This window comes from Trematomus bernacchii, unplaced genomic scaffold (assembly GCF_902827165.1).
Source record: "Trematomus bernacchii unplaced genomic scaffold, fTreBer1.1, whole genome shotgun sequence".
Classification (NCBI taxonomy): Eukaryota; Metazoa; Chordata; class Actinopteri; order Perciformes; family Nototheniidae; genus Trematomus; species Trematomus bernacchii.
Genome location: NW_022987739.1, coordinates 16,650,342 through 16,794,520, shown reverse-complemented (window position 1 = coordinate 16,794,520; position 144,179 = coordinate 16,650,342). Strand labels below are relative to the sequence as shown.

At 40.5% G+C, this 144,179-nt stretch overlaps 2 protein-coding genes across 2 annotated transcripts in view; both read left to right on the top strand.

Annotated features, from left to right (window-relative positions):
- LOC117495901 (glypican-1-like) overlaps positions 1-33,898 on the top strand; it is a 39,458-nt gene extending 5,560 nt beyond the window's left edge. Inside the window, exons 2-10 of the mRNA XM_034147489.1 lie at positions 18,963-19,121; positions 20,876-21,093; positions 21,669-21,842; positions 23,185-23,350; positions 27,566-27,696; positions 28,540-28,677; positions 29,107-29,237; positions 31,866-32,041; positions 32,398-33,898. Of these exons, the coding sequence (XP_034003380.1) occupies positions 18,963-19,121; positions 20,876-21,093; positions 21,669-21,842; positions 23,185-23,350; positions 27,566-27,696; positions 28,540-28,677; positions 29,107-29,237; positions 31,866-32,041; positions 32,398-32,573 (1,469 nt within the window). The 3' untranslated portion in view covers positions 32,574-33,898. The remainder of the gene's footprint in view (positions 1-18,962; positions 19,122-20,875; positions 21,094-21,668; positions 21,843-23,184; positions 23,351-27,565; positions 27,697-28,539; positions 28,678-29,106; positions 29,238-31,865; positions 32,042-32,397) is intronic.
- Positions 33,899-47,947: 14,049 nt separating this feature from the next.
- On the top strand, positions 47,948-143,085 carry LOC117495943 (ephrin type-B receptor 1-like). The gene is made up of 20 exons (XM_034147561.1): positions 47,948-48,144; positions 81,510-81,574; positions 82,646-82,936; positions 83,627-83,845; positions 83,952-84,132; positions 90,804-90,959; positions 95,786-96,048; positions 100,113-100,188; positions 101,466-101,590; positions 116,395-116,560; positions 116,817-116,922; positions 118,256-118,317; positions 118,431-118,628; positions 126,467-126,714; positions 128,621-128,688; positions 129,209-129,356; positions 130,095-130,244; positions 136,021-136,217; positions 136,319-136,477; positions 137,777-143,085. Exons 1-20 carry the CDS (start codon positions 48,051-48,053, stop codon positions 137,886-137,888), a joined length of 3,084 nt encoding a protein of 1,027 aa, XP_034003452.1. The 5' UTR covers positions 47,948-48,050; the 3' UTR covers positions 137,889-143,085.
- Positions 143,086-144,179: the final 1,094 nt, after the last annotated feature.

The window sequence follows — 144,179 nt, the reverse complement described above, 5'->3', positions numbered from 1 at the left end:
TGTGCGAGAGTGTAGGGGGGGGGGGGGGGGGGGGGGGTTTGGAAGATGTGTTAAAAGCAGAGCTGTGAATCTTTCATGATGTCTGATGCAGAGACATGAGAGAAATACAGTCAGCGATAGAGGTGAGGAGGAGAAGGGATGTGAGGAGATCAAAAGGAAGAAGGGAGAAGGCTCTGTCATGTCTCCCTCATTGACATGGAGGACACATGACAACTCCCATTGACATGAGATGGACGTCGTTCCAACTGCTATAATTCTGTTGCCTGTTCACCAATAGTGGGCCAGCTTTTTATGAAATGCCTGGTTGTCCAGCAAACAGCAGTGTAACAATTATAGCTTAGCTCTGCAAGGCTAATCTGTCAAGCTTTGGATTTCTTAAGATGCTAAAGAGGTTTGAATTAACTATAGAAAACATTTAAGGTGTTTTGAGTACGTTTTCTTTCCTTTTCTAAACAAAAATCAAGTGTAAGAAATGTACTAAATAAGGTTATCTGCTCTAATGTAAGCTGCAAATGTTGCATGTATGGCTAACTAGCTTAGCCTACTACCTACAGGGTTGATTTACAGGCCAAAGATCAGATTTGGCTGTAATATAAGAGCATTACAGGTTACGTTAAATAACGCCCTGTACATGTAAAGCAGATTTACTCATATTTAATAAATCCCTTCTGTGTGGAAGCTGGTCCTCGATGCTATCACAGTTTAAGCTAATGTTAGCGGCTCAGTCCTGCTCTAAAGTTATATGTCTAAATCAACAGTCTTCTTTCTGAATATCTAGTTAAATCTAAATAGTTTATTTCACTCGCAAGAACTTTGAATTCAGTAATCAAGGGTGGCAGCCATGGCAACAAGATTTCCATAAGATAGCAAACCAGTAAACATGCAACAAAAAAAATTATAATTTACATTGCAATAATGTTTATATTGGTGATGAAGCTTAATATTCTGTATGTAATGCTCCCACATTAAAATACACATTTACATTCTATAGGAACCCATAGCTATTATCCAGAATGACTGTGGGTAACGGCCCAATAGATTAAATTCCTCCATTGCCAACAGATAATGGAGTAAAAGGGATAAATGCCAGGGTCGTAAGGCCCTCCTGCATCCTGATCACATATACTGTCTGAGGAGGGGTGTGGTGGAGGGGGGAGAACTGAGGAGCAAAAGCACAAATCGTTGGATGCCTCAACATCAATCTTTGCACCGAAAATCAATGTGGTACAAACCAGCATCGTTTCTTGATAACCTCTGTCTCTCTTTTCCTCCTCTCCTCTCTCCCACAGCTCTAGTTCACACCTCCCCTCTTTGTTCTCTACCCGCCCTTTAATGTTGCTTCCTCCTTCTTATCAGCTGCTATTTTTACTTTCTCCTCCTCCTCCTCCTCCCAGCCCTCCTCCTCTCATCTTTCTCCCCCTCTTTGGGAGCCGAGCATCCATCTGTTTGCCAAATGAAAAGATGCACTGTTTGTCTGATGTGGTGGACTCGGTGGTTGCTTGGTTGCTTTATGAGTCAACGTTCATACATATGCTTCACGGCCATATACACTGGGTGTGTGTGTGTGTGTGTGTGTGTGTGTGTGTGTGTGTGTGTGTGTGTGTGTGTGTGTGTGTGTGTGTGTGTGTGTGTGTGTGTGTGTGTGTGTGTGTGTGTGTGTGTGTGGTGTGTGTGTGTGTGTGTGTGTGTGTGTGTGTGTGTGTGTGTGTGTGTGTGTGTGTGTGTGTGGTGTGTGTGTGTGTGTGTGTGTGTGTGTGTGTGTGTGTGTGTGTGTGTGTGTGTGTGTGTGTGTGTGTGTGTGAATCTGTGCTGAAAGGATGAAGATTGATTGGTATAGCAGTGATTTACATAGTGAAATGAACTGGTGCAGAACCGGTTGTTTGTGGTTTCTGAGCTGTTACATTAAAAGACTACTGAACAATGTAATCAAATAGCATGTTCATTCAATAAGAGCTCAAACGATTAGTTGATAATAGGGCTGCACAATGTTCCTTTTTTTCAAGTGTAAATCACAAGTAAAACAATGTCAGGAGAAAAATAAAGTTGAATGTTTTATACCTTTCATAATTTGGTTATTTTTGCCTCTAGTGTTCAGTTCAATTAGTTTAGTAAATCTGTCACATTTAAATATCTGTTTATTTAGCTATACAGCGTTAATGCAATATTTAACAATGTTATTGCAAATGGCAAAGGTGAATTGAATAAATTAGGAAAAATAATCTGTGGAATAATTTATAATGAAGAAAATATCTACTTTATAGCTCTACATTCAACTTACACTGATTAATTCATGTTCAGCAAAGGGTTGAAACCCATTTTCCTTGTGCATTTTCATTGACATCTGTATCTTTTTCATCTGATTAAGAAGAATGATAAGCTCATGTTCATTAAGTTATATCATACAATATTTTTATAAAGGTGCAAAATAGTTTACACTCATCCTTCACTTGTTCTTAAAAAGTATAACTTCTTATGACAGTGGATTCGACAGGCGTGGATCAGCTGAGTGAGCTCACCCTGCGTCTCAGCTCACAGCTCCTAGCTCTGCATTTAACAGTCATGCATTGCGGTTTGTATTTTCAGCGAAGGACATGACTGAAATCTTCTCACTGGGTTATCTACAATGTTAGAGAATGTACAGTGAGGCTCTACAGGGCCTCTCATTTCTATCCATTGTTTATTACAACGATTGGTTATATTGTTGTTGTTGTTGTTGTTAATTTGAGTCATTAGTGCAGCATATATTTCATCAGATATAAACAAGATCAGTCCAGTTTTCTACGATGGGGATTTATCATTTTGTAATGAACTGATTGTTCTCAATTATATTATAATTATAATACACAATCAGTTGCCATTGGCCACGGTCCGGAAACAAAAATCCTATTTTCATGGAGGAGGATTTATTGCAGGGTGCAGAGAGGCTCTTCGGTTATTCAACTTAGCCTGATTTTTATAAATGAGCTGGACCAAATAATAGAAGCACTTGCTATTGTAATGCAATACAGTTTACTAGCAGCACACACTACAGCGTCCAGAAAGTCCATAACATTGAGCCAAAACAGGGAAAACTAAACATTTTAATAGATGTATTGCAGGACTAACTATTATTTTTACATATTTCGCTTGGTGTACCACAACTGGCTCCTAATTGTTGGTTATAAGTCATATCATTGGGTTTTAATGATTTAAAAATCAGCTCAACAAAGCACAATTCAGCTTTTGTGACTCAGTGAGTTTGTTGTTTATGCAAATAAACGTAATAATTGTCATTATTGTACTGATTTTAATTTTTTTTTATAATAACCTCCAGATGCTGCTACACAGAGTCAGCTGATTGACAGTCAGGACTAAGACCTTGATTATATTTATAAAGGAATAAAAGAACATTTAAATATGATTTGTCAAGTATAAACCTGAAAATCACAAATAAGACACAATGTATTTATCTTGGAATTCGTACTCAGTTAGCAGCCAGGAATATTTCCCCCTCATATTGGATTCAGTGTGTTGAACACGACCATTTTGTTCAATGTGCTGTACAGTCGCCAGGGGAGACATGACATTATTATAGATAATCACATACTGTAGTTTGTAAGTATTTTCCTAAACCCCAGTAGGGTTTGTATCCGTTCTAAAGCTTGAATTGTCTCTGTAAGTAGATTTTGTAGAAGATAACTTGTCCTGACAGAACTCACTACCACACATGTGCATGCACACTCACTCCCTGACCCCTGACCTGTGTGTAGAGAGTATTATCGGAGGCTGATCTCACCCGTTTGTAGCAGGTGTGTCTGTCACGGCTCTACAAGGTAAAACATAGCAACCGAGAGGAGTGATCATCTATGACACATTGCATGTTAGTAGAGTGAAAAGGTGATTGATCGTAATGTAGAGGTGTGTATATTAAAGGTCAGATCAATAAGGGATCATGCTGTAGCTCTCAAAGTGTTTCCAACTGCAGCATGTCACCGCTCTGGATATCATTGGAGGTGTGGATAACTAATAGAGAATGTGAGACCAAATGCTGCATCTGCATGTTGTGCTTTACTTTGCTCCGTACAGCAAGTCTCCCTAAACACAGAATCCTTTTAGTCTCCCGAGTGTCAGCTCCGAGGCCATTTCATGTTATTTTCTATTGTTATTTTATGGCATTTCTGCTTTATTAGATAGTTTGCCATGGGGACTGATGGAGAAGTTTATTTGATAGAGGTGGCGTACTGTATAAAAACTGCTCCTTGGCTCATAACATTTTGAAGACTCAAGTGCTTTGAATGAAATGTAATTATATACTTTACCTTTTCCTCACTTTTCTTTTGAATCTTGTCAAAAAAGTGCTACAGTATAGTCTTTCTATATATCAGTAAATCAAACTGATTTTCTGCTGAAAAAGCCCTTTGTTGTTGATTAAGAAGATTCGGAGACAGTTGCTTCCCGCGGGCAGTGAGACTGTTAAACAATTGAACTGCTGAAACAACTTCAAAACATTCATCTGCTACTCAGTAGTATGTATCTAATATCTAATATATATCATTCCAATAACTTGTATATAGACTCGTACTGCACTATTCCACATGCTCACTTTATTTTATAACTATTTTTCTTTTTGTATTGCTCTTGCTATCTGTATTGTTATTATGTTGCATTGTTGGAGAAGCCTGTGACATAAGATTGTCAACAACATAATTACTCTGTAACTATGTCAGTTTGACAATAAAGAACCTTGAACCTTGAACCTTGAACCTAATACCTATGATATCTTAAGCACATTGGCAATGTTCTTGTACTACAGAGGTTATTTGGTCTCTGAAAATGTCCATTGGTTTCCAAAGCTACAGAATAAGGATGTTAGTGGTTTGTTGGTGGTATTGCTTGCCCTGCAAATCTTAGGATCCAGCACCGTATCCCTAGGAATTATAAACATAATTGACAATTCAGCACATGATTTACATCCAAAGCCAATGTTACAAATGCAGGAAGTTGCGTGCTATGTAAAGTGAGGCGGAGAGTAGGAGAGGTTTGGCTGATGAAGTAGCATTTAGCACATCAGGCTGGCATGCAGAAGAAACTCAAGTTCCCGCAACAGAGCTTAACCATATTTTATTGCCCACAACCACAGTCTCTGCCTAGTCTTAACCAGAGTTTCCATGCACAGATATTGTAATGGTTTTAGAATCAGTGTGGCAGTTCTTGTTATCTGTCTTGATTACATGTTGCTGCATGCAAACCTGATTCAAACCCTGAATGATCAAATGATCAGAGCGTGAATGATGCGATCTATTTGAGGTAAAAACGGAAAAGTACGAGGGGTGCTCACCCCTTTTAATAACATCTTTACCTACAAAAGTTCCCCTTAGACACTTCTGGTTTTTCCATAAAACGCCCACTTTAACAACTGCATGAAAGCTAGGGAGGACGTTTTTCAAGAACAGAAGCTAGTTTCACTTTGTTGGTTTCAAACCCATATGTGTGTTTGTGCGTATTTTTCAAACATGTTATTATTTTTGTATTTAGTTAAACTTAAGATAACCCTAATGTCCATCTCCATTGATCCTTCAATCTGAAACGATGTGCCTGTTCACCCAGCAGCTCTAATCAGGCAGCAAGTGCCACATTCATTCAGTTTGTCCACTGTTCTGACATTTAGGACTTGACCTGGAAACGGCCGACCTGAGGCTGTGACCCAATGTCCCCCCCCCCCCCCCCCCCCCTCAGAGATGTATTGCTCCCCGCTGAGAAAGGGCAGGGATGGAGAATCGGCCTCTGATGTGCTCTTGTTACCCCCCCTCACATCCAAACACTCCTACACTCCACCTTCCCATCACACCAACAGCGCTGTGCATTTGGATTAGAGACTGATGTCTAATCTCCTGCTAATCCCGGCCTGTTAATCTACATGTTCACAGATTTTAGCTCGCAGCATGACAGCTAATGCACCGACCTTGCCGTAGAGGGAATAACTAAATCTCTCCCTGCGTTATTCCATATTTGTTTCTGTCTGTTTGACCTTTTCGGCATGTTTACATTTGCAGAAACTGTGATTATTTTATACTCTCATTTGAATTCCTCCTCTGCTTCGGATTGGTCACAGGTGGACATGATCTCTTGTTTACGGTCAACTGTAAATAAGGGTTAATCCCAGCAGTCAAAGATAGCTGTCTTGATCTTTGCCCTCAGTAGAATTATCCTTACACAAACGTGCACCGTCAGACTCCGAGTCGCCGCAGCGTGGCACCCACCAGTTGCCACTTGTGCTTTTTTACAGTCTGAGTAAAGGGGAGCAAAAGTAGTACTTAGTTTAAGAGCCTTTAACTACTCCCAGAAATGACATAGAATTATGGTATTATACGGTGGAGTTGGTGCCAGTGATCACACACACGCACACACACTTGCTGGGCTGCAGACAGGGCCGGACTGTGGGGCGGTGGGGTATTTTTAGTTTAGTAATAGTATAAAATAAGCGAAAGTCCACCCCAGAACAGTGAGCCTACACCTCCCACTGCTCCTCTCTCAGCCAATTGACTCTGTCTTTTATTTTAAACTAACATTTTCTCATTTTTATACCCTTTCATTCCCTTTTTATTTCATGTTTACAAGTCGGGTTTCCAGGCCTTCAAAGCATCAGCAATTACATTGTTCATGGTCTTGTTTGTTTGTTTGTTCTCATTAAAATGGCCTGTATTGGAAACAATAAACCAAACATGTATGTGTAATGAGCTCAGTAAATGTGTTCAGTAAAAGAATGAGCATAACACCGCTATGTAAGCTAGAGAATACCAGTCCCCATCACTTTGTTTCAGACTGAAATATCTCAAAACACATTTCATTGTGAGAATGTTAGCATGCTGATGTTAGCATTTAGCTCACACACCACATTCAACCTTACAAAGCTGAATTCATGGCTGTAGTAGACTGTAGGTCTTGTTGAATAAAGGACAACTAACCTTTATTTTAATTATGGTTTAGTCTAATGAGCATTCTCTCAATTATTGTATTAATTATATAGTAAAATGGGGAAAAAAGCAGTGTTCAGAATGCGTTCATGTACATTCGTTTAAAATACTAATATATTTTCTATCAGAAATGCCATGTTATGGAAAATATATAATCGGAGAATTATTCTGTTTAAAGTCACATCAAACAAAGTAAAGCATCACACATGTACTGTACCTAGGGAAAGTTTGTTGAGAGACTTTAGATTAATAAATCATTAAAAATATTATAAATCATTCCACCTTGACTTTTAATTCAATTTGCATTTACAAGAGACTTTTGCCGGCTCCTTTCCAATAAACCTGCAATATTGATACAAGACAAGCAGCTTCATTGATTTGCATGTTGACCAGCTTTGCTTGCTGTGGAAAAAGTCTGATGAACCGTCACAAAACTGCTGTGCAAGTCATTTTTGTGATGATAGAAAATCATGTTCAATGAAGTGTCAATCAATTACGCTGTCAGTTTATGAGAAAGCGTGAATATATCAGCAACAAAAAGAGGAGTGTGACTTAAATCACAAAATCACAGGGAAAAGATGTAAGCTAGAGATTTATTAGACACTTAGAAGTAGATTACAGCTTTATAATTTACTCCATTTCCCCTTTTTTCTCTCTCTGCTTCTTCTTCCGCTGATCTCCTCTCTCCCACCGCTCCCTCTCCTTTCATTTCCATTTTATTGCCTTCTCTTCCCTCCATCTCTTTCCTCTTTCATCATTACAGCTCCGTGGCTCTTTCTTCTTCCTCTCCCCCCCCCCCCTCTTTTGGGTGGATAGTAAAAAGGTAAAAGTGTACTTTGGGAGAAAGGCCATGTGGAACGCTAAATCACATACAGGTGCCCTTAAGAGAGTGTGAGATGAAAACACACACACACACACACACACACACACACACACACACGCACACACACACACACACACACACACACACACACACACACACACACACACACACAGGCACCATCAGCCCCTCATTTAGGAAGCAGTAATTTGCCGCAGTAAGTGACAGGGTTATTGTAAGACGCTCATTAAGAAAGGGAAGCAGCGAATAAACGTCTGACTGAAGGGAATAAATTCAAACCAGTGCGCCACTTTTACTGCTTAGCAATAAGCCGCTTTGATGTGGTGTGTGATGGCAGGGCTGGGGCAGACTCAGGGCGTTTGTATGTGTGTGTATGTGTGTGTCAGAGTGGTAGTTATATCTCCTAACACAGATTTTACACATTCTTTTAATCGTGATCACAGTAACTTGTTATTTTCTGCGTGTATCATGTAGATTATACAGTACGAGTGCACTTCAATATGTACTCTACATGTAAATCCTTTACTAGTTTAAAGGGTTAGAGGTCAGAATAGTTACTATGAGACAGACTGTTACCGCGGTGCCAGGTCACTTCCTATAACAGACTTTCATCTCAGCGGGAGAGAGGAAGGAGAAAAGAAAAAGAGGGATGAGTGGTGGACATAAGAGGAAAGGTAATTAGACCAGATTGGAGTTAAAAACACCTGAAAGAAAGTGCGATGTGTTTTATCCCATAGTATTGGGTGTTGCATGACATTGAACATTGATTAATTTAATTATAATAATGATCAACAGTGACTTCATTCCATTACAAGAGTTCATCTTATTCATTTTTAGCCAGTACCACTTGATCCAAACTGAAATCCCCAAAAAGACAAACCTTCTGACTTCTGTGATCCTTTGACTTTTCCTCTAGTGCCATCAGAGGTTTGACATTTTGGTTTTTTGAGGGGCATGTCTCAACAAATATTGGACTGAATTTGAGGCAGACATCCATAACCAGTTTAGGAGGAAAACACACAGTTGCACCATTTGTTCAACATTTGTGATTGTTTGTATTTCTTGCTGACGCACATTTCCAAATTACTCCAATTAACTTGGTGAACGCACTGTTTGTATATCTGAAATGATGGCCAGAGTGATTAAAAGTATGACTGGTGTTGTAATAAACAGGAATTATCACCTAGAGACTTGACTGTTTCGTTCATTTAATTGAAGAGAAGTGTTTGTCAAACTGTAGTTGTATTCCTTTGTCAGCAGCTGAAACAGGTTGAGCAACGGGCTAACATCTGGAAACTAGTCATTGGAGAGACTTCAGTTATGCTTTACAGTGTGCTGATTCAGCTCCAGTTTATATTGCCGACCTGTGAGAGGGATTAGTCTGCAGTGTGGTTGCAGGTTAGATGTGTGATGATGGAGCACTTTTATGGGCTGAAAGTGTAATTGGATTTACACGTCTCATTTAACCAGCAAGATGCCTCGACAATCCCAGATATTGGAAACATCGCCTGAGTTTCTCAAGTATAGCAAAATTGATCTCGTATTTTCCACGCTACACAAGTAGTCTTTAATTAAATACAATTACAGAAAGTGCAACTTTCTAACAACATTTTTACCCAGGTCAGCAAAGTTTAGCCATTTTGGTACTTTATTATGATTAAAGCTATAATTACAATGTCTGGCTTTAAAAAAAAGAGAGATGTATTCATACCTTGGGGAAGTTAGTTCTTCTAATCTTTAATCTTCCTCTTCTTCTTCTTATTTCAACCAATACTTTGGCTCTCAATAACTTCAGCATACTTTCAGCTACAGAAACCACTCAAATATCAAACTATTCAGCCTTTTCAGCACATGATGAGAAACTTTCAACTTTTTCTAAATATTTTATACTTGAAATATTCAGCTTTTTAAACTCTTTTTTTAACATGTAACTCAATGGGAGTTTGTTTGTCAATTTAAAAGATAATTTTGCCAGTCCTAAAAATTCAAATGTGTCGTAAAAATGTGAAGTAACACTTTTTTTTGTGTGAAACCGCTCAATGAACTACATCTCCCGTCTCGCACCAAGACGGCCGTCACGTTGGCACATTTCACTTCTTTCTTTCAGAATGAGGCGAAAAGTATTAAAAGAAGTGAAAATCACTACAAGTCTGGGCATGTTGAGAGCTGTACATACACACAAGGGGAGTTAGTCGGTTCCGTAAGAGCCAGCATGCGGGACCGGGATTCTGGGATTTGTAGTCTTTCTAGTTGCGTATTTTTCATAGTCTTATATTTCAACAGTTTTACGACAAACTGTGACTTTTTTGACATGGAAATTATTTTTTAAGATTGACAAACATTATGTGTAATTCCTGGCAGAATTCAAACGGGATCGAAAGATACGTTTTCTCTCCCCATTGACTTCAATACATAATTTTTCCGAAATAAGGTCCCATGGGTCGGAAGTAGATGGGCGGGACTTCGCCTCTCTATTCTTTTCTGTCTGATGGAGACTTCATACTGACTTCAACATGTTCCAAATATTTTATACATTATTGGTGACGTATGGTTTTAGTTCAAATGTTTGCAGTTAAAATATTCTGTTGCTTTTCAAAGTGTTTTTACTTTCTTTTCTCTTCTTAATACACATTCATTCACTACTACTTACATTTAATATCTAACTCCTTCAGCCTACTTTCAGCTACAGAAACCATTAAACTATTACATTACAACTATTTCAGGACATTGACATACATTTAGTTGTTTATACCTTTTTTAAACCTTTTCTTTTAAATATTAAGCTTCTTCACTATGTGTCCTACTCTTCCAGTTTAACATTTCACTTTCAAGTTTTCAACAAAGTCTTTGCAATGCATTTGAGCTGTAACAATTTTGATTCAAATAATTTCACTTTTCTGTCTTTCTCCGCTAAGTTCAGCAACACACTTACTTGGTTTTTGTAGCTAAAAGCAGCAGTGACCAATAACTAATAACATATTCAGTTTTTACTGCATTTTCAGCTAAATTCAGCAACACATGTACACAGTTTACAGCATTCACACGCATTTTCAGCAGGAAATGCATTTTCTAGTTTGTTTTAGCATCTGTGTTTGACAGTTTTCTAAAACACCAACAATTGATGTGTTTAAAGCTTTACGCCACACATTACAAGCTGTGGTGTGTGTGTGTGTGTGTGTGTGTGTGTGTGTGTGTGTGTGTGTGTGTGTGTGTGTGTGTGTGTGTGTGTGTGTGTGTGTGTGTGTGTGTGTGTGTGTGTGTGTGTGTGTGTGTGTGTGTGTGTGTGTGTGTGTGTGTGTGTGTGTGTGTGTGTGTCTTCTCATAAGCCCCCACAGAGTGATGGAAATAGGTCCTTTTGCATTTTAGGTGTATGAATCTTACCAAGTAATTAAAAAGAATCGGCATTGTGTTTTGATGTCGGAGGAAGCAAAACATATCCCGTTTCTTCCGTTGCCATACTGTTTTAATGCAGTTCTTTTTTCTTCCCAGAGTGAGATAAGAAGATTAATACCGATCTATTATCTGTGTGTTAAGAGTGAGGAGTTGATAAAGACTATAAACAGAGGGGAAAATCAAAGCCTGGCTCTATTTAAAATCCCTGTATCTGCCTACAAGCACCTCTGAAGCACACTAATGAACACAAAACATCTAATTTATTTAATTCACACAAACAGTAACATAAAACTGACAGAAAGAGGTTTCAGAGGGAGCCAAGTTAGCAACCTATTTGCCTCCTGGTTCTAACTCTTCATTAAATACAAAGACACCAGAGTGGTTTCAATTTTCTCATCTAAATTAGTGGAGAAAGCTAAATATTGCCCAAAAATGTCCAACCATTCCTATGAACAAATAATCATGATAATAATAAGCTTTATTTGTATAGCACCTTTCATACAAGAATTGCAGTACAATGTGCTTCACATTTGATTAGACAATTAAAATAGTCACAGAAAATTGATATCACATCTAATACAGTTACCAGTAAAAGACATAGATTAAAAGTTACGCAAATAAAATTGTGCATTAAAAGGCGGATGCAAATTCACATTGTGATTACCCATCGAATTTGGCAGCGAATAATAATAATAACACAAAGTCAGGTTCCTAAAACAACATTCCAGTTGGTGATGAACGTTGGATGCTGCGTCTGTATAATCAGTCTTTAGGCAGAGAGAAAACAACATGTCAAGCTAAAAGAAATTCCCATGAAGATTAAACATGAACTTCCCCAGAGGGGAAATAGCAATAATCAGTTTGTAGCCCCGAGCCCAGCCAATGACGCTTGCTGTCTCTCATACGAACCAGAAGTATAGCACCATGACACTATAAAAATAAGAAATGCATTAATTAAACTGCAAAACAGAGATAAACAGACAGTTGCTGTCAAGTGTGTAAATAAATTGCTGTATCAACAGTGTCCTGTCTTTGATTTAAACTGGGTGTTGCCAGAATATTTGACTTGGCTTAAAGTTTGTTTGGCTCGATGGGAGTTTGCTTTGAGTTTCAATGTATTTCTACTGTAGTCAAAGGTGTCTGAGCATAATCTGGATTATACAGTATACAACTAAGCTGTGTAATATACGATACGATACAATGCGATAATATGATACGATAATACTTTAATTGTCAGATCAAGTCTGAAATTTGACTTGCATCACAGCAGCTCCATGTGTAACATCAACATAGACAAATATCAAGAAACAATACATGAAAAACAAACAACAAACATTTAACATAACAGTACAATCACTGAGAGAAAACATTTTCAATGACCCTTTAGCATGCATTTGATCTAGGGAATATATAGTTTTAACAACTGAAGGGTCTGTAAATGCCACACTTCCTGTCACTGACTGGTTTGGATTGAGCTTTTTGCCGCCTGGCTTCCTGTCTGCCTGCAGTTTGGCGCAGCGTACCTGTTCACCTGCTTGGCACACGTGCTGATTTGATTTCTGGCTGACTTGTTGAGGCGGGCTCAGGTATGTGGGGGCTGCCACAAGGAATGCAGGGAATAAAAAGCAGACCGAGCAGGAGGGTGTGACAGGGAGAAGAAAGTGAGAGCCAGATGCCTTTGATGGAAAGAGGAAATGAATGGCTAAGCAATGTTGTCTTGATGTGGTCTCCATGGCGACCTCTGTAAGCTGTTAAACGTCTGCAGGCCAAGCCGAAAACAAGTTTTTAATTAAGTGGGTATACTAATGATTAAGTGCAAAAAATACCTTGCAGCTGAACAAGGCTCTGCAGTTTCTCTAAAGCAGCACTTAGCTCTGGGAGGGCTGTGGGAGACTCTGATGTTATACTTGGCACAATATCAAGCCTTAAATTAATTTATACCCATAAATATTACATCAGACGTCTCCACATAATCAATACTAAAGAATTTACCTCATCAGGATTCATGCCAGTGTAACAAGGTGAATAAACTATTTCTCATATAATAATCAGGGTAATCTGGGTTTAACAAGACGTTGCCTTGACTGCATTCTTGACTCAGTTTATGGAAAGCTGATTGAGGCCATAACATTGTCGGTTTGAGTCCCTGTGCTGCGGGTAAAATGTAAGAAAAGAAATTGAGCAGTGGCCAAAGATAAAAGGCTGTAATGGAGCTAAGAAGCACTCAGGGTTGATTGTGATGATGATTGCATTAATATGAAGCAGCATTTTACTGGATGGGAGCCAATCTGACCTTTTCCTGCATCCATGAATGTTCAAAATATGAGTGGGCAATGATTAGACAAGAGCATTTGAAGTGAGTTTTTAGTTTTTTTTACCTTCAACCCATTTTAACTGCCAGGAGCATCAAATTCGCATCAGTCAGATGTGAGAGAGTCTCTCCTGTATCTGCACTCTCTCAAGTTTCATCATTGTTTACAGGGCTGCAGGAAGTCTCTTTCTGCTGATCAGGTCCCCTCTAGGAGGCAATAAAAGCTGGTGGAAATCTTTACCGCAGATGTTTAGACACCACTTAACTTTTTATCGGGAAGAGACTACTACTATACTACACAGAAGTTGACTACAACTTGTTAGAATTTCAAACTGCGTCTGAAACCTCTTCTGACTTTGTTTTGTTTTCTAAAATCTGCAACACAAGAATCCTACTTGAGCGTCAATTGGCCAGGTGCACGCTTTCTCACTCTGTGCCACCCTTAATGTTTTCCACAGTGCTTAACCATTAACATATTTTAGGATACATTTTCCATCTTTGAATGATCACAAGCCTTTCACATCGCCTTTGACTCTGAGCCGTTACAACTTGTTTTTTTAGGGTGAGGGATGTATTTCAAAAGTTAGTTGTGATGCAAGTCAACATATTTTAACCGAGAATACCTGTCTTCTCAAGGCAACTATTGAGCTTAGTTTCCAATACTTTTACTGTAGCATCTTGCATTTCCGATCTGAATCTGTGAAGCTGTGATACTTGGGAATGTATAATGTCAATGAAGTGTGTGTGGCAGCTTTACAAATTAATGCTAAAGGTTGAGAAAAAAAGCAATGCAAGCTACCAAATCTCCTAGAAACTGGTCCGACCCAAATCTCTTATCTCTTCTCCTGTTTTCCCAGCAGCACTTCAAATTGTCTTGCCTTAAAAGATGGTCCACCATGTTTATAGTCTCATTCAGTCACTCTTTATGAGCAGACAGATGCCCAAAGGCTTTCCATTTCCCATCCCAAAGCCCTTGAGCAAGGCGTTTATTCCCAGATCTAGTCCTTTCAACTGCCTGTCTCTGCTTGCATGTATTAGCATGTTGGCAAGCGGACTTTTTGAACATGTGTTTGTGTGGCACTACTGTGCTAAGTTCTGTCTTTTCCAAGTGAATTCAGTTTTTATAGCAGGATGCCAGCTGCTTCCATTACCCAGCAACCCAGGAATGCAGTAAAGCGTAAGTGTCTGTGGTAAACGCCCTGCGACGTCTAGGTTGGTAAGCTAACCAACAACTAAATGCTAACATTAGCTGCAGCAAATGTGGGCTCAAAGATGCAGTCTGCTGTCTCTGACCCACATGTGTAGCTCTGATGGTCTGGATTAAACCGCCTCAGAGGAATCTGTCCTGTTTCTGCCCGACTGTGTAGCGCTCTCAGACGTTTTCAGAGCGGTGACATGGTGAAGCTAAATTACTTTGATTGATAGCTCACATCTCTGCTATGTCACTTTTCCCCTCTCCTCTTTTCCTCTTATGGTGCACCATTTCTGTGGAGAGTGTGTCAGAGGTGTTGATTTAAGTGAAGCTTGAATTTGAAACATGACCTATAATGCTGCTGCGGCCATTAATCAAGCCATTTTGTTGACACCTTTTTTTTGGACAGCTTGAAGCCTCTGGATAGGCATTTTTTGATTCTACAGCAGCGGTTGACATTTTAAGACTGGTTTGCTACAAAAGTGCCATGGCTTTTGTTTGGAGTTAAGATTTTGGTTGTTTTTGATTACTTATTGTATACTAATTTTGAATTTGCTGTAACCCTGATACTCCATTTTGAGATTGAAAACATACTTCAACTTCATCTTGCAAAGCTAGTTATTATATTATTAAACCAAATCTTCAAATATATATACAACTATAACATGTGCACACTGCCCTCACTGTTGTCTTACCACCTTATACCCTCCAATGACATCATTTAACAATGCACCAACATATTTTTTTGTATTCTGTGACTCAATTCAAAATCAGATTCACTCATTCAATAATTTCACACTTTATGGAGAACGCCAATGTTATCACTGCAGAAGAACCAGTGAAAATAGTCTTGCTGAATACAGTTTTCACTAAAGAAGTACAAAATATATACAGAATACACTGATTTGTTTGTTCTTTTTAAAAGTTAATTCCAAATCAACCTTAAACTTATCTGTGGTCTGAGTTATGTGAAAATCACTGAACCCATTGTGGGGTTATTTAATTGTTTAATTGGTGCTTTTCATTTTCAATAGCGTACACACAGTTTTACAAACAAAATATTTTCCTCTGATGGTTACATGAGCAATCACTGATGAATACAAAGAGGTGCAGGTGATGCAGTAGTGCTTTCTGGGAATTATTTTTGAAAGGATGGTAGGAGTTGTGTGAAAATTCACAGGTAAAGTGTATGAGGTGTTACATTTTGAAAAGCTTTTTCCAACTTGACAGGACGCACACAGTTCAGTAGAAAACAGGTTTGATTAGCAGGAAGTGATGTTGTCTGATATATTTTGGATTCAGAAGAGTGAAGTGTTTTAGTGTCTCAGAATAAAACTATCTATTATTCTTGACACTTGAAGATTTCTTAAAGGTCCCATGTCATGGCCATTTCTACTGATCATAATTCCATTGTTGAGGTCTACTAAAATAGATTTATATTGTGCAATTTTCCAAAATCACATTGGTTTCTCATACAGCATCTCTGTATAGTATGTGTATTCACTCTCTGTCCTAAACGGCTTGTTGGAGCTCCTGCCCCCCCCCTCCCTATGAGCCCAGTGGCCGTCTGTGAGACAGCGAGACACAGCGAAACCCAGCCCGAAACCAGCCCGAACACACACACACACACACACACACCCGCAGCCTGGCTGGGAGTTTGTGTGTGTGCTCACACACCGACTCACAGCCTCGCCGCGTCCCGCCGTCTCAGGGAGGAGAAATCGGCGGAGCTGCAGCTGAGAAAAGATTGAGTATGTGTGTGAGGAAGTCCGCGGATTGGTCCATTTGGACCAATCCACGGACTTAACGTAACGGCTCTGCTGACGTAACGTAACGACTCCTCGGATTGGTCCATTTGGACCAATGGGTCCATTTGGGTATGGGCACGTCACTGTACCCAGGAAGAAAAAGAGAAATCTCCAACGAGGCGTTCTGGGGCAGCATAGACACGTATTTTCTGTGTGTTAGAGTTTTACTCGCTACAGGGTGTACTTTGAGGGTTTGTGACTTTGCAGACCGTTTACATGCAGAAAAACCTTCATAAGACACAAGGGGATGGGTAATAACCAGAAAAGCATGTCATGGGACCTTTAAGAGACGAGAATATTATAACAAGTTTTGTCGTTGATCTGTGTGTGTGTGTGTGTGTGTGTGTGTGTGTGTGTGTGTGTGTGTGTGTGTGTGTGTGTGTGTGTGTGTGTGTGTGTGTGTGTGTGTGTGTGTGTGTGTGTGTTCAAATCCAGCTTCACCTTTTCTTATATTAAAGAAAAAAAGGAATCTTAACATTTCCCAGAAAAGGGATGTAGGAAAAAAGAAAGGAGGAACATAAACTGCTATTTCCCGTTTTATGGCTGCCGGTCTCTGTGTCAAATACACACACACACACACGCACGCACATACACACACACACACACACACACACACACACACACACACACACACACACACACACACACACACACACACACCAGCCAGTGGCAATGAAAGATTCATGGAAGAGGGATGATTAAGGTGTCTCCTCTTCTGCTCCACTTACCCTGGTGAACAAATTCTGCCCCCCAACCCACATACACACACACACACACACACACACACACACACACACACACACACACACACACACACACACACACACACACACACACACACACACACACACACACACACACACACACACACACATCCCGTCTGTCAAGAGACTGATTCTGCAGACTGCTCTCTAAGTATGTGTGAGTCAAGTCAAATGTGTGTGTGTCCATGTCTCTGTGTGGGTGTGTGTATGTGTGAAAAATATGTTTATGTATTCTCTCCTCATGAGAGTAAACGCATAAGAATAGATTAAAAGCTGAAGGTGAGCATGTTTTTAGCCTCCTGTTCGACGTCTTAAAATATAGATTTTAGGCTAAAATCACAGTTTAAATGACGGGGATATTTCGGTTTCAGATTTTACATTTAAAACATTAATTTATATAATGTGATGGATTGTTTAAGAAAAACAACCCACAAGCTTAAAAACTAAACATTACACAACACTGAACCAAACCAATTACTTTTATTTTGTATTACAGATTATAGCTAATTAATCTGTAATAATACAATATTAGTAGGAATTTTACTTTTAATAAACAGTATTTATATAATGTGGTATTGCCACTTGATCTATAAAATCTATCTAAAACACCTCTGTCAGGCTCCCATAGGCTTTAATTGCATACTTAAACGTATTATTGAAACATGAAAACAGTTGATTTGAATCTGTTTGTCAGTGATTCCCAGTATTCCTACTATCCCAATGTAAAGGTACATGTGGCTACAGAACAAACAGTCGGTATGGAACAGAGGAACTGCTGAACAACAAACGGTTGCTATGTATAGATCAAGTGTACTGTATTTATTGTACAGAGTGCTTTTTTGGTCGGTAACTAAATATAAAAAGATTTCCCATTAATGATTGATGCTGTGGTGTGAGAGCCACTGAAAACCTTTACTGTAGCAACAGTGAAAGCACGTTGGAAAAACACTCTAGTCCTGCATTCAATTTTAATTAGTCAAAATTAAACACATTTTAGAAAATCAATTCACACAAGTAACCACAGTTAAAGTACTGAATTTACTACAAACTGGTTCTTACAGTAAGTGCTCAATTATTGATAGATTCGACAATTTGACTTCAAACAAAACAACAATTCCTCTTTGGCTCAACTGGTTACAACGGGTAGACCTGAAACATGTCAACAGAGGTTATAAGTAGACATTATTTTAAGGGATGGATGGTAACTACATGTTGGGCTCTACAGCACTTCAAATGTAGATCATTCAATTATCTGTAAACTTTATTCAGTAATGGCCCAAAATATTGGACACTTTATTAGAATTCATCCTGATGTTGACAAAAAAATGTCATGGCAATCAATTCGATATTTGAGACATTTCTCTGAAAGCCACAAATGTCATCTTGGCGCTAGACAAAAAGTCACGGGATCAATAAACAGAATTGAATGGCAGTCCATCCAATAGTTTTTGAGATTGTTTAGTCTTGAACAAATTGAGTGATCGACTGACATCGCCATAGATACATAAAGCCATTCCACTAGTGTTGTTAATAAAAGCTACATTTGCAATTACTTGGTCTTTAACTTCAATTTATTTGACACTGCTGTTGATTTAGTGGCTAATGTGCATGGGAAAAAACGGAATTATGCAGTGATTGAATTATGTAATAAAACAATTAGGTAAATTAACTCTGACTGTGTCTTCTCCCCATGTTTCCAGGTGAACATCTGAGGATGTGCCCTCAGGGTCCGACTTGTTGTACCACCACCATGGAGGAGAACCTGGCGGGTCTCAGCAGCAGAGAAACAGAGGGGCTGATCAGAGAGGCCGGCAGGTCGCTGCAGTCCGCCTTCAATGCTCTCCACAGGAGTTTTGACAGTAAGTAGGGTGTGTGTGTGTTTTTTCGAATGATAGATGCTCATTACCAGCTGAGCTCAATACCAAAGCTTCACCAGTGTGCCCAGAGGAGTATGACATTACTATGTTTTGTATTTGTAAATTTGTGTTTGGTGCAAGCTCCGACTGTGCTTCGCGCTCAATCCTGCCGCTTCAATAATGATGGGGTGTGTGAGTGTGTGTGTGTGTGTGTGGGAGGATGTGTCCTGTGCGTCAAGGGGACCCCTGACTGGGTGTTATAATGAGAGCAGAGTCAGCCAGACACAATGAAACGTGATAAGCTGATGCCCTGGTCTCAAAGGGGCACACACACACACACACACACACACACACACACACACACACACACACACACACACACACACACACACACACACACACACACACACACACACACACACACACACACACACACACACACACACACACACACACACACACACACACACACACAGAGGGGTGTCCCCCGGGGCAGTGGCTGGTTCAGCTAATGAGCAGTTGACCCACTGAGGAGCCGAGGCTGCAGATCGCTGCACATCAGAGGAAGAGAGTGATGGATGGAGGAGGAAAGAGAAGGAAAGACTGAGTGTGACCACTAACAACAGATAGACAGACGAATGCAGCAAGTGAGAAATGTGTCATTAGTAGAGTCTTTTAAAATAAAAAATGAAAAATAAAAGCAGAAAAAAGAGAAGCAGGAGGACTTGTCAGCGGAGGAGGACAGTATTATTAGTCTGGAGGCAGCGGGCCACCTCAGTAGCAGTAATGTGTCCGCCCATCTGGTTGTGGTTAGAACAGGCTGGCACCGGTCCACAGCCTTTGAAGCACGGGGGGGAAAAGCCCAGACCTATTTACTGCAGAGACAGCGAGCTGACTCTCTTATTCTTTCAGTTTGACCTCTTTATCGCTCTCTATCCACCTGGCTGCGAAGAGACATGTCTGGGAAACCTTTAAATGTAAAATAAATGGGTTAAATATTTAAATCTGGTACATTAAATGGCATTAATTATTTTCTCGTGTTTTATATTGTTTTTACATAGTGTATGGGAGTTTTTCAGTCTGTGGTTATAAGTATGGTTTTATTGTCTCGTGTGTTTACATTTGTTTTTTCTCCTTTTGGTTTTGTCCAAATGTATTTATGCTGCTTTTTATATATTTATTGATGTACAGCCCTTTGGTCAACTCTGTTGTATTTAAATGTGCTATATAAATAAAGTTGGGTTGGATTGGATTGGATTAATTATCCTCCATAAGAATTGAAATTGCTAGTTATTGGATACATTTCTACAAAATAAAATGATACTGCATTAATCCATATTTTTTCCTTAACAATTAATCAAATCAGTGTGTGTAAAGTAAAACTCACAGAGAATAATCATCCGACTCTCAGCTGTACAGAGAGTTTTAGTTTTACGGCAAACAACTTCACTGTCTCTCCACTTTCTTAGTGATGTTTACAGAGGAAACAGTGTGATAAACCCACTGTACGCTACACACCTAGCACCAATATATACAGGATTCACCAGGTGTAGGAGTTTGTGAAGGCAAACACTGAGTTAAACAGAGTGAATGCTTGACCTACAACAGTCAGGTAGACAGAACAAATAAATCCAATAAATACTGTGAAGAAACAACCCCTTTCCTCATCTCTGTTGTTGTTGTTTTCTTCTCCTCTCCTTATTTCTCTTCTCCTTCTGTCTTTCCTTTGTCCCTCTCTCTCTTCTCGCCTCCTCCAGCCTACTTCACTGAGCTGCACGGCCGCTCTGAGCGCTCCCTGCAGGAGGTGCTGTCTCCTCTCGGCCCCCTGTACTCCCAGAACACGCGTCTCTACGCAGAGCTCTACACCAACCTGCGACAGTACTACAGGGGCTCCGCTCTCAACCTGGACGAGACCCTCACTGAGTTCTGGTCCCAACTCCTGGAGCGCACCTTTAAAATCTCTGCTCCTACAGATGTGAGTGAAGAAGTGAAAGTAGAAGACATTATGCCACATTATGAAAAAGGGACTGATGCAGAGGATGATGAAAAGATAATAATTTAAATAGTAAAGCAGAAACCAGAGTGACCTTCTAAATACGAGTTCACATTATGGCCTCTGTTTTGGATATTTAATAAAACCATGATAACTATCATGTGAAATAGACCAAATTATATTCAAATGGGAGTGCTTGAAATGTTAATCGACACGATTAAAGGATTTGGTGAACTAGTTCTCCTGATTCATTCAGCTGCTAACGGTTCTCCCTCTCTTCAGTTCCTGCTTTATTTCTGACTCATAAGGAAAATAATTTTCCAAAAGTAAAATTTTTAGACCCATCACCTGTCTTGAATTCTCATATTTTATTATTTTTAAATGGATAACCAGTGGCATGGAGTAGATGCATTTCTGAATCTCTTATGGTGCCATACTTTGTTAAACTACAAGGCTTAGTGTAATCACAATGTTCCTGGCCGGTGACCTTTGTAGCAGGCAAAAACAAAATAACTAATAACATCTTCTTCATTTTCCCTCCCTGTCACCTCTCGCAGGTCACCCTGTCAGACGACTATCTTGAATGTGTTGCTAAGCAACAGGAGACGCTGCGGCCATTTGGTGACGTCCCGCGGGACATGAAGGCGAAGCTGATCCGTGCTTTTGTCACAGCCAGGTCGTTTGTCCAGGGGCTGATCATCAGCGGAGAGGTGGTCAGGAAGGTCTCCCAGGTGAGAGTCTGTGTGTGTGTGTGTGTGTGTGTGTGTGTGTGTGTGTGTGTGTGTGTGTGTGTGTGTGTGTGTTGTGTGTGTGTGTGTGTGTGTGTGTGTGTGTGTGTGTATGTGTGTGTGTGTGTGTGTGTGTGTGTGTGTGTGTGTGTGTGTGTGTGTGTGCATGTGGGTGGGTATGTGTACATAAGACGTAAACAGAGAAAGAGTGAGTCAGACCGAGAGAGACAGGATGAGTTCTTGATGTGAGAGAGAGTTTGTGTATTATTTACAGAAAATCGTGTCTGTTTCAAAGAACTGCTATGGCTGCTTCCTAGGAAATCAGATATGATGGATGAATGTTTGTCACACCCAAACTGTCAGATAAAAATGTCTCCACCCTAAATAAAAAAAAAAAAGAAGGTAATCAGAAAATTAAGCTCCAGACGTTGCCATCAGAACAAAGCTATCATTTTGACGACTACAGTTTGCTGTCAAAAATGGGTGTGAGGATGTTTATCTTGCTCTCAATCCAGTTATTTCCCAACATTCAGAGACAAGTGACTGATGTGACTGGGTGTTTGTTCTACCATGTATAAATGTGAATATCCTTACAGTACCAGGCATAAATACGATTCTATTTAAATCTGCTTGATAATAGCTACACCATTGTCATGAGGGCAGACTTTTTACTTCAGCACAACCGTGATGTAACATCATGACACAAATTAATGCAGACTTGATGTCGACAGTGATGGATTACATAAAACTCTAGTCGGTGGACTGATTTTCAAACTGCACTGAAATAAATGCATGAAGGCTGGTCGGAATATGCCTTCAAATATGAAAAACTGCATAGCATGCTTTTGTAAGCAAAACTGGATCTTCCATCTTGCTATCATACTGGTGTAATACCTCTACTACCTGCCCCCCTTCTTAGAGGTGTCCGTATAACATCTCTGCAGGATAGTTGTTAAAAAAAACTCCACTGTGGAACTGGACACCTTTCACGACTCAGAAGCTGACAGTGTAACAGAAACCCTGGACTGTATAAAGATAAGGAAGGCCATCACAGCTTTTCTGTTCTCTTGTGTCTCATATAATTTTACAATACTGCCCTCTACTGTTCATCATGTTCCTTAAGCTGTTAATACTGGTGTACATGTCCCTCATGGAGAAAAGTCTCCAATGGAAAGGGGAAGGAAAGAGCTAAACAACCACAATGTACTACTGTGCATATCAACAGTGCATTAAAGGGATAGAAGAAGAATCGGGACTGTAGTAAAGCATACTCTTGCAGTATTAAATGCCCTTCTTTCACTACTGACTCTGATGATACTAATATTTTTTTTTCTAACCTCTCCAGGTTCATCTGAGTCCAGAGTGTACGAAGGCCCTGATGAAGCTGGTGTACTGCCCCCACTGCCGCGGCACGGCCTCCCTCAAACCCTGCTCCAACTACTGCTCCAACGTCATGAAGGGCTGCCTGGCCAACCAAGCTGACCTGGACCCGGAGTGGCAGAACCTTATAGGTGAGACTCAGAGATGGAAGGGGTGGTTTGGATGTGTGAAGTGGGGTTGTATGAGTTACTTATCTATAGTCAGTGTGACAGCATGCCAATAAAAGTTTGGTTAGTTTGAATTCACACAATTACACAACATAACCAACTATCCTGGCAGCAACTCCTGTGTTCTGCGTGCTAAAATTACAGTTTTTTTCAATGGAGTTTGATGTCTTTGAAGAGACATTGGTAGTCATTTTGGGCCATTGGATTGAATCATTTGAATCATGTTTTATTTTATTTATCACATCCCTGCATGATATATTTTAATAAGATTTGAACAATGTTCATGCCTTCCCTTTTTTCCAGCTACAAATATTTGCCCTCTGCTTATGGCGCATTTCCACTGCAGGGCCTCGCACGGCTTAGTACGGTATAGTTAGGCCTTGGTAGGCCAGGCTCACTTTATGCTGCGTTTCCATTACAGTTTAGTAGCTGGGGCAGTAACTATAGTAACGCAGTGAAGGCGGAGCCGTGACGTCATCTTCAATGCGAACCACAGAAAAACAACATCAGCCGTTAGCTGTTAGCACTCAGAGCTCACAGCTCCTCATATCTGTTCAGAAACTAGACAAAAGTTAAACAAGTACAAACCACAGACTGTCTGTGTCATGGCGAATACAGTCGCTGGTTTATTTATGTCTGTATAGGCCGTTGTTGTGAGTGTGGACGGTCGGAGCATATACAACGTTAGCTTAGCCGATCTCCATTCAGAAAACACGCATTTTAAAAGGTTTTTCGCCTGCCGTCTGTCTGCAGACTTGTCAAAGCATTAATTCATGGTTTATACTAACCGGTATCAGTATGTTGTTACTTCGGCATCATTTTGAAACGTGTATTACAATTAAATCACGGTAAAATATGTTCATTGTGTTGTAGTTGTAGCCCCCTTGCCAGCGATTCTCTCACTAGTTTAGCATACTCAGCCCGGTTGTTGGCCCGGAAAGAACCTGGATTTTGGAGGGCCAGAAAACTGTGAAACAGTATCTGTTAGCCGGAACTACCCCTAGTGGAAACGCAACAAAAAACGGGCCGGGTTTGGCACGGCACGCTTAAACCGTGCTACACGCTGCAGTGGAAATGCGCCATTTTATGTTTATGTTTATTAAGGATCCCCATTAGCTTTTGCTCTTGACAAAAGCTACTCTTCCTGGGGTCCGACACTTAAAACAATACAACAATAATACAACAATAATACAAAAACATTCAAGACATAAATCCTGACATCATTAACAACATTAACAACATCATCAACAATCTCATCCACTTACAACATCAATCTCAGCCAAGGATGAGTGCACAAGACACCCACCAGTACAAAGCATGAGATCAAATTAAATTAGGGTTCACAGCTCACAAGGGTACATGGTCATTAGTAGATGGCCCTTCAATCTCTTCTTGAAAGAGGCTCTGGACTCTATTTCAGCAAGGTAGTTTGGCAATGAGTTCCATTCCTTTATAGCTCTATAAGTCACAGAAGGTTTCAGAAGATTGGTCCTGGGTTTAGGTGCCAGTAGATGGCCTGATGTAGCTTGTCTAGTCCTATGGTCATGCTCGTCTCTTGTGTAAACTATTTGATCATAAAAATACAGTGGTTTTTTGCTAAATTGGACATTTTTTAGAAAAGTGATAACACGAGATTGCAGACGTTTCTCAACCGGAAGCCATGATAGGTTTCTATGCATAACTCCAATATGAGTGCGCTTCGAACAGTGGAGAGCTAGTCTGGCAGCCTTGTTTTGAGCTATTTGTAATTTCTGTATATGTGTTTTTGCTGCTGATGACCATATGACCGGACAGTACTCAAGATGTGACAAAACCAGAGACTGAATGACTTGTTTCAAAGTGGTTGGTGTTACATACTTTGTACGTTTTCTCGTCACAGCTATGCTCCTTCCCATTTTAGTTACGATACTGTCTATTTGCTTTGTCCACTGTAAACCAGAATCAAGAACAATGCCAAGCAACTTAGTCTCGTTTACCTGTTCCACTGGCTGACCAGCCAGTGTCAGGCTTAATTGAGGATTGCTGCTTAACATATGTCTGGATCCGAACAGCAATGTTGAGTACCAGTTTGTTATTGTTGTCCCAGTCTGCTATGGCTTTGATCTCTATTTTAAGTAGATTGTTTAACTCACTGCATGTTGATGCTGTACTGTACATTGTGGAATCATCAGCATACATTATTACACTGGACTTATTTAATACGTAAGGAAGGTCATTTGTGAATATAGAATACAACAAAGGCCCAAGCGAACTCCCCTGTGGGACCCCACACTGCAACACCTTACTTTCAGAAAAGCTCCCATTGAAAAAGACTCGCTGCCTTCTCCTAGTCAGGTAGCTCTCCATCCAACACATAGCAACAGAACCAAAGCCATAGCATTTGAGTTTGTTCAGCAGCAGACTGTGATCGATTACATCAAAAGCTGCGCTAAAGTCTAACATGACAGCTCCTACAAGCCTCCTATCATCCATGCTCTTTAACCAGTCGTCGGTCATTTGTGCAAGTGCTGTACTTGTAGAGTGACCATCTCTATAGGCATGTTGGTAGTTCGTTGTCAGATTGTTACTTGAAAAGTATTATTGAATTTGGGTGTATACTATCTTTTCTATTAATTTACTTAACACTGGGAGGAGACTTATAGGTCGAATATTGGAACCAGCAAAGGTTTTTCTTTTATCCTTGGGTAATGGGATGACCTTGGCTTCCTTCCAGATCTCGGGGCACACGCCTTGCTCTAAACTTTTATTAAAAATGTGACTCAATGGCTTGGATATGTATTTGGCCGTCATTTTGAGCAGTTTACCATCCAAGTCGTCAATCCCAGGAGATTTATCATCGGACAGATGTAAAAGCATATTTTCAACATATTCTTCTGTAACATTGTGGAATTCAAACATGCACTGCTTTTCCCTCATGATACGATCTTTAATGATGTGATGTGACACTGTGTCCTCGACTGCACCCATGGCATTCCTGAGCTTGTCTACTTTATTTGTAAAATAATCATTAAAATGATTTGCAATATCTGCTGGCTTTACCCTCGGTTTCTATAAAGGAAGGATGCATGTTTGAGTTCCTCCCCATTATGTTATTCAATATTTTCCATAATTTCTTTCCATCATTCTTAGAATCACTGATTTCCTGCATGTAGTATTCCCTCTTTCTACATTTATTCAATTTGGTTACCGCATTTCTTAGTTTACACAGTAATGTTGTTTGTCACATAGAGAACCTGTTCTGTCTGCAGTTTTTTTAGCATCATCTCGTTGGACCATTAAACTTCTCATCTCGTCATTCAACCAAAGTGCACACTTTGACCGGGTAGACCATTTTCTCATAGGAACATGCTGATCGGCAAGACTTCATAAATACTCCCAGTGCTTTTTCTGGGTTTTCCTCATGGCAAACATCAAACCATTGCACATTATTTACCTCCTCTACAAATTGTTCCTGATTAAACCCCTTATAAGACCTTCTATAATTGATCTTGGAGCCAGCCTTAGGTATTTTGCTCTTGCGTACTATAGCAACTAAGTTATGATAACTAAAGCCAACTGTGAGTGACAACACTTTAGTGCAGTGCTCTGGCCTGTTAGTATAGATGTGGTCAATGCAGGTCGTTGTAATAGCCGCCATTAAATGCCTGCATGTCAAATACACTTGATCGTTTAAAGAAACACTAAAGAAAGATTTACATTAAAGTCACAATACCTTCCATAGGATATAATCTGCTTGTAGAAATCCGAAAACATAAAAATATGAAACAGAAATAGAACTCAAAATAAAGTGCAGCTGAGGCACCCGTCAGCGAATATTACGCATGGGTTAATAAACTAGGTCTGGGCAAAAGTTGTTTCTGTGCATTTTATTTTATTGATCCCAGATCATAAAGTTCAACCGTTTTCTTGTCTATTGCTTGCCTCGTGCTTACCCTATGGAAAAAAAAACGTATGCCTACCGGGTGCACCGAGGCCACCACCACCTGTTCCAAAATAATCACCAGGTCCCCAATAAGGCCTTGTGCAATAACCACTGGTACAGTGCAGAGTCCTTCTTATGTGGCACTTGGTGACTTATACTATGTTGTGACCAAAGAGACTTGAGACTAATCTAGTATTGTTCCCAAAAAACCTCTGAGTTTATCCAAAAATATGTCTCTTCCTATTTCCTCCATTCAGACACCATGATCCAGGTGGCCTCTAGCTTCAGCACGGAGCCAAGCCTCGATGTGGTTCTCTCCTCTATCCCTGCTCGAATATATGAGGCTGTTCACTTCCTGCAGGAAAACCTGGACAAATTCACAGACAAGGTAAGACACCTTACTTTGTCTGATCACTCACTATATTTCCCTCTCCAGTGTCATTCTAGTTTATGTCTGCAATCCTGTTCCCTTAGAATTATTAGTGAAACCTTTCAACTGTTTATTAGATTGTTCCCTTGGTAAATATAATTAAGGAGTGTGCAATATCACATTTACTATCCTCAAGGAGTGCTTACCTTGAGGATATTAGAAGCAAAGCTGCAGCAACAACACGCTCACCCTCTCACCACTAGATTTATTGGTGTTATAGATGTATCCTTCAAATTAGGCTGCTGGGCAACATTATTAAATTGCTGGGCTGCCATAATTATACCGAACTATATATCAACGTCACATTTATTGGACAAGCAGTAATTGCAGCTATAAGCGTTCTTGACCTTGTTTTAATACCAGCAGTGTTATATTCTCATATTTTTATTATAGTGGAATGTTTTTAGAGTCTGTTAATTTCTGTCTCCAAGCAAAGATGTGTCTATTGTGACCTCCAGTGGACATTTTTAATATCGCGGAAATGTTGCAATGCAGACTAAAAAGTAATTGTTAGAGCTATATGAATGAATATGAATATGATTTTAAAGTATACAGTCTTCGCTGTGTGCTTGTGTTGATGTTTGTCTGTAAATCTGTGTGTGTGTGTGTGTGTGTGTGTGTGTGTGTGTGTGTGTGTGTGTGTGTGTGTGTGTGTGTGTGTGTGTGTGTGTGTGTGTGTGTGTGTGTGTGTGTGTGTGTGTGTGTGTGTGTGTGTGTGTGTGTGTGTGTGTGTGTGTGTGTGTGTGTGTGTGTGTGTGTGTGTGTGTGTGTGTGTGTGTGTGTGTGTGTGTGTGTGTGTAGGTGTACCAGACATGTGGAAACCCAGGTGAACTAGGAACAGGAAGTCCCAGTGTTCATGAGCAGAGGAAAAGGAGCAGCTCTCTGACCGCATCCGAGTACAAACCCTCTCCAACCGCTGGGCTCAGACTGGAGATGCAGGTTTGTGCGCGTACAAGTATCATATATGTCTACACACATGTCTCACTCTGAATGACGAGATTTAAAATAAAGTCATAGAAATTGTTTTAATGTGATTTTACGTGAAAGATTTTAGGGCACAGCAGGATTTGTTTTAAAGATAAAGATGTAATGAGTGAAAAGTGATGAAAGGGTTATTATGAGATGAGTTTAATCACTGATTTCTTTGTTTTGTTTATGAATCATGTTTTTTTTTATAGAAAACAGATACATTCCTGGCTATATCTTGTTTTATTATAATGATTTTGATTAATGATTTACATATATTTTAGGTACCATAGCTATTCTGCCCCGGTTACATTTTTAAATTATATTAAATGTGATTTAAAACATATTATTTGTTTTGGATTGTATAACCAGAAATTAAAAAAATATTTTCCTTGTCCTCAGGTGTCCGATCTGTCCAGTAAGCTGAGGGAGATGCGGCAGTACTGGATCCAGCTCCCTGTGGCTCTCTGCAGCAAACTGGCAGCAGGGGGCGCCAATAAGGAAAAATGCTGGAACGGGGTTACTAAAGCCAGGTGAGGAAGAAACCTGCTGACCTGACTGACCTCACACAAGTTATTTCATCTTTAAATGTGACATCTAGTTGACCTGATCCTCAATCTTCAAAATGACCATCAAATCCCTACAACGTCCAAACATCACATTACATGTTTTTTTAACCAAAGCAACGTACAATAAGTAGATACAGAATAGCAACTAAGATACGGCAGATTCAGTTCCAAAGTTGGGATAAGCTTATATCAAGATTTATATGGGGGGGTAAAAGACCTAGGATAAGATATACCACACTGCAATTGCCTAAAGAAAAAGGGGGACTGGCACTTCCAAACCTAAAGGAATATTATCATGCAGCACAACTACGTCCTCTCATTTACTGGTGCAACTCATAGACTGGTGCAACTCCGATTACATAGCCTGCTGGAAAGACATCGAAATACTTACATATGAGTCCCCAATTCAACCACTCATAGGGCAAAGAGAAATGCCTCCCCATATTAAAGAAAAGGGAGACCTAGACCCAATAACAACATTTACACTAGAAAAATGGTATTCTATTATTAAACAATTGAAATTGGGAAGGGAACATGGACTATTAGACGGGATAGCCTATGACAAAGGATTCAAACCAGGAAGCTATGACATCCAAGCAATGGACAGAAAATGGTTTAACAGCCATATGCACGGTTATCCAGAAGGGAGAAATGAGAAGCTTCCAAGACCTGAAAAACATTTTTGACCTAGAAAACAAAGACTTATTCAGATATATGCAAATGAGGGACTACTATACAAAAAAGGTTAAGAAAAATGAAGATGACATACAACCTATTGTAAAGATTATTGCACGAGCTTACCATGATGATATTCCCAAAGTTGTGTCTACCCTGTATTCGTGCTCGATGGAAGCCAAAAAAGATTCAACACTCTATGTAAAAACTAAATGGGAAAAAGAACTAAACGAAAGAATCTCAGATGAGATGTGGTATGATATGTGGAAAATGCACCAGACCACTAAACAGTCACACGGATGGAGAGCATTTCTGTGGAAAAACCTAATTTGTTTCTTTTACACACCCAAAATCAATAGTAAACAAACAAACACTCAACAATCATGCTGGAGACTTTGTAAACATCTGGAACCTCACCATACAGATGTGTTTTGGAGCTGCAGTAACATTCAACCTTTCTGGGACTGTGTACACTCTGTTATATGCAAGGTATTAGGCTATAGAATCCCTCAAACCTGTTTAGTATTATACCTGGGACATATGGAAGGATCTGTACATGTCGGAGATCAATACCTGATCAAGATCCTCCTAGCTGCTGGAAAGAAGGCTATCACTAAAAACTGGCTAAAGGCGGAAACACCAAGCTACAGACAATGGGTTAATATTATTGGTAATATCCTAATAATGGAGAAAATCACATACAAGTTGAAAGTAATGGAAGACACATTTCTTAAGGGCTGGGAAAAATGGTTAAGGTACATAACAAAGGAGTCATAAAAAACCAAGCAACATTTGATTACTATGTAGATTGTCTCCGTACAGGCACTGTTCTCTCTGAAATGTAATATTTGTTTGTGTGTAATTTTACCTTGTGAAAAAATCAATAAAAGAAAGTAAAAAATCAATAAAAAGAATAGCAACTAGGATCAGCTTTAAAAAAGAAAAGGGTCTAATAACATTTAATTTCACGTCAACATTAGAATACTTTTTTGTAACCAAAACTTACTTTGACAATCCATTTCTTCTGAAGTTAATTCAAATATTTTAGGTTGTTTTTTCTTTGCTGTTATGCATTTTTTATTAGAATCCTTTAACCCATGTTGAAGTTAACATTGCTCATGCAACAAAGCTTTTAAATAAACAACTCCTTTTCATCCTTCCACATAATACTGGAGTGTGTAATAATACACTTTCAAGGTCTGTAATCTGTTCTTCACAAGTGTAATTTATGCAGCACATAGACAACAAGACATTACAGACAGAAAACCTGTGTCCTGCAGCACTTAAAGACACTTCTGAGGTCAGGAATATAAGAGTAGGCAGCAACTAGCTTCTGATAATGTCGCTATTAAACATGCCAGATCGCTTCTCGTTGAAGGCCATCTCTATCCTTTGTGTGGTAACAAAAGATGCAATAGATAGATAGATGGATACTTTATTGATCCCAATTTGGGAAAATATTTTAATATCAATCAATAGGCTATTTCTTAAAATGTTTTAATAAATGTTAATCTATTTTAAGGTGGTATTACATGACATTTCTTCCACATACAGTGATTTTAAATCCTGCCGAGATTCACATCCAGAACACTCGCAGTGATCACCACCCCCACAGCCTCCTTTATCTATGTGTAAATGAGTTATAAAATAATTTGAAGTTGATCTGAACCCCCCCCCACCAACACACACACATACACCTCACATATGTTTAAGTGGTTGGATTACAGCTAAGTGTTAAACACAACAATCCGAGATAGGCATTTGTTTTCAAATAAACAAATAATGACATAGAACTGTGCTTAAAACACCTTTCAACAAACAGAGCCTCTCCCTTACATTCTTACATATTTATTTTAAAAATCTGCCCTATTGTTGTTGCCACACATTGTTCACCTATCCCTCCATTCCTCAAATCAGGTACCTTCCAGAGGTGATGGGTGACGGCCTGGCCAATCAGATCAACAACCCTGAAGTGGAGCTGGACATCACAAAGCCAGACATGACTATCCGGCAGCAGATCATGCAACTCAAAATCATGAGCAACAGGCTGAAAAACGCAATGGAAGGCAACGACGTGGACTTCCAGGATGCCAGTGGGTCATCTTCTTACAATTGCACTGAAAGCAGTTTTAGACAAACCTTGTCTATTCTGTTATGTTTTTGATGAGGTTATTTTATTGCCTGATTCTTTATGTTAAACCAGAACAAGGGCTTCTAACTAATGACACCTCATCTTAATTCACACATTGATTCCATTCATGAAGGTCAAAAACGTCCCCAATCAAGAGATTGCCACTTAGAAACATGTAATAAGGAACGATTAACGGGACGACCTTCTTGAACAAAAATGAGAAAAAGGAATCTCCTCATCTGTTTTTTGAAAAAGTAAAGTATTAAACAACTTCCTATTAAAAATGTGTTTCCCCTCTCTCTGTAATCGTCTCCCTAGGTGATGACATCAGCGGCTCAGGAAGCGGGATGTGTTCCAGTGTTCAGTGTCATCGGAACAGAGCATTAGACTACTCGCCAGACATAACCCGAGCCAGGGGGGCCGCCACGTTTCAAACCCGCCTCTGTGGACTCCTACTCCTGCTCCCATTGGCCAGCCTGCTGCTTCAGCGATGATGGACCGTCGCCTACTCCAGTCAGACTCTGAAGGGTAGAGGAGGGCGGAACCACGGGACGGACAAAAAGGGGCTTGGTGGGGAGGGGGGTGTTACGTAACTTTGCCAAAAAAATGAAATGAAAAAGACATTTTGGGGAATGAATGGACAACATTTTCTTTGACCGCGAGGAGCAAAATTTGACAGTGACAATTTTTCTTTATTTCGTTTTGCTCAGTTATTATGTCTTAGAGTGTGATTCAGTTTGTTGAGCTGGTTTCAATGGATTGTCGGAAGAAAAAGGAGACGAGGAAGACGAAAAGAATGACTGCTGTTGATGATGAAGATGATGATGGGGATATTGGTAATGATGTATTGACACTCTATCAGGTCCATTTAGCTCCAGTTTCCAGTCAGCAGGCGGCAGAGCTCAAAATATGTTTTGCTCCGACATGTGGTGCGATCAACAAGGTTTTAGTTTTTTTTACTTCTACGCTTTTTAAGTTGAGTCAAGTTGTCTACCTTAACAAACATTGTGTAAGTTGTAAATGTTTGCATACTTTAGCTAAAAGACTGGCACCATATTGAGCCATGAATGTACAGTATAATACTCTATTGGCAATGAATCCCCCCATTATCTGTGATGTAGTCGTCCGGATGTTTTCATGTGTGTTGGCATAAACAGTCAGTATGATTTGTCTGAAATACAAATTATCCCACTCCTGAGATGTTGTGATTGCAAGAGTTTACCTCACTTTTACTGTACAGAAATTGAAAATGACTCATCTCCTATGAAAAGAAATAAGCAGTCTCTTCAAAGGATGTAAACAAACACAGGACACCGTTTTCCTTAAGTCCTGTAATGTTTTCCTTCAATGAAAATCTACACAGGAAACATTTCATGATGCAGTAATCCTACAGAGGACTCCTTGTTGAGAGCACACCAACATAAGGTAACTGTAAATGAAGTCTTAGAAGCAACACATTGGTTCAAACCAAAGCACTTATTACACTGAACACTTTTTTACAAATGTCAACATCGCCCCAATTATGTTGAACATTTGTAACAACCAGTTTACCAGGTTTTGTGACTGCATATGTTGATGGGAAACAATTATTACTAAGAAAACATGTTTTGTACATACAGAACAGGATATCTGCCGAATATTGACAACATGTATACATTTGCCTGGTTATACATCATTTACTCGGCATGCCTTTTTCCATTCTACAACACTTTACTGGTACATACGAGACTCACACAAGTTTCATGCACATACACACTCTGGGGTTGTGTAATAATCTGTATTTAATCACTTTTCATCCATTAAACTCTGTTTGATTATAGCAGTGGCTTTTGAAATGTACATTTTGATTTGATTGGTATAATTAGCATATGTTTAAAAAAAAGCTAGCTCTTTATTTAAAGGGCACTTGAGAAAATAAGCAAAAGGATGTCATGGGGATGTTATCAGCGTGGGTTTTGGGGCTTGAACAGAAAGACTGCATTTTAAATTGGGAGCATTGAGATTAAACGTGCATTTTTAACAGGCAAAAATATTGACATGCATTATGGCGATAGCCTGCAATGTTTATGGATCTTCAGGGACTAAAAGTTTTAGCCATGCTACTGTAGAGTCATGTTTGTCAGTTAGTTCACCATTTTGGTAAAAACAATGATATCTAAACAACAACTACTGCAATATCATTTTGTATGGACATTCATGCTGCAAAGGATGGACTCCAATGATTTTTTGCTTCCTTGACTTTTCGTGTAGCACCACAATTTGGTTGACAGTGTCTCAACAACCATTGGCTGGATTGCCAATCAGTCATTCTTATTACTTTGGTGATCGTCAACCTCTTCATCTGGCGCTATAAACTGCCAAACTAATTAAAATCAGCTCCAGCTGTAAGTGAACTGAAGGTTAACTTAAATGATAAACATGGTAAACATGCCACCTGCTTGTAATTATTCAGTATGTCATTATGCTGATGTTCACATCAAGCACCACTGAGCCACTAGCTTGAAAGGTTGTTTAAACGTCTCTTGCAAGTTCCACAAACTTTATGGAAGTGCTACACTTAATCTCTGGAAAACCCCTTTAAGGTTATTCTGAGTCATCTGATGCAACTCCTCAGGCATGTATCCAAGGATACATTCATTAGAAACAGAGATGAGAACAAGTCCAGTTGCTCTCGTCTTCATTTTTTCCGTTTCTGAGGCTTTGTGGCCACCACACTTAGCCATGACTCAGTCCCTATTGTGCTTGTTTTCTAGAAAAACTAAACTTGCCAGCTGCTCTACAGCTATAAGTAAACATATAGCTCTTTATAACAGGCGCTGACAAGCTGTATGTGTTCCTGCTGGAGAAAAATAGGGCCATGTGTTGTGTGGGGATCAGTGTTGGGTGTAACGTGTTACAAAAGTAACAGAGTTACAGTAATGTATTACTTTTTGCTGTAACGAAGTAATGTAACGCATTACTAATGAAATTTGGTTAATTTACTACCCGTTACAATTCTCAGTAACGCAGTTACAACACATTTTAATCCGAAATTAAATGGTGTTTTGTTTTTTAAGAATTTACCAACATCGCAAGACATTCCGACACCAGAGAAAAATTGTGCGGGTAGATTAGTAAACCTGGTGTTTACCCTTCAGGCTCATCAAGATCACTCCGCTTCGCGTCGGGTTCCCTGATCAGACTGTCGGGTGTTCTTTTCCCCATAATGACCGCCTCGCTGCACATTATCCCGCTTATTACACGGCCATATACTAAACAAACTACAGAGCCCATTCCGTGTTCCTGTTATTGTTTACTTCCTCTCTGCCTTCTTCTGGTGATTTATCTGACGTCCAGCGCTCCGTCTTTTAACCTATTTTCCTTTCTCTTTCTTGATCCTCCTAAGCAACTTTCATTATAGTCCTTGACAGTGGTCTGTACTACTGTATTGACAACGTGTCACATGTTAAGAATTTACACTGGTGGGGATGACTATCCTGCACCAGTCAGGGGGTTTGGAGTTAATGAATGATGTATCTTCCTGATGCATACACCAGAATGAGGCAGAGCAGCAAGCACATACGCAAACACTTCACTGCACGTAGCTGTCTTTAAAAATCTTAAAAGTTTCATGTGTCTTCTCCTGTAATTGTGAATGATGTGGAAGTAAATGTATAATCTGAACTGACTTTTCCTGAGAAGTGGGAGGACAGGTGTAGCAGCCACAGTATGCCTCTGTTGACTTTACTTGTCTAGACATGATTTATCGGCGTTGAGCCCCCTGAGCTGAACTGTCTGTCCGTGATCACCGTTTTCCCCTATGTAGGCTACGTCTGAATAAAAGCTGCTACAAATCTTGCTGCACACATTTTTAAAACTCTGGAGACAGTTTAAACAAAATTGTTCTGCTCATGTGGTCTAGAATTGATTTTTGCGCCTACACCTGTGCGTTGAAAATAAATTCAAATGTGTTTTATTGGAGATATGGCTGCTTCCGTTAAACGATTTCCAATGCGTCCAACTACTAACTTTAAGATAAGAAGCATCTCTCACTTTGAGTCTGCTCTTCACTAACATACATATACACAACTGGTCAATGGGTACAAGGATGCAGGATCCACTGAATAAAGGGGATTGATGTAGTGGTCCATGGTGTAATGTCATCAAAGCCGTAGAAGTGAAATGTCAGGTTGAGAGAATGCAAACGGACTGTCGGGCCAGGAAATGCAGTGTCACAGAAATGAGATGTACTGTTGTGTTATTGAGCAACTTTTCCCTTGGTAAGGGACAGGAAGCTGCATGAAATGAAGGAGGCGTGAGACAGAACAGGATCTTCAAGAGAAAATTGATCCACGGCCATTGGGGGATGAAATGTATCAAAGTTTCCAAACTGCTGTTGTCATTAAAACTTTTAGCTTGTTGTTGCAAAGGAAAAAACAACTTTCTTTCTGTTCACTCATGATCCATAATACTGCTACAAAGGATGCACATGTCCAACTTTTCTCTCCTGGCATCAATTCAAGTTCCTGTATGGAGAGTATCTGACTGTATCAAGTCCCAAATAAATACCCTCTTTTCCCTATCTCACCAAGGGGAAACTGAGGAAAACTATGGCATTAAAAACTGAATATGTCGTGACGGAAAAATTCTTTTTTTTAATGACATTCACAGATACATTTTGTTTAATGTCACCGAGCAGGAAGAACTGCTTCATTAAACTAATTAACCTTTTACCACACACTCTCTTCCTATGATGCTGGAACTATCAATAATCTTGAGCATGTGTTATGTGTACTGATCATTTTGGTTAATGGGTAATTTTGCCACCCAAATCCTAAATGTAATAAATCCTTGAAAACTATTTGTCTAATTTTGAGAAAGTAATGATAAAAACAAGTTTTCATTTAAAAAAAAAAAAACATGTCCAAAAAAGGGAGAATGGCTATTAAAGGGTCAAAGTTGGGCTGAAAGAGTGGGTGGTTACTAGAGACCCAGCACCCCCACACAGGTGTTTCCACTTTACCTGCTGATTAAGCTTCTCAGATTGAGGTATGGTGGAGCTGTGCTGTGGTCCTCAAAGGTAGAAATAAATAGATTATTGCAGACATTATCAATGTGTAAAATGTCCTACCAGTAAAGGCACTGCAAAACCAACTCAAATCGAACAAACAGATACCTGAGAGGATGTCTCTATAAGTGAAAATGTATAGGTTTGCTCTGATGAGGGCCTTCACTGCTGTTGGTGAACAAAAGAAACAACAACACAATGTTAAACTTGTGTAGCTTAAAGGTGGGGTAGGTAATTTACTTCAGAAACACTTTTTGTTATATTCCATGGAATGCTCTTAACATCCCGATAGCAATGAATATATGAAATGCTTTGACAATAAATACATAAAAAAAATTCATCTGTGGAAGCCGTGGCGCTGTAAAAAGCACGACCAATTATTTTAGCCGGCCCGGCTAAGTCTAAGGAAGTCTAAGGAAGGCTAAGGAAGTCTGAAGGAAGGGGCAGATTTTTTTCGGCTGTGTACTTTCAAATTCTAGCGCACTCGAGCTGGTTTCTCCATTCTTACCTACCCTACTTTTAATGTCAGAGTTTAGAAAATGGATGCAAATAGTGTGTTTTAGAGATACTCAGTGTTTCAGTGTCTGGCTTTAGAGGTGACTACTGGTTGGAGTGTCTTTTAATATATTATTAATGTAATACAATTTGTGGTAAACTGAAAAGACCTGTGGGAGTATACACTTTTGGAAATCAGGAATTTATATACAGTAGTCATTTTCAGTACAATAGGTATTTTAAACAGCAGGCATTTTGAGTTGTCTTGGCGCATTTCCACTACACGGCCTCGCTCTGCCTCGCTCGGTATGGCTAGGCCTCGTTAGGACTGGCTCACTTTATGGCGCATTTCCATTACAGTTTAGGAACTGGGGTAGTATCTATAGTAACGCAGTGTAGGCGGAGCCGTGACGTCATCTTCAATGAGAACCCCAGAAAAACAACACAGCCGTTAGCTGTTAGCACTCAGAGCTCACAGCTCCTCATATCTGTTCAGAAACTAGACAAAGGTTAAACAAGTACAAACCACAGACTGTCTGTGTCATGGCGAATACAGTCGCTGGTTTATTTATGTATGTATAGGCTGTTGTTGTGAGTGTGGACGGTCGGAGCATATACAACGTAGCTTAGCCAATCTCCATTTAGAAAACACGCATTTTATGGCTCTATTATGGCTATCCTGCCGTCTTAAAAGTTGTCTTTGAACATACCAACAAGTCCTCCAACTCATACGACCAAATAGGTCGATTGTTCAAGCGCTTATTACGACCAAATAGGTCGATTGTTCAAGCGCTTATTACGACCTATAATCACGTTTTAAAGTTTTCGACCTCTAGTGCTCCCGTTGATTGCAAACGCTCCGGAGGGTCGTATATTCACAAATAACCCTCTCTGGAAAATCCTAAATTGTAGGATAGTTTGGCCATTAAAATGCTTTTTGGTTCGATTTCTAGCTAGAAGTGTATATTGTACTTTTAGAATCCACGTCCAGTGGATGTGTAGGATCCAGAGATGGAGTACTCGAGTCGGACTCGAGTGCCGATTTTCGGGACTCGTGACTCGACTCGGACTCGCGCACTGATTGACGCGACTCGGACTCGTGAATTCTCGCACACGATGACTTGGACTCGGACTCGGACTCGTGAATTATCGCGTACGCTGACTTGGACTCGGACTCGGACTCGTGAATTTTTCCCCCCATGATGACTCGGACTCGACTTGTACATTGACGCTCTGACTTGGACTCGGACTCGGACTCGAGCAAGTTTTCTATGGAGTCTGATGTCCTCTATCCTGGCGTGTGCACCGGCTGCGAGGCGAGTTCACGTACTGGGCCCCGCTATTCCAGTCTAAAGATGTCTAGAGACACACCCCGCATCGTGCTGTATGCTTTCACACATTCTGCTTCCACATTGGAAAAGAGCAGCGCAAAATGCTCTATGTGGAAACAATATTGAAGAGAAGGCTCCGTAACACATTACTCTAAACATCGAGTTCAGACATATAGGCTGTCTTGAACACTATCATCAGAGTAACGTCATCTAATCAATAAATAAAGATTCAGCCGATAACACGGCACACGGCTACTTAACATGCAGAATGACGTCATTTTGCATGCTAAGTAGACATGTGCTTTCTGCATGGATGTATAATAAGAACTGGATACAGCGTGGGAGGCGGGGCCTCATTCATTCCTATGAGAGTTGCTCATTCGCGCATGATGATAAAATGGCCCAACTTTTGAGAGAGCGAAACGTCACAGATTACCCGGCATGCCTGAGAAGTACCCGTATGTGCGCTCATAGCGCATGCGCAACTTTAACCATGCCCCCCAAAATGCTCGTTCACATCAAGCACGTCAATTCGCGTACACGTAACAGCACCACACGTTCATGACAGCATGGTAATGGTTTGTTATTATGATAGATTTGATATTAACAAGGCGGCAGTTAGCAGCTAGCGGTTAGCTAGTAATTATGCTAATTTACACATCAATCGTTATGTACTTTTATATTACGCTGTAACAGGATCTAGTGATATCCAAGCAACAGAGCTTCATTTAGCATGAAAGAATTATTGCACTGTATATATCAGTGTTGTAGTCAAGTCACCAATTCACGAGTCCAAGTCACTCTCGAGTCACCACTCTTCGAGTCCGAGTCCAAGTCCGAGTCACCAAGGGAGAGTCGTAGTCGAGTCCGAGTCCAAGTCCGAGTCACCCAAGGAGTGTCCGAGTCGAGTCCGAGTCCGAGTCATCATTACCTGTGTTCGAGTCCGAGTCCAAGTCCGAGTCACCCAAGGAGTGTCCGAGTCGAGTCCGAGTCCGAGTCATCATTACCTGTGTTCGAGTCCGAGTCCAAGTCCGAGTCACCTAAGAAGAGTCCAAGTCAAGTCCGAGTCACAAGTCTTCATGTATTAATCTTCGTGGATATATGTGTTGAAATGTAGCTGCTCCTCTACATTGCTTTTATCCTGTCATATTATACTAATCTGTCTATTGAACTGCAGTGAAGCGAGTTTGGCTACAATTCTTGTAATAGGTGCTATACAAATATAAAGCTTATTACTAATATTAATATTATTATTATTATTATATATAAATAAACTATGTTTAAAATGAGTTACCTTTTAGAGAAGTGATTATATTTGTATGCCAATATTTTCCTATGGTAAAGTTTTCGTTTTGCACTTTTATTTTGATAGTAATAAGATCGGGACTCTTATTTTGAAGGAACTTTTACCGGTTAAATCGGTTTACTGATAAAGATTTAGCCCCAGAAAGCACATGGCTACTTAGCATGCAAAATGACGTCATTCTGCATGTTAAGTAGCCGTGTGCTTTCGTGTTATCGGCTGAATCTTTATTTATTGATTAGATCACGTTACTCTGATGATAGTGTTCAAGACAGCCTATATGTCTGAACTCGATGTTTAGAGTAATGTGTTACGGAGCCTTCTCTTCAATATTGTTTCCACATAGAGCATTTTGCGCTGCTCTTTTCCAATGTCGAAGCAGAATGTGTGAAAGCATACAGCACGATGCGGGGTGTGTCTCTAGACATCTTTATGGCGCATTTCCACTACACGGTCGGCCTCGGCCACACTCGGTACGGCTCGGTACGGCTTGGCCGCGTTGGGCCTTAACAGGGCCGACTCACTTCATGCTGCGCTTCCATTACAGTTTAGGAACTGGGGTAGTTACTATAGTAACGCAGTGTAGGCGGAGCCGTGACGTCATCTTCAATGAGAAATCCAGAAACACAACACAGCCGTTAGCTGTGAGCACTCAGAGCTCACAGCTCCTTATATATGTTCAGAAACTCGACAAAAGTTAAACAAGTACACACCACAGACTGCCTGTGTCATGGTGAATACAGTCGCTGCCTTATTTATGTCTGTATAGGCCGTTGTTGTGAGTGTGGACGGTCGGGGCATATACTGCGTTAGCTTAGCCAATCTCCATCTAGAAAAACACGCATTTTAAAAGGTTTTTCCCCTGCCGTCTGTCTGCAGACTTGACAAAGCATTAATTCATGGTTTTTACTAACCGGTATCAGTATGTTGTTACTTCGGCATCATTTTGAAACGTGTATTACAATTAAATCACGGTCAAATATGTCCATCTTGTTGTAGTTCTAGCCCTCTTGCCAGCGCTCCTCTCTCTAGTTTAGCATACTCAGCCCGACTCAGCCCTGTTTGTTGGCCCCGATAGAACCACAATTTTCTAGGGCCAGAAAAGAGGGGAAAAAGTGGCCCCGCGCCGTGCCGCGCCGGAACGAGGCCTAGTGGAAGCACAACCAAAAAAGTGGACGGCACGACACGGCACGCTTAAAGCGAGCTACGCGCTGCAATGGAAATGCGCCATTAGACTGGAATAGCGGGGCCCAGTACGTGAACTCGCCTCGCAGCCGGTGCACACGCCAGGATAGAGGACATCAGACTCCATAGAAAACTTGCTCGAGTCCGAGTCCAAGTCAGAGCGTCAATGTACAAGTCGAGTCCGAGTCATCGTGGGGGGAAAAATGCACGAGTCCGAGTCCGAGTCCAAGTCAGCGTACGCGATAATTCAGGAGTCCGAGTCCGAGTCCAAGTCATCGTGTGCGAGAATTCACGAGTCCAAGTCCGAGTCGCGTCAATCAGTGCGCGAGTCCGAGTCGAGTCACGAGTCCCGAAAATCGGCACTCGAGTCCGACTCGAGTCCGAGTCCAGGACTCGAGTACTCCATCTCTGGTATATATATATATATATGTATATATATACAGTGCAATAAGCTTCTTAGTGCAATAAGAAGCTACAGTGACGTTAATCTACGTCGGTAATATTAACTTTATTTAATACAACATTTACGGTACAAGATTTAATCATACAGCCCATGTAGTATAATATTTTACAAATGATGAATTACAGCAAACATGTGCAATATATTCATTATTACAGCTCCGTGGGCTGGCAGTAAGGCGATATGGGACGGGTCCGTTCTTATTGTACATCCATGGGTAAAGATAAACGCATGTACTAGTGCTGAACACGTAACATGAACGTGCCGGGCGGCGCGGTCCCGTGGGTTAGATGCGCGTTCATAATGCAGAGGGAAATAACTCTCAGAATAACGTTATTAGCACATTTTTACAACTTGAGGAACGAATGTTTTTAATAAGGGCTATACAAGTGTTCATACTGGGTAGTTTATTTAGTTTAAAAAAAATTATCCAACGATTTACAGACCACTCTTTCCCCATGTAAGTCAATGGGAAAAAGTGTTTCCGGGCCTGGCAACCAAAAGGAAGTGTAGTACTGCCGTTTGGCCAGCACGAATATTTTCATCAGAGTCCAGCGCACTTCCTGGGGGCTTGGCTTTCTGGGGCTAAATCTTTATCAGTAAACCGATTTAACCGGTAAAAGTTCCTTCAAAATAAGAGTCCCGATCTTATTACTATCAAAATAAAAGTGCAAAACGAAAACTTTACCATAGAAAAATATTGGCATACAAATATAATCACTTCTCTAAAAGGTAACTCATTTTAAACATAGTTTATTTATATATATAATAATAATAATATTAATATTAGTAATAAGCTTTATATTTGTATAGCACCTATTACAAGAATTGTAGCCAAACTGGCTTCACAGCAGTTCAATAGACAGATTAGTATAACATGACAGGATAAAAGCAATGTAGAGGAGCAGCTACATTTCAACACATATATCCACGAAGATTAATACATGAAGACTTGTGACTCGGACTTGACTTGGACTCTTCTTAGGTGACTCAAACTTGGACTCGGACTCGAACACAGGTAATGATGACTCGGACTCGGACTCGACTCGGACACTCCTTGGGTGACTCGGACTTGGACTCGGACTCGAACACAGGTAATGATGACTCGGACTCGGACTCCACTCGGACACTCCTTGGGTGACTCGGACTTGGACTCGGACTCGACTACGACTCTCCCTTGGTGACTCGGACTTAGACTCGGACTCGAAGAGTGGTGACTCGAGAGTGACTTGGACTCGTGAATTGGTGACTTGACTACAACACTGGTAGGATCTACAGTATAGTTTGATAGATATTACAAAGATGATTTGAGGTCTCGCCAGGAGAACGTGTATATACTACGTCTTTCCCCTATTAATCTCTATTGACGGCAGCGTCCATGTAAAGTTAGCGTCAACCCTCACGGGGTGAAAACATTATTTCTGGTCTCGAAGTTTTCATAATAAAACCGTATTCCCCTCACTGTCAAATGATTTTACAGTGATATCTGCAGTACTCATCCACTAAAAAACATCAGTTTATCCTTGTTAATTACACGACATTAATTGGTTTAAATTGTGTACACTGCTTTTGTGTTTTTCCCATAGGTTTTTCTCTTTCGATTCTGAGAGACACATTTCTTTTTTCAGAGGTTTTGATAGGCTAAAACATTGAATTACCCATAATCCTCAGCTATCGTTGAAGCTCGGTGATTGGATGTTTTAGCCACAATGCACGTTGGGATATGGTGTTTATGCGATATGAAATCCGAAAACATTTAAAAAAGAAAATAAGACTTTATTCCGAGTGTGCTTGCTTTTCTCTTTGAAAGTCATCACATAACGGCATTGTAATACACGGTTCGGCTGCATTAAATATTACACATCTGCCATAGTTCTCTATTTATAGAGCCCTGATTAGAAGACCTTTGGACAAACTGGAAGAAATGCCGCCGAAACTGAATACGTGACGTGGATCATAAATATATCAGCAATTAAACAACATCTTCAATTTCTCTTCACACAATACGTCTCCTTGCAGTATCAATAGTAATTCGGTAAATTGGTAGATAGGCTATATTTACACCATAACAGCTTATAGAAAAGGAGTTGTAGTTTTTAAAGATATTACTGATTTTCTTTGAATTAAAGAATGTAAATACTGAGTTGAGAGAATAGTCAGGGGTTTTGGGTGATGGGAGACACATCTATGGAATCAGAATTTCAATAGCTTACCATTAAATGACGGATATACCTTTCTGTCAATGATGTTTTACAAATCAGATATTAATGTGTAGAACTACAATATGTGAAATAATATAGCAATATCCTGTAAAATTATGTGAAAACATGAATAAAACTACATATCTTCAGATGTTATACATACATAAGTGTCCTACACTAATAATACAAAGTTATTATGGCATTGTATGATGTGTGTTATTTGTAACATCTTCAGAAACACTTCCAACTCCTCACCAGTTGACTGTTACAGGTCTATACAGGTTCATGGTACAATGCATAAGCTTCAAATCGAGAGACTGAAACTGTATTTTTCTTTACCGTTCTGTTTTCATTTCACAATAAAGTTAATAGTAAAATGATGTTTGATATTATTATGTTTTATTAACTAGACCACTGGGTCATGTTAAGACCATCTTTGCTGTCGGTTTGGTGTTACAAATATCAAAACAATATATGTGTGGATAACAAAATAAATCCGTCATAAACTAAACTGGAAACTTATACTGGAAAGTATAATTTATTGTGTTAACACTGTAAACTTGACAGTTTTTTAACCTGCACCGCCTAGTGGTTAAAGTTATTGAATTTTTTTGTTGAATATGTTATATTTCATGAAAAAATTAGAAGGTCAATGATAGAAATATAGAATAGAAAATATCAAGAAGATACTGTAGTGATCGCTACAATAAAACAGTTTAGTGCAGGACGTCCAGGAGGATGTGCAAAACAGACAAACTAATAAGGCTTTATTTAAACATTAAAGAATACTTTAAGTTAAGGTCTTCTTTTGAATAAGAAAAAAACGTTGGGGGTATCTACAGATAAATATGAAGTCTGACAAAGTACTTAACGTCTAATATATTGCATAGTTTATTTTGGCACTTGACAATCACCTTCCCTGAATTTTACTCAGGTGTAACTAAAGTCTGCTATATGGGTGGTATATATTTCACATCATTAATCAGAATCTGCAAAGTAACTCAAATAAATGTAGCGGAGTAAAAATACCAGGTTAACCTCTGAATTGTAGTGGAGTAGAACAAAGTAGTACATGCTGCTGTAACAAAAACATTTCCCAACTTGGGATCAATAAAGTATATCTTATCTTAAGATGGCTACTGCCATATTTGCAAAATTTGCCTTTGAACCTGCATGTTTCAGGCTTATCAATTAACAACAGGAGGGGTCACAGACATAAGACCAGCTATTAAATAAAGCTCTTCTTACCTAAGCTGTCATGTGGGTATATTAATCCTGCCCATTATGGACACAAGCCATTTTCACCCATTTATTAATTATATGTTTTAAATTTGATAACACCAATGTGTTTCCCATCCCCTAAACCTCCAGGGATGTACACAGTTTAATACTGGCAACTTCTAATTATGGGAAATACGAAAACGTCTTTTAAAACTACAATTCCCAGTAGAGACGTGCCATAGAACATGTTGCGAAACACAATAGCCAGCATGTGTAGTTCTGGGGGGGTGGGGTAGGGGGGAGGCGGTGGACCCATTCAAATCCAGTTTTGGATAGTCTGCCGTGGTTTCATTCCATTTCAAAAAGCTGTTTGACGCTCGTCGTAACCTTGGCGCACTGCCACTCAGAGGTTGCGCTAGACTTTTTCGCTGCCCGTCATTTTGACGGACAGGATCGTAACATTTCAAACTCAGTGGCGAGCTGTGACTTTTATACCTAGGCCCTCTGACCCCCCCATCCCTCGAAAAAAAAAAAATAAAACAATTACGTCACAGCGTAAAACAACGGCCCGGGGTGCAAAACGCATCAATGACAGCGACCCTCTACCACACAAAACAACACCATTTATATAAACACCTATCATGACAGGGCACCCACAGCCAAGTAACAATTAAAAATGAATTAAGTCGGCACGGCGGCCCACATTGAAAATGACTTAGGCCTACCTTTAAAGATCAAATCACTTAAACACAAAGTCCATCCTCCTGTCCTTTTGGATGAAGCACTTGATGGCGGGGGAGACATGCTAACGCTAATGCTACATTAGCGTCGGCGATCTTTTCTACTTCATGCTATCTGCACAAATGGTTAACATTGAACATTAAAAAGATCAGGCAGTTCAGGGAGAATCGAAGGAAGGCAGGTAGCCAGGTAGCTTTGCAAGACATTCTTCTGGACGTGTTTCATTGTGGTGATAGTGAGGGTAGTCAATCCCTTATTTGGCAAGACAGTAGTGACGGCCATCTTGGTGACGTGTGTTGTTGTGCGAGACCAGAGATGTAGTTCATTGAGCGGTTTCACACAAAAAAAGTCTTACTTCAAAGTTTTACGGCAAAACATATTTTTTTTTACTAGCAAAATTATCTTTTAAATTGACAAACATCATGTGTAATTCGTGGCACAATTCAAACGGGATCGAAAGATAACTTTTCTCTCGCCATTGACTTCAATACATAATTTTTCCGAAATAAGGTCCCATCGAGGTCCACCGGAAAGGGAGGGACTTCTCCTCTCTATAGCGGGCCCTCTGTGAATTTACAGCAGGACCACCAATCAGCTCCTATCTTCACAGCAACTCGCAGAGACGGCTCAAAGAGCTTCTCTCATTTAACCCTTCACATTCAAACAGAAACTGAACAGGCAGATTCAAAGGATTTATTTCTTTGGAAATGTTATTTTAAATACAATTAAATCAAGTTATTTTGGTAAAACTAATGAAAAATATAACTAAAAAAAGATTGAAAAATATATATTTTTTTAATGTTTTCAAATATTATTTTTTTGAATATCTTAGGCTCGCCACTGATCAAACTATAGATCCTACACATCCACTGGACGTGGATTCTAAAAGTACAATATACACTTCTCGCTAGAAATCAAATCAAAAAGCATTTTAATGGCCAAACTATTCTATAATTTAGGATTTTCCAGAGAGGGTTATTTGTGAATATACGACCCTCCGGAGCGTTTGCAATCAACGGGAGCATCAGCCCATATGCCGCAAATTGTTGTTTCCTACACGGCCACTAGAGGTGCTAAACTTTAAAACGTGACTATAGGTCGTAATAAGCTGCTGAACAATCAACCTATTTGGTCGTTTTTTGGAGGAGGACAGGCTGGAACATACATGCTGGGGAAAGCGTTTGAAGTCCATTGGTTGAAAAATGTGACTCATAGATCACCATAGATGCAAAATATAAAAAAACATAACTAATATTATTGTGCTATTTGAGCATAAAAAAATAGTTTTTGCTAAGGATTTATATTTTAAGTCTCCATGATGATCAATAAGTAACATACATCATTTATTGCCAAATGTCTATTAAGGAGACTACACACAAACATGAACTATTGTGAAGGCATGATACATGTAGCAGAAGAAGCAGGAAAACCTATGGTAGTGTAGGAAGAGTTGTGCTTTGTTTTTATGTGGATGCACTTTTGGTACAATAGGTTATCAAATGTCCTGAATCAATGTTTAACTTCTCAGTTTAAGAGAATATACACCTTAATGAATCACTGTAGTGAACATGTAACCGTTTGAATAAAAATAACGATACAGAAAACATGAATTAGCTTCATTTGCTTTAACACAGATATGAGTGGAATCTGATGCTTGTATTGCTGTACTGCAGTTTGACCACTAGGGGTCACTGTCCCGTCACAGAAGCCACCATGCCGGGTTTGGGGGGGGGCTAACCATTAGGCATTCAGTCTGGGTCAGGTGGAACAGAACGGGTGATTGGTTTACGATCCGCCATGCTGTCTCCTGATTGGTCAGAGAGGTGTGAGAGGCGAGAGAGCCCAGCGCCAGCAGCAGTGTATCTGCTCCAGTCCCCGCTGACTGCCGGTGCAGTACACACACCCACACTGAGGGCTGCGATGTGACTGTTTACCAGAGGAATACAGCGTGTTTCTGTGGGATTTTCTCTCTACTGTCAGCCGGATAATGCGAGAGGACAGGCGGGGAGTCATGTTGGCCATGCGGGACACTTGTGTTGCGGTTCTTCTCTGTGTGCTGAGTTCGGTGTGCGCAGTCGAAGGTAGGTGTGCTAAACGGGACATTTTTCACTGTTCATTTAGGCTAATTGTGATTCAAGCTGCCCCACTGCTAACAACCATTGTTCTAATAGTCTCACAGTTTAACTTTTTGTAGACCAACATAAACTTATTTTGTCATTTAGGTGCTTCAGTATTTATCAGTAAGTTTTCTTTTTCGGGGGGCATTACTATGAAGGCTAATTTTCGACAGTAAAGGTATGCAATATGTCATATTATTTGTTTTGCTGCTGCTCTACCAATAGGCTATGTTGTTAGTCTACTGTGGAGTACACATTTGTATTTACACCTAGATTTATACCATCATCATTATAAAATCGTCTTGAGAGGAATAATATGCATGCAACTAACCACCAAGCATGAAATAGCATAATAATGTTTATTTTATTTTCATTTTTTAATCATAGTGAGTGATGTTATAGGCTTAAATTACATCAGGGATTCACTCCTAACCAATATCTTATGATGTGTATTCTCTGTGTCATATATTGTGTGGTGTTTAGTGCCAAACATCACTGTGTTTCTTCCTCTCCAGTGCACTGTGGTGGCGCTATTAAATCCCCCCCTGCTGCTCACCTGGAGCAGCAAAGTGAATCATAATTATAGCTCACAGGTGCTCAGTCACTCCATGTAGCTGCACCCCCTCCCCTGGTTCTCCCCCTCCTGCCTCCCTTTAAGGCATCATCTCCCCCTGCTTTTTGGCAAACATCACCTTCCGCCTCTTTTGTTGCCCGTCTACAAGTATGATCTCCTGCTACGTCTCCCGAGCATTACCAGCTGATTCTCCTGCTGCTTCTCTTAAAGCCTCTCCCACCGCCACTGCTCAATTTCCAGCGTCACATTTTACTCCTGCTGCTCCTTCTCATCCTCCAACACCACCTCCTGCTTCTTTTGCTGCACCTCAACAAGTATGCCATCCTGCTACTTCTCCCAAAACATTATCAACTCATGCTCCTTCTGCTTCTTCACAAGCATCCCTCCTCCTGCTCCTTCTTGGACCGCTGTACCTGTTGCTGCCCATTTGCAAGCATTACTCCTGCTATTTCTCATCAAACACTGTGTTGCTGCTTCTTCTTCCTAAGCTCCACCTTCTGTTCCTTTCCGAGAATCACATTTAACTCCTGCTGTCCTACTTTTTCTCAAGATCAACGTATTCCTCTTCCAGCATTTCCGCTTCCCTACCTGCTCTTTCTTCTGATCTTACAGTCTCCTGTTGTTCCTCTCAGAGCATTCTCCTCTGTTGCTCACCCCTAAGAATCTATCCTTCCACTATGATCTCCTCCTCTTCTGTTACTATTGATCCTTCCAGTGTTCCTTCCAAAACATTACTATGACTTGTGTGTTGCTCCTGCTTGCTATTCCCAAAGATCACCTACTGGAACTGCACCTGTCCAAGCATGTCCTCCATGTGGTACAACAAAGTATACTCCTGCTGCTCTTCCTCAAGCATCGTTTTGTTCTCCTTCCAAAACATAGCATACTGTTTCTCCCTTTGCTCCCGTTCAAGTATTTTCCTCTTGCTTTTCCTCCCCATGCATCACTTCACTTCACCTGCTGCGTTTCTAGCTCACTCCACCCATGCTAACTCCTTCCTTTCTGTTCTTCTTGAATGCTATTCAAATTCAAAGCATATCCTTCTGCTCATGCCAATGCTGCTCCACCACCTTAAGATCCTCTTTCTCCTATTCTTCTTATTTCCTTACATCTTGTTTACCAGTATTTTCGGGCTTGCTACTCCCCGCGTCCTCACCTTTACCTCCTGCAGTATTTAGCTTACACTCCCTTGTCTTCTATCGTGTCTCTTCTTCCTCATCCTCCTCCTCCTCCTGCTGTCCCTTATGGAAGCGCTAGATTAGTCTACTGCTGTGTTTTAATGGTGCGTGTAATGACGGGCTGCGTAGTAAGTTTCCCTCATTATGAGACATGTAAATGTGTTGAAGGGTAGGTCTACTTTGATTACACAGAAAGGTGTGTGTGTGGGCGAGAGGTAGGAGGTTAAGATGAAGGAGAGACAAAAATGTACAGTGTGGGCGGGGGTTGTTTTGTGGTCACGGTGGCCTTTACATGGCAAGTAGGTGCTTAATGAACTGATGTTCAAGTGAGTGTTGGTGTAAATAGACTCTCTGCTGACAGTCACTGCCGCTCGGTGCACACTTTCATATTCCCATCTGCACACTTCCACACTTTATTTTCACCGTAATAATGGAATATCAAAATTGTTGCTGATTGTGCACCTGCTAATTTAATTAATCAAGGGGTGGTTTGTGTTGACCTGCAGTGTTTTATAGTTCCCTGTGTAAAATAAAAACAGTAGAACAAATTAAAGCCTTTTAATATATTAGTGAGGTTCTGATCAAATGTTGCTCGAAAGTGAATTAATTGTTTACAAAAGGCTTGCTCTTTTTATAGTTCAGTACTCGACTGCAAATAAACACATTTTCATAATAAATTAAAAATGATTATGTTTTTTTTTAACCATTTGTATGAAAAAAGCCTATTATAATTTTCAGGATCCCAAGAAGGAGTCTTCATATTCCTTGTTTTGTCAGACCTTCTCTAGAAAACTCCAAAAGTATTTAGTGTCCTGTGAAATGACAGTAAAAAAAGCAGCAAAACCTCAAAGTGGTACTTTATGTTGTGCTTAAATTTGCTTTAAAAGTCAAGTATCATACTAGTTTCCCCTATCTTCCTCTGTTTTTCTGCCATTTCTGAAATGTAGTTATGCCCTCACTAGGGATGCTCCCATCGCCAATTTTGGGGCCGATCGCCGATCGCCGATCGCCGGAATCAGTATCTGCCGATACCGATCGCCGATCCGATCGAGTGGGCGGGGCCTAAATGGAAGATTTAAACATCACTTTAAATCTTCCATTTAAAGTGATGTTTAAAACTCAGTTAATGGGGCTCATTCACTGGAGCTTCCACAAACAACAATCAACTTAATTATTACATTCAAATTATGTATATTATTCAAGTTTACATTCACTTTGGATAATAACACGGGAGAAATGAGCAAGCGCTCTCTTTTCCTCTCTCTCCCTCTCTCTCTCCCTCTCTCTCTCCCCCGCTCTCCCTCTCCTGACAGCCCGTCAGTATCGTCTCATGCAGCTCGCTGATCCAGTAATGTGTGAGGCCGACAGTGAAGAATACACATATTTATAACTAGTTTAGCTTGTTCCAGAGGTAGATAAAATAGCTAAGTGTGTTAGGTCTAACTCTTGTGTGTTTCGCTCCGCTCACCGCTCCGTCACAGCGGGTGGAGCTGCAGGATTTCTGCTTCACACACACGTTGCATACCGCTATTTTACTGTCTTTTTCGGACACCTTAAAATAATGCCAGACCGGTGAAGCCATTTTGGCGAGCTTGTTTTGCCGCGCACAGAGAAAAGTGTCATGTATTTTACGTCATGCGATCGGCCCTCGCGATCGGCATGTTTAGAGAGCACCGATCGATCGGTAGAGAGTGAGTATCGGCAGATCTCGATCGGTGACCGATCGATCGGAGCATCCCTAGCCCTCACCCTGCTGACTGAAATGAGAAATGTGCCAGTTTTGAAATCTCTCATCTTGATCATACCCAGCTACCTGGTCAGTACCTGCCAGACAGCAGCTTTTTGAAAGCACGAAATCAGGCACTCTTTCAGATTTTTGGACTAGAATACTGAAGAACTTTCCTTTTGATGAAGAAAAATCACTCGCATCACTCTGGCTTTAGCCGTTTGCTGTCTCTGTGTAGTCTGAAATGGCTGCCCAAATACATTGACCTTTACATTCCCTCTGGATTTACACTCTTTCATAGAGCCCACAATGCAGTACAGTAATCCAGCATTTGACCCTGTCATTTTGAAAGTCAATGCCAACCCTGACCCAGCGGATATTGTTGGGTATAAGTGCTACATATCCCACAAACAAGCCTTGGGAGGGGGGGGTGGCAAAGTCATGTGTCTGCACCAAACACCCAGTCAGCAGCAGGCACTGAAATCACTGAAATTGCTGATTTGTGTCCGTGTTGAGTGTCGATTAGGGGTCGAGGAGTTAATTTCTTTCGACTTTTTGAATGTAAGATTTTCTAAAAAATCTACTTTATTTAGAAACCCTGAGTTTGGTTGCTGCTAAGGTATGGCTACATGTAAAATATGCACTGTACACACGATAAACCTGCACATACCATTTCTGCTCTTACATGTAAACTATTTTTGTCCTTTTCCCCGGAGCCTGTACACGTACGTGTGGTGCCCCATCTGTCATCTTCTGGGAACGCTAAAGGTTAAAGCTCCTAGATCCTGTTTTTAGATGTTGGAATCAACATGACGAGCTGCAATTTGTGACTTTGTGTTTGTGTGTGCAACTAATGATGAACAAATTATCTCCTCAGGGAAAGCTATCACACACTTATTGCAAAGAGATATGCAGATGACTTGCTGCACATACACTGACAGCACTGCTGCTGCCACACACACCATATATGCACATACCGTACTCTGCACCATGCTCTGCCAGCTCATGTTTTAAAGATGTGGTTTCTATATTCATCTGGTGACAGGTTATCAATGTGTGACAGACATATAGTTGAACTGGGGAAAACTAGGAGCCTGGAAGAAGATCCTTCTCACCAGTTTTTGCTCCAGTGTTGCTATTTTTCCTCAGGGCATCCTGTTGGTATTAAATATTTATTTCCACGTAGCTTTCATAGTTTTTCAGAATACATTTTCTGCTGTAAGGTACTTGAAACCTGTGAGAATATTTACCTTTTGCACAGAAACTCAGAGTCCTGGGCTTTGGTGGTGTGTTTCCCACGGCGGTTTGGGCATCAAGAGGCAATTTCAGATGAGTCAGTCTGGCATTAATACCATGCTTCTCTGTACCCACAGGCTGTCAGACATCAATATCACAGCTTTCAGTGCTTCAGGAAGTCATTTCTAACAAAACACCCTCAATGTTTACTGAGATGTGATTAATACGTTCTATTAGTGTGAAAATAAAGCCTTATCTTCACACATTGGCTGTGATTTTTCACACAACTCAACGATCCTCTTGTTAAATTTGAGGACAAACTTGCTGTGTTGAGCCATGTCAATTACTGAGGAAAGATAACTTTTTTTTTACTGCATACCTTTCACAGAATTTCAATACCAAATGTTTGAGTGTCTGCTGTGGATTCTGGATGAAAAATAGTTATGTACTGTATTATATCTTTGGCCTTAGTTTAGTAGGTGTTTAAGTGTGGTCTTTTAGTTCCAATTCTCAAGTCCATTAGTGCAAGACTCAGTCAACCAAAGATCATCATTTTCAAATCATCCGAGTCCAGTTACAAGTATTTTAAATCCATTGGAGTCGCTTAGCATTTTTAATTTAGTGCTGTATGAACAGAACCCTGCAATGTGTTGGCCAAATAATTATATATTCAGACTTTGCAAGGCCTGCCTGGCATGCTGTTAGGTATTTTTCATTATTCTTGCAAAATTTGACCGTTCAAAATGTGAGAGTTGGAAAGTATCTTTTGGCTGAGTATCGGGCCACTTAACTCGACCTGGGTTTGGTTCCCCAACAACTCCTGAGGGAAATATCTCAATCTTCAGCTTCGTAATGCTCCACTATGTTCACCAAATAGTTGCCAACTATTCCCGCCTATCATTTGGTGCTCTGCAATTGTATGATCAGTTTGAGGCATTTTTGCAGCTACCTTTAGGAAATGATGTTGAGCATTAAGGGGTGAACGCAAAGACCAAAACATTTGGCCTCATTTAACAGCATCGTCCCGTGTTTCCTTTTTCTTAAATGTGTTTTTGCGATCGCATGGTCCTTTCTAAATTGAAGTCCCAGCAAGTTCATCCTAAAGGAGGTATACTGTACAACCTAACTTGGGTTGCGGTCGAATTGTCAGTTATGCTAAGAACCTTCCTAACCGAGTGAAATGACCCGAAGTACTTCAGTGGCAGCCATGATAAGAGCTGTTTGAATTCTCTAGATCAGTGGTTCTCAACTGGTCAGGCCTCGGGACCCATTTTTTACTTTGTCAATAAATCGCGACCCACCATTTTGAACCACTCAAATCTTTTCAACAAAAAATCGTGCAGTTATATATATATATATATATATATATATATATATATATATATATATATATATATATATATATATATATATATATATATATATATATATATATATATATATATATATATATATATATATATATATATACGCTTTTCAGCATACAATATTAATGAAAGTGAAGTACAGTGCTTATATCCCTTCACAGAACCAAAGTATGCTTTTAAAAAGGTTTAATGAGATGATGGAATCAAAGCTGAACTGTATAACATAAAAAAGCACACATGCTGAAAACCCAACCCCAGAAGGGGGGTCTGGGGGGATTCTCCCCCAGGAGATTTTTAGAAATACTAACATATAAACTACGCATTCTGGTACTCTCTGAGAAGAAAATAAATAAATCTATTACTACCCGACATTTTAATAATATTTTATGCCATTGTTTGTGTTTCACTTTGTTCTGACAGCTGAACTTGCTGCTCCACAGAGAGAGAAGAGTAAAGAGGAGATAGTTTGTGTGAATTACTTTAAATTGTGGGTAAGGGTGACAGAAGTTTTCAAAACCTTTTATGGTGTCCGGTACTTCCAGTCCAACGCCTACTGCATGCACAGCGTTAGAAAATCGGACCTTCAAAATAAAAGTTTGACTTTTTTCCCAAATTCTTTTTTTCTTCACTCACACATCCGCGACTCACTCGAAACGGGTCCGCGACCCACTTTTGGGTCGCGACCAGAGATGGGGTCATTACTAAATAAAAGTAATATATTACATATTACTTTAAAAAAAAAGTAATATATTACACTACTTTGTTACTCTCTAAGTAACTCGTTACTTTACTCGTTACTTTACTCGTTACTTTACTCGCAGGGCCGGCCCGCCCCTCCCTACAGGCAGATCACGCAGACTGCGGCGCACCTACAGTGTAAGCGCGCCACAGTTTTGCCTCTGCGAGACTCCACTTGCACCCCCAATTACTATTGCAATAAGGAAGACATAACACAAGTCTTTCTTTTTATATGCTCTTTAATAAAATAGGCTACCACAACAAGCTTGCAAGACAGCTTAGCATGTGATCTTTGAAGGTGTTTGATGAGGTTTGACGTGGTGTTTACAGCAGTGGATAACAGCTTCTGGCCTGGACACAGTTTGCACCTCACCGTCACATTCCTGTCTAATCTTCGGACAAACTCAAAATAATGGGCATACCTCCACCCCTCGGAAGTTATCGCTGACTCTGCCATGTTTATGCAGCACTGCACGTGGAGATGTGGACGCGCAAGTCGCGCCGATTACGTACATATAAACCTGCGGCGGAAACCCCTCTTGTCTGTCAGTGTGATTATGACTGATTTTATAAAAGTAATGCGTGTCGGGGCAATATTAGTAACTGTAGTGTGATTACTGAATTATAAAAGTAACGCGTTACACTACTCCGTTACCAACAAAAGTAATATTATTACAGTAACGCGCTACTGTAATAATATTACTTTTGTATATTTACTCTGGTCGCGACCCACCAGTTGAGAACCACTGCTCTAGATGATAGGAAAAGAGCTTTGAAACTTCCTTTATAACCTCCTTTAGATTAGGAAACACTGTACCTTCCTTTACGAAAGGAAAGGAGAAAATGCTGTCCCACAATGCCTTGCGGCTGCAACATTTCCCGTGACACAACATTCGGCCACGGTTCACGGAAACAACCGATTATGACGGGGAAATGCATATCGTGAAAGTTACGGTACTTATTAAGCATTTTACAATTTATGGGTAACTTGCCAAAGTGCTTTGTTTTGAATGTTCTACACTATAATGACCAAAAGGAGAAATATGAACGTTACTTTACCAAGGAATAGTGGATAGGAAAAGATGATAGGAGCTGTTTTTTTGACAATTTGACTGCAACCAAGTTGTTGTTTGCATATAGAAATGAAAAAGAATAGACTATGCTGTCAAATGATCCTAAACAAAGAGGGTGGCGTAACAAGAACAACTGCAGGAAGTTGACCGAGCTGTTATTTTTAGAAAAGTCAGGAGTGAATGTAAAATAACACAAAAATATGCACAGGGTGTTATAAAGTGTGCATACATGTAGAGACCATAATGCATTGTGCAAGTCGCCTTTAAGAAGACATGTTGAAATGGTTTGTGAAATGGGCCCAATGAGCTGGGAGATACTAAAATTCTCAGTAGAGGAGAGGGGATTAAACAGCTTTATGCTTGACATGGAAATCTTTGTTGGTGTGTGACCTCTGAGGGGATGAATATAGGCTTACAGTATAGGCATCCAGAAAGTACTGTGATACAAGAGGAGCGGCCCTGCTGTAAACAACCTGCCCTGTGCATATACTGATTATATAAACAACAGTAAATCAGCATCTAAAGCACCTTTTATTACCAACATTTAACGACAATCACTATATCTCTACTGCAGCTGCCAATGCTGACATGTTTAAAAAAGTGTGAATTGATTTTCAACTGCAGTGAGAAGCAGAAGGCTCGCACATTATAAAACGCTTCGCCAGCCAAACTCCTCAGGTTATTTGCATAACAACCAGTCTGAATAGATTATATTTCCCTGATATGAGACTATAATTGAAACGGAGCAATGATGGGCACAAAAGGAATGAAGGAATCCTTCACCTAAAACTCTCAGTCTGTTTTGGCTTGGGTCCATTATGCTGTCACTTCAACTCATTTGCAGCTCAAAGAGTCACATCAATACACATCTATATTAGACAGACTTCAATGGGATGCTGCTTTAGTTTCTCTGTCTTCTATTTTTTAACATGTGAGGTAGGCGATAGAATCAATTACCCTTTGTTTAAGATAAAGGCTGAATAATTTAGCACACACAAATAAATGCTTTTATTCGATCTTGTCCACAGGCTGCTCTCCAACTGCTCTGCCTACTGACCAGAGAAGAGATTAAAAACAGAGAATAGGAGAATACTTTGAATTACCTGTATCTTTTTTCAAAGGCATGTTATGGATAAAGGAAGCAATGGTTGCTAAAAAGATTGCAACAATTTTACAAGATTAAAAAAAACAAGGCAGATGTTGATGATTATACCTCCTCTGTACACCGACAATTATTAACCGCATTGTGTTACATGTGTTAAGACAGAAGATGTGACGCGAAGTTGTTTAAAAGCATCTTTAAAGATAGTAATGTTTTGCTGTTCATCTAATGGTGATATACTGTACAGTAGCAGTAGTATTGAAAGTCACTCCTTGTGTTCTGTTCTTTCTGTATGCATAATATATGTATGCCTACTGCAGCTCTGAGCTTTAGACCCTTTACATCTCATCTCAGCATATGATTGAACATAATGGCCCATTATTTATTAGCTGGTTGAGAGTGGGCACGGTGCCAGCGTCTTGAGGGTTCCTGTCGTGGGCATATGGTCTCACAGCCACACTGGAAATGAAGGACTGCTGTGTCACTGTTGAATCTAAAGAAAAGAGGGAGAGGACATCCATCAAGTATCGGGGGACAAAATACATGGAAAAATATTCAAAATGTAATCAAAAGCAAGGTTTTTGAACAGCCTGGCCCATACTACGCTATACTCGCCCATTAGTTGGCATGTTGTTGGACCTCATATGGAAGTACAATGGGCGTCAATTGATCATTCTATTTTATGTTTAAAGGGACCCTATTATGTTATTTTTGGGTTTTCCCTTTCCTCTAGTTTGTTTTTATAGATATATATTTTTTGTATGTAAATGGTCTGAAAGGCAACATAATTATGAGTCATTTATTTAACTAGTCTGTCCAAGTGAACATCAAAATAAAGAAAAACTCATGCACTTCGAAACACAGGACAAATATATTTTTAGTAATATCCCCCCTTTGTGTTTCCCTCAAAATGACAAGAAGCACAAAGCAACTGTCAGTGAAGAAAATGTATTTACAACAAAGCATAAGATCTTCACAATTTTGAAAAGCCTGAAAAAACTATAAACGACCTTGAGGATCAAATGAAAACTATGAAAGAATGTTGAATCAATTAAATATATCACTGTTTCTGCAGATGTCAGAAGTTATTTATCTCTTTGTCAAAACCACTTCTTATAATTTCAGTTCTCTACCTGCACCGAGTAGAGGAACCCTTGTCCTGTGTTTCTATTCTAGTTTAAACTACATCAACTTAGAAGGTGCTCTTTAAGCGCCAGTGCTCCTTAATAGCAGTTTTACACTTGCTTGGTTTCATCCACACCTGCCTTTTACAGCCACATGCTTCTGTTCTTCGGGCCGCAGAGCCGCTCTGCTGGAGCAGCGGGGCGTTCACTTGTTCGGCTCGGGAAGAGAAAGAAAGTGACCGCAGGAAAAAGGAAGATTATTGTTCAGGTCCGACACGTGTACTCTTGAGTGACGGCTTTTGTCTGTCAAAATGTCAGAGGCATGAACGATGCCCTAATCATGACCCCACATTTCAGGATTTTGTGTGATTCTATTTCTTTCTCTTTCTGTTCTCCTTATTAGTTTTCAGTAAAACTGGGGCAAAGCAAAAACCAGGGCAGAGCAGAAACTCGACGGGAGCAATTTTAGTGTGACAGTTTTACTCTGCGTGACATCAGTTATGATAGGATATCTCCTGAGAGTTGGAGAGAGCAAAAGATGGATCGAAGACAGAAAATGAGTTAAAGAAAGAAGAAAGAAGTTGTGCATATAGAGACGGTGAACCCAGTGATTAGCCGTGTGCAGTTTGACATCGCAGCAGAGAGCCAATAAGTGTCAGGTCCCTCCCACAGGGGAGCCATTTTAACAAGCTCTTGGTGTTTGAGTGGCTGTTAGCAGGCCTGTAATCCAACCGGCAATTTCTGACTACTGTGAAATTTAAAATATAAAACTGTGAACACATACATAGTTATACATATGTCAGACACCCACAGGAACCATCAGCATTTACACTTGTGTCAGCTTTAGATTTTACATCAAATTATATATGCCTTTTATGTTATTATTTAATAGGCAAAGCTCTCGTGATGGCTGCTAATGAAACTGAGATTGCAAATCACAAATATGGACTTTGAGAACTGGCCCTTGTTTAAGGCATTGTCTTTGAGGAAAGAGAGATGGGAGGAACAGGCGGAAATGAGCCAGATTTAGTATTTACAATACCAACACAGCTATATTGCAAACATACAATGCAGTGTGTGCTTTAAGCCTCTGGCCCAGCTGGACCCTTCTGAGCTGAAACACATTTCTTCACCTCACAATGAGCAAATACATTTTTTATTTGGGTCCTTGCCTGGAGTACACACAATAGCGTACAGAATACTTGATTGTTTGTATAATATCTTCACTGGAACAACATCTTTGGTGTACACTCTGCCATCCCAATCATATACACAGCATTTGTTTTGCGAGATTTAAATCACGTTCAGTCACCTCTCAGTTGACTACAATTGTACATTCAGAATTTGTCAGGAGCTATGACATAAAAGTGAATTACCCAAAAAAAGGAAAGGAAAAAATTATGTATATAATGCAGTCACATAAAACAACACTATGTTTCATTGACTTACATGTGTTGTAGGCCGGAGGTGTTTCCAATATTGAGGTTAACAACCATTCTTAACACATTTCTAGTATACTATCAGACTAAGGCCTAGGCTCCACGGGAACGAAAACGGGTTGAATCCGCATATATCTCATGCGTATAGCCCTTTAAGCTAGACGACGCCGTAACGGAAACGTAGAAACAGACCCTGCAAACGACAACGGGTCCAAAGGTGGATAGATCTGGGAACGGAGCGCTCTGGGGGGTCCAACGGGGCCGTGTGGTAGCCTATACGGTCATCTGTTTCTGATAATGACGACGCAATAGCCCCGCCTCTCCCCACCTCTGCTGCTCACCCCCGCAAAAGTCCACTGCACACTGAATTCAGATTATTTATCTTTATCTCGATATGGACATAAACGCGAGTGAAGTCTAATCTGACAGGACGGAGACACGCAGCTCCTCCCGCTGTGATGCAGCGGGAGCAAAACACACACTTCAAGTCAGATCATCACCCTTAGCTATTTTAATTACCTCTCAAACTACCTAAACTAGTTATAAATATGTTTATTTTTACTGTCGGGTCACTCATTACTGGATCAGCTGCTGCATGAGACAGACACTGACGCTGTCAGAAGAGAGGAAAAAGAGACAGCCTCCGTGTATTTTATTATCATATATCATTATATCGTCGTTATTCATTTGTTTTAAAGCTCAATAAATAACAAAGAAGACCTTTGACCGGCACTTTTATAATTTTGTCCGGAAGATTTCAACTTTAACACACGTTGACCGGCGAAAAACTCTGCCCGGATCCCTCGGCCCCCACCGCGGAGAATAAACAGAAGTGCAGCCATGACAACCATTCTTCTTCGCTGCTTTTGTGGAGGAAGTTGCTGCTTTTGTGGAGGAAGTTACAGCTCCACGTACAGGCTCGGCATATGTACTGCAGCTTTTCCAGCGGTTTGATGTAAACGGAGCCGTCTCGTGGAGCTTGACACAATCCGGTGTATATTGCGTGTGGGCGGAAGCTTGTTTGCGTTACTCCGATGCGTTTTGCCGTATGCGTTCCCGTGGAGCCGGGGCCTAAGGCTAATGTGTGGTGCTAACATCAACAGTTACTGTACAAGTAAATGTTGTATGCATTTTGCTCTTGAGGACTAGGGAAGAAAAGGTATTCTTAAAACACATTTTATTTCAGGTCTATTTTTTTCCAGTTGGTCATTGAGCTTATTATTTGTCATCAAAAGTGCTGAAATGCTAATTTAGCTAGTTAAAGAAAAATGATAATGTTCATGATAAACGTCACATTGTTTTCAGTATAATCTTGTCCATTATTCAAATTCAAGTATGAATATTGTCAAAAACTAAGCAATATATTTCACAAACATAGTCTTGCCCTAACTGATGACATTGATAAAAACTGTTACCATATATTGGCAGTATCTTTCTCTTAGGTGATGCCTGATACATGATCGAGTCCAACTTGTACAACTCTTACTTCACTGCCTCTTTGAGTGCACTGTATTTATTTTTAAAGAGATTTAGGAAGGCCACAGCAGAGAGCAACACTCAGCTGGGGATCCAATTTAAACTTGAACACTGGCAAACTGTCCTCCGAGACTCACAGAAAGTAAAAGACAGAAGTGAATGGGGCAGAGGTCGCGATGGGGAGGGAGGGAAGCAGAGATTCACAGACAGAAGAAAAGTGAACTTGGATGCAGCTGTTGTATTGCAGCCCTCAGGGTGGATTCAGAAAGAGACACAGGCACATCTCTATGACAGCAGGTGTGTACTCAAGCCAACATATGCGGTTGACTACACACCAATACTTGACTTTGACGACCCTCACACACTCACGCACAAAGCCATACGTTTTGCTCTCAAACACAACATCTTCAAGGCACATGATGAGTGTGGAACCCGTCAAAGTGACATGGAAATAAAACAAAAGCAACGGTAAACTCTTAAGAAATTGCAAATGCTATATACCAAAACATTGTAGTTAAATGTAACCCCCGTCTCTCCTGCCGCCCCCCGCTCAGCAATTGATCCTGCTCAGGTTTCTACCTCAAGGAGCAATGTTTAAATTCCTCTCCCACGGCCAAACATCTCTCACACATTGCTGAAATTGTTTAGGTATGCTTGGTTTACCTTAACTTGCATGCAGATTTTACATAATCATCCTCACTGACTCAGAAAATAGCTGTGGCATGCCACGGTACAGCTGCCCTTTTGCCGAACTCTGCTTCTTTAAATTACGCCTGTTGTGACACAAACGTGGTGGGTTTGAGTTTCTCATGTATTTTCGATGCTAGCACTGCACACACCCAAATGTTGAAGTGGCCTCTGTGCATTTTATTAAGAAACGGGTGATCTAAAATGGTAAATGTTAAAGAATTTCTTACAAAATCTATTATTTGCTATTACCATTTCATAGAAGCATATGACATTTTACGAGTTAGTCAGTCTTCGAATCCCCTTTTCTTTGATAAACCCACTAATATAGTCTATTACTTTGATGCCAAAGATTGTGGTTGTTTATAAAGACTCAAAGTTCACTGGAACTTCTAGGTTTGCATTCAAAGTTGCATTCAAATTTGTAAACATGCTTTTTACTATCTGTTTTGGAAGATAGACTCAAAAAAATGTTTCCATTTCCAACAAGTGCTCTGGCATTGCAGTGGATGGAAGGCAGTTGTCTCTGTTATATGTAAAAGCAGCAAAAACAGACACTTCTATGTGATGTATTTATGGTAGATTGTGGAGGTGAGGAGTCTCAAAGACCAAGGATAAAAGCTGCTCTGTAGTCAGGTGGTATGGCAGCAGATACTTCTGTATCTGTGCCAGACGGCAGCAGGGTGAACAGGCTGTGGCTGGGTAGGCATGTTTTCGTTTGGAAAAAATTGGTTAGCAATTAAAGAGTTTGCCAAGCAATGTGACATATTTTGATTTTTCTGTTGATGAATGTTAAGTTTCTCTACCAATATGTGTTGTTTTATATGAACAAGGCATTTTTAACCGGTTAAATTAGTTTAAATTATTACAACTAAATAGGGAAAAGCAGTAACTTTTCACATCTGAAAAGATGTTTCCAGAGAATGTCTGACAATTAAAATAATTGTAATTGATCAAATTAGGCTGATTAATTGTTTGTTTTCCCTTTGGATTACCTCCATTATTTTAAACATTAAATAATATTTCTGAGAACTAGAGACAATGGATATTCTGACTAAAAATATATGGTCTGTTGACAACACTAACCTATTGTTGCCTTATGCTCGCAAAGGTTTCTTGCTCTGGGCCGTGCTTACCCTCCCCTCACATTGGTGGTCTACACTGAGTCTGGAAGTGTGTGGCTCCACACTGACCTAACCAAGCTTCATACTGTGTGAGCATGTGTCTCATAGGCATGCTGCACACCCTGAGTTAGCATAAGGTGTCTCTCTGAGCGAGCGGATGTCTTCCAGGCTGGTTTTGGCAGAACATCTGTCAACAGATTGACCCGCTGATAGCTGGAGACTGTCTTGGGAGATACAGCAGAGGCATGGTGGCATGTGGTCAGCTGATATATCCCTCTTCCTTTGTTCATTTCTCTCTTTCTCTGGCTGTCGCCGGGGAGACCAGCGGAGACACATGCTGACATGTGATAAACAGATCTGTGACTAATGGTCTGCCTTTTTAAGAATGCAAATTAGATGATTAGACAACCTCTTTTATATCAAGCAAGGAAAAGCCTGGTTAACAATATAATGCTTGAAGCCTGAGCCAGCTTGTTACATCCCATCTGTATGGTGGGGGGATGGTGTTCAATTAAAACTGGTACATCGGCTTTGCAGTGTATTTTGAATTTGGGAAATATCGATTGGCTTGTCAGGCCACACTTGTCCTGGTACAGAATATCAGTAAAGCAAATTATAAATGTATGTTCAGATTACCTTGACATTTCACTGCTGGATACTAACCACGTACCTGCCATCTTTTGTACACAAGGCTTGTTGTTTCTTCTGGAAAACCAACACAAATGTATTTAATACAAATAAAAAAAGATAATTGCTATGGTCTGTCCAAATGTTTTACAGATAGTTGAAGTTGGCAGATAAAACCATTTACGTTATTCACAAACCCTACTATATTTTTTTATAAAACCACATGATATTGATACAGGAACATGAGTGACATTTATAAGGATAGTTTCAGCTAAACAAAGGCGTTTATTGTCATTAACTGGTCTTTGTCTGTGCTCTTGTCATTATGCTGTTAATAGAATGCTTTGGTTCTATTATCGTTGGACACGAAAATTGCATCCTTGCTTCTTCTTGATATGTATGGCAGGACAAGATGAAAGATGATGAAAGACACAAAGAAGAACTCCATTACAGCTGTACAAGTGCAACATTAATTGTCTCCCCTCTTTGACAACTAACATTGATGCTGACATCATATCAGGACAAGAGCTGGGTCGGGACAGTAAAGGCCACAGGTTCAATAACCTGAGGCTAAGGCAGATGAGCACACGAGCCAACAGAAATCCTGGAGCACAGGAAACAATGAAGCAATGACTTTGTTAACAAGGAAAGCTATATCTGATAGAGTTTACACCTTGGTCCGAGCGTAGCTACCACTTTAACCGTGAAGACAATCTTTCACCGAGCGGGAGAAGAGCCAGGGTTGATACGCTGGATATGTGATGAGCTGAGGGCAGGCAGGTGTGTTGGAAGAGCAGCGGGCCAGGAGAGTGAGAGAGGTGATGAGCTGATTGATGTCAGGCGTGAAGGCTGAGCAGGAACCTAGGAACCAGGAGAGTGAGAGAGATACAGGGATTTGAGAAACACAAGAAAAAACAGGGATATTGGGGTGGCTATGACATTTAATTTACAGCGAAATAATTGGTAGCAATAATTTTAGAAAAGGACACATGTTCATGTCATCTTTAGGAAATATTTGTGCCACATATTCACTTATTCGAGCCACTCAAGTTTTTGGACACATGATTTTTAATCATGAGCTGAACATCTAGTTTTTGGACTGCATGTATATTTATTAGCCTTTTTCCCTCTGGCATTTTATACTTCAAATCATTAAAGGTGGGGTAGGTAAGTTTGAGAAACCGGCTCGAGATCGCTAGAATTTGAAAATACACAACCGGAGAAAATCTGCCACTTCCTTATAGAGCCCCTCCTCCAACACACACGAACGCGCACATGACCAATGAGGGCACGAGATAAGTTTGTGCACAGATGGAAGGCTGATGGGCAGGTAGGCCATCCAGTTATTTTAGCCGGGCCGGCTAAAATGATTGGTCGTACTTTTTACAGTACTACGGCTTCCACAGATGACATTTTTTGTATGGATTTTTTGTCAAAGCACTTAAGATATTCATTGCTATCGGGATGTTAAGAGCATTCCATGGAATATAACAAAAAGTGTATCTCGAGCCGGTTTCTCAAACTTACCTACCCTACCTTTAATCAATTCATGATTGTTTTTTTAAGTACAATATTCCTCCAAGTGTAATGTTTGCTTACTTGAAGAACTCATCCTTATTCAGACCACTTTAAACGATCTGTTTCTTCATACAATAGATCTTTAATGGTAGGCTTGGCTGAGAAGGTTGTCTTGTTGCAGTCTTCAACACTCTGGAGATGTGTTTTTTTGTTCAACTTAGTTTTCAGTCTCCTCAATGCACTTAAGAGGCTGTAATGCTGTTGTGGGTGTTCTCTTTGTGGATAGGATGAGCTTGTCGCTGTTTGAGATGCAGTGTAGATGTACTTAGACACATAATACACACTGTGGCCTATTTCCTTTCAACAAAGTTTCTATTCAGCTACTGAGTCCTCTTCCATCAGGATTTCTCTGATCGCAAAGCTCTTATACAATTATTTTGACACCCCACTTGATGGATGCCCGTGGGTTTCTAAATGAATGTCAGTTTACATGTCAAATGCAAAAGAAACATAAAATGGAAGCATATTTACTTAAGATTGATTTGAGGGAACATGTGGGGGATTATGGTTTTGATGCTTGGAGATTAAATGTTGGTGTTTGGAGCCGTTATGCTTCAATGTGTAGCTTTCAGTTCTGCCTCTTCTGATTTTGTGTCCCACTCATCTTTCACTTCTGACTGGCAGGCCTTAGACACACACAGTGAAATCATTTGAAATCTCTTGATGCTTTTAAAACCCTGCTGGAATTAGTAGTTACCAGTTTTGTGAGTTTGTGACTTTTATGACAGTTGAAGTTGTTGCCTCTTCTACTCTAAAGTGGCAGTTTCTGAACATCAAACAGAAGACACTAAAAGTTCAGTTGATATGCATTTCTGCATTATAATCATTACACGCCCGTTTGTTTCAGAAGATTTGAGTTTAGACTGGTTTTCTCCTAATTATATCAGCCAGCCAGGAGACACTTACTTTAAATTAAGCAACATTTACTTGAACACGGTAAATACCTCTGTTGCTTTGTCTATTCTGAGAAAATAAACGTAAATAACCCCAGTAATGTAGGCTGGTATAACGGTTTGGAGACTGCAAATTGATATTAAGAAATACTGTCTTACAAACATGGAACATGGATCTACCCAAAAGCAAATTAAGCTTATTATTAAGCACATATTCAACGAGAACAGGAGACCCTACAATAGAGCCTTGAGGAACCCCAATGGTATGTGGGGACGGAGCTGCAGAATATTCACCCGAGAAGCTTGAATATTTTCTGTAGGATTGGAACCATTTGAAGGCAGGCAGTACCTTTTTTAAAGCTGTGTTCCAACCGCTTGAGTCCAAGACTAGCTCATAAACCAACACATTCTCTTAAATGAAAAAATAAAACGACAAAATAAAAGAAATTCCACAATTGGTCAAATAAATACTTTATACCTGGTGTAAAAAGTGATATTCTTGGACCTGTTCGTTGACTAAAATCCACTTTCTTTTTAAACTTACGGTAAAAGCAACCAAGATGTGTTTCATAAAGCTGTTTGCATAAAACAGGGTTAAAAACGGAAGCAAGATCCTGACTGAGTCTCCAACTGGTGATCATGTTGATGTGTTATGGGAAACAAAGGTCTCAGCTTTCTTTGGAGCTGGACCCATACTAGTGACTTAACATCAGGATATCACAGCCACAGCTGCCTCAATATTGAGCGTCCCTTTTTAATCCCTCTCTTGTGGATTTCCTAACGTTATTGAAAGTCAATATTAAATCACTGTGGTGCCCATTTAGCTTTATATTTGATCTTCAAAGCATCCATCACCTATTGAACCCCCACTATATCCCATGTTGAAGGGTACTTAATCACTATTACAGTGCAATGCAAGGGCAGGTAATATTCTGCAGATCTCCCTCTCCTGATACCAATTCAGATACCGAATCCTATGAAAGGTCCATGGACGCTGTGTGGCAGAGGCATTGGTCCGAAATGATGAGATGGAGGAGGACGGAAGTGTGGTAATCACTTCAGCTGATAACGAGTAATCTCATCCACTGCTTTTTTTTGTTCCTCAAACCTTCACAATGTTTCCTTGCTGCATTGAACCTATTCAGATGCTTTGTGATTATTGTATCCTCTAAAGACATGTGAACACCTCAGGTTTACCAGTAAAGGCCAGACACTGCCTTTATTGTGAAGCACTTTAAATCTGGCAACTATAACCCAATCTGCTAAATAAGGCCATTATTGAGATTGGTGCTTCTCTGGCTTCAGGATTAATTCAATGTTTCTCTATGAGCAGTTCAACAGCTCACCTAGCTTACTGAGCATTCAATAAAACTTGACCACAGAAACCAAGCCTATATATCCATTGTCCTCTAGCCCCATCACACCTACGTCCCTAGTTTTTTTTTAATGGCTGCCAATCCCATTCACCATATGTTCCATAGTTGGCACAGAAATGTGTATTTAGTGCCTAAAAAAGCTAAATCAGTCTCACCCATGTCCACTTCTGTATCCCTCTGAATTACACGTCCTATCAATGCACTCAACATTCGCGTTAGCAAGCGATCCGGCATGTGACGATGTCTCATGTGGCGTCTACACACTCTCCTTTAAAACACAGCATGTCAGTTAGAGGCATGTTCCCCTTGTGTTACTCACAAAGGCACAAAGGATTCTGCCACATTGACAGACTGGATGCTTCACACAGTGCTTGTGTCTCTGAGCGAGCGTGCATGTGAGTGTGTGTGTGTGCACGTTTCTTTTTGTGGTAGTGGCAGTTTAAAAGTTTTCTTCCCGAGAGAAAGAGAGAGAACGACAGGCTTCATCAGGGCTCAGTTCTAAAAATAAGAATCCAATATGTTCTCGTTTTTATTGTCGTGCCGTTTTTTTCTGAAAGACAATAACCTAGTTATTTATTCATTTTTTACAGTGACACCCTATTGTCTAAAAACTTGCAAAGCTGCAGCTGCGTTTATAATGACATGCCATACTGTGACGAGCAATCATATTCTGCAGAACTAGTATACACCTTCTGTTTGAGTCCACAAACCTTCCCTGCGTCTTTAAAGACCATGTTTTGTGTTGACAGGTCTTCCCCGTTTTCCTGTGTTGCATTGAATTATCTAACATATAATATGTCCTATTGACAAGTTATAAAACTATACTATTGCAAATAATTATGCAGCTACAGTATGTGTAAGCATTTCTCAACTTAGTTTTTTTCAAAAGCGATGGAGTACCTTAAATGCATGGGTATCAGGTCGGATTCAACAGGGGTTCTTCAGACGGAAGCTTTTTTGTATAGGTCAACGATGATATGATGTATTTTTGAACACGAAGCGCATGTCTTCTTTCATAAGGTGAAATCATGACACTACAAATTGTCTAGGTCAAGGCTGTTAACAACAGATATGAGAGGAGGTGACATCCGAGACTGAGGGAGAAAATAAAGGGCACAAACAAAGGTGTGTGTGTGTGTGTGTGTGTGTGTGTGTGTGTGTGTGTGTGTGTGTGTGTGTGTGTGTGTGTGTGTGTGTGTGTGTGTGTGTGTGTGTGTGTGTGGGTGTGTGTGGTGTGTGTGTGGTTGTGTGTGTGTGTGTGTGTGTGTGTGTGTGTGTGTGTGTGTGTGTGTGTGTGTGTGTGTGTGTGTGTGTGTGTGTGTGTGTGTGTGTGTGTGTGTGTGTGTGTGTGTGTGTGTGTGTGTGTGTGTGTGTGTGTGTGTGTGTGTGTGTGTGTGTGTGTGTGTGTGTGTGTGTGTGTGAGTTCCCGTTAGAATATTTTTTTGCCGGTCAACATGTCCGTTAAAGTTGAAATCTTCCGGACAAAATTAGATAAGTGCCGGTTAAAGGTCTTCTTTGTTATTTATTGAGCTTTAAAACAAATTGATATGATTCGACATTAAACAAACTAATTATAGTAGATTAACTACATTATTCAAAAGTGTACAGTAATTTACAAAAACGCGGGAATAATAAACGGAGCGCTCTCTCCTTCTCCTGACAGCCCGTCAGTATCATGCAGCTCGCGGATCCAGTAATGAGTGACCCGACAGTAAAACTAAACATATCTATAACTAGTTTAGGTAGTTTGAGAGGTAATTAAAATAGCTACGTGTGATTTTCTAACCTGAAGTGTGTTTTGCTCTGCTCGCCGCTGCAGGGGATCATGCAGAGCTGCGTGTCGACTCGTCAGCAGCAGCCGATCTCTCTCTCCTGTCAGATTAGACTTTACTCGCATTTATGTCCATATCGATCAGATCTAGCTAGTTCTAGCTAATGATATGACTACCTGCTTGTTAAAAGACACCTAAACAATAAGCGTCGCTATGCAACCGGATGAGGCCACAAAGTATAGCGCAGCATTATGCATTTGTTTACATGCCCACCGGAACCCCGAGGCATTACCAACAGATCAACGCACAATCAACCCATACAGGACATCTCTTTCTCCACATTAAGTGTTAGACATTAGAATTGACAATTTTTGTCTGTCACATACTCTTTTGTCTGTCACATACTATTCTTGTCTGTCACATAAGTGGCGCAACTGATGCGGTATTGCGCTAAGGGAAAATTATTTTGACCGGACATTTTGACCGGAGAGATTTAGATTTGCCGGACTTCAGCATATTTTACCGGTCATTGTCCGGTAATTACCGGCTAACGGGAACTCTGGTGTGTGTGTGTGTGTGTGTGTGTGTGTGTGTGTGTGTGTGTGTGTGTGTGTGTGTGTGTGTGTGTGTGTGTGTGTGTGTGTGTGTGTGTGTGTGTGTGTGTGTGTGTGTGTGTGTGTGTGGTGTGTGTGTGGTGTGTGTGTGTGTGTGTGTGTGTGTGTGTGTGCTGTGTGTGTGTGTGTGTGTTGTGTGTGTGTGTGTGTGTGTGTGTGTGTGTGTGTGTGTGTGTGTGTGTGTGTGTGTGTGTGTGTGTGTGTGTGATGTGTGTGTGTGTGTGTGTGTGTGTGTGTGTGTGGTGTGTGTGTGTGTGTGTGTGTGTGTGTGTGTGTGTGTGTGTGTGTGTGTGTGTGTGTGTGTGTGTGTGTGTGTGTGTGTGTGTGTGTGTGTGTGTGTGTGTGTGTGTGTGTGTGTGTCACAGATAAGTGTTCATGTGTGACAGCTCGGTTGTTCTTTTTAGCACGGTGGCCCTGAGCCTCTCCAAGCTTCCATTCACAACGGCATACAGCAAAGAGAAAAACAATCTGATACCTCAAGGCAGTGGTTTCACTCGTGCACACATCTGTAGCTGTGAGAGCACACTGCTTTCTGGGAGTATTTGGCCTGGAAACGTCTAAAATGAGAAGATGGATGGAGGAATGCCTTTAAATCTGCGCCCATTTATCATCAGTTTATCACCTGTTGTCAGGAAGGTTTTTCTTCCATGCTAGCTGCTGGTGATTCGGTTGGTGTTATGGAAGGGTCAAAAGTTGTGCATGCTTTGAAGATTTATAAATAGTTACTCACAATGACAAAAAACAACATATCACCTCCATACAGTATATCAAACAACAACTTTTCACATATACTGTACACAACAACAGCATCACCATGGTTCACTGGTGAATTGCTGTCATACAACTGAGGAGTATCATCTTTGAGCAGTGTATGGTACTGCAGAGGGAGACAAAAGTATCACTTTACTAGTTATTTATATTGAGCCGTAGTGAAAGTTATACGTAGATGCATGTGAGACTGATACAGCTCCACATGTAAAATCAATGGACGTTATAAGGCCTCCATATTGCAGTCTACAACTAGAGGCTTTACATTTCATAAATACAAACTAAAGCATTATGTGAACTGTAGCGTGCACTGCTCACTTTTATTAAATGTACCAACAAAACAATGTAGCTATTGATTGATGCAGAAAATCAAGAAGAAAAAGAATATTCTGTAATTTTGGCCTCGTTTTTTAAAGTGAACACCATGCACTGCATAAAGAAGTAAAACAGAAGGGAAATTGGTTTGAAGAAAGTGTTAACCGCTCTATTTAGAATGATCCCTGTGCTGTTGTCTACTGTTTTAGCGGGGACGGAGGTGCTTGAATTACCTCTCGTGGTAAAAGGACTTTAAATGTGCATAAATAAGAGTGGAGCTGACAGCGGCTAAAACCAAAATGCTTAAAGAGGAGTAGCACCTAATTTAGCAGCCACGAACCAGAGAGCAAAGCTAAACACCACAAAGAGCAATTCAGCAACCTCAAGTGGAACTTTGACACAGGAATATTTTATCATCAGGATTATGCTCTTGGCACAAACGCGCCTTTTTGAAAAAAGCATTACATCTAGTAAAAAGGAGAAAGGGAAAACAGCCAATGGACTGCTGCAAAGAGCCAGTATGGTTTGTCAACACAGGTCATTTAAGCAATCAAATAAAAGTATAAAGGCAGACCTTTACCAGAAAGTCCTTTCAATTACACTTACCTGAACAACCTAATGCCTCCATTAGGGGCGGCAAAATAGCCTTTCCCAGAATTGGTACATACCTCAAGTCCCTGCATGGTGGAAAAGCAAATAAACAGACATTATATTTAAAATACAATGGAACCAAAAGCCCTGTGAGTCACATTTGTTTCTTACAGTTCATAAAGCAGGAGAAATCGGAAAAAATACATCGGATGCAAAAAAAACATCAGATGGACATACTTGCTAATGATGTATAAAGAAGTATTCAATTGACAGTTTAAAGGGGTATTCCACCAATCTGACACAGGTTGTTTTATGGTAATGTGAGTACTTTTCAGCCTGGGAAAACAGGTGTGAAGTCTTTAGGGGCTCCAGTGTGCGAAAAAGCACACGTCCCACCGTCCGGGACGTGTTATTTACAATGTCGGACAAGTAGATCTTTCAATTGACTTGTCCGGCGGACAAGTGACGTTTTTAGCCCTCATTTATTGACAAATTATTGATAAACTCAGTTTACAAAAGGCAGAACTCATTCGCAAATTGTCCGTGTCCGCCATTGTTCGTTTAGAAATGTTAGTTTCGGTTCTGCTTGTCGATTCCTAAGGAAATGCATCTCGCCGCTTTCTGTACTGTTAGACGGGGGCGGGGCAGTGCGGGACGTGTAGCACAGTGGCAGGGTTGGGAAGCAAAACTCGGTGCCGAGTAGGAACAAATAACAATTGTCCGGTACCGGGATTAATAAGAGTTGTGAGGACAGGAGGCGAGGCCGGGCCCCGCGGACCGCAGCTCTCTCTCTCTGTTCCGGATCATCTGATCGTTGCACGGTGCAGTTCAGCGTCTCTCTCTCTCCCTCTCTCTTTCTACACACAGCGGACCCGCTGCCCGTTTAACAGCATAATCTTTGTCAAACTTTCTTATGTTCTTTCTCTAACACGTAATGAAGGTTATTAAGCGTTTTAGCTCCTATGTTGTATATTGACGCCATTTCCTTTATGAAGTAAAGCAGCCTCCCTGTCTGTGTCCTCGCGCTGTCCTCACATCCCCCGACCCCCAGACTCGGAGGAGCACAGGGATGTCAGTATTGTTTATGAAGCAGGGTATAGAAAATACATTATTGAAATTAAAATAGTATTTATTTACTTTTACAAACAGTGAGCAGCTGCAGCATGTGTATTGCAGGACATGTGTAAGCATGCAAGCGTCTTTGAGTTGTAGAAAAGCGCTAGGCCTATAGGCTATAAATATAATGTATTATTATTATTATTATTATTAGGCCTATGTGTTGGACATGTGTGGTTGGACTCTGTCTCACAGGCAGGTTGCAGTGTAACATCAGAGGAGACTGGGCCAATTGTACATTCTCAAACTGCACCACATAGAACTAACTAAACAATGCAGAGATTATTTTTATATAATTTTATTCAATAACCGTAAGAAATTAAACAGTATGAAGTGATTTGTAAATAGGAATACAGATTTGACTTAATGTTTTCATAAATATGTTTTTCTCCCAGTTTGTCATGGGACTTATTTTTACCCTCTCAAAGAACCGGAATCGAGAACCGAAAATAACCGGAATCGAAAAGCAGAACCGGAATCGTTAAAATCCAAACTATACCCAACCCTACGTATGTGTGATGCAGTAAAATCTTACCGCTCACTTACAGTACGTTAGCGGTGTCGTAAAAAACGTGGGAAAATGTAAAATACGTTGGCGAAGAAGAAGATTCCAGTGGCCCCAATTTTTCCATTCTGGACAAGTGAAAAATGTATTCGGACAAGTAAATTGCCAAACTCACTTGTCCATGGACAAGTACTCTCTAAAAACCTTTTCTCACACTGGGCTCTGGATTTTGGTCTGAAGGTGAATTCACTACCCAACAAATGCAATTTAACTGGAAGTGTGGAGTTTGAAAGAGGCTTTTCTTTTGCGCTTCATTCAGACTAAGGACTAGAAATCAGGACATTTCAACCAATTTGTCATACAGTACAACCTGCGCTTTAATCCGATTTACTAACGATACAGATAAGTACTGTACTCTAAGTTTCATTACTTTTGAAGTAGAACTGCTGCTGCTCCTTTAGAAATATAGTAATTTGATGGTTATAAACCATTAAGAATACATTCAAATTGCATGTGAAACAGTTTTGTGTTAGTTTGACAAGGGTACATGGATAAAATGCACCAAAGCCAAACACCCTCTTTATTATATGACATGAAGGTGTCATGATATTGTAGCAGCATTGTGATTTTGTTCACAACAACCTCAGCTCCTGGTGTAAATCTACTCCTGTTGCATACTGTATGTCTTTTTTTTGCTGATCCAATGTGTTTTTGATCTGCTGAACAGACTCTTTTAAGAGAACAGGGTCAGCCCATTAGCATGTACTTCAGAAATATGTTCTGTGTAAAAATTAGCAGGTGACACTTTGCACGCTGTGTACAAGCCAAAGTGTAGCTTGAAGGGAACTGCATGCATGTAGCAGTTTTGAGACACCAGAGTATAGCACTGAATAATACTGGAGCTCCTGTGGGCCTAACTTGCTTTCTTTCTTTCCTTTTATGCAAGCCATTTTTTTTGTTAAGCTATCCTTCCTGTTTAATATTAATTACACCATTTCCTCTGAGTAAATATAATGTTCACCAAGGTACCATGTGTAAAATATGTATTTTTAGAATGTCAGAGCAGTGTGCACTGCCTCATAATTGTCTTCATAATTGTTTTTGGGGGTTGGAATAAGAGAAAAGGCTGCTCTGCGTGACTCCTGCAGAGAGAAAGAGAAAATGTGTGTGTATCTGTATAGCCTACATATATGTGATTTGTGAACATCTGCCTCTGAATGTGTGTGTCGTGATGCCCTGCCATTTCACGCCCACGCCTGATTGGTCAGCGGTTGCCTCTGTTGGCAGCATGACGTCGTTCACTCCAGGAGGGATTTTAGCGTGTGTTTGGCTGCTGAGTATGTGCGCGTCTGCATGTCATTTTCCTGTGACACCTTAACTACGAGTATAATGCTCCCAGGCGTAATTATGGGCTTTCCTTTAGAGGCACATACAGTGCACACACAGACATTCAGATGCTTATAAATCAACACTAATTTGCAGTCTTGAACAGTAGACTAATTAGCATCAGATGAACTGACCCCACTTGCCATTTGACCACACACACACACACACACACACACATACACCCACACACATGGAGGAAGGGGAAGTGGACAAGCCAGTGAAACAATGGAATAACTTCTAATTCAGAGTCTGGGATGGAAACACTTTTATTATTCCCTCTCGGGCCACAACAAGGATTTAACAGCCTCTTTGACTGCGACAATATCACACAGATTTACCTGCTGTTTCCTCTGCCATTAAATGGCTTTGGTTTTTGCTCAGTGGTTTAGAAGGTGTGACACTGCAGGGGAGGTGGGCACACTCCTATCACAGCCACCAATATGTCAAAATTAATTAGGCTGATCGGAGAGTAGACCCTATTATGCACAGAGAAGTGTGTGCCGTGTGCTGTTAATTAGACTGATGAGTAGATGCGCTCTAATAAGCCCAGCCTAGAAATATTCTCTATTAAACTGAGAATTCACAGGGCATGTTTGCTGATATGGTTTTGTTATGTTGTGCTTTCATTGTACAAAGATATGAAGTAAATACAATAATTAGTCTATTACTGTAATTGCAGGTGGAAAATAATGATTTGCAAATATTTTAGTCATAAGAAGAAAAGGGTTGTACAGTTTTGTTTTTTTGCCAAAAATCCAAAACAATTGCTTGTTCAAGCTTCTCATATGGGAGGATTTGATGCTTTTCTTTGTCCAATATGACAGCAAATGTAATATATTTGGGTTAGCTGTTAGAGAATGCTACCTTGTGCGTTTGAAGTATTTATGAAGAGCATTTTGCCATTTTCCTTTTTAATGTTAGAATATTCTGCTTTATGTGGTGATGCTGTCATTTTCAATTCAATAAAAAACATGAATCAATAATACAAAAATATGGTTAGCCCCAGCCCAGATACATGATCAGACATTGCTGTAGTTTATTTTCTCATTTATTTATATTCATTCTGTTTAAAATAGGAAGTTAGATCCATTAAAAACGAAAGGCTTTTTATTGTTTACACTTCACATTCATTTCCCGGGTCATCATGCTCAGGCTGTGAGCGTGATGTAATAACATAAAATGATGAATCACAGAGGTCTCCCAAGAGTTTCTGGGCATGATGGTGCAATCAATTTCCAACAAATATATTAGCAGCAAAGTGTGTGTCGTTTGCTGAAACTGCTGAGAATATGCCTGTAAACCCTTTGTTTGAAGAAGAAATATGGTGGCATGGTTCAACTGTATAAAGCCCTGAATCCACTGCCTTCTTGCTAGACTTTGCTGCAAGGTACAGCTTGTAAGACTACGTGAGCTATTCTAACACCTCTTCTGTCAACACTGTGGATTGCTCTCTACATTTCAATTTTTCTTTTTAGCCTCATTTTCTTTACCCAAACTTCAAAGACATCTGAACAGGCAAAAATATGCAAGGCATAAATAAACTGGGTTTAAATTCCACTGGTGTTTGAAAATCTTTGTTGACAACATTCCACTAAACGCACCGAAGCTACAAATTAGATAGTGACAATTGTCACCGTTTGAATAAGCTTTGGTCCAAGATTTTTTATAGACGACTACATTTTCGCGTGACAAGCTTTTCATTCTCTCAAACGACCTTCATTCCCGGGGGAAAGCTGAAAGAGGGGATTCTGCTGTAATTAGGCTCGTTGGTTGACCAAAAAAAAGCACCCAAGGTAGAGGGTGAGATAAAAGACTGTGAATGAAGGTGGGGAGGATGTAAGGAGGAGGATGAAGAGGGGAGGAGATAATGAGAGGCAGGGTGACAGAATGAAAGTGCAGGAGGAAGAGAGCATGTCAAGAATCAAGGGGGGCTGGTTGCCTGCAGCTCCCTCGTGGTGTGATGTTGTCGAATGTTCGCACCATGTTTTATGACAAAGGCCTCTGTGTTAGCTCAACAACTCACTTATGTTGTCTTTGGCATCCCATCCTGTCTTGCTGTAAATGTTGCATACAGCAGCTAAGTTCACCTACAAGTAACCTAGGAGAGGGCAGAAACTGACAGAGAGAAAGGGAGAAAAATATATATTTCATTTTTTTTTAACAGTTTTAAGTTGCCTTTGATGGACATTAATATCATCATAGATGTTAGGTGTTGTTGGGGCTCTAGATAAGGTACATTGGTTGTCCACCAACAGACTGTATGTGGTTTGATCTCCGGCTGTTCTGGTTAGCTTTTCAAAGTGTCCCTGGGCAAGATACTGAACCCCAATTTCTCCTGAAGGCATGTGAATGTCTGTCCTGATGCGCAGGTGGCCCTGTGTATGGTGGCCCTGTGTAGGGTAGCCTTTGCCTCTTTATAAATGTGGGTTAATGCTGACATGTGTTAAGCACCAACAATTGTCAAATGCAGTTTATTTGCCACCACTGTTAGCCAGATCACTCCCATTAGTCATTTAGTTGGAATGCTGATACAGCATTCCAACTACTTGTTATGCTACGCACAAAATTTCTTTATTATTCCGCCGGGTTATTTTGGCCGTCTTCTTCTCCCACATTCCACATCGCAGAAACTCCGTTCAAACATCAAAACGTTCAGCTCGGTCGGGAATCGATTGCTATTACTTTTCTCATTCATAACTTTCATAATTCCCGAGATATATCCCATAATTCATCAAATGTTTAACATGAAAGTCAATGGAGAATCTCTTCAGACTTGAAAAATATTCATGCGACTTCAACTGCTAACTGTTCCTTCATACTTTCACTCAGAAACCTCATTCCAACTTTAAAATGTTACACATCTTTCCGACATTATTCATATTAAACAACTTTTAAATCGGATTCATACTTTTAGAAATATTAAACATTGTTCAGACCTTGGTAAAGAGGCCTTCTTCAGATTTTAACATTAGTGTGTATTGCGCAGCTCGTTAACGCTAGAGTGTGTGTGATCTCAAAGCTAGAGTGGAGGACAGCTTGAAATTCTGTTTAAACCTGCCATAATTCCCAAACCCTACACTCCTGAGACATAATTTTCTCAAAATGCCTCTTGAGGGCATGAAGTGACAAAAACTTTCAACATGTCTCCATTAAAGCCAATTGTAAATTCAAGCTGATCTTTACTCACAGCAGCAGCCGCTAGGGTTGGGAACCGAAACTCGGTTCCAGATGAGAACCGATAAGAAAATGCCGGGTACCCATACAAAATACACAATTTCGGTTCTGCTTAACGGTTCCTAAACGCGGTAGACCCTGTATTCCACCGGGTCCGTCGGCGCCGCGGTGACCCGGGGGAATACAGGGTAAGGGCGGACTGGCCATCTGTGTGTTCTGGAGAATCACAGAACGGCCGGTCGTCAGCGGGGCGTTGACGGCCGGCTCGGTACGCTGACGGCCGGCACCGCCCTTACTTTTTAAAAACGGCATCATGTAAGTTGCGCTGACAGGCGAGAGAGGTCCACAGTTGCCCCGCAGCGATGCTCCCCCCGCCCTCCCGTAGACAGTTCACGAGCTCAGTCACTTCATAACACCAAAGATGGATCGCGGTAAACGCTCTAAAGTGAGGCTCCACTACACTAAAAAAGAAAAAGACAAGGCACAGTGTAATGCCTGTTAATAGCTTGCCACAGGCATAGCTCAGTTAAAATAAAGCACAGCTATTGTGCAATACATTTGTATTGCGTGTATATTTTTTATTTGTAAAAATGTCAGTTAAAGCTTAAAAGAATAAAGATATTTTTGTTATCTAAACGTTTGACCTCTTTCTTTTACAATTTTGGAATTGAAACGGGGAATCGATAAGAACCGGAATCGATAAGCAGAACCGGAATCGATACATTTCAAACGATACCCATCCCTAGCAGCCGCACACCTTTAGTTAATCTGCCAAAAAGGCCACATTATTAACCCGAAAGTACACAAAAAGCACACTTCAGATGCTCAAATTCCTTGAGATGCTTCACACGTTAAAATTTCACCGATATCTGTTACGGTTCTTCAACAAAACGTTCACATGTAAGAGGTTTATCTCTCATTCAGAACAATGAAAAGGCTCTCCTCTCACTGATTACTGCACATCACCATGGAAACCTTTGATCTCTGGACACACACACAGCTGTCTCATTATGTCGTTAGCTCAAATATAAACACCTGTGTCATGGAACACGATGATGTCATAACTCCAACTGGCATGCTCAGAGCAGCAGACTTCAGATAATGGTTAACACGGCTCTACATCAAATCTGAAGCTACGTAATGTGGTGTTACTATGGTAACGCATCCCTCGCCATAAAACAGCAGCAGACTTCAGATAATGGTTAATGGTGATGATGCCCTCAACAGCTCTACGTCAATTATGGGGTGTCATCATATGCCGTTTCCATGGAAATGCATCCCTCGCCATAAAACACTATGTTGTCGTAACGCCTATGAAAAGGGTCAAAACAGCACCAGACTTCAGATAATGGTTAATGCTCCAGCCCTCAACATGTCTATGTACCAATAGTGAGTTTTCCTCAAAAGCTGTTGCCATGGCAATGCATCCCTCGCAATAAAACACGATATTGCTATAACTCCTATGAAAATGTTCAAAAAGTGCTCAAACTTCACATATGTGCTAACAGTCCAGCCGTGAAGACATCTACGGGACAGTTTTGAGATTTCCTCAAATGCCGTTGCCATGGCAACCCAATGCTCGCCATGAAACACGGTTTTCTCATAACTTCAGTGAAAATGCTCCAAACGGCCCAAAACTTCACAGGTTTGGTAACGATGCAGCCATCAACACATCTAAGCGTATTATGGGGTGTCATCAAATTTCTTTGCCATGGCGACAGATCATTCGCCATCAAGTTAGTTCAAAAGATTGCAGTTCAAATATTCTGCTGCTTTTCCAAGTCTTTTTACTTTCTTTTCTTCTCTCATCACACATTCAATCTAAATTCTTCACTTTCTTGTTACACATTACATTTCAGCATAGCAATTCAGCGTCAGCTTTTCAGCATAAAGCGTACCCACTAGCAATTTCTTCAGGAATTGCATTCTCTAGTTTTCTCTCATATTCCAAATCCCAGCCTGCCAGGCTTTGCTCATAGCAGACAGAAAGGTGCATAAAACATTTATCCTGGCTCTTATACAGCAAGTTATCAAGATTGACACAGAATGAAAAACATTTAATTTGTGCTTTTGCAGTCAATTGGTTCGTTGTTCTTCCACTCATTAGTGTTGCCACCTAAGAGTGTGTGTGTATTTGATGTTCAGTGTGTGTCAGTGGGTCACCCAGCTGTGGTGTTATTTATGAGTCAGGGTAGTATGTGAGGTTACTGAAGCAGATCATTGTGAGGTTCAGCTGAGGACATGAAGTCATCAGAAGCATCCAGATCAGCTACAGTAATAGCTACCAACACACATTCCCACATTAAGGTTGTCTGTTTAATTGCTGTTGTTGCCAATGACTGATTTCACCTGTATGTAATTATTATTTAATTAAAGCCTATTATTTCTCAATGACCTCAAGGCTTCCACTCAATGTGAACTGTTTTTATATGCAGATGACTCTGCAATGCTGGTTTCCATAATGATACAAACTTAAAGTATGCTGAGTGTATTACTTTTTAATGTATGTGGATGACAGATAACAAACTGTCACTCCCCCATCAAATGGAATACATTATTTTTGGGTCAATGGTAAAATTGAAGAGATCATAAGCCATATGTCAGGAGTGGGCCAGGCTGTCAAGCTGCTCACAAAGGTCGATCACAGAATACATTTCTTAGGCAAGGTTTCAACATTTCTGGATATAAAAGCAATTGTGGCGCTGGCAGTTTTCTATCCAGCCTTATTTTGACTATGCCTGCTGTTTATTGCACCATGAGTTTACTTCACACTTTCACAAACATGTCTAAATAGGGCAATTGGGGTTATTATTTATGAGCTTTGTGTGGTTGAAAGTAAAGAAAACAGCTTCTCAGATTGAGTTGTGCATCGTTCATAGGATATGCATGTGCCTGCCCCTCAATGGCTTAACACATATGAAATACAGATGCTTTTCTTAGCCGTTCCATCAGGGTTTTTCTACTGGTTTTGATGCTCCCATAGGTCTAACTGTGAATTATAACTTTTCTGTACATGACAGTTAATCCGTGGTACACCCCCGAAGGGACCCCAACAAGCCTTAAGGTCATTTCATGTTCTGCACCTGCTGTGCTGAGCCGGTGTTCATTTGAAAAATATGGTCTTCTATTAAATCAATAAATTAATCTGCAAGTCAATAGCCAGAGATTGAAACAGTACCACCGCTGCCGACACCTTCACCCTCTACTCGATGTAGAAATTATTGCTGTAAATAGCTTTCTGTAACTGCTCTTGCTGCTCCTAACTGCCTTCTGTTGCTAACTGTTATAGCTGTTGCAAAGGTTGTTGTTAACTGATTTCTGTCGCTAACGTCCATTAGTGTTGCAAACTTGTTCTACCAGGCCGGCTGCAAACACGGTGGTCTTACTATATCAAATGACCTCATTACTCTATACCAGGATTTCAATATACTATTTTACATATTTGTAGAAGATAACACTGAACAATGAATTGAATACAGACTCAGAAGGAAATTATACCATTGTTTGTAATTGTAACCTTTGTGTATCATTGTTACTTCTCTTAATACTTAGCCAGAGGAATTATTATTTCTTATGGTTTATATATGGCTACTTATCTATTTATGATAGGGTTGGGAGAAGCATTACAAATAATGACACCAATGACACGCATCACTATGCAGCAGTAAAGTTGGTGCCTGAGCTGACTGTTAATTAAACTCATACCTGTCCTCTTCCTGCAGCTTCCTCCCTTCACCTCTCTCTGTCTTTCTCCCCCTTTCCTCTCACAGAGACAGTGATGGATACAAGGACGGCCACAGCAGAGCTTGGCTGGATCTCGTTCCCTGCCAATGGGGTAAGAACAACGTGCAGAGGTGTACTGGGTCTGTGTGTGTGTTTGAGGTATATGCATGCATGTGTATAGGTGTTAGGGCTGCTCGATTATGGCAAAAATCCTAATCACGATTATTTTTCGTCAATATTAATATCACAATTATTAAATACGATTGTTCATTGACTTTGAAAACATCCATTTATTGAATTTTTAAAAATAAATAATAATAATTTGAACAGTGTGTTTTTAACAGTTGATTACCCTGAACTTTAAGTATAATTCAACTGAAAAACCAATGCAAATAAATAAGAATTATACATTTATATCTACATTTAACTAAATAATATCAAAAATAATAAATACCAATAAATAAAGAGATTAAAATACGATTAATTGCACAGCCCTAATAGGTGTGTGCACCGTTGGAGAAAACAGTTTGAGTACACCTTGCGGCGCTCCATTAAGGACTCCGTCACAATCTTAATTACAGTCACAAGGTGACACCAATTAATCGCTATTGATGCAGAGTTGAATGGATTCCAGAGAATCACGGAGGTGTACATTAAAAGGGTCCGCCAGCGACAGATTCATAAAATAGAGTAAAATAAAAAAAGAGCAGTATAGAATTAAAGAGGATATGTTCTTTAACTGGCTTTCTTCTTTCTTTCTTTTTATAAATGCTGGCTTGGCTGCTAGCTGGTAACAATGGTCTGCTGCCTGTGGGTGTATGTGTGTTAGAGGTGAGCAGCTGTAATTGTGATGAATGGTTGTCCCTCTTCAAAAAAGGTGAGAGGAGAGAAAAAAAAGTATAGTAGGGAGGGAAGTGGAGAGGTACAAAAAGAGAGCGAGAGACAAAATGGGAAGGAGGGAAAGATAAAGTTTAATTTGTGTCAGGTCTTGGTAAACCCATTAATCATGTTGGCCTCTCCTCTCCCCTATTCCCCTACTTCCTCCCCTCTCATCCCTCCTCTGTTACCCTTCCACACACACACACACACACACACACACACACACACACACACACACACACACACACACACACACACACACACACACACACACACACACACACACACACACACACACCCCCAGTGGGAGGAGGTGAGTGGCTACGATGAGAACCTCAACACCATCAGGACGTACCAGGTGTGCAACGTGTTTGAGCCGAGCCAGAACAACTGGCTTCTCACGACTTACATCGACCGGCGGGCGGCGCAGCGCATCTACGTGGAGATCCGCTTCACCGTCCGCGACTGCGCCTCCATCCCCAGCGTTCTGGGCTCCTGCAAGGAGACCTTCAACCTGTACTACCTGGAGACTGAGAGGGCCGTGTCAGAGGGCATCAAAGGGGTGGAGTACTGGGCCAATGCCCCTTTCCTTAAGGTATTGCAAAGTGTGAAGAGCTGCTGGCTTTGGAAGTATTTGCCACACTAAAAATGTGCCTTTCAAAATAACATTTCAATGATGCTCAATGTCACTGAACACACCCAAGATGCTGATTCTGTTTAACTATGTTATGGTCATCGTTTGAATTCATTTCAAATGTTCTCGTGTCCTTTCTCACGTTTATTGGTCGTGGTAAATGCGGGAAAACTAAAACGGGCAGTATACTGGATTCAAAAAAACCTATTTGATTATCCGAAAAATGCTGATTCACAAAGCTGTTTTTGTTTTATTAGTCCATGAAAAGTAGTAATTTGACAATGTGCAATCCAGAAGAAAACAATTCACTATTCCCAAATTGATTAAGAATCCACAAGGTTAATTGATCAAAGTCTAGAAAGATCTAACTGCCTGTGTTTGTGTTTTTTCCACTGTTGTAAATCTCCTAGCAGCCTTCTCTGGGGCTATTGTCAAGGTTCACTACATAAATAAAGAGCAAATCATTACTAAACTCTAAGATGAGGTTATTCTGTATTATACAGAAAATACCAAACATTACTTATCTAAATATTTCAAATATAATTGTATCTAAAGTAATAACAAAAGCTCAGGGACAGTAAAACCTTTTTTAACTCCCCTAGCTTTCTTCTGGCTTTGCTAACCTTCCCTCTCTCTGTATGTCAATGTAAGGTGGATACCATCGCAGCAGATGAGAGTTTCTCCCAGGTTGATTTTGGGGGAAGACTAATGAAGGTGAACACAGAAGTTAGGAGTTTTGGACCGTTGTCCAAAGGCAAAGGTTTCCACTTGGCCTTCCAGGATCTTGGAGCCTGCATGTCCCTCCTGGCTGTCAGAGTGTTCTACAAGAAATGTCCCAGCGTGGTTCAGAACTTCGCTTTCTTCCCAGAGGTATGGACCAGAAACTGAAAACTGTGTGCTATTATCATCAGAATGTGGTGTAGTTGCTGGTGTATACAGACATTCAAGTAGACATTTCTTATGATTTTCTATACAGACACTGACTGGAGCAGAGTCCACCTCATTAGTCATCGCTAGAGGAAGTTGTATTCCCAACGCTGAGGAAGTCGACGTGCCCATAAAGCTCTATTGTAACGGAGATGGGGAGTGGATGGTGCCCATCGGCAGCTGCAGCTGCAAGGCGGGGTTTGAACCGGACAATGGCAACGTTTGCAGAGGTAAATCTGTGCATGAATGCCATGTATGCTAAATTATTTACATTTGTATTTCTTTAAACCTGCTCTGATGACCTTGTCGCACTTGCGTTTCATATTGTAGTAAAGGCTAACTAGCTGGTATGACAGCAAATCAATAACCAGCAATCGTGCTTTTCAGAATGAGCCATAGCAACAATGCTTTTGCATCTTGCAGTACTGTAGCTTATATGCATGCCAGAATTAACCAAAAATATTACATATTATATTACATGAAAAATACCTTTTGAACAAATTGTGTGCATATATATGCTCTTTGTTTTCCAGTCACTATGACAAACGTGCCATAATTACATCCTGGCTTGGTTTACCAGCTGGACTACATGCTGAGTCCATTCTGAATAAAATAGAATATACAGTATCATACATGTCAGTCCTAGCTGTTTAAACGCATGCATTTATACACATTTTTCTTTTGCCCAACGGTACGCAATGTTCCAAATGTTCATATTAGTGGGAACAGACTCTGGTGAACATGGCACATAAATAGTCTGTTACCTCCTTTTTATATCTGCCCTCCTTCCCCATTTCCTCTACAAGACTACTCATCATTTATTATCCTGCCTGGAGAGTTTTGTGTGTGTCAGTGTGTGTAAGTGTGTGTGTGTGTGTGTGTGGGAGCGTGGATACATGTGTGTGTGATGTATGTACATGTGAAATTATAAGTGAATCCATTCCATCCCATGTTAATTAGTTTAGGGTGTTCAAGGCAGATTAGGCTGCCACAAATTATTCGCGAACTGCCAGAGAGGATCGAGGAGATGGAGGGGCATCAGGAAGGTAGGAATGAATAAAGGGAGGAAAATAAAGTAAAGCAGGAGAGCCCTCAGGAGAGTTGGTCTAGCAAGAAAGTAAAAAAAGGACAAACCAAGGACAGAAAGTAAAAAAACGGAGAGATACAAGTTATAGAGAAGATGGAAGCGACTGATGAATATCATTATTTCTCCAGTGAAACACAATAAATGTTAGATTTGCCTTTGGTGTCAGTGTCAATTTTCACAGTAATACTTTTTCTTCATGGAATATTTTAGTTGGTAAAAGCTAAGCCAGACACAATTCATGGTGAGACAGTGATTAAGGCTGACAATATTACAGTGATGATGACTGCACTGCGGAAAGAATTACTGTGAAATGTGGAAGTATAAAGTCTTACGACTCCTTTGGTCTGAAAGATACTGAGCGTATTATTGTTGCCCTTGAAAAACAAAACTCTTAATTACATATTGCAACACCTTTTATCACAATAATGATTTTCATATCATGTGTTAAATTGATTATTTATGCCAATACAAATGAAAAGAAAGTGTTGTTTTTTTACCAGTCCCTCTGTACCTACTGTACTTTGAGAAGTGCGCTGCTTGAACACTGCCATTGATTAGAAACAGCATTATTTCTGTGTTGGAGCTGGGTTTTGTCGTCAAGCAATGTATCTTAAAACATATATTAATATTTTAATATAGAGTTAAAATATCATTAACAACAAAATGTCCATTGCGGTTAGTGTTTCGATAAGGTTTAAATTGCTCAGCTGTACTAAAAAGTCTAACTGGATGGACTGATTTGTCGTGAATTTACAGTTTCTGTAGGCATGTACGTACACCTTCCACATGAGTTTTATTCAAGACTTTTGTTCTTAAACTGTGATTTAAGATGTTGCGGGCCAGAGCCTCTGGCAAACTGTCTTCACCGAGCTGGCATCTTTTTGGTGTGCACTTCTGCCCATTAGTTGATAACAACTTGGCAGGAAACTGGACTCACTATTAGAACAGATGGTTGTGTTTTGCATATTTATGTGTGTGTGTGTTAGGCCACAAAGATTGTATTTATTTTGCACCAAACCAGCATATTGTGCAAACCATCCGGCAAAACTGTTCCAACATCAAAGCACTCAAAGTGTGTTTGTTTCTGTGCGTGTGTGTAGGGGGGGTAAAATGTTCAAATAGACCCTTACTTCAAATGCACCACACTACAAATGTCAGCACTACCATTGAATACACACAAAGTACTCCTGCTGTGGCGCTGACACGGCTCTTAGAGTTTTGTGGTTGCTGTGTGACTCCACACAGCTGGCATTAAACAGAGAAACTGAGGCAATAGTCTTTTCTGCCCTCTGAGGTGCATCAGTTCATCCTCAAAAGCATTTTCGCCTTTCTCTCGACGCAAAATGTGCTATTAATATCTAACTGAATCGCAGGAAATACATTTGTACAACCTCTGGCTCTGCAAAAAGGAAGCCAATGAGGAAGTGCCTTAAACTTGTATTCTCTTAAATATATACATAAATAATTTAAGTTAAGTCTGACTTTTATAGAAGTCTATGAGAAAATGACCCAACTACCCTAGGAAAAGCAAAGATTTCCTAAAGTTTATGATTTTAGCCTCACAATTTTAGCCCTTTCAATACGGTTCTCAGTTCAGTGTAACATTTTGTTGGCCTAATAATGTCTTGTTCAGTGCTCAGTTGAACTTTGCTCCTCCTTGTTGAATTACTTCTGGTTCCAAAAAAACACAAGATGCTGACGGCTTAAACCAAAACCATAGTCAATAAACCAATAGTGACGTCCACTTCTGATCATTGGTGTGTGTTTGAATTCAGTGACGCAAAACAAATGCTACTCTATGTGTTTGCATGAAGATATGGAGAGAGCGGGGGAGAGAGAGAGAGAGAGAGAGAGAGAGAGATAACTGGAGAGACTTGTTGCCATGGTGACACGCCCCATGTGTATGAGCAAGGTTGTTGAATAAATGACCTTGACAAGCCAGATGTCACACACAGACACACAGACACACACACACACACACACACACACACACACACACACACACGCACAGACACACACAGACACACACACACACACACACACACACGCACAGGCACGTAATTGATGGATGACTTCAAAGAATGTCTCAATATAAATAAACTAACATACATGTAAAGTAACATGGACATATAGAGCAAAAGGAGAATTTACATTTCTGATAAAAATGGAGATTGAGGTAAACATATACGAACTAGCTGAGTATTAGAATATTGGAGAAGGAATAATGGATAAACCGTTTCCGGTAATATACATACTTTGCTAAAGTTAAAGGGTGCTTTAAACCTGCTTTCCGGAGGGGAGTACTGGTCATCCATTATTACATTGTCGCATTTGGTGTTGCCTTTCCAGACTCTAAACTGGGATGATGCATAGTCATGGTCGGCGTCTTGACACCTTAAGCTACTGTACAGGTTGGCCCAACTGCTTTTTACTCATAGAACCAGAAATAAATCATTTCATTGGCTAACAAACGATTAGCAAAGCACTGACCAATCATCAGTTGTGAGGGCGAACTTGAGTTAGCAAACAGTTGCTTTTACAGATCATTTATTTGGAGTCCTTGTTCTGGCCACTAAGAGTTGAAGTTCAATATTGACTCTTATTATTCTGTTTTTGGGCTGATGTTATTGTATATGAATTTTAGCTGCTTTGTCTGTTGTTTTTAGAATGTGTGCGCGAGCTTTCTCTGTCTGTCTTTACACAGCCAATCACCTGCTGAACTTCAGCCTCAAATTTAAACTAAATGTGCTCTCATTCTATGCATCTAGGTATGTACGTCTCTGAGAATCAGGGGATGGATAAACTTAGGATACATATTATTTATACTTAAGAAGAACTGTCAAATCACAGTAAATTAAGAAGTGAGATAATGTTTTAACCTCTACTGTTCGACAACATGAACACAGCCTGGCCTCCAAGGGTTCTCAGTCAATCAGAGTTTATAATGTCAACATAACGCAACAAGTATAGACAGTCGGGTCGGGTCGGCTCAGCTCTGGCGGGAAATTCCTGGTTGACAAAAAAACAGTCATCTAAATGTGTTCAATCCAACATTAAAGCAACTGCACTCTACTGAGAGCACATCTGTAGTTCTCAAAGTGATGACATTGTTACACCACGCTATCATTTGGGGCCAGCGATGTGTAAAGATGTTAATTTAATACAAGCTTGATCAAGTCCCGCTGTATGAGATGAAGTGTACTTCATACCTGAGATCTGAGTAGTTTCTTCAAGCTCTGTGGTTCATGCACAATGTAATCTGCAGTAAAACACAGAGGCAACGAAAAGCATCCTCTACCGTAGATCATGCTGGAACAAATGCATCAGCAAAAACCAAGAAATAACTGTATAACATTTCAGGAGAGTGAACACAATAGAGCAATACTGCAGAAATAGTGATACTGAGAGGGAGAAATACAAACAGCAGTTTCATTCTCCTCTGATTCATTTATTTTTTCTTGAGTGTTTGAGCATCAGTTTTTTTGTTTCCCCATGTTTTCTCTTTGAACACAATCTGCCCAACCCTTAAAACCTTTAGCGTTTGATTAAGTGAGACTCTGAGGCTCTTAACTTGCTAGCACTTTGTCTCATTTACTTATTTCACTCAATCCATGCTATCATTTGGACTCCAGTCTAAATGGACTTAGCAGTAGCCTGCTTCTGCAACCCCTCCTCTGCCTTCCCCATAAATCTGTGTAACAAGTTTGGCATTTTGGTCTTAAAGCATCTCAAGCATCACGGAGATAAAGCGAACTTGCATTACAGCAGAGGAAAGGAAAACAAAGTGCTAAAGATTAATCAAAGCTGGAAGAAAATAACCTCATTTGGTTTTCACTCAGGTTTTTGGCAGAGCTTTCTGTTCTGTCTAATTTCTTTTGTGACACCTCTGTGTTTCTCATTAGGCTTTTTTGTTTTACTTTTGAGTCCTAATTCTGAATGGTTTGCTGTAACCAAAAAGGCAGTTGTGAATTGAAAGCAAGTGTCATTCTAGAATACAAATGACAAAACTAGACGATTCAAACTAGATGAAATACTCTGGGGGTTTTCGGCTGTCAGTCATGCAGTCAGCAGTAGTAGAAGTGCTGCTGTGGTGATGGTGTTTTTGCATAATTTGGAGCTTTGAAGACTTCAATCAATAACCTGCTTCAAAATGTTTAGTGAGTAACAGGAGCTCGTTTCAAAATGCCTGAAACAGGTTACGTAATTGTAATGACTCTACACTAAAAACAGGCCTATAACTGATTAGATTAACAGTTGCGTAGCTGTCCTTGAGTTTTAATTAGATCCAGCATTCTGAGAGCTTTGTTCATTATTTGTAAACTATGCTAACCATTTGGCTAGGACTCGCTCGAAAAAGCAGGTTTTCTGATCTCAAGAGACCCTCCTAGCGAAATGAAGGTTACATTAATATTCCCAGCAAACAACCAGTTTCAAAAACATCTGTGAGGTAACAGAGACCTGACTGTCATTGATCGGCAGCACTATCATACTGTGCTTATTTTGTTCAAAGAGCAGATATGATATATATAAATTGCACATTTAATACAAAAACAGCAGTCATGATTCTGGTCTGTGACATTTCATCCATGGAAGATTTAGCTTTATTGCTTTGAAAAGGCTTGCGAAAAATGAAAAAAGCAAACGCACTGACTGCAGACTAGCGGGAAAAAGGGAATGATGCATATATTGGTGGTATCGCAGAATGTGGTTTTTTTGGTGATGTGAATGGGCAGTTTTGAAGCTGTCCAGTAGTGATGACGATTTTTATTTTTACTGTTTTCCGTACTGTTATTTTTGTTTAAAAGTTTCTTGAAGATCACCCCTGAATGAACAGGGAAAAATGCAAAACACACAGTTATAACTTACTGGTTCAAAACCTTGGAAACTCGAGAGGTTATTTTGTAACAGATGGGTATTAAATGCACAAGATCCAGTGGAGGTAACCACAAAGCTGAAAGGAGTGTAATTGCTTTAGAAATGGGCTCTTTTCTTCCTCAAATTCAAGGCTGCAGAGGGACACATAACAAGACCTGGCATTAAATGAACTAAAAGGGAGGGCCTTCACGCAGCCTTAACACTGTGGATGTGAGACAGCCGTTACCTTCATTTCAGTCAGTGACACACTGACTCAGACCTCCATTATTTGGCTCCTCTTACCCAAGTGGACTGCACAGCAAATGATGAAAGTCCAAGTTCATATAAAAGCTGAATAACAAGCATGTACTGTATAATCAGAACAAGCCGTTCCCAGATGAATAAAAGTACATGGGAACATGATCTTTAAGAATTGATATGTGTTTTATGTCATGAAGAATAACTTAGTTAATATTTATGGGCAGAAACAACTGACCCAGATAAACGAACCCGAGAAATGAAACTGATTATCCACGGTGTAGATTATAGTGTGTCACTGTAGACGTACACAAGAAGTTTTTGTTTATCTTGGTTGAACAGGATGATGTTCTGCTATTCTCAGAAAATCCCCTTCTGTGAATTGTCAACCTTACACTACCGGTAATAACTCCACCGGGGCCAAGTCTTTGGAAAACAAAGTCTGCCGAATGCCTTACAATCAGGACAAACAAAATGCGTACAAACAGAGCTTACATGATGCATTGATTCATGTTCAGGAGGCTGACATTTCATCTTTTTTAAATGTGTTTTTTTTCCCTCTCTCTCTCTCTCTCTCTCTCTCTCTCTCACTCACTCACTCACTCACTCACTCACTCACTCACTCACTCACTCACTCACTCACTCACTCACTCACTCTCTCTGTCTCTCTCTGTCTCTCTCTCTCTGTCTCTCTCTCTTCAGCATGCCCTCAGGGCACCTTTAAGTCGTTCCAGGGGGCAGGATTATGTCAGCAATGTCCACTCAACAGTCGCTCCACCATCGAGGCCGCCACCCTCTGTGGATGCCGCAACGGATATTACCGTGGAGACATGGACAAAGCAGAGGACGTGTGCACAAGTGAGTCTCTTTCTGTCAAACTAACTCAAAAAACCAAAAATATATTCTCAGTAAATCTCTTAGAAATGTGAGTGTAATTCTGCTTTGGGACAATCTTGTACTGAAGTAACCACCAGCTGACATATTAAAACACATCAGTGGTTGTCATCACTGACAGTCCAATTTCTCTTCATTAAATTAAAGGACAATATATTCTTTGATTTATCATTCCAGCCATAATTTCATGCACCTCATTCAGATGTGAGCGTGCCGCAATGTTCCCTTGGTTGTTTGGGGATTTGGGGAACAGTAAGTAATAACTCTGCCACACTCCTCAGGCTTTCCATTGAAGTGAATATGTGTTTAGTGTGTTGGAGAGGCTGTATTGCTATGCGAGGCAAGGCACAGAATTTGAAAAACACAGCCTCTCAGTTCCACTGAGAGATGTTGTAAGTAGGTTGAGACATGAATCATTTTGGACTGTCTCTGAAGCTAGTCTCAAACTGTGAAACTGTGTGTGTATAAGTCTGTGTACACTGTGTGTGCTTGTGCAAGTCCTGGTGACCTGGATACAACTTGATGTTTTTCAAAGCTAAAAAAAGCTCTGGTTCATTCATGGGCAGTTCATTATTTTACTTTCTTACATTCATGAATGAATTTGCAACATTTTGCCTGAAGAATATATAAAAGGTAACCCAAAAACAGTCTTTGCTCCAAATCACAAAAGGATTGCTGAACCTCATCAAATATGACAAAAAGGCATTGAGTTACTGCACCTGCAAACGGTGAAATGGACCCCTACCTGCGCTGTCAAGCAAATAGAGTCTCAGTGCTCCTGTGCTGTTTGCACATATTAAAGTAATATGCATACATTTGATGAAAATGTGCCCCTTTTCATGCAAATGAGCCACATTGCAAAAACACTCAAATTCTCTCTGTCACGTTTGAATTTCCTCTCATGAAGATTAGAGGAGTTCCTCACTGCATGTGGTCTGAAAATGTTTTTCTCTCTGCTTTTGTTCTGCCTACTGGGTTCTTGGTGCAAACGGTAACATTTATTATTTGCCACATGAACAATTTGAATCAAATGCAAAAAAAGACAAATTGACGCAGCTGTATGGGAGAGTGATACAAGCGCAATACCTATTGTGATATCAGCCAGCAGGAAGTGGCTGATATCTGCGCTCTCAAGGTGCTAACAGCAGCCGCAATCAATCTTCAAATTCAACCATCAGTGTGAATTACGACAACAAAAATTGTCCAATCCCTGCTTTAAGCCTTGTTTTCCCACCTCAATATATTAATAACAAAGAAACACTAAACCACAAATGAACAAAAAGGTGTTAACATTTGGTCATACAGTATGTGCTGTGCTATCTAATTTTCCTGCATCACCAGCGCCTCACATACTCCCATTAGGGAAATCAAATTCTGGGGACTTTGAGCAAGTCACCCAGCACTTTATTGTTTTTTTTGTAATCTTATATGATGCTCACAAAGAGATAACGAGGAAGTAATTGGTTCTGAACGTGAGTTTTATCAAAAAAAGGTAAACAACTGAATGAATCAGAGACATGATGTGGTCTTATATTAGGTGGAAATTGTGACTGTTTGGCAAAAAAACAACAAAGACAATTCAATTCATATACTATAGAGATCAGTATTGAAAGTCCCCATCATCGTTATATAATATTCCGCAGTCCTTGAGTTGGTTGAATTTTTGCTCACATGGGCGGTGGTGGCGAAGTCCATAGGGACTTGGCTTGGCAACTGGAAGGTCACCAGTTCAAGTCCCGGCAAGACCAAGTGCTACCAAGGTGTCCCTGAGCAAGGCACCGTTCCCTACACTGCTCCCCGGGCGCCGTTCATAATGGCAGCCCACTGCTCCTAACACTAGGATGGGTCAAATGCAGAGAAACCATTTCATTACATAGTACCTGTACTGTGTAATGACAATAAAAGTGCAAAAAAATATAACAAACTGCACTAGAGGCATATCGAGAACAACATTTTCCAGCAACAGTGGTCCAGTTGCTTCAGTTTGATTTAAATATTCCTCTCTGAATGAGAAAGTCAAATGCAGAGGGATAGAAGCCATAGAGGTATAATCATTGTTGTTGTAAAATAGTGATCGTGAAAACATCAATAGAGGCAATAAACAGGGTGAACTATTACCCACACATTTCAGATCTTACACTAAAAACTTTTTCTCATTGCATGTGTCACAACTGATCATTTATTGCAGATGGGAAATCGGAAAGGATTTTTCCACAGTGGTTATGGAACACTTTATGGGTTTAACCTTGTCTGACAACAGAGAAAGCACATGAAAAGCCTCACCTTAAACAAGCTGCAGCATTCTCAAATTGATGCTGACAGGAGAAGAACATCTACTTTGCCAGAGAAAAGGTGTCGGGTGTCAACCTACTTAGCCTAATACTTTTGATTCAAGGGTAAACACACATTGAGTCACAAGGTTTCCTTTTTAACACAAATACTATGAAACCTGTGGGTTTTAACTGCATGACTGGAGGAGCATCAGTTTAATTTTATTTAGTAAAAACTCAATCAAATATAAATTCCGATAGGTGATGTGAAAGTGCAATGTGCAGATAGTAACCTCACAAAATCATTTCCAGGTACAGAAGAGGTGTGTGTGAGTACTGCATCTGTGTGTGTTTTTTTTTAGTGTATTTTGGGTACAGGTCAGATTGATACTGTGAAAGCCACTCCCAGCACAGTGAGGACGTGCAGTAAAGTGGTGGACTGCAGTACAGATAATTCCTCGCAGCAGTACAAATTGACAGTTAAAATGTGATGATATGGCCTTCTTTATAGTAATGCTATTCAGATCAAGTGAGTATTTGTGATGATTATTGTATGAATGCACAGTTAGTGGGCGGGTCCTCTCTCTGCAGGCTTGTTAATTATGCTACTGTTTTTTTCAACTTACCACTCTGTTAGCACTGATTCTGCAGTGTGGGTCTATTACACACACATTAATTCTATATTTATTCCACAGGCCATCTCAGACGTTTCTCATGAAACTGATATGTAACATATGCCAAGGCTGAATATGGCTTTCATTTCTTGTTCCCACACGTCGTGCGGTTGTGTCTGTGTGGGTCTTTGTGATGTGCACGAACAGTCGAGGAGAATTGAACCCGCTAGGTTTAACCTTGTGAAAACTCTGTCTGTGTGTTTAAGACTCGCTTTAACACCCTGAAAGCCAGAGTTTCTGCTCGGATCAAAGAGATGAGCTGACAGAAAGGAGAGACTGAAGCTGAGTGACTGAATGAATAGTGACAGAATAAAAGATTCTCTGGCTGGCGGTGAGTTGTTAGGTCACCTTCTGACTGAGAGAGACAGGGTTGGATAGGTTCTCCACATCTGTAGCAGCAGTACTGCAGTGTCAGTGAAGTAAAGTTATCATCCTCATATTCTCTGTTCAGTGAACACAAGAATCCTGGTTAACTTCTTGAAGGAACACTCACTTAAAGGGGACCTATCATGCAAAATGCACTTTTGTACGTCTTTTATACATGAATATGTGTCCCCGGTGTGTCAGGGAACTCACCAAGTGTCAGAAAACACAACCCTCTCTCTTTTCCTCCATACCCAAATCTCTAAAAACGGGGCTGCAACGGAGCTGATACAGATTTGAAATTGTTCTGACGTCAGAAACGGGGAGCTCCGCCTATATGGGCAACTCTCCACCTATCAGGGGAATGGGGGGTTGGGCCACGGCCACGGCCATTGCCACTCGAAAGCGCTGGAGACGCTGTAGTACATATGCCAGGCCTGTAAGTGGTGCTGTAGTCTGCCACAAAAGCAGCGAAGAAGACTTCTCACAGAATCAGCCCTTGCAAAAACAGGGCTGGAAAAGAGCAAATAGAGCGAAATGAGGCATGGCTAAAATGCATGATCTGTTTGGTATTTTGAAAAAAAAGATTGACAGATATGTTTTATATAGGTATGGCCCTATATATATATTATTCAAATATAGCATGATAGGTCCACTTTAAAGCTAAAATGTGATTCTTCACTTTGATGCCAGTATTGTGCTTCACTGTCCGTACTTTAATGTAGAATATAATGTTGGCAAAATCGGGTGAAGAGAAAGATCACAAGATGGGATGGGAGATGTACTTTTCTGTTGTCACAAGAGTTGTAAGGAGTGTTCAGATGTTAGATGTACCTTTTTAATTTGTATTAAATTATAGCTTATGAGTTGGTAGAGATGGCGACCCATGTACTGGGGCTTGGTACCAATGCTGAGGTTTTCCAAAACACTTTTTTTGCGTGTCATCCCTTCTGTCTCCCCCTTTCAACACTGCAACTTCAATAAAGGCACTGGTTGCCCAAAACAATTAATCCAGCATTTTCCTTAATTCATTTTTTTTAATGTTTCTATACAAATTTAGAAAATGTGCATCACAAAAGAAACAATAACAGGACAGTCATACTCAGCATATGAATGCATAAATGTCCTGTCCTATCAGATATTTCCTTTACTGTCAGTGTGATACTATTTGTCCTTTGTTACTGTAATAATATATCAACTAAAACGTTTCCAAAAATAGCTAACACCAAACAAGCAGTGATTCTCTGCTTTCACAACAGCTTGCTTTGCTATAAAATACCAGACATCCTGTGATAATAAAAAAAACATCCATATGTCAGACATAAGTAGACGCTGCCTAATGAAAATGCAAATTATTTTCTCAAGTGCTCACCATAATGAAGTTTGATTGCATCCAGGTGTGGAACAGTTCATCTGGCAGATTCTGAAACACGTGCTTCACGTGTGTTTTTTCAATTCCTAACGTCCAATCATCTGTCTCTAGGTGTCCCTTCGGCTCCTCGTAACGTGGTCTCAGTCGTCAACCAGACATCAGTGATGGTGGAGTGGCACCCACCGCGGGATATCGGGCACCGTGAAGACCTGTCGTATAACGTCCTGTGCCGCCGATGCCATAGCAACGAGCGCCGAGCGTGTCAGCCGTGTGACGACAGCGTGGCATTTATTCCGGGCAAGCAAGGGTTAAAGGAAACGATGGTGGAGATCAGCAAGCTGCGGGCCCACACATCATACACCTTCGAAATTCAGGTTGGTCCATTGCGCAGAGAGAAGGGCTTTTTTGAGGCTTGAATGGAAATCTTTATTTGGAGTACCACAAGCTTTAGGCTTTAAATGTGTTGAAAGTTAACATGCCTTTTCTGTGGTTTCACAACAGTTGCAATGGACATCAATGGCTCAGATAAATCACAAGAACCTTTGAAAAAAGTATCAAAAAACGTTAAGAAAACATTTCAAAAATCACCCTGCTTCTCTTTTGTCGATCTTGACAATATTGATTTCTAATTACACAATTCTTCACAATACTATTCAATACTTCATAGCTCTAAAACTCAAGGTTGCAATTGAATGTCTGTAACGGTTGTAAATAAAGGATATTCAAGCTGCAACACTCCTTGGAAAAAACAAATACCAAGCCTGCAGAACAGATGAAGAATATATCAGTGGATAGTTCCTTAAATAGTTCACACTACTAGTTACACAATGTTGAAGACATTCATGTTTACAAAGTTGGATCACTGGTCAAAATATGAAGATGCTTCTCTAAAAATTCATTATACTTTTTTAATGAAAACTACAAAAATTATACTTTTTAAACTAGTGTGTTGTCAACTCATGTTTTAATATGCAAATTGCTGCCAGATATTCCCCGTGGTGTTCAAGGACACTGAGGCTGCAAAGATGATTGCTGACAAGTAACATCATGTTCTCTCAAACCACAAGGCCACCCCCCCCCCCCCCCCCCACTATAAAGCCCATAGCAATGTGAACCAATCATCTACAATTGGTCGCCTTTAACATCAAGGCTGGGTGTTTAAATCAAGGTCTACTGCTTTGTAATTGTGAAGGTAAGGAAGTGTGTTGCTTAAATTCTCCAATTCAGACGTGTAAAATCTAGTCTTATGACATATAGTTAATGATTTTTGTATTCAGTAGTGTGGCCCAATTGGTGAGTTGATTCATGAAAGGTCCCATGTCATGCTTTTCCGGTTATTACCCGTCCCCTTGTGTGTTATGAAGGTTTTTATGCATGTAAACGGTCTGCAGAGTCAAAAACCCTCAAAGTACACCCTGTAGGGAGTAAAACTCTAACACAGAAAAGACCTCCCCAAAACACCTCATTGGAGATTTATCATGTTCTTCCTGGGCATCGTGACGTCTGGATACCCAGTTGCCACGCCCAGAGCTATGACGCGATACGGTCATGCGGTACCCGGAACCAAATGGACCAATCCGTGGAGCCGTTACGTTATGTCCGCGGAGCCGTTGCGTTAATCCCCTGCTGATTGGTCCAAATTGACCAATCCACGGACTTCCTCACACACACACACACACTCAGTGCAGGCAGCTCTGTTGATTTCTCCTCCCTGGCTGCAGGCTGATAACAGACAGTTGGGATCGCGGCAAAATTCTCTCTGCAGACCCATTCTCACAGCGTTTATCAACCTTTTTCTTACTCAATATCAAGCCACACTTATTGTTTTTACTTCGGCTGTGAGTTTGTGTGTGCTCAGGATGAGTTTGGCTGTGTTTCGCTGTGTATCGCTAAACAAGGAAACCACACCTCCACGAAGCTCAGCGCGATTCACTACGTCCCGACCAATCGGAGCACACTGTGCTCACAGGGAGGGTGGGGGCTGGAGCGTTTGGAGCTACAACGAGCCGTTAAAGGCAGAGAGTGAAATTCAGTGAACACAAGTAGTTTACAGAGATGCTGTGAGAAACCAATGTGAGTTTGGAAAATTGCACAATATAAATCTATTCTAGTAGACCTCAACAATGGAATTATGATCAGTGGAAATGGCCATGACATGGGACCTTTAAGAAAGTATGGGACGTATACATCTATAATGATGTATGAATGAATGTGTAAATCACTGTCCTGATTGTGAAAGTATTGATTATAATATGATGTGTTTCCTGAAGGCAGTCACACAGAAGTGAATATCCATTGAGATATCCATTCGTTTCTTCCAAATGGTTACATCAAAAAAGTTATTCTACATTGATGCAATAACTATCTGTTTAAAATACTAGTGGTGCAATGTAGAAACATTTGGCAAACTGATATAATTTAATCCTTTTAGACGTAAAAGGAAAGATAAAACAAAAAATTAAATGTGAAATTATAAAGAAACAACACAACATTAGAATTAGAGCTTGGTGTAAGCCATTAAGCTATCATTACTAATTGCCACGCCTTGGTTTAATGATTTGCTGTGACTAAAGACATTGTTCCGACCGTCAAAATGATTAACTGAGCTCACGACAAACAACATGTGGCAGATAATTAGGTGGTCTTTAAACGCACTCGGAACCATTTAATTGTGCCTTTGTGTTGGTGAGATGAGAAAGACACTGAGACAGTTTTATGAAAACATTTACAGCCTTTCTACACGGAAGTAAAATAAAATACATGTTCCACCAAAAGCAGGAAATATATATATAATATGTCTTGCTTGTTCAAGTGTGTAAGCTAAGCAGCCTAACAGGGTTATAGTATTCATAAATAATAGCTTGATATTACAATGTTCATTATTATTCTCCTAAAACACAATACCTCTATAGTAAAATAAAATAATAATAATAATAATACATTTTATTTTTAGGCGCCTTTCATGACACCCAAGGACACCGTACAATTTGTTAAAAAATAAATAAATAAATAAAACGCTAATAGGCAACAAAACATGATAAAAACACAAACAGGAAATCATGGAGGAGACCGTCAAGTGGACACAAATGAAACATATAATTGGGAGCACTACAGTGAGTAGGCAGATTTGAACAGGTGGGTTTTTAATTGGGATTTGAATATGGTGATTGTGTCTGACTGTCGGATGTGCGGGGGGAGGGAGTTCCAGAGTCTGGGAGCAGTGCAGCTAAAAGCCCGAGCACCCATGGTGACGAGGCGTGGGGTGGGGACGGTTAGCAGACCAGCAGAGGAGGAGCGGAGGGAGCGAGACGGGGTGTACTCCTGAAGAAGGTCAGCCAGATAGGGGGGGGGCCAGGTTATGTAGGGCTTTGTAAATAATGCTGATGTTTTCCATGTCTCCTACATGGATTGTTCACCGGAGAAGTTGATGATATCTTGTATTTAACATTAATTGACAAGGTTTTCCTTTAAAATGTGTCAGCGGGAAACATTAAAGCAGTTCATTTTAACATCAGTTCATGAGTTTTCAACCAATTGAGGATTGTACAGCTTTTGGGGCCACTTAACCTTCACAAATAGAAATCAAATAAACTGTGTAATCCTTAAAGCCCCCGCATAAGGGTGAAATTCACCCCTAAGTGTGTAGCAAGCAAATAGCGCCTAGATGTTCCTGTGCTATTTAAGGTAACATATTTTTCTTAAAATTGCCCTTTTGTAATCAAACGAGCCTCGTTCAAAAAACTAAGCTAGAGCCCAAGGAATTACAGTGAAATGAATAGCGTCTTTAGAGCGTTGATAGTAACTGAAGCGCATTTAGACTATAAAGTACATCATGCCTGGACTTTGCAGTGTTTAGAGCAGCAGGGATTGTAGCCGGACTCAATGTCATTTTATTTTGGAATGCAGTGACAGTTGTCTAAAGAAGTGTTGTAAAAAGAAAATGAACAAAACTCTTCTACGTGACATTTCTGAGAATACATGAGAAGAAGAAAAAAGAGACACAAAAGCAAAAAAGGAATTATTTCCTCCATCTCCCTTTGCAAAAAGGGCAAATTGCACTCAGTAAAACGTTTTGGGCATGTAGGCTATAATGTCGTTAGCGCAATATCTTTTGAGAATAGGACAGTGAGACAGAGAAGATAGCACTGGCAAAGGATTCACACTTTATCGCTGTCAGTGACCACAATACATTCTTTGTGAAATTGCCCCTAAATTGTTAGATCAGACAGTAAAATGTGTTGCTGCTGAGAAATGAGAAACCTCCTTTTGTGTATCTCCACCTAAAATCAAGGAACTATTGATTTAGGGATTACTTGGGAGTGTAAAATGTGCTACTGTTGTAAATGTTGTGACATGAAAAAAAGGCCTAGCAACAGTTACTATGGGGGTTAATGTCTATAAGATTGATAAGCTGACCATTACACTTTTTACCCTACAGGCAGTCAACGGAGTATCCAACAAAAGCCCTTATCCCGCCCAACAACTGTCAATCAACATTACAACCAATCAGGCGGGTGAGTGCGGAAAACTGTGTGCAAACATCTGTGTTTGTGTGTGTAAGCATACCCTGGGGCACAGAGGATTATGCGAGGGGTGGCTAGGGGGATAAAGGAAATTGAGCTGCAGCTTTTTTTATTCATAAAACATGTCCTAAGCTTGTCATCTCTCTCTCTCTGTCTCTGTCGCCTCTTCTCTGTCTTTCCTGCATATTCACAGCCTTCATCCTGTTTTCCTCTTTCCCTCTGCCCCTCGCTCTCTGTTCTCTTTTTCCTGCCTGTATCCCCTCTCCCTGCCCTCCCTTCCCCTCCCTCTGTCTCTGACACTGTAATTCTCAGAGACTATAAAGTGAGCTGAGTTACAGCTCAATCAATACTTTATAGAGACAGACACAAGTGATATTTCCACTGCTACCAAATTTAGATTTAAAAGCCGCTTTTCTCCGATTGAAAACACATCATTTACCTCATCTACAGCAACCCAGGCTCATTCCAAATCGAAACATGATCCATTGTCACCCTGCTGCTTTCTGAACGCATTCGTAACTGCTGCCGGATGCAGAACTCTCTTATCCCTGAAATCTTTTAGAACTCGACAAAAACTGATTTATTTTCCGGTTTATTGCACCAGGGGGTTTAAATTATGCAACGCGTTTGAGTGTATTTCATGGGACCTGAGGACATGAACTCACTCGACATACAGCGAACCCTGTAAAATATACATTTTGACAAACTTGAAATGAGTCTTTTTAAGGTGACAGCTCACTCAATTATGACTACAGAGGAAGTACTCCATTTTTGAGGAATCACAGCATTTACTGAGTTTTTTTGGCAGCCTATGATCCCCTGATGACTTTGGGAGATGTATACATTCTCAATATAGCGAACATCAATTTGATACTTTTACCTGGTGTAGTATCAATCCTCACGTCTTCCTCTCTTCAGTGCAGCCTCTCAAGTGAAGTACTGTACAAATGTGATGAAAAACAACTCGTAAAAAGATCCAGGAGGCAAAACCATGAAAATATATTATAGCCAAGAGCTTCTGGTTCTTAAAATTATGGGTGAAAATGCATTGCAGACATAACTCATGCTTCCCCATCAGTGACAAGTGCAGTAATTTGTTTTAACGAGGCTGGATGCGTAAACATTTTTCTCGTCAGGGTGTATATAATCCTTGGCAATATCTCATTACATTACACACTATATTTCCATATTTATGGGGTTAAAGCATGTAAGCGAATAGTTTAACTGCCTAATTGATTGTGTGTGCTTGTGTGTGTGTTTTTTAACAGCTCCCTCTGTAGTTCCCATAATGCACCAAGTGAGTTCAACTAGTCGCAGTTTCTCGTTGTCATGGCCACCGCCCGAGCAGCCCAACGGAATTATCCTCGACTACGAGATACTATACTTTGACAAGGTAGAGTGGGATGATAAATGTTTGTGTGTGTTTGTCTGTGCTTCTGTGCTGTTATGGTCACAGACAGTAATCCATTAGAGTCGATAAAAACAGGAGAATCAATATCAACTACATCGGAGTCATCTATTATCAGGAGAAGCAGCAACACTCTCACTGCTTCTTACAGAACTTTAATAATAAGGGAAAATAATACTGCATGCTTGATCCTTTACAATATGTCTGCCTATGTTCAGGAATATGGACGAAAAGTCACAACAGTTCATTAGGTCTGTACTAATATATGGGTAAACTAACCAATCAAAGGATCACTAAACATTAGGTCAGATGAATAAAACATCCTAAGAAGCGTACACGTTGTCATCCAAGTAATCGGACAAAGAAAGTTATTGTACTTAATAAAAAATAAAAAATTGCAACCTGCGCACATTGAATAGCAATAGCCAGGACACAGTTAGCTTAGTTTAGCTTAGCATGACGATTGGATACAAGTGGACAACTAGATGGGCTCAGTCCATGGTTTAAAATATTCTAAGCTGCTCGTCCAAATGTAACACACTATTATCTGTTTATAGGTTTTTCATTGGCAAATAAATATTGGGGCACATTACCATCCAGTAAAACCACAAGGTTCAAGGTTCAAGGTTCTTTATTTTGTCATACGAACATAGCTACAGTGTAGTTATGCCGATGAAAATCTTAGGTCACAGGCTTCTCCAACAGAGCAACACAATAACACAGATAAACAGAAAAATATAGTGCAAGTAAATATTAAATACAAAAAGAAAAATAGTTTAAAATAGTGCAATAAGAGTCTATAAATAATTACTAAGTAGCAGATGAATGTTATGGATGTTGTTTCAACAGTTCAGGTGTTTAACAGATGTTGTTTCAGCAGTTCAGTTGTTTAGCGGTCTTATTGCCTGTGGTATGAAACTGTCTCTGAATCTGGTGGTTTTAGTCTGGATGCTGCTTACATGTTGTTGTAAAAACATTGTTGACAGTTACTTCGTTTTTAAAGCTATAATTGGTTTATCAGTGAGCTTCAGAAGTTCTGGTAAGCAGATGTTTTTACCTCTCGACAGAGCCAGGTAAGCCAGTCTTTATGCTAAGCTAAGCTAACTGCTTTCAGGCTCCACTTTCATAATGAACAAACCTGTACAGGAGTGGTAACAATGATCTCAGGTAACTCTTAGCAAAATAAACAAATGGGTATTTTCAAAATGTCAATTCCTTTATAAAATAAATAAAGCATTTAAAGGTAGGGTAGGTAAGTTTGAGAAACCGGCTCGAGATCGCTAGAATTTGAAAATACACAACCGGAGAAAATCTGCCACTTCCTTATAGAGCCCCTCCTCCAACACACACGAACGCGCACATGACCAATGAGGGCACGAGATAAGTTTGTGCCCCGATGGAAGGCTGACAGGCAGGTAGGCCATCCAGTTATTTTAGCCGGGCCGGCTAAAATGATTGGTCGTACTTTTTACAGTATTACGGCTTCCACAGATGACATTTTTTTTATGGATTTTTTGTCAAAGCACTTAAGATATTCATTGCTATCGGGATGTTAAGAGCATTCCATGGAATATAACAAAAAGTGTATCTCAAACGATAGTTACGTATGTAACTACGGTTCTATGAATACTGGATGACCGCCAGAGGCGGTGCTTTAGCACTGGATATCTTCTGTCTCGCGCATGCGTAGGTCGAATATTTATATCAACAAAGTCACGTGTGACCCCGTATGACACCGGAAGGTATAAGTTCCGGTGCTGTCAACGGGCTCAGTCCTATGGAATCTTCTCGCAGAAACACGAAATTCCGAGTGACCAAGAACTCTGGCGGTCATCCAGTACTCATAGAACCGTAGTTACATACGTAACTATCGTTCTATTTCATACTTACTGACCGCCAGAGGCGGTGCTTTAGCACTGGATGACCTATATCAACAGAGTCACGAGGAAGTCTGAATACTCACCTATAAGGATGGCCTAGACGGACTCTGCAGGAGGACCACACCCAGCGGGTGAGGGGCGGCAACATTCACCCTGTAATATCTGGCGAATGTGCTCGGAGATGCCCATGTGGCCGCAGCACATATGTCCTCCAGGGGCACACCTCTCCAGGTCGCCCATGATGTGGAGACACTCCTGGTAGAGTGGCACTTTACTCTAGGTGGCAAGGAACGGTCATTCGCCTTGTATGCCTGGGCAATGACGTCCACGATCCAGTGGGACAAGCGCTGTTTTGAGAGCGCACAGCCCCTTCTAGGACCACCGTAACACACAAAGAGCTGCTCAGACTGACGCATGTCAGCGGTAGTCTGGACATAAGCTCTAAGGGCCCGCACCGGGCATAGGAGTCTCGACCTCTCTTCCCCCTCTCCTGATGGGGGGTCAAACCGTGCCAGCTGGATAGGCCGATTAAAATGAGAGCGTGCCAGCACCTTAGGGAGGAACGCTGTGTTCGGCCATAAGGTGACACCTGAGCCATCTGAGTTCCACCTCAGACACGAGCTGTTCACAGACAAGGCCTGAAGCTCGCTTACACGTTTTGCTGAGGTGATGGCAAGAGGGAAAGCAGTCTTAGCTGAGAGCCACTTCAGTTCTGCCTGTAACAAAGGTTCAACAGGAGGCAAGCATAGGGCATCCAGCACCAAGGGCAGGTCCCATGTAGGGGCCCTTGGGATATTCGGGGGGCGAAGCCTCAGAGCTCCCCTTTAAGAAGAGGGATACCAGCCTATGGCTCCCCACTGTGCTGTTGTCAGCCCTTGCGTGTTGAGCTGATATAGCAGCCACATACACCCTGACGGTAGCGGGACACCGGCCGTCGTCCAGGAGGGACTGAAGGAACTCAAGGGTCGTAGGTACCGAGCAATATGCTGGGTCCTCATTTCGCCCTTGGCACCAGTCAAAAAATAGTTTCCACCTGTTTTCGTACTGCCTACGAGTAGGTTGTGCCCTAGCATTTGAGAAAAGTCTTCCTGACAGACTCTATGCAGTCGCTCAGCAGTGGGTCGGGCCCAGTGGCCAGACCCACAGCTGGAGGTGGCAGGGGTCGGGGTGCCACATCCGACCCTCCAACTGAGACAAGAGGTCCTTCCTGTTGGGGAGACGCCAAGGCGTCCCACAGCAGAGTCTGTGCAGCAGATGGACAGGCCCGCACCTAGCTGGGTTAAACAAGGAAGTTTAACAGGACAGCCTAGCCAGGCAGCTGCTGCTAGAATGAAGCAGCGCGTCTATCAGGAGCGGGGGCGAGAACACCGCCCTCACTGGTTGAGTTAATAACGAATGCCAGATGCAGCGTAGGCGGGAGCGGGGTGCGACAACACAGCCTTCACCAGCTACCTGCTGAACGGAAAGAGTAGAGCAACGCTCCTACTCGCCGAACACAAAAGGAATGTAACTACACCCATGTTACCAGCAGAAGGAGCGGGAGCGAGAGCACTGCCTTCACCTAGCTGGAAAAAACAAGAAGTTTTAGCAGGACGGTTTATCCAGTCGGCTGCTGCTAGAATAAATCATCACGTCTACCAGGAGTGGGGGCGAGAACACTGTTTTCGCTGGTTGAGTGACTGTGTCCAGAGCCACCCCAATGAAGGTTAGGCTCTGAGAGGGGTTCCGACAACTCCTCTCCATGTTCACCTTGAGGCCTAGCCGGGCGACATGAGAGAGAAAGAGAGCCGTGTCCTGGATCGTCTGTAACCGGGATGGTGCAGATTAACCAGTCGTCCAAGAGAGGGAGAGTCCAAATGGGAGCACCCTGAACTGGAAATGACGACCTCTGAAGGCAAAGCGAAGAAACTGCCTGTGATGAGGCACAATAGGCACATGACAATAAGCGTCCTTCAAGTCGACCGACGTGAACCATTCCCCCCTGGCCACAGTACGAAGAACGTCCGCTGTGCTCAGCACATGGAAAGGTAAAATCTTTAGGAACTTGTTGAGTCCCCTCAGATCGAGGATTGGGCGAAGTCCACCGCCTTTCTTCCTTACCAGGAAGTAGGTCGCGTAGAAGCCCGGGCTGTGAGATGGGGTCCACAGGCTCGATTGCACCCTTGGCAAGGAGGACTGACAGCTCCTGGTTTAGGGCGATTTATTTTGCCGGGTCGCTTATGGTGGTCATTTTGACCCGGCTGAAGACTGGGGCCAGCGTCGGAACTGAAGCTTGTACCCTTGATTTAAGGAAGCGCTAAGAGCATCCTGCTGCAGGGAAGCTGAGAGGGCGAGCATGAGGTGCCTACACGGCCCATGCGCGCCGCTGCATCGTAAGCCTTAGTGAGCAGGTCATCAGTGACCCGACATTGGAGTCGAGGGCACCTGGCCTCCGACCTCAGGGCTTCGTCAGGGGAAACTATGAGGGAAGCAATGGTAGGCTCAACAGCCGGCGTGTGGTCAAGGCCAACTCTTGCCGCATCCTGCATGGCTACCAAGGCTCGGCCATCGGACGTAAGACTGTAAAGAGCTTTAGTGTCCCTCCAGCATGCATGTAACTCCCTCAGATACTCACAAGAGGGAGGAACAGTGCGGGTGGCGGGTGCCGGAGTGCGCCTAAAGAACGCACTGGCAGGTGCTGTTTCGGGAATGGAGAGCCAAGAGGAGTGACCTCATCTGGGCTAGCTCAGTAGTGAGTAGGTCCACCCTGGAGGACAGCCTATCAGGCTTAGTCCTCTTCTTGGGCGGTGCACCCGCAGCCTCTGCGGCCCAACGCCTAGGATGGGTAGGTTGGGCTGGAGTCGACTGTGCGGGGGGAAGGCCACCCTCAGTCAGTAGTTCAACCTCGGCAGCTCTTACCGCACGAGGCATGATGGTGCAATTCATGCACGGGTCCTCCGAAAGGCCCTCCCTCAGATGCTCGAGGCCAAGACAAGAGGGGCAAAGGTCATGGCCATCCTCTGGTTAAAGAGGAGCCATACAGGTGTTAGAGCCGTTAGACCTAGCGATAGCTAGAGCACTCAGCTGCCTGTAAATAACTGGCCAGGAAACAAATATGCAGTGGAGGGGAGTGAGCACAATAGTAGTTAGCTTGAGCGTGAGCACTCTGCTAACTGGAGTGAGAAAAAATGAAGTCAGTTAATGGGTTTATGCCGTGAGAGGAGAGCGGAATACTCTCTCCACTAGCGCCGTAGCGAGTTAGCCTAAGCGAGAGCACTCTGCTAACTGAAGGCTGGAACGGGCATCCAACTGTGTGCAGGGAGAGGGGAGCGGATTCACTCTCTTCACTAGCACTGTAGCAAGTTAGCTTTGAGCGGGAGCACTCAGCTAACTGGAGGATGGAACAGGAACTAACTGTGTGCAGTGAAGAGGGGAGCTGAAGACACTCTCTTCACTAGCACTGTAGCAAGTTAGCTTTGAGCGAGAGCACTGAGCTAACTGGAGGATAGAACAGGAACTAATTGTGAGCTGTGAGAGGGGAGTGAAGACACTCTTCACTAGCGCTGTAGCAAGTTAGCTTTGAGCGAGAGCACTCCGCTAACTAGAGGATAGAACAGGAACTAATTGTGAGCTGTGAGAGGGGAGTGAAGACACTCTCTTCACTAGCGCTGTAGCAAGTTAGCTTTGAGCGAGAGCACTCAGTTAACTGGAGGATGGAACACTTTGTGTCGTTGTCACTCTTTGCATATCATGTATCATATATATATATATATATATTTCCTTTTTTTTTTACCCTGTTTGTAAAAAGTAATTTCCTTAATGTTTTATGTGAGGGAATGGAAAATAGCTCAAAGCTAAATCTGGCACTGTTACGCTTGACACCTTTAAATGTTTTAAGTGTTCATTACAGTGCATTGTCCCTGTCAAATAAACGATTAAATAAAATAACCAATTGTGAGCTGTGAGAGGGGAGCGAAGACACTCCCTCACTAGCACTGTAGCAAGTTAGCTTTGAGCGAGAGTACTCGGCTAACTGGAGGATAGAACGGGAACTAATTGTGAGCTGTGAGAGGGGGGCGGAGACGCTCCCTTCACTAGCGCCGTAACAGTTAGCTTGAATGAAACCACTCAGTTTAACTGGACGATAGAACAGGTAAAGAAACAATGTATGCGGTGAGAGGGGGGCGGAGACGCTCCCTTCACTCGCGCCGTAACAGTTAACTTGAACGAAAACACTCAGCTTAACTGGACGATAGAACAGGTAAAGAAACAATTGTATGTAGTGAGAGGGGGGGGGCGGAGACGCTCCCTTCACTAACGCCGTAACAGTTAGCTTGAACGAAAACACTCAGCTAACTGGACGATAGAACAGGCAAGGAACCAATGTATGCAGTGAAAGGGGGGGCGGAGACGCTCCCTTCACTAGTGCAGTAGAAAGTTAGCTTTCAGCGGGAGCACTCAGCTAACTGGATGATAGTACAGGTAAAGAACCAAAAGTATGTAGTGAGGAGGAGGGCGGAGACGCTCCCTTCACTAGTGCAGTAGAAAGTTAGCTTTCAGCGAGAGCACTCAGCTAACTGGATGATAGTACAGGTAAAGAACCAAAAGTATGTAGTGAGGAGGAGGGCGGAGACGCTCCCTTCACTAGTGCAGTAGAAAGTTAGCTTTCACCGGGAGTACTCAGCTAACTGGATGATAGTACAGGTAAAGAACCAAAAGTATGTAGTGAGGAGGAGGGCGGAGACGCTCCCTTCACTAGTACAGTAGAAAGTTAGCTTTCACCGGGAGCACTCAGCTAACTGGATGATAGTACAGGTAAAGAACCAAAAGTATGTAGTGAGGAGGAGGGTGGAGACGCTCTCTTCACTAGCGCAGTAGAAAGTTAGCTTTCAGCGGGAGCACTCAGCTAACTGGATGATAGTACAGGTAACCGTAACAAATTAGCGAGAGCCCTCGGTTAATTTGTACACAATTATCTCATTAGTTTGAGAGTATATAGATATAGCACAATCAGCAATAATTGGTAGCGATCTCACCGGCTGTGTGCAGGAGCGTCCGCTCTTTACCGGTCCGGAGCTCCTGGGGTCCGGGCGGTGAACACCGCGGTCCTCTCCCTTGGGAGGACGGACAGCTCGTCGCAGCCTTTGGAGGGCGAGCGTTTTTCCTAGCCCGCAGCTCCGATCAAACGATCGGATGTAGCAAGGCTACAGGTAGCGATGAGCTAGAATCCCAATTTTCAGTAAGCTTAGCTTGGCTTCTACTCATAAGTAGTAACCTACGCAGCGAGAAGATGAAAAAGGACTGAGCCCGTTGACAGCACCGGAACTTATACCTTCCGGTGTCATACGGGGTCACACGTGACTTTGTTGATATAAATATTCGACCTACGCATGCGCGAGACAGAAGATATCCAGTGCTAAAGCACCGCCTCTGGCGGTCAGTAAGTATGAAATAGAACTTACCTACCCTACCTTTAATACATGTTTAATAAAAATATTGTCAAACAAAAATAGAGGATAACAAAAAGATCTATAAAACAACCCCAGACCCTCCAAGAGTTAAATGAATAGAAATAAATAAATACGCCCAATGAGATCAAAGTAACAGTATTCAACATTTTATTAGAGCATTTTTTACATTGATAAAATAACCATAATATGTGTGGAATAATACAGCAATGCAAAGGCATGCAAGAATAATTGTAGGTTTTACCTGACGGCATAACTGGAGTTGACCTAATTTAAATAACACAGTGTGTGGGAGTTATTCCCTCTTGTGTTGCTGAATCAGGTTATCATAAGGTGTGAGATATTTATTCATCTACTTGTCCAAATAACTGAAATGATTACATTAATACAGCAATGTCCACTGTAAGACCTTAGTGGTGCAAACAAAAAAATGTGACACAATGACAGATGTGGTGTGTGTGGCTTATTGGTTGTTACATGTGTCCATTTAAAACAATGTCTCTCAAAGTAATAATACAAATCACTCAATGTCTAATTATTGTAATATTCCACTTGGCATTATATAAGAAGATGGATGTGGTGAATGCTCCTCATTGATATGACGTGAGGATTATTAAAGGACGGTGGAGGGCAGACACCTGTCAAAATGCTTGGATTTATAATTGCTGTTATTGATGTATTTTTCTCTCCCACTCGCACTTTATGTCAATGAAAGTGTTGGGTTCATGCTTTATCTTTTATACAATGTCATTTCCTAATAAGTCTCTATTGATCTTAGAGTCACAAATTCATATCTCTTGGGTCCTGTCGTAAACTGACAGGGATTCACGGTGACGGAGTGCCTCTCTTTGTTCCAGCACACATCAATTGTTGTACTCTTGTAGAAAAAAAGAGCATCTATTCATTAATAAGTGGCCACAGTGAGGTCCTGTCAAACAGTAAGCCTACATCACTTCAACTAAATTATGAAAGAAAGGTTTATTGATTTATTGTATCTTACAAAGCTGTGTATCTTTCTTCCATGAACAACTGATTTAGTTGAAGGGGCCATGGTTTCATAAGCTGTATGACGCAAAATGGAATCTAATTATGGTCTGTTGGCTCTGGGAGATCCAATTAATACCTTTTTAAATTGGTCAAGCAACTCATATTGTATGTCTACTGTCTAGTACCGTCAACATATCACTATTATATTTCTAAAAGGAAAAAATACCTCAGACAATAATGGACAGTCAAAGTCAACTTTATTGTCAGACGGAGAGATCGAAATACCGTTTCCCACAATCCCAAATACAAATATATATATAAAAATATGTATATTACCTACAGTATATATACACAATCAACAAACACATTTATACATATGCACAGATTAAGACATGCATAAAAGCACAACAATCAATATATACAAAATAACAGTGATATACTGTAGAAAAACATAAATTAGACCAAAAACACAATGTTACCCTGACTGTTGTCATGTCCTGAATATGTATGTTCATTCTCTCATGATATCATTTTAAAGCTTGGATGCAGTTTTTCACCATAGGCTGTCACACATAATCCAATATCCATTGGGAGGAATGTGGTGTTTGTGGACTGCAGCCACTCATATTGCTGCATTGTTTGTTGAGTGAAATGATTTTCCCACATTCATCTCCTGAGCTCACTGTTGATCTGACCTTGGTGTCTCAGTCTTTGCCAAACGACATCACAGACTGCCTTTTATTTCAAACCTTCATTTATGAAACCTTCTTTGCCATTGCCAATGATCAAAAGATGAACTCACAGACATAAAATGTGCTTATTGAGAAGTGCCTTTATGTCCTTAAACCAAACTCTTCAGAACTTGGCTACATACTTTGCACTTTGACCACTATGATAAGAATCAAAGGGAAAAGTCTCAAGACTTCAAGAAGAACTTCTTGCAGCACCTCAAGCCAGCTGAGATATGATCTTTCCAGCGTGTTCTGGTTCTACCCTAGGGTCTCCTACTGAGCCAGTTTTGATCTGCCCAGCAATCTTTCAAGATGATGCACCCAGGAATCAACCGGCTCCTTTTTATGCAAAGAAGCAGCAGATCTCTCTCTAGATGTTTTACCCTATTTCATTGGCTTGTTTTCACTGTTTTGCGATCAGAGAGTGAATATGATGGTAAAATGTCACCTCACTTCTTGCTGTGTATGTCAACATCTTGAGAGCACTGTAAGCTCGTTTTGTAGCTGAATCACTTGAAGACGATGGGAAAGAAGCACCAATTTACTCGCTATTGTGGATGCTCCTGAAATCAAATGTCCTACTCCTCTGCTCCGTAAAAAAGACTGTCCGACTGAAGCAATTTAACCCTCCAGCTGCCCTGTAGTGGACATTGTCCTTACTAGTGTGTACCAGCAGATTGAAGGTACAAAACACTTCACTGCCAGAGTCCAATTATCAAACTATCCGGCACAAAGAATGTCAATTCCAGGTCACCAATAAGTGCCTCAGATTCAGGGGTGAAACGTGAAGGAGCTGATTGCTTTCTCCTCAAAGACTGCTGCTCCGGGACATAAAAAGAACTCCATAGAGGGGACAAACCGGGACTGCATATCTTGTCTTCTTTGTAATTGTGTCAGTGGAAAGCAATGTTTTTGGAGCTTGAAAGTTAAATTAAAAGCGTATCTGTCACCCGAAGCTGAGCAAATCTTTTCAGAAGCAGAGCCAACGGCTGCGAAAACAGATAGACTTTCACTGCAAACAGATTAAAAACAAAGTGCAAAGCACCTACAAGTGTTTGTGTGAGATACTGTACACCAGAAAGAACAACATGCCGCCTCATCCACAGCCCACATTTGATTTCCTGCCATTTATCTCCTTTTTTTTTTTAAAGAGAAGAAAATTGTTTTTGGCATTTTTCTTTGGGATACCACTGCTAGTCTCTGCCTTTCTTTCTTCCTTTCTTTCTTATACATACTGACAGTGAGTTGGTGCCTCCATAACTCGATCAAATACTGAGATAACATCATAACTACAAACTGTAAAGGCTCAAGAGTATTCGCAGCTGGCTTTTTTTTAAATCTATTTTTCCGGTTAAAACCCTCCAAAGTCATAGAGTCCAATTGTTTTGCACACAACTGTTCATTACTATATACATTCTTATTCTAATGTTAATTATTATACTCTTTTGCATTTATGTTTTTTTTTATGCTTTTGATAATTGTTCAACTTTAAATGAAATAATAATAAATTGTATTTCTTTAGCGCTTTTCATAGACTCAAAGTCGCTTTACAATAAGAGGAGGGTTAATAACATAAACATTGATGTATGCTGGTATATGCATAAAGTACGAATATAATATTTTTGGTATATATTCAAAAACATTGTATTCCTATCTTACTCACACATTTTGAAATGCTACTAAAATAGTCAACTCAGATTCACTGTCAAAGGTTTTGTATAATGAAAGCTGAGTTGTATCTTTCCTCATTCCTCTTTTTATTCATGAAATAGGATTACAAAATATATTTTGCTGTGAAATGCGTGAATGCCATTATCAAAACGTGTTTTTATGTTCATGGGAAAACACTGCAGATTCAACTCTGCAGAGCCCTTGAACTGTAGTTCAAATATAAAGTGTTGACTGTCAACAGCATATAAACAGCAGCGCTCTTGTTTGGTGAAGTGCTTAAAGGAGAGGTGTCATGGCCATTTCCACTGATCATAATTCCATTGTTGAGGTCTACTAGAATAGATTTATATTGTGCAATATTCCAAACTCACATTGGTTTCTCATACAGCATCTCTGTAAACTACGTATATTCACTGAATTTCACTCTCTGCCTTTAACGGCTCGTTGTAGCTCCAATAGCTCCAGCCCCCACCCTCCCTGTGAGCACAGTGTGCTCTGATTGGTCGGGACGTTGTGAATCGCGCTGAGCTCCGTGGAGGTGTTGTTTCCTTGTTTAGGATACACAGCCAAACACAGCCAAACTCATCCTCAGCACACACAAACTCACAGCCGAAGTAAAAACAATAAGTGTGGCTTGATATTGAGTAAGAAAAAGGTTGATAAACGCTGTGAGAATGGGTCTGCAGAGAGAATTTTGCCCCGATCCCAACTGTCTGTTATCAGCCTGCAGCCAGGGAGGAGAAATCAGCTGAGCTGCCTGCTCCCTGCACACAGATGTGTGTGTGTGAGGAAGTCCGTGGATTGGTCAATTTGGACCAATCAGCGGGGGCTTAACGTAACGGCTCCGCTGACGTAACGTAACTGCTCCACGGATTGGTCCATTTCGTTCCGGGTACGGCTTGAAATCATGCCGTACCCGGAAGAATCAAATGGACAATGACGTATCTCCAACGAGGCATTTTGGGGAGGTATTTTCTGTGTTAGAGTTTTACTCGCTATAGGGTGTACTTTGAGGGTTTTGACTCTGCACACCATTTACATGCAGAAAAACCTTCATAACACACAAGGGGACGGGTAATAACCAGAAAAGCATGACACCTCTCCTTTAAACTATTTTTATTTTCTCCCTCTCGTAATGTAATGTGAATCCTACCAAGAGACAAAAAAAACCATAGTTTGGTTATAAGCAAAGTTCCAGGAAAGGATGGAGAAAAGCAGAAGGAGAGAGTTGAGAATCATGCAGCTCGGAGAGCAATTATAGTGAGTTAGAGTTAGAGTAGAGGACAGAGTGTGAAGAGCTGCACTCGCTGAGACATGCTCTGTCGCTGCAGTCTGACTGTCACTGATAAAAACTTTCTTTGTCAAAATCAGGGCAACGGCTTTACTCTAAGTCGGCCTTATATAGTGCTGCCTGTGCTTTAACATTATTTAACATGGAAGCCAATCAAGACCAAGAATCAGAAGCTGGCCATTATGAGTTCTTTCATTGTTTCTCCTTTTCATTCTTCTTCCCTGATATACATCATAAGAAGGGAGGAATGCTACATGTTTCACTGAAGACAAGCCAACCAAATTAAGCGACTCATTTTAGCTCAAATGAAGAAGTCCTCGGGGAGCGGTTTGATAAGCCTGGAGAGAGGACAGGTTTTTTTACCAGACAGCTGAACTGTACCGCCATTTCTCCACCTGCCTCCCCTCCCCTCCCTCCCCTCCCCTCCCCTCCCCTCCCCTCCCCTCCCTCCCCTCATAGTGACTCTTTAGATAATGAGGTTTTAATGTTGTAAATTTGATATGGCACAGGAAGGCAGGATTTTCCCTCAATACTTATCTCTGGCTTCCAGACCTTCCCAGATGGGTTGCCCCCTAACCTTCTCACTAGCAAGCATAGAGCCCCCCTCCACCCCACTGCACACACACACACACACACCTTCAAATCCAAGCCCCACCACAACACACTACCCCCATTTTTTCCAGGTATAACTCTATTATTTTCTCCCAGCTCATTCTGTAGCTGTCCATGTGTTGTGTCCTCATTTGGACAGAAGACTCTGGCCAGTTTTTCTACAGTATTTAAAAAGTTTAGCAATTCAGAATCAGAATCAGAAACGGGTTTATTACCAGGTAGGTTGACACGTTCGAGGAATTTGACTTGGCGTCGTGGTGCATACATAAAAGTAAAACAAACATTTAAAAAACACAGATAGAGAACTATTTTAAGAAAACTATAATGACATTAAAAAATAAGAAAAAATAAAGCATTATTTACATTGAAATAGAATGAAATAAAATATGTGCAGTAAAAAAAACAGATAAAGGATTAAATATAAAGATAAAATAAGATGATAGCCTATTGATGTTAGATACAGTACACCAAAGTACTTTGTGTACACAGGAATCACACTAGTACATCACATAAAACATCTTATTTCTTTAAAGTGCCAATAAAGATAGCCAGCAACAACATATATATAGGGGTTCAAGAAGATCAAGGGGGATATAATTAAGATTTACAATGATAACATTAATAACATTAATAAAAAGACACTCATGATTAACCCATTTGTATTCATGTGCATGCCCTCCTTTGATAACCCCCTTTTTCCACCCTTACACCTCCTTCCCTCCCTCCTGAACTGTTCTCCTCATCACCCTCCTCATCTCTGTTCCTCTCCTCTTCGCTCTGCTGTCCACCCCTCCACCTCCTTCAACCTCACAGCATGGATCCCTCCCCCGTCCTTTCAAGCCTTCCCCACACCATATCTGTCGTTCCCTCTGGACCGTTTCGATATTGCCGCAGTAAAAACCCTTCTTATCTTAAAGAAATGGGGGAGAGGAAGCATAGAAGGACAGCGTAGAAATATAGAGGTAAAAGGTTGTAGTTTAGCCTGATTCACCTCAGGAGCAGCAAGAGGCCCAGATGCTCGGTAGATCTTTCTCTGTGGACAAAAACTAATTAACTGCATTATCACTCAGTTATTTGAAGGAGATGGATGAAAGAACTGGTCAAAGAACATTCTTTTAGAAAATATGGGGAAGGTTAATCTGGACAAAATGACTGAAAGAAAACCTTTTTTTTTATACTGGTGTCTTGCATTTCAAATAGTTTAGGTTGTACAGTATGTGCCGGGGCTTTGCATTATGCCCTTTTGTCTTTTCCTCTGTCACCACTCTGGCTAAATGGAGTAAATGGAATTTTGTTTGTGGTGCACAAAACTCTGAACAAAGTAAAAAGTAATGGCAATGTGTCTTCCCAGAAACAATGACCCAGTAACTCTGTAGAACTTACTATCACCAGTTTTCATAGGGACAATTTATTCAGAACACACTACTTCCAATCCCATCTGTTTACATCTAAGACTGTGGATTTTCTAGAGTCTGGGGTCTGCTCAATTTGCTGTTGAGCTTTTATTGAATTACACTTGGAGACATGGCTAGGTACTACTTCCCTATAAAGAGCCAATAACAGCAGGTGAAAAAGCACTCTTGCTTTTTTCATTAAGTGGGTTTACTTGTCACCTTACTGCTGTGGTACAGGAGTATACTCCTGGCTGTGTCAGTACACCATGTCTGTTGTGTGTGTGGTTACAAACATCTGATCATACCCATCAATGATGCTCGCCTGGACGTGGTGGAGAGTTGAAACTATAAAGCAGCGAGGACACAAAAAGCTTTTCAATTTTGTGTAGAGATTTTCTTTCAGTAGAAAGTAGTTCCAACAAAACACATTTATTCTAAGGGAATGTGGATAACTCTTGGACAATGCTTCTGGAAAAAATATTTGAGAAAAACAAAATTGGATTCACCTCCATTATCTTTCCATCTCAATTTGGACCAACATTTTTTTACTGTTGGTTTGTCACACAGAAAATGGCTGGTACACATACAAAATGGCTGGTACACATACAAATATTTTCTACAATAGTGATAGAAAAATGTATTTAGTATTTGTATGTATACCAGCCATTCTCAGAATGACAAACGAACAGATTGGAACTGGATCTGTGACTGTAGAAGTGTTATTGTCTGCCGTCTCGCTGTGAAACATATTCATCTCTTTCAATGCTTCCTTTCAGTCCCTGTCCTCATCGCTGAACAGTTCAATGGTCCAGAGCAAGATTCCCAATGTGGTTCTGGAGGGTCTGAGGCCAGGGACCGGATACGTGGTCAAGGTGAAGGCCCGCACTGTGGCTGGATATGGTGCCTACAGCAAGGAGATGCTCTTCCAAACGCTCACCGACGGTAAGTGGGTGGGTGGGTGGCTGGAGTGTGTGTGTGTCACTGGGGGTTTTGTGGCGGAGAGAAAACAGAGAGGAGCACTGAGAGGGGGATGTGAGACGTTTAGCAAGAGCAGTATCTCCCTGTGAAGTAATTACATTATGCTCGTGTGTGTGGCTTTTAAAACAAGCCTTGTAAATTATGTGTTAGCAAGGGAAACTGTATTTTTCAAAAATATAAAAAATGATATTTTCAATGTGTGTGTGTTTTTTTTTTGTAGATGAGTATAAGTCAGAGCTTGGACAGCAGCTCTCTCTGATTGCAGGCTCTTTAGTTGGTGGAGTGTGTATCGTATCATTGGTTGCTATTGGCATCATCTGTACCAGGTAACACACACACACACACACACACACACACACACACACACACACACACACACACACACACCTACATACTGTTCACCCAAACACACACAGATACACATGCTGCATTCACGTGTTTGCCTGTTACATACTTTACATAATTGTAATTGTTCAATCAAAATGTCCGTGAGCAAGGTATTAAATATGTTTTGACGTGATTGGATTTAATAGCAATATTTAAAAAAAGTTTTTAATGTGTGAAAAACAAATCATTGAAAAAATAATGGTGACGACCAGACTATTAAAAGTGTAAACACTCAGTATCCCAACCATTTATTGGCCCTTTTGGACAGAAAACATGTTGATTGCCGAGTAGGAAAAGCCATTACAGCGTGACAGAGACCAAGCATGCACAGCTACAGGACCCTGAAGCAGTAGCAGCTAAATTGGAATGCTAACCAAGTTAATTTAAGATTGTGAGGAGAATTCCTTATTAGAATATTATATTATAAATGTTGTCATGGGATAATGACTGAGCCACATGATCAGGTTGACGGGTAGTAAATGTAACTTGAGTTTAGAATTGTATTATATTTATAAATACTTTTTCCCAAAGTCAAGAATGACATTAGTCATGTATTGGGTTTTGTCTGGTGTATTTGGTCAGCTTTTTGTTACAGTAAACAACATTTATTTTATTTATTTATTCATAAGTATTCATAAACTAGATTTACATCCAGCTGCATGCTGTACATGTACTCATTAAATAGGACTGTTATAGTAGATTTATCTTAAAATGTATACGGTAATGCATATGAAATGGCATATGTAGGAAAAAGTATTCCTTAGCTTCCTTTTAAAAAATGTCAATTTGTTTATGATTCGTAGAAAACACAATTCTAAATGTAAGGCTTTTGCATTTAAATAGGTTATTTTTTATTCCCCAATGGTTTCAAAGTAGATCAGGAATTTCAAAAAATGCTACAAAGTTTCTGTGACCCCATGACCTGCCGCCAACAGCTAGTGAAAGGCTGTCTCTGTCTTCTTGTGCGTGTCTATTGTGAAGTTGACACATACAAAAAAAAAACAGTGCATTTCTTTGGTTCCATCCTCGTATGAAAGCACGGGACCAAAGCTGACAACACAGAACAGTAACAAGCAACCAAATACTAATGCATTCCTAAAAGTCATTTTCCTTGTCTTAAGCAGATTTATTTTTGACATAAAGGAAGACTTTATTTTTAACCCCATCTCAGCTGAAGAGAAGACAACCAATTATATTTCTAACTTTTCTAACTTTTTTGCAACATTTTCTTCTCAATCCCCCCAAACCGCTCTGTGTTATTCCTGTGTGCAGGAGGAGGCAGTTGAAGGAGAGTGTGTACGGTGACAAGCTGCAGCAGTACAACGCAGGAGGAGGTACGACCAGTGCTGACACTTTAATGAGCTCCAGCTTTAAAAATGCTTACACACCAACTTCCAAAACAGCATTTATATTTTCACTCTCTTTGACTTACTTATTTTCTCCTCAGAGGTGACAATGAGGCCGGACATGTTCAGCGGGCCAACACCCACTGTGACCTTTCCCACAATGTCTGACGGTCATAGTTCACCGGGGGTCAAGATCTACATTGACCCCTTCACCTATGAGGACCCCAACGAGGCAGTAAGGGAGTTCGCCAAGGAAATCGACCCCTCCTGTGTCAAAATAGAGGAAGTCATCGGATCAGGTAGACACTTTCATAGATGTAGTGTCTTTTACCCACTCTGTCTCTCATGTAGTTCCTGTTAGAGTTAAAAGATAAACTCAACAAAACCCCTGATTCGATAACCATGATTATTTCAATGTGTGTCAAATATTACCGTTCCTTCATTCTATTTGTTCACAGCTTAAGATAGAATGAGAACAAAAATACAGTCCATATTCATACCGCTTTGAAGGGAACGTTAGAAAAGTAAACCGTGGTTTCCTCTAATGAGACCAACTGTCACTTGAAACAGCAGTTACTCTCTACAGTAAATGAATGAATTTATTCAGCGTTTGTGTCAATGAGAAAGATCTAGAAAAAGTGCTATTCCAATTTATTATTTTGCTTTATTTTTTTCCTTTGAAGTCAGGAGAGATGTTTTATTCATGCTGAAAACTTTCACAGGAATAAATTAAAACGGTCTTCGTGCATTCTCTTTGGCTTTCTGAGCTGAACTGTAAAAATGCTGTGTGATGTTCGGCAAACGGAGAAAAGTTGGATGTGAAATGGAGTCCCAGAGCATCCTCTGAAACCGTTTTTAAGGGAGCACCGTGTTAGCTGTTCGGTTGGAAAATCGAAAAAAGGATGAAAACAAGAAGGGCACTCGGAAAGCTTGGTGGTCGGCGGTCGTAGGTGAAAAATAATGTGTGTATCCTCGTATTGATTCCGATTTTAAGCAACATTTCATATTCTTCCCCTTTCCAAGTTTAATGAAGATCGGGTCTGCAGGATTTTCTATAACCCTGCTATCAAACAAATAGAACAACATAATGTCCTTGGCCGAGATAATAAGAAACCAAAAATAAGGACACATTTTACAGCTGCTAAGATCAAAAGCCTTATTTTAGCAACTGATCCCTGCGTACTGAATCTATGCAACATCTTCAATCATTTCACTAAAGATTTATTGTCTCCAAGGGGTCCAAGTTAGATGCTAAACACACTCACTTTTTAGCATAACATTCATAAAAAACTTAATAGAATGCATAAAACATCAAGAACAAATATGTAAACATATGCTAAAACCCACCAAACAAGGTCATAAATATGATCACAAAATTCAGTGTGCCTCCATTTAAACCAGGGGAGCATCCACTCATCACCATCCAATCAGTTTTACAGGTACATAAACATACACTTCTCAGATAAAACCTTTTTTCAATAATGAAATTGCATTGTGCCTTGAAACTTGGGATTACAAAATACTGGAGAATATCATTAAGCTCTGTAGGTGATATTAATACTTAATGTGGATTCTTGCATCAAATGTGTGATAACATATTCAAGGTCTTAAAGTCATAGGCCATATATCATTAATCTCCATGTTACATTTTGAACTCTTTAACATGCAGCTCAATGCAACTCAGTACAGGGGCAAAGTCACTGAACTGCCTCAGGGCATCAGACTCCTAAAGGCCACGGCTCAGTCAGTACTTTTAAGACTTCATTTAAAATATTAACTAAGCTGGTTCCCTGCATTGGGACCTAATCTTGTAGTCCTGTCCTTGTTTCAAAATCAAATCTATTATTATTCTAGTTTGTATTGCATTGTTTTTTTTAAATAGATAAAATTACCACAGACATTTTCGCATACAGAAAGAAAGTCGACACAAACGAGGTATTAAACATGATAGAGATAGAGTGTAATTGAATTACCTAAAAAAGGTTATTATCATTGTTGGGGCAGTTACTCAAAGAAAGTAACGCATTACACACTACTAGTTACTTTAGAAAAAAGTAATCCCTTACTTTACTTAGTTACTCACTGCTGAAAGTAATTAGTAACATTAATCAGCACAAATCCTTAATCTAATAAGGACAACACAATACCTCTGCTCTTTGTTTGAACATCAGCCGTGTTTTCTTTAGCTCAGTTTCATCATCATAACACTGGTCCAGGTTGCTTGCAAAGGTTTTCCTGTCTGATGGCGGCTGCCCGTTACGTATTTCTTGCTCGATATGTTTCAGAAAGTCCACCGAGGAAACCATGGATGTAATAATGAAACGGGCAACATTTCCTCCACGATGTTTGCTGCGCCTGTTTTATCTCTGCTATGTGAAAAGGGACATTTGATATAATGTTCTGTTCTCCCGTTATGCAGATAGTCGAAGACATTAAAAGTAACGCAAGTAACGAGATAATTTTGTGCGTAGTCGCTGTAATGTAATTACTGCTGAACCAACAGTAACGTGTTACACTACTGCGTTACAGACAGATGTGATCTGATTACTGTTACGCGTTACTTTGTAGCGAGTTACTATTAAGTATATAGTTCATGATCTTGTGCAGATCATTTTGAATAATTAGGGATATATGAGTCATACCCTAAACCATAATAGATGTAGGATTGAACCCTGTAAAGCCAAAATATAGAATATATATTGAGCTTTCAGATGTTGCCTCTGGAGCAGAAATGAAAGAGTTTTCCAATTTTTTACGTTTTGGTAAGTTTTTAGAGAAATGTTGTAATATTGCAACGTTGGCCTTAGGTGGGAGCAGAATTTCTGTATTTCTACTCGCATTGTCTGAATAAATATATTGAACAACTAAGGGTTAATTTGCAGGATTGATTGCTTACTTAGCCCTACAGTATATCAGTATATAGCATGCATAATAATCACACATCAGTCATATTTGTTATGAATAGTCATTTATTAAATAGTAATGCAATGGTAGTCCCAAAAACAGTTCCTGTCGTCGGGAAAGCACAGACGGACGTCACACTTGCTGCATTGCGTGTTTGTGTACCTGTAAATGACTTCCTCTGTGATATCTGGACCAGAAAAATCAGTATTGGGACTGATAAAATGTTTTTTCAGCCAGCGATATCTGTCACGAGGGCTTGGTGTATTTATTTGGTTGGGGCTCGATGTCCACATAATCACATAATTGGGTTGTTGGTTTTCTTTGTCCACTTGTCCACAGGCATCTGCCTCTTATTCACTCATAGCAGTGTCACTGTCCTCTGATTCCATCTCAAAATCACTTGCACACTGAATCCAGGACCTCTCTTTGCTGGTGGCATTCTGAAATGGAAACATTAATTAATAAATATGTATCAATAATACATGCTTATTATATTGTAATAGATTACCTTAAGGAATAGACAGGGTGGTGGAACAAGTGTTCATTCTGTCTGGCTTAGCCTATTATCACACTAAAAGGAATGCATGCACCACCCCCTTCCAGGTGTCCCGATGCAACAAGCATCTGAATCCTATTTACATTGTACACTTGAGTCACACAATACTACCTGGCTTAGCCTATTATCATAATAAAAGGAATACCTACACCGACACATGCAGGTAAACCAGTTCAACAAGTCACACAATGCTGTCTGGCTAATGATAATAGGCTAATTATCATACTAAAAGGGATACATCCAAGTGTCCCAAAACATTTCAGAAAGAACTGTTTCTGCCAGAACCAGAGAAGAGTTACATTTATTTTTGTAACTAATTAACTGATAAGATACAACTAGAGTTTAAAATATTGCTAGAGATATCATTTCACATACTGCTATCAGAAATAATGTATTAATGTATTCAATTCTGGTCTTAAGTCAAAATCTTAACAGAGGACACATTTAGAACTTAGTTATATAGTGAATTATCGTAATAGACATTATATTTCTATTTGTGTTTTATTTCCATATGTGAACATATAAGAAGGGCAATCTCCATGACAGGTGCACATGCTCCTTTTGACTACCACACTGACCCAGGTATGTAATATTGCAACAAAGACATAAGCTGCTCAAAATCAAATGTGATGAATGTATTCCACAAAAACTGAATATGTACATGTTCTAGACATTGTAATAATGACAGCAAAAGATATTTTACTTACTTGAATCTGACAAATCCAGTCCAATAAAACAAAGAGATGTTGCTCGTTTGAAGATTCGTAAGTTGTGTGAGTGTATGGCCAGAGGGCAGGACCTATAAACACATTTAATACCCAATAGCATTGTGAGGCTGAACAAAAGGACCTTTTGACTATGTAAATGTTGTCTTTTTAAAAAAAAAAAACATTTGCCGACTTTTTTAGGATAGCTTAAAAGTAATGTTGTAAAATGACAACCGGGGGCCTTACAGGGTTAACTGTAAAGTCATCCCCCAATTACCTTATAACTGTTTTGTTCTACTTTGGCCCAAAATCAACCAATCCCAAATGGCCATGGCGCTCGGGCTGGTAAAGGTCACAACCAGATTCAGACCCTCACCGCTGAGAGTAAGAGCTTTGGTCTGTTGAGCCACTCTGAGAGGCTTTCCGTAATCCCTCCGTTTCTCGCTTTATTTCTCTCAGGGAAAGGTTTCTCACCTCGGCCAGAGGTGACAGAGGAGGGAGGAGAACGACGGGGAGGGAGAGGAAAATATGAGCCTGTGTGATATGAAATGTGGTCGGACTTTGAGCCCTTAAACGGTTGAATCTCTCCCATCCAGCTGCGATAGAAAGTAAAAGTGTATCCGCAGCTCTTCCTTCCTCTCTCCGACTGTCTCCTTTTTGTTTTTCTTTCTCTATTTCTTTGATACTTCCTCTTATCTTCGTCTCTCTCTGTGTAATTCAGCCCCTCTGGAGTTTTAGAGTTTGTTTGCGTATAGAGAAATGCTAAAACAAAGAACCAAGGGGGAACAACACATTGCGGAGGGAAGATAAAAGAATAGATCACCCTAAGGAGATGATAAAAATAACTCACCTCACTCCCTCCTCCTCTCCCTCTCTTCCACTCTCCTTATTACGATCACTCCCATTGTAAGAACTGTGATTCATCAAAAAGCACTTTATTTAAATCCTGAAACACTTGAATGTATGGAGGACCAATGATATATAACCTGACAGGCCTGTTTATTTAATTACAGTGTATCTTGAGATACAGTGGATTTAAGACAACATTTTGGAATAAAACCCAGGAATATTTGTTCTAATTCTCATCTTCTCCTCGATTGAATCTATTTCAAAGAAAAAGAAAGTGAGATGTCACCTGAACATGCCTTTTCCTTTTTGCTGTTTTCATTCCTCCGTCTATTTCTCCATTCTTCCTCCCCTCTTTTCCCATATTATCAACACTGTCTGATTTCCATCCTTCAGTCTTTCTTTATTCCCAACACACTCTCGTTCTATTCTCCTTCCCTCTCTTCTTCAGCTGTGTTTTAATGAGCGGTGAGATGTGGAGCAGAGATCACAGTGAGACAGGACGACACAGCCTGTCATCCAATTCCCATCACTCATCCATTATTCACACATGATTTATATCTCTGAGATGAGGACTTTTATTTTGAAGCGATATTCAATTTTCATGTCCCCAAGCAGCATATGGCTGCATTTATTTTGACAAAAGACATCTGTTTCTCCAGCTCTGTAGGACATGTTCTGCACACTGAGTCGAAGAGTTCATATTTGGTAACCAACCATGACCAACCGATTTACAGATCAACATCATTGCATTAGAAAGCAATAAAGGAAGAGACACGAAGAAGATAACCTCCTGGAGCTTTTAGTTTAACAGTCCACAACAAAACTAAACTATGGAAGGAAATGTGGGGAAAACTAAGTATCATGAAATAGAATATTATTTTTCACACCATGGCAGTTTCCCCTCCACACTGTTTGATGTTTGTTGTGAACATAATGCATTCTGGGACATTGCACTGATGCGTCCAACCAAGCGGCAACCTCTGGGGTCTGAAACATAAAGCCAGTGTGAAGTGGCTCAAATCGGCATTCTTACTGCCAGCAGAGGTCAACTCCAATTTCCGATTGTCCTATTGTATGGAAGTCTATGAGAAAACTGCCCTTTTGCTTACTTGAACTGTTACTGCAGTTATTATTTGTGTGACAAAGTGATGTTCTAAATTGCTAGTTTAAAGTATGCATTAATACAGAATGATGTTCATTTTGTAAATGATGGTTTGGTTTATAGTAAAATAGATGATAAAGCAGCAAAGGCTTTACTTTTTTATTGATAGGTTGCTGTTTTGTTTTCGTATTTTTGACTTACAACTTTAACCCCTTCCAATATGTGTTTTCAGCTAATTAAAGGGGACCTATCATGCAAAATGCACTTTTGTACGTCTTTTATACATGAATATGTGTCCCCGGTGTGTCAGGGAACTCACCAAGTGTCAGAAAACACAACCCTCTCTCTTTTCCTCCATACCCAAATCTCTAAAAACGGGGCTGCATCGGAGCTGATACAGATTTGAAATTGTTCTGACGTCAGAAACAGGGAGCTCCGCCTATATGGGCAACTCTCCACCTATCAGGGGAATGGGGGGTTGGGCCACAGCCTCGGCCATTGCCGCTCGAAAGCGCTGGAGACGCTGTAGTACATATGCCAGGCCTGTAAGTGGCGCTGTAGTCTGCCACAAAAGCAGAATCAGCCCTTGCAAAAACAAGGCTGGAAAAGAGCAAATAGAGCGAAATGAGGCAGACTAAAATGCATGATCTGTTTGGTATTTTGAAAAAAATACTTCACAGACATGTTTTATATAGGTATGGCCCTACAATATATTGTTCAAATATAGCATGATAGGTCCACTTTAAGTTACATTTTGTTTGCCTAAAATGTTCAGCTTTCAGTTGTAATTTGCTCCGCTCTCATGTGTAATTTCTTGTACCGAAAAGCCAACATGGCGACAGCCGTCGAGGCATCAAAATTGTAGTCCACAAACCAATGGGTAACATCACGGTAACATCACCTTGAACATGTTTCATTCATTGCGATGCTTTATAGTATCACATTGTAGGGGAGGGGGGATACCCTGACTATTTCTGGAGCTTCTGGAGCCCAATTATCTGAAATTCACACCCACTTCAATCCAACTGTGGTGAGGTGATAATTGAGCCAGGGTTTGAACTCCCCTTTCTCTTCTCTCATTGCCATTCCTCTTTTCCATTTAAAGTTAACAACCGTTTGCAATACTATGAAGGTCTGAAAATGTCCACCGTTATCCCTGTATTTTAATGACAATGACGGCTCATGATTGTCAGCCTTCCAGTGTTACCGTTTGGAAAAACAGGAAAACATTGTCTGACGATCGAGTTCTGATCAATAATAACACAAACTTAGAGTCGTCAATAACTCTGATGATATCATTATAACGAAAGGTTGTAATACTGTAGAGTAAACATTATAATAGTCCTATCTGACTCCTGCTCACTTATCAGGCAGCAAATGCCTACTAACCTGCATAGCTATCAAGAAAGATGGCATCCTATGTGACCACAACAAAATAAAATGGATGTTTCAGGGCACATGAACAGGGGTAGAAAATGCTTTTGACAAATTAAACTGCAGGCACGGATTAACCTTTGTTGTATGTAAAAATGTGTTTCATTACAGTTGCTTGCTGCCTTTGTTTAACCCAGATCAGATGCGGTGTGCAAAGCCAAATACCTTCGCAATTATAATGGCATTGTCCCTTTTATCTTGTTTGCCACCTTTGCTACAAACCTTTTCTTACCCCTGAGACGAGCTTTTGAGGGGATTCAACTCTGTTGTTCTTTTGGTCTGCAAAAATACCATCAATGTCCCCTTGAGCAAAGCCCTCGACCTCAATCTGCTCGAGCAAAGCTGCTCAGATCAGTTTGAGCGTGCAGAGGGCAGCTCCCACCACAGAGTGTTTATGTGTTTAACACCTCTCTGCGGTAAAGGACAATATGCTGCTTCTTGTCTCATTGAAGGGGGATTTTAATAATGAATGGTCACTAAATGGTTTGAACATCTGAACAGTCATAAACTGTATGTGTATACTGTACCTTTTTTAATTTGCTCTTAGACAGGATACTTTAATTTCATGTTTTTTGTTTTCCTCAGGTGAGTTTGGGGAGGTGTACAAAGGTCGTCTGAAGCCGGTCGGGAAGAAAGAGATTCCTGTGGCCATAAAGACCCTGAAGGTCGGCTTCTCTGAGAGGCAGAGGAGGGACTTCCTGTCCGAAGCATCCATCATGGGCCAGTTTGACCAACCGAACATCATCAGACTGGAGGGCGTGGTCACCAAGAGCAGGCCCACGATGATCATCACAGAGTTCATGGAAAACGGAGCTCTTGATTCATTTCTCAGGGTAAAAAACACACACCTGTACACACAGATACAAACAGATATAACTATTTTAACAGTGTACTGCTGCATGTTATGTTGTATTGAAACAAATATATTTTCTTAATTTCTTTTTTTTATGTTGTGCAGAGGAAGGGCAGAAATAATGACTCTACCACTACACTGAACATATACTTTATTCATGATGTATTTTTTTTAAAAGCTGCAAATATCAGATACTTTACACTGCTTCTTGAATAATACAGTGCTTTACCTGCTTGAACCACAAATCACAAACATCGGGAATGCAATGAGGCAAATCTAATCAGAAATTATAAATAAAAATACATAATATATACATTTATTTTTGAAATAGATAAGACATGTTTAAAACAATAGCTTATGCTATAACATTGATAAAAAGCTTCTTTTAAATATATGTTAAGAGAAGCTTTTGAAAGTCCATCCAATAAAAGAATGAATATTGTACTAAACTTGATCTAAACGTCTATAAAACAGTTGAGTTTGACATTTCATTCTTGATCTCGGAAACAGCTAGCAGACTTATATTTGAGTATTTGTGAGCTTCACATAGTCCTCATCAGCAAATTGAGCTTGCTGTGCTGCCTTGGATTTGTAAAAGAGTACTTGTAGGATTTATTTATCAAACATTTGAAAACGGCCATTAAAATATCTATTTACCACCTTATTTTGGACCTTTACATTTTGTCAAATGTTCCTCATCAGCATTTGTAGTCTTATGGTACGAATGAAAGCACCATAATGAGCTTGGGAGTTATGAAACAGCACTTTTACATTCTTTCCAACACAAGGTTGTATCGGTGTCATTTTAAATGAAAGGTGTTGAAGAAAATATGTATGAATAATGAAGTGACCATGAACATCATGTTTGTGAAATAGTTAAGAAACACTTAAATACTGTACGTGTTCATATAATGTTCTTGCCGAATCTATGAGCACATTTATCTTTGGTCAAAAATCACATAAAGTGCAATCACCTAAACGCCCAAACTGAAACAAAGTTGAGGAGGAATGGGAGTTTTTCAAGAAAAGACAGTAAATCCCCCTCCTCTCTTTCCCTTCCTGAGCTCCTTCCTCCTCTTCCTGCACGTCTGTCTGTCAGTGTGTCCGTCCCTTTGATCCTTCCCTCCTTTCTAAAGAAACTCTTTCATGTTTGGTTCTCACAGCGTGACCCCTTTTGACTCAGAAATCATCCGCTGACTCATTCACACACACACACACATTGATCGATCACAATGGTGTTGCTGTCCTTGCGTGACCATCGTGCAGCCTCAAGACCCAGAGGATCAGTGTGTGTGTGTGTGTGTGCGTGTACCTAGAAGAAGGTTTTCTCTGCAGAGGATTAGGCTAGAGGAGCATCAAAAGCTCGGTTTGATGCACAAAGTGAATTATAAGACACACACACACACAATCACACACACCACTTCTACTGCAACCATGTCAGCAGGGATGTCAGTGAAGTTTATAAGGGACGGGCACTGTCTGGCCTATGGGGTGAAAAGAGTAAAATAGCTGAAAAGGTTCTGGGTTTCGTCAACATGTCTCGTAACAACAACAAGCCTGCAGCTCCTGAAGATATGTGCGCTTTCTCTTGGTTTTTCCATATTCTGCTGGATAATCTTTGGGGTGCTTTTAAAATAAATGTCTGATATAACCTCACATTCTGTTATTGAATAAGACTTCAGATTAACCACTTTTAAATGTTTGTAACATGAAACTGTCATCTGGTTTGAAAGAGGTGCTTTAATTCCTTCAGAAATGGTTAAATCTCCTATCATGACTTATGTGTAATACTGAAATGAATTTGATGTTCTTCAAATAACTAATGTGAACAAATTCTGATAAAAGAAACAAAAAAAACAATCCTGTCACTCTTTATGGTTTTACAGCAAAATGATGGGCAGTTCCCAGTGATCCAGCTGGTGGGTATGCTGAGAGGCATCGCGTCTGGAATGAGGTACACACACACACACATTTTCTATTGTTAAGATGAAGAAGAAACTATTTCCAATCATTATGTAAAATAAGGTTTTTAAGTTACAATACCGATTCTACCATATTGAGATTTCATGTGAAAATATATAATGCTGTCTGAGCATGTGTTCTACTTAATCTGACATCAGCAGCTTGAAATATGTCTTTCTCTCACACACAAAAACAAACACAAAAACACACACACAAACACACATACTTGTCAGGCTTTTCAGCTTGAAACACTGCTCTCTCTCTCACACACACACATACACACGCACGCACTTTAGATCCTATCTGTGTTTTATTGCAGGTATCTGGCTGTGATAACACACAAACGTGTACATGTACACAGACATAAAATCCCTTTCCTATTTTATCAAAGGTGGCTGGCAGTGATAACAAACACGCACACACACTAAATCCCATTAGCTTTTTATAGTAGCCCAGGTAGCTGGCAACGGATAACACACACATCGGAACAATAAATCCTTTTGATGTTCCAGGTACCTGGCGGAAATGAGTTATGTTCACAGGGACCTGGCTGCTCGGAACATCCTGGTGAACAGCAACTTGGTGTGTAAGGTCTCTGACTTTGGATTATCACGATATCTGGAGGACGACACCTCTGACCCGACCTACACCAGCTCACTGGTGAGGACCCACACACTCACACGGGGGAAATAAATGTGCCCTTGTGATACACTGATGCTAAAATTCCTTTCTTTGAAAATAAACCGCAGTGATTGTATAAATGCAGCAAGATTTAATACAAAACTGACATGATTGAGTATTAAACCAAAAAAACACAAACTTTGTCATAATTGTTACTATTATATTATGAAATTGTAAATGAGCTAGACAGGTAATGTAGAAAGTAAGTCAGAAGCTGAAAGACAAGGATATTGTAGCAATAATTAATGAATACATTTTTGTTCATCTTAAATATACCATTTAATTTTACACACAAGGTGACAGTTGGTACAATAAATGAGAGTGAAGCCTAGCCAAAACCAACCTGTAGAAACCTTTCCTTTCTTTGACTCTAGATCAGCACAATGTCTTCACACTTTATTAAAAAATAGTGGGAAAGTTGTATGTTAACCTTCTTACTCCAGGCTCAAACACCTGCTTTGTCTTCATTTATAGTTTTCTTTCAGTACTGTTTGCTATCTCTTTGCGTTTCAAAACAGTATGCATTCACATACATGTCTCTGTATTTTTCTCGATGACCATAATGTTCATATTTAGTCCTCACCTGGAGGTTTATGACATGTATTGTTGCAGATACATGCTGCCTGTGGCCTCTATTTAGTACTGTGTCATGAGTGTGGAGCTTTACATTCCAAGACTTCTCATCACTTACCCTCGCTTTTTTCCTTTCTCTCACAGGGAGGTAAAATCCCAGTGCGCTGGACGGCCCCGGAGGCCATCGCATACAGAAAGTTTACGTCGGCCTCAGATGTCTGGAGTTACGGGATAGTCACCTGGGAGGTGATGGCATACGGAGAGAGGCCTTACTGGGACATGAGCAACCAAGATGTGAGTCACTGTGTGTGCGTGCGTGCGTGTGTGTGTGTGTGTGTGTGTGTGTGTGTGTGAGCAACACAAAGATAGTTTTTTGGGGGGTTTTCATGCTCCATTCATTGTGTTGGGGTTGGGTGTAGGTCGGCGTGTGTGTGCGCGCTCTCGGGTTGTGCTTGTTTGTTTCCTTTGCCGTCTCTCACAGCAGGGTGTCTGCATGTCTAGGAAAGCACAGGGAAAATGAGGACATCAATTTAAGTGTCATAGAAATGTTTGTTCCTGGAACATCCGACCAAAAGGAATCGGGTTTCTTTTTTCCTGTTGATCTTTTCTTCAGAGAATATCTCATTGTCTTGACATCTTTATCCCCATTACCTGCCAGTGGGATCAATTTGCTGCAGCATTTTTATTTTTTATTCCTCTTCTTCTTTGTTGGCATCACAATGATGTAATTAAGTAATTTGACATTACATGTATGCCTTAAGGCTAGACATATTTAGCTATTATTTAAAAAAGTGCACCTACTCTGCTGCTATTGTGTTCAAATGGATCCACAATAACAACCTCCATCATTATTTTGGGTGAGTGTTACATTTTAATGTTTACAGCTATTGGGGATCACATACAGTACATTGAAAAGGAGAATTCAGAAGATCGGCTTGCTGACACTTTTTCTTTTTAGGTTCCTATACCTAGCTGAAATGTGATACTCAGATTATAGTTAGTTTTGACTCAAAACCCACTTCAAAGCGCTCCAAATCCCATTTTACAAACTATAGATGTAATGGCTTTGACACAGAGGAACCTTGGAATAACGCAAGCCTCCAAAAAAGAAATGTTTGGCTGAAAAAAACCTTACCAAACCCTGCTGACTTGCTAACGTTGTGTGAACACTTGGAAAACGTGATTGGTAACTTCCTTTAAAGGTCACCTATTATGCAAAATGCACTTTTTCATGTCTTATATACATAAACATGTGTCCCCTCTGTGTAAAGACTATCTGAAAGTTTTTAGGAAAAAAGAGTTGCTCTCCTTTTGTCCTAACCATTTACATAAAAACCTGTTTGAAAATGAGCTGATCATACACCTTACTGTATCTCCTGAATCTCCTCCTAGAGCACCATTGTGTTCTTTTTAACCAAATATCTCAGAGGGGCGTGGGGAGTGGCTCCTTATTTTCATCTGAAGTAACAGACAGATAATCAGCACTTTTGAAACAGAGCTGAAACAGAGGGGATTATGGGATGCGACAATGATCTGTTTGGTCTTTGGAGCCAACCACTTCAGAGACATGTTTTGTATATATCTGAGACCTATAATATATTGATGAAAAACAGTATAATAGGGGACCTTTAATTAAATATTTGGAGCTGTTTTGTCCTATTTTCCCTCGTGGACTGCATTTGAAGACACCCAGCTCCACTCCAGCATTTTTAACCTGTTTTCGACCTCATTAAACTGTACTGTATCTGAAGTTTTCCTTTCTTGTTAGCTTTCCCATTAATTAAGGGGTAATCAGTGGTGAGATGCCCTTTAGGACTGAATACCAGACACACATTTTAACAAATAAAAATAAATCACACCCCCATATGGGTCAGCAGAGAGCGGTTTCCATGTCTAGCTATACAACATCAGCCATTTCTTTCCAATATTTCACACTTTCCTCCCGTCTCTTACCTCCCCCCTGCCGTCTCTCTTCACCTCCCCCCTCGCTGCCTCCCCCCTCATTCCCCTATGGTTGCTCCTCAGCAAAAGAAGCCGTCTGTGCAGCGGTAATGGCAGAGAGTCAGTATAATGACAGAGACAGTTTTATAATGGCACAGACAGTGTATAATGATGGAGAAAGTGTGTGTTACCACTATAGCTAACGAGGGTTTGCTGGGGCATTAACTATGCATGAACCTCACACCCTGAACTCACACATAACACACACACACACACTGAACCACACTCATGTAGGCACACACACACACATACAGGCGCACAAACACATAAGCGATTTCAAAGATCACGGAACGGTGAAATTGTCAGCGGAGCCACCACAGGTGCTGTGTTAGACATGAATTAATCATGAAGGAGACCTGTGATGTTTTACTACACTCGCTGCTATTTTGATTGACAGCATTGCTTAGAGAGAATTTATGCGGCACAAAGTCTGAGAAGTGTGTCGGGGTCAACTAGAGTTCAGGCAGCGAGCAGACAAATCCCCGGTGCTGAATTTACAGTGGCAGAAGCACAACATCCCCCTAGCTTCCTGTTCGGGAGGCTTACTCGAACAATGACACGGGCTGGTAACTTTAAATTCATTGGAAGTGCTTAGAAAGACATTTTGAAGTATTATTTCAAGAAATTCTATTGCACTTGGCTTTGTTTAAGGCAGATGTCATTGAAAACGCAGCAGCAGTACAGTCACAGACAGAGCATCAGCTTAGATATGGCCTCAAAAGCTCAAAATCACAAGCAGAACAAGTATAATTTAAATAAAGAAATTGGGTCAACAATAACAGCAAGGAAACAAGAGCCACGTCCAAGAGGAAAAAAGTTAGCAGGAAAAAGTTTATAAATAGGCAGAGGTAATCAAGTAACAGAAAGAATGGCATATTTTGTCAGGAAGGCAGCATAGGAAATATGTCAGAGCACTGCAGCAGGACAGGTAAACTATGGAAGATAATGAGCAGGTGTGCAGGTACTGTGGTATCATGGGAAAATAATGACCAGCAGGAAATAAAACTTTAGAAAATAACAATTTATTGACCTTAATAAGACAACTCACTGTATTTTTACTTCTGGATTAACATAACAACATTTACTTATATTAAGATGTAAGCTGCCTTCTTGGGATACGATTGGCTTACCTATATAAGGTATATTTATACGTTTTCTTCGAAAACACCTCGTACAATTTCAAGCATTTTCAAGGATTTCCAGCACCCGTACGCACCCTGTATATTTGAATAATATAGTGTAGGACCATACCTATATAAGGTATATTTATACGTTTTCTTTTTCAAAATACCAAACAGATCATGCATTTTAGCCATGCCTCATTTCGCTCTATTTTGCTCTCCTCCAGCCCTGTCTTTGCATGCGCTGCAGCTGACCACGCCCCCCTGCAAAGGAGGGGGCCGAGTTACGAGCGTCATGTTACCATGCTGTTACCATGCCACGGCAACCTCTCATTCCCCTGATAGGTGGAGAGTTGGCCATATAGGCGGAGCTCCTCCGTCCTGACGTCAGAGAAATGTTCCAATCTGGATCAGTTTTTATCAGATCCGTTGCAGCCCCGTTTTTAGAGATTTGGGTATAGAGGAAAAGAGAGAGGGTTGTGTTTTCTGACACTTGGTGAGTTCCCTGGAACACCGGGGACACATATTCATGTATAAAAGATGTACAAAAGTGCATTTTGCATGATAGGTCCCCTTTAAGGTAGGCATAAATGAGTTGGCGGAAAAAAAAGATTCTCACATTACTGGCACGGGGCGAATAATTTGAGATAATGATCACAGCAATTTATCCTTTCTTTTATATTTTGTATGAGTGTTAAGGCAGCTAGTTACTCAATCAGTCAAAGGAGTTTTGGAAATCTATGATGTTCGGGATAATTACATTCTGCACTCATCTCTGCAATACACAATTCTTGCCTAAAAGATTTCTCAGAAAAGCCTCGACAAATCCTTATCTTTCTCAGCCAAGCACTGGAATAATGAAATCAAAAGCTCCTCTGTGTAAAACTACCTGCCTCGACATCAGAGACTGCAGCAGGCGTCACTGCTGCTTAGCGATGAATATCTGGATATATTGTGCGACAGCACGCTGTGTCAAGATGAAGTTTTCACATGGAAATGGAATCCTCTTAAGTTTTCTTCTTTTTTTGTGCTTTTAATTAAAGCTGAACGAGGCAAGATTCTTCTGTAGAAATACACCTTTCAAAATCACAAAGGAGCTGAGACTGCTCTCTTCTCTGCCAACAGAAGCTCACAAATCAAAACTCCAGATATAAGGTGTCCCCTAAACAGCAGCAAGAGACTGGGACTCAGCTTTGGATATGTTTGCCTCTTTCAATCCTTTGAAATCCTGAGCAATGAGCAATATATAGAACCATGGTTTGTGCAATTTACTGACGTCTGATGACGAAAATACATCTCTTTCAAATATTTTGTCCCCTCTATCATTGAAACACACAGAAAGAAAGTGCGTCCTGTGTCCCATTTATGTCAATAAGATCATTTTCTTTTTACTGAAATACATATTGGACCAACTTAACTGCATGGGAAGTGTACATAAATGTATGCAAATAAATGAGAGTGTAGATGCCCCAGCTAACAGTATCTCTGTCTATTATAAGAAACAACACATCGCCTTATTGTGGGCTAAAACAGTAGAATACCACCATAGGACCCAAGGGTGTGGAAAAATGGCTGTTAGATTTCCAAAACTGCTGTTGATGCAGTCTAGGTTCCTTCTTATTCCCTCTCTGCCTCCTCATCAAAAAGTGTGGGTTATGGGGGTGTGGGTGGAGGCCAACACTCCTCTACACCTGAATCCAGTTTCAAACTGCCATAGTTCCCCACAGACTCTGCTCACTAAATCACTTTACAGCGTCAAATCCTTGAATGATTTGATAAAATCCCTCTCAAAATTATAAACATATTCCATCACCCCTGGAACGCAAAAGAATATATAATGTAATATAATAAGAAGCCGTAAAATGTGTTTACTGCCCTCTCACTGTGTTTTTAATATTATAACATAAAGCACCGAGGGGCTGTGGAGAAAAGCTGCATCAACACATTGACATATCATCACCTCATAAAGTTATATATGATACATGTGCTGGCAGTTGCTAACATTGAAGTTGCACATCCATTTGATTGAAAGAAACATCAGCATTTATTTGGATCTGTGGAAACATCTTGTTGTATGCTTCGCTATGTTCACCAGCCATTTGCTACATTAAGCAGGTATTAACATTCTTTAAACCAGAGCTTTTGTTTTTAGCTTAAAGGTCACCTATTATGCAAAATGCACTTTTTTATGTCTTTTATACATAAATATGTGTCCCCGGTGTGTAAGGAGACTCACAAAGTGTCTGAAAATACAACACTCTCTTTACCTCCTTAACTACATCTCCGTTCCGCCCACGGCCCAACCTATCATCCTCTATCAGAAACGTTGCTGTATCAGAAACGATGCGCAAAGTGTTTGGAAGTAATATGGTCTGTGTTTACATTAGCAAGCATCGCTAACACTCAGAGCTAACGCTGTACTGGAGAGGATATGTGTAAAAAAGCCGGATATAAGAGAGAAAGTGTTTGAGCTCCATACTGTTTCAGAAATAATCCTTGATGTGCTTTGGAACATAATATGGCGTTTGATCATGGCAGCGTTTAGCTGAGTTTCTGCCGTAGAGTAAACACTCTTCTCTTAATAGAGCTCACTGCTTGCATGGGGAAAGGGGCGTGGCCAGCAGCAGCTCGGTTACATTTAAAGCTACGGACCCAGAATCAGCACTTTTGTAACAGGACTGAAACAGAGGGGTATGAGGCATGGCTAAATTGGGTGATCTGTTTGGTATTTTGAGCAAAACACTTCAGAGACATGTTTTGTATAGATATGGCCCTATAATATATTGTTAAAATATAGCATAATAGGTGAGCTTTAAACAGCTTCCCTCTGCGTCTGAAAATGCTACTCATGATAAAATCCAGAAACAATGAGCTGGGAGTCTACTTTTAATCCTCAGTGGGTTTGTCTCTTTGCCCCCCCCCCCCCCCCCTCTCTCATTGTGTTCCAGGTGATAAATGCCATCGAGCAGGACTTCAGGCTGCCAGCGCCCATGGACTGTCCCGTAGTGCTGCACCAGCTGATGCTGGACTGCTGGCAGAAAGACAGGAACTCGCGACCAAAGTTCCCCGATCTCGTCAGCATGTTGGACAAAATGATACGCAATCCTGCATCCCTCAAAACCGGCACTAATAACATCCCTCCTGCGTGAGAAGAGATTAATAATACTGTATTATTTACATACACAATTATACTCTTCCTTTTTTCTAATGGCTCCTTGCCTTTTTGTTTATACCCACTGCCTTCAGACCTTCCCATCATCCCTTGTTAGACCGCGGGGCTCCAGACCTGAGCAGCGTGAGCTCCGTGGAGGACTGGCTGGCTGCGTTGAAGATGACCCAGTACAGAGACTCCTTCCTGGGCTCCGGCTTCACATCTTTGCCACTCGTCACAGATATCACAGCCGAGTAAATCCATTCATTTTGCTGCCTCTCTGATTTTGAGTGTCTGCCAGTCCAGCACATCTCACGCTGTTCACCTGCCAAGTCTGACTTGTTAGTCAGACAACTGGCAGGGCAGCTGGTTGGCTGGCTGCTGGTCCATGTGTACGCCTGTCTGTCTCTCTGAACAATCTCTCAGAATCATCTAATTTCCTCTTATTTTGAATGTGATATAAAATACCTAGTGCAACTCCAGAAAGACCATACTGTATATCTTGATAAACTGTCATAAAATATGCCGTAACAATAAGAAGCCTCGTACTCAAGGATGATGTTTAAGATATTGTTTTTTAAGCTATTGCAGATATTTCTCACACCTGGCAAACCTGGTGTTTTTCCCTCTTTTTTTCCGGAATGTGTTAAAAGTAAGAAAATGTAATCGGCATTTCTCTGCCTGTACCATGTGCCATTTAAAGAAAAACGGGTAGTTTTACTATAATAAAGTATAATTTACTGTAGGTATGCATTGTGTTTAGTTTGCTTTTTCAACTGTGTGTCCATTGTGGCTTTTCATGCCTAAACAAGCCTGCATAGGAGGCAAATTAGCATCCCTCCTGCTGTCTGAGAGCTGAGATGTGTCTCCTGCCCCAGCCTTTATCTGTGACCGGGGCTCCAGTCTCAGACCTGGAGTCTGTCCCTGTGCGCTGCACTGCGGGTCAAACACAGAGAATGGGTTTCCCCACAGGGATTAATTAAGTATGCTTTCACATAGTATCAGTGCATACAAAATTGGCTGTATGCCAGTGGACTGTATTTTAAACACTTTCCATGGATAAATCACAGATTTAAGCAACACAATGACATTTTCTTTTTTTCTTTTTTTTAACCTTCATATAACTGCAGGGAACTACACTAAAACTGAACTTTGTCAGACACATTCTGGCTAATTGTAGATCCTATGAAGAGTCATATGGTGAATATTTCCTTTTTTATTGTTGATTTTTTACGTAGCATTGCATTGTCTCTAAACGTTTCCTCACCCAGTTTGTTTTGGAGATTAGTGGACATGTATGTTGATCATTTGGCCCCTGGTGAAAACCTCCTGAACCAGGATCACGATGTAATCATATCCAAGACAATCTGACTGCAATGACTAACTCCAATGATCAGAAATGCCACCAAAATATTGTTGGATTAAGAGCCCCCCAGTGTCAGAAAATGAAATGTAGTTCATTTAAAAAGCAGCCAAGTTGATATGATGATGATGATGATGATGATGATGATGTTAATGAGACGTCATCTGTTCCTCTGTCTGTGTTTCTGCAGAGATCTTCAGAGGATCGGAGTGGCTCTAGCTGGACACCAGAAGAAGATCCTGACCAGTGTTCAGTCGATGAGGCACAACATCGATGACCAGTCTCCTACGGAATCTGTGTAACCACAGCGGAGTGATACAGTACGAAATATTTGACGAGTGTACAGTCTGAGCGAGCAGGCTGTCATCTCTTCACACGTCTGTTTTACCCTCATTCACTTTTGTTCACCACTCCTGGATATAAACCACTCTACATGTTTTTAAATCACTGTGGCTGTTTTTGTGGCCTCATGACTGCGAGTCGACGGACAGACCCATTTCACACCTTTTAGTAAACTGACAAAGACTAAATGCAAGAGGGAAAAACAAAAGCAGAAAATAGTGTCTGGACTCACTGTAATGGGTACAATCCCAACTGACCATCCCTTTTCACCACAAATCTCTGTGGAGGATCAGTTTTTACCAGCTTGACTGGTTGATTCAAGGATCAATGATTAGAGGACTATGAATCTCACAAACATGCTACTGTGAAGAGAAAACTGACATTGATATACAGAAACACAAACGGGTCTAAAAGCCTGAGAAAGAGTCTTTTGAAACAGTGTTTCCGGAGAGCCCTCACAGACTGTTTTATCTCCATAACGTTTCGTTGAGACTGCTTCAGTGTGTTGGTGAAAATTGCTACAATTTGAATCCAGACGAGAGACAAAGGTTAAATGGGACTTTTGGAATCTATCTTCATATTGAAGAGTCTGTACATATTATGATATGGGATTTTTATTTCCCATTTGCTCATTATTTCACTTTCTCTACAGCATCAAACAATTAATTGTGTTTCGGTGTTTTGTGAGCTCTCTATGATTATCTTCCTCTGCCTGACTCATCACTGGAACAAACTTTAAAGTGGACTGCAGACAAAAGAAAATGGAAAAAATAGGTTTCATGCTGCTGTGTTTTACTCCTTTTTATGCAGCACAAGAAAAGACAAACCCTTTCACAGAGAGAGCTTGAAAAGCTTGGCCTACTTAAAATACTTAATTCAGAGGTTACTCATTATGGATGATGTTTTACAATCAGCGCACATGCCCTCTGAGTAAAGGCAATTATAGACCAGGAAACCAAAATCAGATAAAGAAATATGAAACCAGAGCAGTGTTATACGTCTGTTTCCTATCTGGGAAGCAACTTGAGAGTGTGGGAGAAGAGGAAAGCAGCTTCGGAGACTGTGGATATTGAGTCATTACCAGCTGCTGAGGAGCACCTGTTGAGAAGAAACAGCAGTGGCCAGATTATCCTGAAAGGCTGAAAAGGTATTCCCATCCAATGTTCTTGTGATTTGGCTGCAAACACTTAAGCCGACTGCCAGTCAGGCATTAATACAACACAAGAACAAACCAGACATCCAATGCTCATGTACTGTTCACGCATGAAACAAATCTCATTTCTATCAAAGACGGTATGGCCGCCGTCCAGATGGTAATCGCTCTACAGCAGGCAGGCAGGGGCCTTTGTTTCAACTCCTTTTTTCATTCTCTGGCTGCTGAACACGTCCCATGTTGTTAGATTCTGTTGTGACAGCCACATTTCCTCCAGATTGACATCAGTGATTAATATTGTTGTGTCAGATTGCAGATGAAATGACATGAAGTGACCTATTCACATCTGTGGACGGCAACCTTTACGCAACACTCGTTTACACGCAACAATGATTGATTTTACAGACATGTCAGAGAAGGGGATCTAACGGGAAAAGATAGTAAAATGCTGGAGGGGTCAAGAAGGGAATCAGAGGCTTGTTTGTCATGATTCTGTGCGGAAATGTGAGGTTTGATGCACCGGTCCTGACACACTGTAATATCAAGAATGCCTAATCTGTTTTATCTGAGCGCTGAGCAGATTACCAGCTGTGAAACAACAGAAAGCCTTCAGCCCAAACCTCTAGTCATGGGTTTGCTCCCACATCCCGAGGATTACCAGTCGGCAGCACTGATTGGATGTTGTGATTTTGAGTTGTCATCCCCTTAGAGCCGTGCACACAAAAGAAGTGATAGTATTAAGTTGTTTCCTTTCAACTCGTTTCACCTCTAACATGTCCTACAGCACTATGTTCGGAGCAGCCCTCACTCTGTTTATTTAGGAGCATTGTGACATTGAGAGGTCTGTGACTATTTGAAACTTCCAAAAATGTGCCACTTTTTTTGGGCTACCGAAAATTGCATTTGTTGCCCGGCAACTAGAGCTTATTGAACATTTTATGAGGAAGTATTGAGATCAACTGGGAGGGTGTCAGTGGTTCAGAGGCATAATGGTTGTAAATAAATGCCTGAGCAGAAACAGTACAGCGCTGGATCGGGGGTTTAACAGAGAGCAAGGTGATAAGTGTGCCTAAATCCTCATATTGAACGCCATCTAAAAAATATGTCATGCAGGAGAAATGAAAGCAATCATCCCAGACAGGCTTATACAATTATTATGTTGCATTTAGCTACTGTAAGTGTGATTAATCTATCCTTTGCTCTATTTACCAAGGTTAGATGTGAACTTTCAGAGGGTGCTTACCTGACCCCGTGTCAGTGTTTGTGAATGATCTACAGTTCGCTTTGTATTTATACCATGACATGTCTTGGTTTGAGCACAAACAGAGAGGAGAACTCAGGAAACGGATGTGAGGCTTTCTTTACATTGCTGCATAAAATGCGATAATTTATTGGTAGATCTTGCACTATATACTCAGATTAATACGAGATTAGGTGCTTTATAAGCGCTCCTGAAATAAATTGTTTTTTGATGTTATTTTTCTGAAGTGCTTATTAAAAGTTAAATCCAACCCATAAAAGAAAGGAACATATAACTTAATGATTTCAGAGGCTTCCTGATAATATCAGTGCAGAATGCCTGAGCACGTCTCCTAGTTCACGGCTAAATTACATTTTTAATCCTTTTTATTAAAAGTGGAGAGTTTGACATCAAGCTTTTCAAGTGCTTCTCTTTTTGTATGGAGAGTTTTTAGTTCACCACGCTTCTAATGAAACTCCATCCTTGACATTTTTGCAACTATTTGTTATTCATTACTATTTTACGCACATATATTGTGCTTTTTCACTGTATTAGATTTAAAACTATTTCTCTAAGACATCAGCTGTGTGCCATGCTATGCTACATTACAAACTAAATCACACTGTTTACACTGGGAAAGTATGTCAACAAATCTGTTTCTTTTGTTGTTAATGGTCACTGCATTTGCATCTGTGCATGTATTCAGTGTTCAGCACCAAGGCATATCGTTTGTATCTTTTAGGTATCACAAAAACTATATATCCTTGTAAGACACAGGATATCTGTTAGATTTGATTTCCCAGTGTTCTTCATTACTTTGATCTAGTTCATCGCAGCATTCTTGGTACATTATCACCATCTGTGATTACAGTTAAGTAGTGTGAAACCATTTCAAATCATGTATGAATGTTCCTATGCATGTGAGCTTGCAAAAAGATGAATGAAGAATAACCTTTCATTTGATAAACATTGTTACCCCAATTACAGTTTACCTTGTGTTAAACCAACAAATATCCACTCCTGAATAACTCATATTTATGAATGCGAGTGAAACAAGCGTTCTAACTCATCGCCATCTCCAGAGTTGTTTTAAAACAATCCATTTTTAGACAGCCTTGAATCCTTTTTTGATGCAATAACACATGTATTCTTGAGATAGGGTAGCGAACAAATCCACCCAAGATAAAGTATCCCTGCGTTTATTAGAATAAGGAATGGGACTTTTATATGCACAAAGAGCTCCTCTTGCTTCACATCCCCATACAGCATTGTTTTGAGCTACTGTAATTAAAGGTGGATATCCCCTATAAAAGAAAAGATAGAAATATGCCTCTATTTGTACATAACATAATCATAATCTTGTGGATTTAGTGTTACAGGAACCTTTGTGGAAACGTGCTGCTCTGAAAAAGGTTAGCATGTATCTGTGTCCACAGTCTCAAATGGAGGTTTGCTGTTCCTCTCAATGGGGACGACAGTTGAATAGTGGTACAAATGGCAGCAGACGTACTGTAAGCCCTTGCTCTCTGTTACTGAGGGACTGACACCCAAACCTGACATTTACTGCAGATGTGTAAGATAGAGAACTCCATTCAGAATCCACTGTATCTGTGGTGGACGTATAACAACATGATGTTACATTGTGTCTGGCCAATTAACCACGGAACGGGAAAAAAATAACAATATTCGACAAAATAGGCAGAGAAATGCGAGGTGTGTCACCGCCTCTAAGTGCTTTAGGGTGGATTCATCTTCTAAAGGCATTTATTTTTCTGGAGGCTTCTCTCCTCTCCTGTTGCTCTGGTGTAATAGATACGGTAGGTGAGCCTGGAGATGAGAGGGAAAGAGTGAAAGGGAATATGGAATAGATGGGGCCAGAGGAGAAATATTACAGAAGGGAAAAAAGGAAAAGGAGGGGGTGAAGCAGAGCTCGACACTGGTGTTTGAATAAAAATGAGGCTGGGTGTGGAGAGATTACTCTTTCTTTTTTTGTCTCCCTCTCTCCCTGCTCTACCCAGCCGTCCTCTTTCTTCTGCTAAAGCCTCTCTGTACAACTCACTCTGCTTCCACTCTGTATCTCCACTGACTTAACAGCTCACTTTTCTTCTTAGATGCATGTTTTCTCAAAAACATTTTGACTTGCATCTCCTGATGATGTACATTAAAATCACACAAACCCTTCAGTGTGGTATGGGGGGTTTCAAGGAGAGCATTTATCCCAAAACTGTGAACGTCAAGGTCTTCTTTACCCACAAATGGCAGATGTATTGTGTTCTTCATGTGTTAGGTCATTCACAGTGTTTGATCAAATAACTAAAACAGTCTGGCTAAGGACACATGCAGAAAAAAGTGTTTTTCTACTTTTATTTAATTTTAATTTATTTTGTTTCCTATTGCTTGCCATTGTTTTCAGTATGTGTGTAATGTATTGGTTTCTCTTGAAAAAAGAACAGCTCAGTAATCAGCTGTAGTCTGCCTTTCTCTGTTTACCTGAAACTGTTATAGGTGTTACTGCTTTTATTATTGGAGCAGCCCACTGTAATGTACTATAATGCTGTAATATACCGTGAGTATGCGTGCATCTGTGTGTGTGCTCGCTAGTGTGAGTGTGTGTGTGTGTGTGTAATATAATGTGTGTGTGCTCCTCCGTGTACAGTACAATGTTTGTATATCGTGCGTGTGTGAGTTTGTAGCTGTTAACTTCCTGAGTCTTACATTTACAATGCACTGTTTGTCAATAAAGAAGACAAAGCAATCAAGCTGATCATCTTTGGTAATAAATGAACAAGCAGATGATCTGAAGATGAGCGAAAGAGATGAAGGAACTGACATAATATGACTGTCAGCACCTCTAAAGCTCAGCAATTCCTATTTTTATAATAATACAAACATCAACACATTACAAGTCTTTATTATGTACATAAGAAAATAGTGTTATTAGTGAGCTTTAGAGGAAGTGTTATCTTTGGAGAAAGCCAGACAGGGAGACCTCTATGGACTTTAAATGACTCCAGTGTAACATGGACATAGAGTGAATTCTTTGGCAACGGAAGGTAAGCCATGTTTGGTTTTTTAAACATCTTTTAATTTGGTGTTATAAAGAAAATGGTAGATTTTGCAACTAACCTTTTTATTTGACACATACAACAGTGGGGTCCATTGGAGTCTACTCGGGACATGGCAGATAAGGTAGGATGTATTGTTAATTCATTCTAAAAATAATAATGAGGCTTCTCAAAATTCTCAATACTCAATGTTCACTACCGGGAGGCAACATTGAAACACCTGACACACTGTACGATGAATTCCTCAGAGGATTACGGAAGGCAATTGCATTCTGAAAAGTAATAAAACTCCATAATGAGGTTCACTTTCATGCCGGCAGACTAAATGAATCTTGCTGAAGTGAGTGGGTTTCTAATGTTTGAACACCTATGACTGATAATTTATGTATAAATGGGAAAGTCTGTCATATAATAGGACGACTTTAAATGACGCATTACAGTTCCCCTAAGCGTTGAGGATCAATATGGACCCCAGGAAGACTAGCTGTGCTTTAGGACACCGCTAATGTGTATTCGACAATATAATAAACTTAACTACATTTTACACACCTGAGCCGACAAGTTATTTTTACAAAAGCTCAAAAACCCACAAGGCGGGCTAAATTGAATCCCATTTAAAGATTCACTAATAAAAGAAAGCCATTACCTGACAGCCTGTGGATTCTGCTGCAGTGTATTATTCAGAGCCGTGAGAGCCCCATCAATTCATATGAAACAGATTAACAGCACAGGAACTACTGCAAATGGCTCATGAGTGCCATGAATACAAGTTAGGAGAGTAATTGACATAACG

Coding starts and splice junctions, on each gene's coding strand:
- LOC117495943 (XM_034147561.1), top strand. CDS start 48,051: ATGCGAGAGGACAGGCGGGGAGTCATGTTGGCCATGCGGGACACTTGT. Junction 48,145..81,509: donor TTCGGTGTGCGCAGTCGAAG/GTAGGTGTGCTA, acceptor TTCCTCTCACAG/AGACAGTGATGGATACAAGG. Junction 101,591..116,394: donor AGATACTATACTTTGACAAG/GTAGAGTGGGAT, acceptor GCTTCCTTTCAG/TCCCTGTCCTCATCGCTGAA.